The 121,896-nt window shown below is 63.2% G+C and overlaps 7 protein-coding genes and 1 long non-coding RNA gene across 12 annotated transcripts; 5 read left to right on the top strand and 3 right to left on the bottom strand.

The window, feature by feature from the left end:
* The first annotated feature begins 556 nt into the window (after positions 1–556).
* SEZ6L2 (seizure related 6 homolog like 2) lies at positions 557–12,280 on the top strand. The gene is made up of 18 exons (XM_074997191.1): positions 557–623; positions 4,095–4,286; positions 4,470–4,754; positions 4,958–5,091; positions 5,209–5,401; positions 5,951–6,136; positions 6,226–6,394; positions 6,554–6,717; positions 7,092–7,286; positions 7,955–8,093; positions 8,787–8,983; positions 9,217–9,411; positions 10,097–10,288; positions 10,530–10,721; positions 11,122–11,160; positions 11,345–11,462; positions 11,567–11,669; positions 12,101–12,280. Exons 1-18 carry the CDS (start codon positions 557–559, stop codon positions 12,128–12,130), a joined length of 2,790 nt encoding a protein of 929 aa, XP_074853292.1. The 3' UTR covers positions 12,131–12,280.
* A 7,753-nt stretch (positions 12,281–20,033) lies between these two features.
* On the top strand, positions 20,034–22,860 carry PAGR1 (PAXIP1 associated glutamate rich protein 1). Of its 2 annotated transcripts, XM_074998452.1 has the most exons (4): positions 20,034–20,187; positions 21,168–21,553; positions 21,756–21,838; positions 21,949–22,860. In XM_074998452.1, the coding sequence occupies exons 2-4, from the start codon at positions 21,183–21,185 to the stop codon at positions 22,131–22,133; spliced, it is 639 nt and encodes a 212-aa protein (XP_074854553.1). In that variant the 5' UTR covers positions 20,034–20,187; positions 21,168–21,182; the 3' UTR covers positions 22,134–22,860. The 2 variants fall into 2 exon arrangements, with proteins under 2 accessions (XP_074854553.1, XP_074854555.1); XM_074998454.1 differs by lacking the exon at positions 20,034–20,187 and having other exon boundaries at positions 20,761–21,553.
* A 311-nt stretch (positions 22,861–23,171) lies between these two features.
* Positions 23,172–25,559, top strand: LOC142015059 (dual specificity protein phosphatase 14-like). 2 transcript variants are annotated; one of them, XM_074998456.1, is made up of 2 exons: positions 23,172–24,077; positions 24,632–25,559. In XM_074998456.1, exon 2 carries the CDS (start codon positions 24,641–24,643, stop codon positions 25,271–25,273), a length of 633 nt encoding a protein of 210 aa, XP_074854557.1. In that variant the 5' UTR covers positions 23,172–24,077; positions 24,632–24,640; the 3' UTR covers positions 25,274–25,559. The 2 variants fall into 2 exon arrangements, with proteins under 2 accessions (XP_074854557.1, XP_074854556.1); XM_074998455.1 differs by lacking the exon at positions 23,172–24,077 and adding an exon at positions 24,163–24,383.
* Positions 25,560–25,707: 148 nt separating this feature from the next.
* Positions 25,708–31,826, bottom strand: HIRIP3 (HIRA interacting protein 3). Its single transcript, XM_074998409.1, has 7 exons — positions 31,620–31,826; positions 31,032–31,152; positions 30,684–30,834; positions 29,946–30,574; positions 26,710–26,881; positions 26,522–26,620; positions 25,708–26,161 (listed from the first exon to the last, which is right to left on the bottom strand). Exons 1-7 carry the CDS (start codon positions 31,682–31,684, stop codon positions 26,022–26,024), a joined length of 1,377 nt encoding a protein of 458 aa, XP_074854510.1. The 5' UTR covers positions 31,685–31,826; the 3' UTR covers positions 25,708–26,021.
* A 473-nt stretch (positions 31,827–32,299) lies between these two features.
* On the top strand, positions 32,300–34,414 carry INO80E (INO80 complex subunit E). Of its 2 annotated transcripts, none has more exons than XM_074998448.1 (7): positions 32,300–32,389; positions 32,571–32,624; positions 32,731–32,783; positions 33,060–33,135; positions 33,499–33,616; positions 33,809–33,925; positions 34,112–34,414. In XM_074998448.1, exons 1-7 carry the CDS (start codon positions 32,309–32,311, stop codon positions 34,207–34,209), a joined length of 597 nt encoding a protein of 198 aa, XP_074854549.1. In that variant the 5' UTR covers positions 32,300–32,308; the 3' UTR covers positions 34,210–34,414. The 2 variants fall into 2 exon arrangements, with proteins under 2 accessions (XP_074854549.1, XP_074854548.1); XM_074998447.1 differs by having other exon boundaries at positions 32,571–32,641.
* A 304-nt stretch (positions 34,415–34,718) lies between these two features.
* On the bottom strand, positions 34,719–45,058 carry DOC2A (double C2 domain alpha). Of its 2 annotated transcripts, none has more exons than XM_074998418.1 (11): positions 44,971–45,058; positions 44,402–44,642; positions 41,604–41,683; positions 40,674–40,748; positions 40,148–40,257; positions 38,878–39,004; positions 38,090–38,149; positions 37,558–37,715; positions 36,729–36,810; positions 36,524–36,620; positions 34,719–36,196 (listed from the first exon to the last, which is right to left on the bottom strand). In XM_074998418.1, exons 2-11 carry the CDS (start codon positions 44,631–44,633, stop codon positions 36,066–36,068), a joined length of 1,152 nt encoding a protein of 383 aa, XP_074854519.1. In that variant the 5' UTR covers positions 44,634–44,642; positions 44,971–45,058; the 3' UTR covers positions 34,719–36,065. The 2 variants fall into 2 exon arrangements, with proteins under 2 accessions (XP_074854519.1, XP_074854521.1); XM_074998420.1 differs by having other exon boundaries at positions 41,604–41,680.
* Positions 45,059–56,650: 11,592 nt separating this feature from the next.
* On the top strand, positions 56,651–69,760 carry LOC142015067 (uncharacterized). Its single transcript, XR_012646087.1, has 3 exons — positions 56,651–56,972; positions 68,153–68,493; positions 68,850–69,760. It is a non-coding gene; the product is annotated as an uncharacterized LOC142015067 (long non-coding RNA).
* TNFRSF12A (TNF receptor superfamily member 12A) lies at positions 58,906–63,820 on the bottom strand. The gene is made up of 5 exons (XM_074998464.1): positions 63,592–63,820; positions 61,306–61,407; positions 61,069–61,200; positions 60,471–60,525; positions 58,906–59,892 (listed from the first exon to the last, which is right to left on the bottom strand). Exons 1-4 carry the CDS (start codon positions 63,662–63,664, stop codon positions 60,473–60,475), a joined length of 360 nt encoding a protein of 119 aa, XP_074854565.1. The 5' UTR covers positions 63,665–63,820; the 3' UTR covers positions 58,906–59,892; positions 60,471–60,472.
* Positions 69,761–121,896: the final 52,136 nt, after the last annotated feature.

Genomic DNA, 121,896 nt, shown 5'->3' with positions numbered 1-121,896 from the left:
TGGGGGTCAGGGTGGGACGGGGGGGTACCAGCAGTTGTGGGGGTACCAACAGTGGAGGAGGGTGGGTGGGGGTGTACTGGCAGTGGGGGTGGGGTGGGGGGTTACTGGCAGTGGAGGGCAGGGGGTACCAGCAGCGGGAGCGGGGTGGGGGTATCAGCAGTGGGGGGCTGGCTGGGACGCGGGGTGCCGGCAGCTGGGGGTTACTGGCAGTGGGGGTGGGGCTGGGGAGTACTGGCAGAGGGGGGCCGAGGGATACCGGCAGAGGGGGCGGGGGGGGGGGTACCGGCGGGGGCTGGGCCGGGGGCAGGGGTAGCAGCAGCGGAGGGCCGAGGGGTACCGGCACCGGGGGCGGGGCGGGGCGGGGGCCGGGCCGAGCCGGGCCGGGCCGGGCGCTGCGGAGCTGCCAAGGGCGGGGGCCGGTGCATCTCCCTGCAGTGGCGGCGCGGCGCGGTGCGGTGCGGGGCCGGGCTGCGGGCAGCGGCGCGGCGCGGTGCGGGCGGAGGCTGAGACGCGCCCCGCAGCCGGCCGAGCGACCGGGCACCCGAAGAGCCCCGCCATGGGCAGCCGGGGGCGCCTGGCCCCCCTGATCCTGCTGCTGCTGGGCTCGGTCCCCGGCCTGCCAGGTGAAGGGCGGGGGCCGAGATGGGGCGGGGGAGGGGCCGAGATGGGGTAGTGATGGGGCGGGCGAAGTGTAGGTGTGGGGCAGTGATTGGGCGGGGGAGGGGTAGGTGTGGGGCAGTGATGGGGCGAGGGAGGGGTAGGTGTGGGGCAGTGATGGGGCAAGGGAGGGGTAGGTGTGGGGCAGTGATGGGGGGAGGGGTTGATGGGGGTAGGTGTGGGGCAGTGATGGGGAGGGGTAGGGGTAGGTGTGGGGCAGAGATGGGGTGGGGGAGGGGTTGATGTGGGGTAGGTGTGGGGCAGAGATGGGGCACGGCACGGAGCCAGAGGTCGGGGGCTGACCCAGAGCGGGGGGGGGGGCGGCCTGGATTTGGGGAGCTGGGGCCTGCAGTGGGGCCAGCGGGAGGCACCAATGCTACCTGGCAGGGAGAGTCCTGGGCCCCACTCCGGGCTGGGCTCTGGGGGCTCCGAGTGGAACCGCTGCTGACACCCCGGTGTTGGGGCTGGTTCTGGGCCCTTACGCTGTGGGTGATCCCAGGAGTGCGAGCCCAGCCCCACACTTTTAATTGGCCCCACAGCTCCTTCTCCTGGGCCCCCAGCTTAGGTGGACAGAGAAGGGGCTGGGTCGGGGGGTATGGTACAAGCACAGCCTGGCTGGCTGGAGGGGCAGGGAAAGGGACAGGCAGGGCCCGGCTGGGTTGGGGGCAGGGAAAGGGGCTGGCTGGGCCCAGCTGTATCGGGGGCAGGGAAGGGGCCCACCAGGGCCCTTCCGGGTCGGGGGCAGGGAAGGGGGCCGGCTGGGCTCGTCTGGGTCGGGGGCAGGGAAAGGGGCCGGCAGGGCCCGTCCGGGTCGGGGGCAGGGAAAGGGGCCGGTAGGGGCCGTCCGGGTCAGGAGCAGGGAAAGGGGCCAGCAGGGCTCGTCCGGGTCAGGGGCAGGGAAAGGGGCTGGCAGGGCCCGTCTGGGTCGGGGGCAGGGAAAGGGGCTGGCTGGGCCCGTCTGGGTCGGGGGCAGGGAAAGGGGCCGGCAGGGCCCGTCCGGGTCGGGGGCAGGGAAAGGGGCCGGTAGGGGCCGTCCGGGTCAGGAGCAGGGAAAGGGGCCGGCAGGGCCCGTCCGGGTCAGGGGCAGGGAAAGGGGCCGGCAGGGCCCGTCCGGGTCCGGGGCAGGGAAGGGGCCCACCAGGGCCCGTCCGGGTCAGGGGCAGGGAAAGGGGCCGGCAGGGCCCGTCCGGGTCGGGGGCAGGGAAAGGGGCCGGCAGGGCCCGTCCGGGTCGGGGGCAGGGAAAGGGGCCGGCAGGGCCCGTCCGGGTCAGGGGCAGGGAAGGGGCCCACCAGGGCCCGTCCGGGTCCGGGGCAGGGAAAGGGGCCGGCAGGGCCCGTCCGGATCGGGGGCAGGGAAAGGGGCCGGCAGGGCCCGTCCGGGTCGGGGGCAGGGAAAGGGGCCGGCAGGGCCCGTCCGGGTCGGGGGCAGGGAAAGGGGCCGGCAGGGCCCGTCTGGGTCGGGGGCAGGGAAAGGGGCCGGCTGGGCCCGTCTGGGTCGGGGGCAGGGAAAGGGGCTGGCAGGGCCCGTCTGGGTCGGGGGCAGGGAAAGGGGCTGGCTGGGCCCGTCTGGGTCGGGGGCAGGGAAAGGGGCCGGCTGGGCCCGTCTGGGTTGGGGGCAGGGAAAGGGGCTGGCTGGGCCCGTCTGGGTCGGGGGCAGGGAAAGGGGCCGGCAGGGCCCGTCTGGGTCGGGGGCAGGGAAAGGGGCTGGCAGGGCCCGTCTGGGTCGAGGGCAGGGAAAGGGGCCGGCAGGGCCCGTCTGGGTCGGGGGCAGGGAAAGGGGCTGGCTGGGCCCGTCTGGGTCGAGGGCAGGGAAAGGGGCCGGCAGGGCCCGTCTGGGTCGGGGGCAGGGAAAGGGGCCGGCAGGGCCCGTCTGGGTCGGGGGCAGGGAAAGGGGCCGGCAGGGCCCGTCTGGGTCGGGGGCAGGGAAAGGGGCCGGCAGGGCCCGTCTGGGTCGGGGGCAGGGAAAGGGGCTGGCAGGGCCCGTCTGGGTCGGGGACAGGGAAAGGGGCTCCAGGCGAGGTCTGGCCTCTCCTGGGGCGCCAGCGGCTGTGGTGGAAGGGCTGTAAGAGGGCCGGGCCAGGGGCCCTTCGCTCAGGAAGCCGCATCCTCTAAACTGTCACAATTACGGCAATTAGTGTCTGGCCGGCAGCTGCCCGGCTGGTCACTTGCTGGTGCCCCCGGCCTGGGCCCTCACAGCTGCGCTCGTCACCCGCGCCAGCCGGGCACCTTGGAGAGACACAGCTGGCCGGGGCCCTCACCCCCGACCCACGGCCCCTGTGAACTCGGCCCTGCTGGGGGCCCTCACCCCTGACCCACGGCCCCTATCAGCCCGGCCCTGCTGGGGCCCTCACCCTCGACCCATGGCCCCCGCCAGCCCGGCCCTGCTGGGGGCCCTCACCCCTGACCCACAGCCCCCGCCGGCCTGGCCCTGCCAGTGCCCCTCAGTCCTGACCTGCCCCCCTGCATTTGCCTAGACCTCCCCACTGCAGGGGCTGCAGGGGCTGTGGGTCAGGAGTGAGGGGCACCAGCACGGGTGGGGGCCAGGGACTGCAGGTCAGGAGTGAGGGGCATTGGCAGGGCTGGGGGCAGGGTCTGTGGGACGGGAGTGAGGGGCACTGGCAGGGCTGGGGGGCAGGGTCTCCGGGTCGGGAGTGAGGGGCATTGGCAGGGCTGGGGGGCAGGGTCTGTGGGACGGGAGTGAGGGGCACTGGCAGGGCTGGGGGGCAGGGGCTGCGGTTCGGGAGTGAGGGGCACCGGCAGGGCTGGGGGGCAGGGTCTGTGGGTCGGGAGTGAGGGGCATTGGCAGGGCTGGGGGGCAGGGTCTGTGGGTCGGGAGTGAGGGGTATTGGCAGGGCTGGGGGCAGGGTCTGTGGATCGGGAGTGAGGGGTATTGGCAGGGCTGGGGGGCAGGGTCTGTGGGACGGGAGTGAGGGGTATTGGCAGGGCTGGGGGGCAGGGTCTGTGGGACGGGAGTGAGGGGCACTGGCAGGGCTGGGGGGCAGGGTCTGTGGGACGGGAGTGAGGGGTATTGGCAGGGCTGGGGGGCAGGGTCTGTGGGTCGGGAGTGAGGGGCACTGGCAGGGCTGGGGGGCAGGGTCTGTGGGTCGGGAGTGAGGGGCACCGGCAGGGCTGGGGGGCAGGGTCTGTGGGTCGGGAGTGAGGGGCACTGGCAGGGCTGGGGGGCAGGGTCTGTGGGACGGGAGTGAGGGGTATTGGCAGGGCTGGGGGGCAGGGTCTGTGGGTCGGGAGTGAGGGGCACCGGCAGGGCTAGGGGGCAGGGTCTGTGGGTCGGGAGTGAGGGGCACCGGCAGGGCTGGGGGGCAGGGTCTGTGGGATGGGAGTGAGGGGCACTGGCAGGGCTGGGGGGCAGGGTCTGTGGGTCGGGATTGAGGGGCACCGGCAGAGCTGAGGGGATCTCTCCTGTTAACCCCTCCCAGGGCTGCCGCTGAAGGATGTGGTGTCTGGCGGTCCCTCCCCACAGCTGGGGCCTGCATGGCCGGGAGGGCTGGCTGACAGTTCAGCCCTCGGGGGCTCCGTGCCTCCCCCCAGGGGGCCCGAGGGTCTGTCTGAGCTGTTGCAGGGTCTGCTGCTGAAGAAGGAGTTCCTGGGGCAGGCGGAGCCCCTTTCTGGTGAGTCTCCCCACTTCTGGAGCGGCCTGGGCTGCACTGGGAGGGGCAGGAGCAAGGATGAGGGCGAGGGGTGGAGAATGGGGGTCTGGCAGCAGTGGGGGAGGGGCACATGCTGGGGGCTCCGCAGAGCTGGGGTGCCTGGGGCGGGAGCTGTACCATGCTCACTGCCTGCCCCTCCCCCAGGCAGCCCCTCGGCCCCCCAGCACCTGGACTCCAGGCTCGTCGCTACGGCTGTGGCCGCCCCACTAACCACAGCCGTTCTGCCGCCCCACCCCACGGCCCCTGGGGCCCCCGGCTTCCTCACCACCCCTCCAGGTTCCACTGCCGCCCCCCTGCGTCTGCTGCCCCCTCCGGCGGGGGCTGAAGAGGGGGGCCCCGTCGCCATGACAACCAATAGCCCCGATGGTGATGAGGAAACCACGACAACGCTCATCACTACGACAACCATCACCACGGTGCACACGCCTGGTGAGGGGCTAGTGGGGGTGGGGCAGGGAGTGGGGCAGGGACCTGTCTCCTTCTGGGGGTGCTGGCTCCTCCAGCCCCAGGGCAGGACTGGCTGGCTCAGGAGCCAGGGAATGGGGGAGGGGCCTGTTCCCTGGCCCCACGGGATGCCTGGGGGTGGGGTGGGGGGCTATGGGTTTGTCTGACTTGGTCTCTCCTCCCCACAGTCCTGTGCAATAGCAGCGTCTCGGAGGTGGAGGGTGACGTGGAGTCCCCGGAGTTTGTGGGTACTGCGTTCTACGGGCGGCTGGACTGCACCTACTCCATCCGGGTCTACGTGGGTTATGGGGTGGAGGTGCAGGTACGGGGACAGGTGAAAGACGGGGCGAGGCTGGGGGCGATGGGGGGCAGCGGGGGGCTGATGGGGGGCAGGGGGGATGGGCTGAGGGAGGCTCTGACGCCGTCTGGCCTGCCCCAGGTGCAGACCCTGAACCTGTCCAAGGACGACTCCCTCACCGTGGAGGGGCTGGGCGGGGACCAGCCGCTGGTCCTGGCCAACGAGTCCCTCATGGTGGAGGGTCAGGTGATCCGCAGCCCGACCAATCAGGTGCTGATCCACTTCCAGAGCTTCCACGCTACTGCCCCCAGCGTCTTCAAGTTCCACTACCAGGGTAAGGGCTGCCCCTCGCAGGGGCCGTTCACCCCCTGCCCGTGCGACTGGGCACCCGCCCCCTCCCTTCGGGGGCCGGCTCATCGCCTCCGCCAGGAGGGGCCGCTGTGCCAGCTGCTGCCCCTTTAAGAGGCGAATGGGTCCAGCGCCCCTTCTCTTACAGGGGGTGACCCCCCATCACAGAGGCAGAGGGCTGAGATCTGCTGCATCCTTGTGCCCAGCAGAGGCCAGGGAGAGTCCCTCACCCCTTTAAGAGGCTGTGGGGTGGAAGGTGGAGCTGCCTGTCCTGCCCCTTTAAGAGACGGAGGGGAGGGGGAACAAAGGGCTTTTCCTTCCAGCGGAGGAGCCAGGTGTAACCCAGGTGTAACGGGTGAGACCCGGGGGGACGGCACCGCCCCTTTAAGGAGCACAGCCAAGCCCCAGAGTCCAGCTCCCCGCCCCCCAAGTTGTGTTTTTGCCCTCCAGACAGTTATGTGGTTTCTGTTTTTGTCCTCCAGAGGGAAAAGCCTGGGGCGCTTGGTTCCCCCCTCACGCATGTCTCCCTCCCCAGCTTTCCTGCTGAGCTGCGGCTTCCCCAGCCGGCCGGAGAACGGGGACGTGACCGTCACCGACCTGCACCCAGGCGGCGCCGCCACCTTCACCTGTGAGCTGGGCTTCCGCCTGCAGGGGGCGGAGACCCTCATCTGCCTCAACATCAGCCGCCCTCGCTGGAGCAGCGCCAGCCCCGCCTGTGTGGGTGGGTCACCCGGGGGGCGCAGTGGGGTGCGGGGGCCTCACAGCTGGTGCTCTGGCCCCACCCCTCACCCCTGCCCTCCCTCCCCACAGCGGCCTGCGGGGGGGCGGTGCGCAATGCCTCCCAGGGGCGCATCGTGGCCCCCGAGGGCCCAAGCGGGCGCGGCTCCAACCTGACGTGCCGCTGGCTCCTGGAGGCGCCCGAGGGGCAGCGGCTGCACCTGCACTTCGAGCGCCTGGCGCTGGACGAGGACAATGACAGGTGAGTGGCCACCCCAGGCCGGGGCAAGCAGGGGGCCGCTGGGGAGGGGCTGGCTAGGGGGCATGGGCCAGCAGAGAGGGTTGCTGGGGGGCAGGCGGGAGGCAGGGGAGGGTCCGTGGGGGGCAGCTGAGCCCCACCCCAGAGCTGGCCCTCCCCCAGGCTGGTGATCCGCAGCGGCAGCAGCCCCCTGTCCCCGCTGATCTACGACTCGGACATGGACGACGTGCCGGAGCGCGGCCTGCTCAGCGACGCCCAGTCCCTCTTCCTGGAGCTGCTGTCCGAGAACCCCAGCGCCCCTCGCATCCTGGGCCTGCGCTACGAGGGTGAGAGCCGCTCTGCCCCACGCGCGACCCCTGGGCCTGCCACGGCTGGCCAGGCTGGGGACTGCCCCCCCGCACTGCCCCCTGCTGGCCTGGCTGGGGACTGCCCCCCCCGCACTGCCCCCTGCTGGCCTGGCTGGGGACTGCCCCCCCCACTGCACCCTGCTGGCCAGGCTGGGGACTGCCCCCCCTGCCCTCTGCTGGCTTGGCTGGTAACTGCCACCTCACTGACCCCCACCGGCCTGGCTGGGTATCACAACCCCCTGCTGCCCCCAGCTGGCCATCCCTGGTACCACAGCCCCCACTCGCCTGTCCCAGCTGGCCAGGCTGGGTACTGCAGCCCCCGACTCCCTCTGACCACTCCCCCCCGCTGGCAGCGTTTGACGAGGACCGGTGCTACGAGCCATTCCTGGCACATGGGAACTTCAGCACCTCGGACCCACTGTACCGGGTGGGAGCGCAGGTGGAGTTCGCTTGCAGCCCAGGGTACGTGCTGGAGCACGGCCCAGCCACCATTGAGTGCGTCGACCCCTCGGACCCACACTGGAATGAGAGCGAGCCCACCTGCAAAGGTATCACCCTCTGCTGCCTGGGACGTCTCACTTCCGACCCGCAGCCCCTCCCACCTGGAGCTCCTCACTCCCGACCCATGGCCCCCCGCACCCAGAGCTCCTCACTCCTGACCTGCGCCCCCCCCCACCCGGAGCTCCTCACTCCCGACCCAGGGCCCCCCCCACCCAGAGCTCCTCACTCCCGACCTGCGGCCCCCCCCCACCCAGAGCTCCTCACTCCCGACCCAGGGCCCCTCCCACCCAGAGCTCCTCACTCCCGACCCAGGGCCCCCCCGACCCGGAGCTCCTCACTCCCGACCCAGGGCCCCTCCCACCCGGAGCTCCTCACTCCCGACCCAGGGCCCCTCCCACCCGGAGCTCCTCACTCCCGACCCATGGCCCCCCCCACCCAGAGCTCCTCACTCCTGACCTGCGGCCCCCCCCCCACCCGGAGCTCCTCACTCCCGACCCAGGGCCCCCCGCACCCAGAGCTCCTCACTCCTGACCTGCGGCCCCCCCCCACCCGGAGCTCCTCACTCCCGACCCAGGGCCCCTCCCACCCGGAGCTCCTCACTCCCGACCCAGGGCCCCCCCGACCCGGAGCTCCTCACTCCCGACCTGCGGCCCCTCCCACCCGGAGCTCCTCACTCCCTACCCGCGGCACCTATTAATGCTGGTGCTCTCTGCAGCACTATGTGGGGGGGAGCTGTCAGACCCGGCCGGCGTGGTGCTCTCCCCGGACTGGCCCCAGAGCTATGGCAAAGGCCAGGATTGCGTCTGGAATATCCGGGTGCAGGAGGAGAAGAGGGTCCTTCTGGACATTGAAATGTAGGTTATACCCCCAACCCTTCTCTGTTCCCTGTGCCCCAGACATCTGAGCCCCCCCAGTCCTTCCTCTGTCATGATCCACCCCTGCCCCCATCCTCTCAGCAGTAGCACCGGCTGTGCCGTCCGGTACCCCGCCGCTGGCACCGGCTGTGCCGTCCGTTACCCCGCCGCTGGCACCGGCTGTGCTGTCCGGTACCCTGCCGCTGGCACCGGCTGTGCCGTCCGTTACCCCGCCGCTGGCACCGGCTGTGCTGTCTGATATCACACATCTAGCACTAAGTGTGAGGCCATGTTCTCCCACCTCACAGAGCTGTTTTCCTCCTTTGGGTCCCTTTCCATCCTCATGCCAAGGATCATTTCTGTTTCTCCCTGCCATGTCCTGTCCAGGACTCCCATTGCCCATTCCTTCACTTGTTCCCCCCCCACCAATATGGTTTCTCTGCAGTGCCCCCATTGGAGCATCCATGGGGAGGTAACAGTTGCCTCCTGTTGTCTCTTGGGCTTGCCCCATTCCCTCCCCTCCTCATTTCCCCCTTAGTGTCCTTGGCCCAGGATCCCTCTTCCAGCCCCCAGTGCCCCCTTGTTCACTGAGCCCTGTCTTTCCACCTCTCCCTCCATCTTCTACCCCCGACCTCTCCCCTGATGTTCCCCCCCACCCCTGCACCTCCCATGTCGCCCCTGGCCCCGGTGCAGCCTGAACATCCGCAAGAGCGACGTGCTGACAGTACTGGACGGGGAGGACCTGACGGGCCGGGTGCTGGGGCAATACATGGGTGCTCACTCTCGCTTCCGCCTCTACACCTCGGCCAACGCCGCCACCCTGCAGTTCCAGTCAGACCCCAGTGACCCCCTCTTCGGCCTCAGCCAGGGCTTCCTCATCCGCTTCTCTGGTAGGCTGGCCAGGGAGGGAGTGGGTGGGTAAGAGAGGCAGGGGTGATGGGGACATCACAGCATTGCCGTGGCTCTGGGGCAGCTGGGGGAGAGTACCACGCCGCTGGGTCTGACGGTGGGGCTAGTGGGTGTCGGGGAAGGTCTGAGGCAGCAGGGGACTGGAGGGGGCCTGGGTTGGAGGAGGGTGGGATGGGAATCAGGAAGGGAATCCTGAGCCTCCCCATCCCCCCAGAGGTGCCCCGGAATGACACGTGCCCGGAGCTGCCTGAGGTGGAGTTTGGGTGGCGCACAGCTTCGCATGCGGCTGCCATCCGGGGCACGGTGCTGACCTACCAGTGTGAACCGGGATATGACATCGTGGGCTCTGACATCCTCACCTGCCAGTGGGACCTGGCCTGGAGCAACAGCCCCCCCACCTGTCAGAAGAGTGAGTGATCCCGGCCTTGGTCCTGTCCCCGAGTCCGATGTGCCTGCCTTTGGATCCCATTCTGCCACCAAGAGTGCAACCTCACACCCTGGGGACCCACCTTGGGATCCTGTCACTCCAGCAATGGCAGCCCTGGGAACCCTCTCTCCCCCCTCCTATCTCCCAACTTCTCCTCACCATGAGCCACTTGTCACTGGCTCCCACTTGTCCCTTGGTTGCAGCAGTCGCCAATAAAACCTCAGATGCCCAGGCTGCTAGTGGGGCTCAGAGATCCCCTTGTCCCTGCAAGAGAGTGGCTGGGGGTGCCAAGTTGCTTGCCAGGGCTGTTATGCAGGGCACAGCTGGGCATCCCATGCCACCACCAGTTATTAAGCAACTTCAGGCTGGGCCTCAGTGCCAAGGTGTCAGCCCATTGGTGGGATCCTTGCTGGGGCTCACCTGGGCCATGCGGTGCCCAGACAGTCAGAGCAGGAGGGAGTGACCTGCCTGGTTCTTCTCTGAGGCTCAGAGCCACAACTGTGCCAGGGGGGGAGCCCTCCCTGGAAGACCTGCAACGGGGGCTGGTGTATCCCCACCACTCCCACCAGTTTAGTGCTTCCAGACCTGGTCACGGCTGAGTCTCTCTTCTGCCTTGGGGGAACCTGGTATTCGCCTGAGTGTCTCACGCCCTTGCCCTGCCCCCCAGTTGTGAACTGTGCTGACCCGGGGGAGATAGCCAACGGGAAGCGGAGCATCTCCGACAGACGCTTCTCCATCGGCTCCCACGTCCAGTACTTCTGCCAGGAGGGCTACTTGGTAGAGGGGAGCAGCACCCTGACCTGCTACAGCCGGGACACTGGAACCCCAAAATGGAGCGACCGCGTCCCCAAGTGTGTCTGTGAGTGCAAGGGCTGTGGGCAGGGAGTGGGCACTGACACAGGTGGGGGCAAGCTTGGGCTAGCACGGGCTGTCAGTCAGGCTGGGAGAGCCCAGAGCTGGGCTGGTAGGGCTGGGGGTCGGGAGTGAGGGCCACTGGCAGGGGCTGCAGGTCGGGAGTGAGGGGGATGGGGGCAGGCTGTGGGTGGGAGCATGGGGCACCGGCCGTGTTGGGGTGAGGTGAAAGGTGCTGTCGCTGGCAGTGAGGTACGAGCCATGTCTGAACCCCGGGGTCCCGGCGAATGGCTACCAGACGCTCTACAAGCACCACTACCAGGCCGGGGAGTCACTGCGCTTCTTCTGCTATGAGGGCTTCGAGCTCCTCGGGGAGGTGACCATCACCTGCATCCCGGGGCACCCGTCCCAGTGGAGCAGCCAGCCGCCCCTCTGCAAAGGTACAGCCCACTCCTGACCCGCAGCCCCTGTCCCCAGCCCGGCCAGCGCCCCTCTGCACAGGTACTAGCTCCAGCCCTGCCGGTGACCCTCATGCCCAACCCGTCCAGTGCCCCTCACACCCAACCCCCAGCCCCTGTCCCCAGCCTGGCTGGTGCCCCTCTGCAAAGGTACTACCCTCAGCTGGCCAGTGACACTCACGCCCAACCCCCAGCCCAGCCAGTGCCCCTCACACCTGACCCTCAGCCTGGCCGGTGCCCCCCACTCCCAGCCCCCAGCCCGGCCGCTGCCCCCCACTCCTGGCCCACAGCTCCTGTCTCCCAGCCCGGCCGATGCTCCCCACTCCCGGCCCCCGGCCCCTTTGCTGTGTCTTCAAAGCCTTTCTCTCTGCTCTCTTCTCAGTGGCATATGAGGAGTTACTGGGTGACCGGAAGCTGGAAGGTCAGGGGGTCGTTTAAATCGCAGGCACAAGGGGCGGGGGGGCGGGGGGGCCGCGGTCCCCCGCTGTCAGGGCTGCCCCAGTGCGAGGCACTGGGGGATGCTGCAGGAAAGGGGACACGGGTAATGAAGATGCAGTGATGTCATCTGATATGTACTTTCTGATTGGCTGCCTGTCTTCACGCAGTGACGCAGACAACAGACCCCTCCCACCAGATGGAGGGGGGTAACATCGCCCTGGCGATCTTCCTGCCAATCATCCTGGTGATGCTTCTGATTGGCGGCATTTACGTGTATTACACCAGGTAAGCCGCGGCTATTCAGGACGGAGTGTGGCACGCGCGGGGACGCTCCGGGGGCGGGGCTCAACTTGGCCCCGCCCCCTGCGGTCACGCCCGTCTCCGCGCAGGTTCCAGGGCAAGCCCCTGTTCGGGTTCTCGTTCCCCGCGGCACACAGTTACCGGCCCATCACCGTGGAGTCCGACTTCAGCAACCCGCTCTACGAGGCCGGGGTGAGCCGCCGCCCCCCGCGGGGCACTAACATCCCCCTACCGCCCCGGTCCCCCCACATCCGCCGCTGGTCACCTCCCACCGCCCCGGTCCCCTCACACCCCCCACTGGGCACCCCCCCCGTGCCCTCACATCCCCCGCTGGGCACCCCCTACCGCCCCGCTGTCCCCGGTACCCACTTCCCCCGCTGGGCACCGCCTACTGCCCCGGTCGCCCCGGTCCCCGCAGAGTACCCCCCAGCCGGGTCCCCCCACTCCCCGCAGGGCATCCCTCGGCCGGGTCCCCCCGCCCCCTGCTGGGTCCCTCTGCTAAGTTCCTCCCCGCGCCCCTCAGCTCCGCTGCCGGAGACCCTGGCCATGTCTCCCCGCCCCCCTCTGGAAGGGGGGCCGCGGGGGCTCGGGCCCGAGTGACCCGCTCCTTGTCTCTGCCCCAGGACACCAGGGAGTACGAAGTGTCCATCTGACGGGCCGCGCCGGGCGAGGGGACCTTGCGGCAGCGACCAGATGACTTGCGGGGCGGGGCAGTGCGGGGGGGACTCTGCTCACACCCTCCCACAATGCGTTGCTCCCCCTTGTAAATATCCCATCCACGTGCCAACACTCACGTTCCCTGCTTCGGCAATGACGTCATCCACTCCTGCCCCCCTCTGGTTGGTTGGTTGGTTGATGGCTGCCCCGCGATCCCGGGCCTATGGGAGGTGCCATACCCTACAAAAGCATCCCCGCCCGCCCCACTTCTGGCCTCCCCTTAAAGGGGCAGGGCAGTGCCGGCCCTTCGGCACCTTGCACACTGCCGCTGTAAGGGCAGGCGGGCTGTTTGGGGAACCATCCCTTTAAGGCGATGAAATGCCGCGGCTGCATATTTCTGTCAGCCGCGGCTCCCGTTAAGGTTTGGCATTGCTTTCCCGTCCCTTTGAGTCACGGGCGGGCCCCTGGAGCCGCCCCTTTACGGAGTCGCGAAAGAGACGGGCGGGCCCAGGGCGAACATCCGCCCTTTAAGGGTAAAACATTGGCCCTTCCCCTTCCCAGATTAACATACAGGAGGGCATTTATTTTTATAGCATCCCTGTGAGGATGAAAGCGTGGGGGGGCGGGGGGAGTCACCTGTAGACTCGCCCCTTTAAGGACTAAACACCTGGCGCACATGTGCCCTTAAAGGGACGCTACTAGAAGCTGTCCAGCTGTGCCTGGGGCGCTTGGAGGGACGGGTCCCACCGCTGGGTTTGCCCTTAAAGGGGCAATGCGACGGGAGGTGGCGGGGTGCCGGGACGGGGCCCTACCGAGCGGTGCCAGGCGGACACGTACTCTGCGGCCATGGCCATCACACTGCCCCGCCCTGACCGGTCCCCAGGGGTCCCTGGGGGAGGAGCTGCGGGGGCTCTGGCCCCGCCCCTCTCACCCCCTCCCCCGGTCCTGGATTTCCATTGGCTTTTCTTTGGGAGCAATAAATAAACCTGCACCATTTGTAAAAGCCAAAGACTCGGTGTCTGCTGGGGGGGGGGGCGGGGCCCCGGGGGCGTCTCCTCTGCACGCCCCCCCCCTCCGCCAGCGAGCGCCCCCTTACGCCAGGTGCCGCACGGCCTCCCCCTCCGCCAGCGAGCGCCCCCTTACGCCAGGTGCTGACTCGACCTCTCCTGACCTGGTACCTGCAGGGTGGGCGGCCGGGCAGCTCCCCCGCAGCCTATGGTGCGTGCTGTACCGGGTGTCTGCGAGCTGTTTAACTGAACATCATCAGGACACAATCAGTAATTAGCCATTTGTGACCAATGAATTGAGCCAATAATTAATGGCAGCAACAGTCCTGGCGGTCACTCGCTGCCGAGTCGGCCGTCTCCGTGTCCTCCTCCTGTGTCTGAGCATTGGGTGTCGACTGCCTGGAGCTGACCCCCGCAGGTGAGGTGGGGTGTGTGGAGGGCCCCTGCCTTGGGGGTGAGTGGAGCGGATCCTGAATAGGGCGGCTCAGGCGCGGGTGCAGCAGCCGGCTGGTTCTACTGGCTCAGTCCCAGAAATGGATCCACTGCCACATGCCCAGCACCTCCAGGCTGGTCCAGGACTAAGAGCCTCCCACGTTCTGTCCTGCACCGTTGCCGCTCACTGCAGGGCCTGCGCTTAGGAGCGTCGTGCGCAGAGGAAGACGCCTGCGGGTGACGTCTTTCAGTGCCGGCGCCTGTTGCTCTGCAGCCACCACACGGTTCCTGACGGATCGGCAGCCCCAGTCCAGCGCCACGGGACCCGCAACTGCAACCTCCAGCCGCTGTCGCAGGACCCTGCCTATCCGCCGCCCGCTCTGCCCTCACCGGCTCTCAGGCTCACTCTTCCTTTGGCCGCTTGCCCTGGACCTGCGCCGGGGTGAGCCACCGGGAGGGGGCAGCTGCCTACGGCATCGCTGACGGGTTCGCTGGGACACACGAGCCCAGTCCCCGTGACAAGGGGCTGATGCGGCAGCTACTGCAAAGGAGACCCGCCCGGGGGAAAGGAACCATCGGTGCCTCAGTCAGCAGCAGCGAGGGGCAGCCTGGGCGGCCCGACCCCTCCTGTGCTGCTCGGCCTCGGGCCAGGAGAGGGACCCACTGCTCCACTCTCTCGCCGTGTTATGGGGTGCGAGTTGCTGCCCTGCTCTGACCTGGGGCCGTGCCAAGGTCTCGAGGGTGCTGGGAAGGGGGCGTGGGACTTATGCAGAGGGCCCTGGGCTGGGCGGGGCCCGAGGCACAACTGACAGCTGTTGCCTGGGCAGCAGGAGAAGGGCTGGGACGAGCTGTGGGGCCGTGGGGCTGGCGGGGGAAGGCCCAGAGCCCGGGGCTGGCCGAATGCGCCTGTTTGCTGCAAGCCCTTCTCCGCTGCATCCTGCTCCCAGGCGCTGCCTGAGTGGCGGCTGATCACAGGGCCCTCTGGCTCCCCAGTAAGGGGACTGCTCGGAGCTCTGACCCAGGAGACCGAAGCTCAGTGGGGGATGCTGTGCCAGGGTCTCCCTCGTGCAGCAGGTCAGGGTGCTGCCACCGACGCAGGCCCACAGCGCTGCTGCTGGGAGCAGCGCATGAGCAGCACCGACTTTTCTCGCACGCTGGCCTGAAGGAGCCTAGGGACTGGCGCTGCGGCGGGGGGGCACCGGCCCTGCGCTCACGTGGCTCCCAAAGCTGATGGGCTATTGGGGGCAGGGATGAGCACGGAACAGATGTGGCTGCGTAGGGCCCAGGAACAGCCAGTGCGATCCGCCTGGGGGAGACGGGCCCAGAGCTAAGGCCCTGCCCCCACTCAAGACGTACACACCCACCAGCCCGCTCCTAGACTTGCTCCTGGTACCTGGCTACACCCTCCCTGGCTCAGGTTCCAAAGGCTGTTGCTGTTGTGTAGGTGGGAGGCTGATCCACTCCAGCCTCCCATCACCATCCAGGTACCAGTGCTGGGCCCTGGGAAACTGAGGCACACTTGCAACAGAGCGTAACGTAAACTCTCAGCAGGCAAAACAAACAAATCAACCTCCCCCAGCCCCCCCCATCACCTCTCCCCCCTTCCAGACCGAACTGAGCGGGGTCACTCAGCCAGTGACTGGGGCAGTTCGGGGCCCTCCCTGCGTGACAGGGCATCGGCTATGGTGTTGTTGTTCCCCTTCACGTGGACCACCTCCATGTCGTAGTCCTGCAGCAGCAGACTCCACCGCAGGAGCTTGGCGTTGGCCCCTTTCATGTGCTGCAGCCAGGTCAGGGGTGAGTGATCGGTGTACACAGTGAAACGCCGTCCAAACAGGTACGGCTGCAGCTTCCCCAGAGCCCACCCCATGGCCAGACATTCCTCCTCTATGGCCGCGTAGTTCTGCTCCCGGGGCAGCAGCTTCTTACTCAGGTACACGATGGGGTGTTTCTCCCCTTTGTCATTCACCTGCATTAGCACCGCCCCCAGCCCCACATCTGAGGCGTCGGTGAACACCAGGAAGGGTTTGCTGAAGTCTGGGATCACCAGCACTGGGACCCTGCCCATGGCCTCCTTCAGCGCACAGAGGCCTCTTGGCACTGCTTGGTCCAGACCACCTTGTCAGGCTTTCACTTTTTACACAGCTCCGTGAGGGGGGCTGCGATGGAGCTAAAGTGGGGCACAAACCTCTGGTAGTACCCTGCCATCCCAATGAAGGCCTGGACCTGCTTCTTAGTGTGGGGTCTTGGCCAGTCTCTGACGGCCTCCACTTTAGCTGGCTCTGGCTTTAAGCAGCCGCTGCCCACTGTATGGCCCAGGTAGGTGCTTTGATAGTCAGCCCGGCCTTCTGGAGTCGGTCCAGCACGCGCTTGACCTGGGACACATGGTCCTCCCACGTCTGGCTGAAGATGCAAACGTCGTCCATGTAAGCCAGGGCAAAGCTCTCCATCCCCCTCAGCATCTGGTCCACCAGGCCCTGGAAGGTAGCAGGTGCCCCCTTGAGGCTGAAGGGCAGGATCAGGAACTCATAGAGCCCCACAGGGTTGATGAGAGCTGATTTGAGAGGGGCGTCTTGGTCCAATGGCACTTGCCAGTCCCCCTTGGTGAGGTCCATGGTGGTGAGGTAACGGGCTCCCCCCAGCTTGTTCATGAGGTGGTCAGGCCTGGGCATGGGGTAGGCATCCTACACAGTGATGGCGTTGAGCTTGCGATAGTCCACACAAAACCAGATCGACTCCTCCATTTTGGGGACCAGCACCACAGGAGAGGCCCAGGGGCTGGAGGACGCTGGCTCACCCCCATGGCCAGCGTGTCCTGAATCTCCCATTCTGTGTCTTCCCCGTGGCTCTGAACAGCGCACACTTTATCGGAGTGCGGGCGTCTGTCTCCACTTGGTGGACAGGCGAGTGAGTGAGTCCTGGCTGATCAGAGAACAGCCCTCAGTGTGAACGCACCTCCCTGGTCTCCGTCTGCTGGGCAGGGGTCAGCTGGTCCGAGAGGGGAACAGACTCCAGCAAGGAGCCGGCTCCAGTCCCTGTGAGCAGATTCACCAAGGGATCATCCCCCTGCCCCTCCCGGTGCCTGCACACGGCCAGCACCAAGTTCTCCCTGTCCCAGTAAGGTTTCATCATGTTCACACGGTGGCCATAAGCCCAGTTTGACAGTTCATTTATTGTTTGACTTTGAAGGGAGCATCTCAGGCAGTTTGTACCGCCGCACGGGTACGAGAACCATCACTTGGTCCCCAGTGGCACAGGCTCAGGCCTGGGCGTTACAGTCATACCAGACCTTTTGCTTCCCTTGGGCCCTGGAGAGGTTTTCCCTGGTGAAGCCCATGAGTGCAGTGAGCTTTTCTCAGAAGGCCAATACATACTCCATCACTGACTCCCCTGCGGGAGAGAACTTCCCCTCCCACTTGACTCTCAGCAAGTCCAGGGGTCCCTGCACCCTCCTTCTGTACAACAGCTCAAACAGGAAAATCCCTGTGGATTCCTGGGAAACTTCCCTTGCAGGGGAAGAGCAGGAGGGGTAAGTACTTGTCCCAGTCTGGTGGGTGCTGGTTCATAAAGGTTCTCAGCATCTGCTTCGGGTCCCATTGTACCTCTTCACCAGCCCGTTGGTCTGAGGGTGGTAGGCTGTGGCCCAGGGATGCTGGATCACACACTTTTCTCACAAGCTTTACAGCAGGGCTGACATGAAGCTGAGGACCTCCTTGGGGAAACCCACCCTGCTGATGATGGACAGCAGTTCATCTGCCACAGCGTCAGTCTTGATAGAAGTCAGGGCCACTGCTTCTGGGTAGTGAGTGGCAAAGTCTACCACCACCAGGATGTATTTCTTCCCAGAACAGGTCGCCTTACAGCAGGGCCCTGGTATGTCCATAGCTACTTTCTGGAAAGGCTCCTCTATGATGGGCAGTGGCCTCAGGGTGGCTTTCCCCTTGTCCTGGGTCTTTCCCATTCTCTGGCAGGGGTCACAGGACTGGCAATAGTGATGGACGGCTGCAAAGATCCCCCCCAGAAAAAGTTCTGTAAAAACTTCCTGGTGCGCTGGATCCCCTGGTGTCCTGGGAGTGGGACATCATGGGCCAGATACAGCAGCCTGCGCTGGTACTTCTGGGAACCACCAGTTGCCTCTGACCCCCACAGCTCCACTTCGTGTGTGGGAACCCATTCCCAGTACAGGAATCCCTTCTCCCACAGGCATCTCCTGCTGCAGCCCTCCCCAGTGGTGGGGTTGGGCTGAGGCTGGCCAGTTCCCTCAGCTTCTGCCAGGAGGGATCTCTCTGCAGCTCCATCTGGAACTCCCTGTCCAGGGAAGGGGTGGAAGCCACTTCCCCATCTCTGCCTGGCTCCAGGACCACCAGCCTGGGAGACCCAGCTCTTGGGGGGGCCCCTGACTCCCAAGTTTGGTCCCTGTGGCTTTGACTGGGTATCCTCCCCTGTACCTGGGAAGAGCCCCCTCGCCTCCTTTGGCTGTGCATCAAGCCCAGGGCCAGTGCTCCATGTCACCTCCCATTAGTACATCAGCAGGCAAATAATGGTGCACGCCCAGCCCCTTGGGGCCCTCCTTGTGCCCCCATTTCCAGTGCACCCTCACTACAAGAATCTTGAAAGGGGCCCCATCTATTCCCATCACAGTCAGGTGGGAATTGGTCATCATCCAGTCCAGTGTGACCACCCCGGGCTGGGCCAGCGTCACATCCATGCCCGTGTCCCAGAACCCCGAGGCCTTTCTCCCATCCACCTGGAGGGGTACAAGACAGTCATGCTGCAGAGGCAGCCCTACCCCCACCCTGTGCACCTGGGCCCCCCGAGGAACTGCCCATGGGCCCCACTGCTCCCAAGCTGAGGACAAACTGTCGGCCCCTCCTGCTTGGGCAGCCGGCTCCTCTGGCCACTGGGATCCCACCCATTCGACCCCATGAGGCCTCTGGCTGCTCGGCCTGTCTGTGCCCACTGTGATAACAGCCCAGGTCTCCGTCTGTCCCTTGGTCTGGCTGCTCTGCCATTGCCTGGCTCCCTGGGGTGTTGGGAGACCCCAATGAGAGTTGCTGCTGCATTGCTCTGTCCTGGGCACTCTGGGGCTCCCCATCAACCCCGGAGCAGCTGTCTGTAAACTCATCCGCCAACTGCCCTGTGCTGTGCACCTGGTCGGCTTCCGGCCCATCAGCTGCATCCTCAGAGCAGACGGGGCAGAGCTCATACAGCTGCTCCGGCACCAGCAGATCAACTGCTTCCTCTCTGGTCTGGGCCCCCCTGCCCCATCTGCCCACTTGTAGGTGTACTGCTCCGGCTGCTGCACCAGCTCTCGGTACATCTCCTCAGGGGCTCTCTGTGCACTCCAGAACTTTTTCCGATACTAGTCGGGGTTCAGCATGAGCTGGCGTAGCAGGGCCCTTTGGATAGCTCATAATCCCCGGCTTGTAACTTTCCATCACTTGGGATCCAGCAAGTGGGGGAGATACAGCCGCCAGTCTGCGGGATCAACCTCCTGCATGACTCAGGCCTTCTCAAACCTTGATCATTTTTTTTTCTGATTTGTCATCCTTGATTACTGGTTTTGGTTCTCTGTGCCTTAAATATTGAGTCTGCCCTGGTCTGGCTCTGGGCTGATGAAGTGGGTCTGTCCCACGAAAGCTCATCACCCAATAAGTTATTTTCTTGGTCTTTAAAGTGCTACTTGACGGTCTTTTGTTTTCATAGTAGATAGACTCGCCCGGCTCGCTCTGTTACTAGACAGGTGTATTCTAATAGAAACTTGCATCACCTCGTATCTTTGTATTTCCCTGGACATCTTGACAGGATTCCTAGACAGCGTGTATCTAACTCCGCGTCGTGCCGCAGACCCCACCGCGCGGGCGATGCTCTGCTGCCTCAGCCCGGAACCCTTGTGCTGCCTGTGTGTGAGGACGGGTGTGTGTGAGACGCACCTGGACGTGCGAATGCGGATGCTGAGAGTTACCCTCTGGAGCCGCCCGTCTGGACAGCAGAGCCCTGGAGGCTGGAGAACAATGGGGACTGGACGGTGGGGCAGTGACCCACCTGCAGGCGAGGAGTCGCACGCAGCCCTGGGCCGTGGGAAAGGATCAAACCCGTCTGCCCTTGGCCGGTGACGCTCAGGGCTGGGGCGGAGCAGGACTGTGGGCGGAAAGCTACACAAGTTGTGTGCCCCACTGCGGGGCAACAGCAGAGCATCGACCCGCATCAACACAACCGGGCTCCACACTCCCACCAGCCCAGCCCAGGCCACGCCCCTCACCCAGGCTCCTCCCACCAGCCCAGCCCAGGCCACGCCCCTCACCCAGGCTCCTCCCACCCCCTAACTCTCGCCTGAACTGGGCAGGACTCTGCCGCCGGGAGAACCGCGCGCGGGGTTGAGGCGCCTCGCGGGGGGCGCATGCGTACTCAGAGGGTAGCGCGTGCCCACCGCAACCGTGCCTTTAAACAGCGCATGCGCAACCGGAGACGGGCTGGCCCACATAACGGGCGCATGCGCAGCGAAGGGGGAGCCGGCGCGAGGGAGACGGTGAGAGAGGGAGGCGCATGCGCAGTGAGGGGGCGACGGCAGGGGAGCGCTACCGGATCCCGCATGCGCGGTGAAGAAGGTTGAGGTGAGGCGTCGTCAAACAGCGGCGGGGGCCGGGGCTGGGAGGTGCCCCGGGGCGGGCAGGTGGCGGCCCCGCCGAGCCCGAGTGCGCGGGGCTAAAATGGCGGCCGTGCCCTGACGGGCCTGGCGCTGCCCCCCGCCCCCCCCCGCCCCGCGGGACCCCCACGGCCCCGCCTCCCGCACGCCCTCCGCGGGCCCCCTCCCCCTCCGCCAGTCCCCCCATGGCCCCGCCCCCCCTCGGGCCCCGCCCCCGCCAGTTCCCCCATGGCCCCGCCTCCCGTGCTCCCTCCGCGGCTCCCTCCCTCCCGCCAGTTCCCCATGGCCCCGCCCTCCCCCTATGGCCCCTCCCCCCAATATTCTCTGCCCCAGCCCTTCAGCCCTCCTGCCGCTCAGGGACCCCCTGCCCCCCTGACTACCCCAGGCATCCCCCTATATGGCCTTGCCCCAGCCCCCCCATGGCCTCCCAGCCATCTGCCCATGGCCCCCCATGGGTCCCCAGCCACTCATGTTCTCCCGCTGCAGCCGCCAGTCACAGTCCCCCATGGCCCCCCAACCTCATCATGGATGCCCCTCCATGCCAGCCCCCACAGCCCCATGTGGCCCCCTATAGCTATGTCCTCCCCTTGGTCCTCCCTGCCCCCAGCCAGAACCTCACCATGGATGGCCCCCCCATGCCAGCCCCACATGGCCCCCTGACTCCTCCCATAGCTCCTCCTCTGCACAGCCCTGCCATGCCCAAGCCACATACCCCTGCATAGCCATCTCTCCGTCACAGCCCTGTCACCCCTGCCTCACCATGTGTAACCTCCTGCTCCAGCCCCCCCGTGGTCCTCCCAGCCCCACAGGACTCCCCAATGGCTGCCCCCATCCCCAGGCCATAGTTCTCCTTCCCCCTCCACACTCAGGGCTGCTGTTGTAGGATCTGTGCTGAACCCGTTGCTGTCAGGGCACCCCCAGAGTGGCAGCAGTGACTTGTTATTGTAGGGCTCTCCTGCCGCCATGGAGGCCACGGCTGCGGAGGAGGGCGAGGTGACCTCGGGGATGCAGTCCCTGGCTGTGGAGGATATCCCAGAGCTGGAGCCAGCTGCAACAGCGGAGGACGGGCCAGCGCCAGAAGAGGCGGAGGAGCAGGGACAGGAGGAGCCTGCTGAGTGGTGTGTCCCTTGCAGCGATGAGGAGCTGGAGGACCCCGAGGCCTGGATGCCACCGCCCGAGGTGATCAGACGCCTCTATGAGCAGATTGCTGCCGAGGGCACCCTGCCCCTCCAGACCGAGCTCCTGCCCCGCAGGGCCCCAACTCCTGAGCCTGACAGCGCGGAGGAGGAGCGGTCAGATGGGCAGCCTGAGAGCGAGGCAGAGGAAGAGGAAAAGTGAGCAAAGAGCTGGGCTGGCATGGAGCTGCTGGTGGGGAGTGAGTGGCCCCAGCGGAGCTAGGGGGACCCCAGGCTGGGATGGCAGGGGCTGTGGGCTGGGGTACGGGGCACTGGGAGAGCTGGTGGCGGTTGGTGGGCAGAGCAGGGGCCTGTACATCTGGCATTGAGTCTTTAATCCCTTTGGCTCTCTCTGCTGCAGACCCCCCGTCCCAACTGAGTTTGACTTTGATGATGAGCCCGTGACGCCCAAGAGCTCCTTGATTGATCGCAGGAGAACACCAGGTGGGAGCAGAGCTGGGCTGCAAGTCCTGGCTCTCAGCCCCTGTTCTAATCCTGTGGGCCTGAGCAGAGCTGGGAGAGGCCCTGGGGGCTGACAGTCACTCACCCCGCAGGCGGTTCCTCGCGCAGCCAGAAACGCGAGGCTCGGCTGGACAAGGTGCTGTCAGACATGAAGCGACACAAGAAGCTGGAGGAGCAGATCCTGCGCACTGGTCGCGACCTGTTCCAGCTGGATGGGGAGGAGGCGCCATCCCCGCAGCGCCCCCCGGGCCTCTTCCTGCGCCAGCGCAAGTACTGACCGAGCGCCTGCGAGGGGCTGCCAGCCCCTGGCACCTTCCTGCCTCCTGCCTCGGGGCTGGCTGGTATTCTGCTGCACCAAGGACACGTGGGCTGGGAGCCCCATGGCTTGCGGCGAGGGAGGGAACGGACTGATGGGTCAGCCAGTGGGGCCCGGGGCCCTTCCCCTGTAGGACTGCTGGCTCCTATCTGGCCCTAGGGCAGGCGCTGTGAAGGTCTCAGCACAGCTGCTGCCTTGGCTCTGTCCCTACCAGTGCCGGAGAGGCAGGAAGGGCCCAGCAGGACAACAGCACCCCTAGCCCAGCCGGGGTATCTGCTGTAATAAATGTGCTCTCGCCTGCTGGCGTCTCCATCCAGCGGCCTGGTCCATGCTGAGCTGGGGCCTCGGGGCGGGGGTGTCTCTGTGCACTTGTGGGTCCTGGGACTCTTCTGTAGGTCCTACATAAACGCTGCCTTGGCAGATCTTCCAGCTGGGGCACTTCCTGCCCCCGAGGGTCGCCCTGTGGCCTGGCCTGACTGTGCCCTCTGCCCCAGGGCACCTGTGTGTCTGTGAGTTGGGCCCTCTTGAGAGTTGGGGCAGGAGCCAGAGGTGGCTGACCTGGGCCCTCAGGGGGTAGGAGTGAGTTCCTCTCGGAGGCGGGACTTCCTGTTATGCCCCCAGCAGAAGGGAAGGGCTTGGACTGGCTGGAGGCAGAACTTCCTGCACTGCTGCTGAGGCCAGAGTGGCCACCAGCTGCTCCAGAGGGGAAGAGGTGGAGCTTTCCCTGGGGCCAGCAGGGCAGGTGTTGCCCCCTCGGGGGTGAGCGCTGCAGGCTCCCAGCCTGGCAGGAAGTGGCCCCCTCTGCAAGCAGAGCTCTGTTGCACTGTCCAGGCAGGGCAGCCCCTAACGCCTGAGGCTCCTGGCCAGGAGGCAGGGGGACTGGGGGTGGGGTGGGGCACTGGCTCAGAGCAGAGCAGGAGCCAGCACCTGCCCCTTCAGCTGCTGTCCAGCTGGGTAAGGGGGGAACAGGCAGAGGGGCAGAGAGAGGAGCGGGGGCCATGGTTTCTTAAGGCACCAGTCCTGGGCAGGTGCCCTTGGGGGGGGGGGGGGGGGAGTTCGCAGGGTCCCACTCTGTCCCCTGGGGCAGACTGGCCCTGAGTCGTGCCCCTGCCCCATGGCAGATTGGGGGCCAGAGGGACCCCCATGTGGGCAAAGGTGACAAAACCTCATTACCTGCCTTTAGCAAGAGCCATTGCTCTTCCTGGAGATGGTGGTGCCCTCAGCTGCCCAGCCAGGGTCTGCCCTGCCTGGCTGGTGCCCCTGCTGCCCGTGGGGGGTCCTCACTGGCCCCTGCTACCAACGCAGGGTCGCCCCTGCCTGGCCACTGCCCCCTGCTGCCCATCTGGGTTCCCCCCCCGCCCATTCACTGCCCCCCTGCTGCCCATCCGGCCCCCCCCCCGTCCTGCCATTGTCCCCCACTGCCAATCCAGGGTCCCCTGCCCTGCCGGGTTGTCCCAGAGCAGGACTCCGGAGCCGCCAGCGGGATGGGGGGGCGTGTCTCGCCGCCACGTGGGGTAGTGCACCCCCTCCCCGCCCCGCGCTCCCCGCCCCAGCCGGGGGCCGGAAGCGCCCCCATCTGCTGTCTGTGTCAGCGGCTGACGCACGGGCCCCCCGCGCCCCCGCATCCCGTCGCCATGGCAACCCCGGGGTCCCTCCAACGCAGCCCGGGCTGGGCCCGGCGTATATAGAGCGGCGCAGCGCTGAGCGGGCAGCCCTCTGCCGCCGCCGGCACCAGACCCCGCACCCCGCCCCGCGGAGCGCGCAGCTGGCACCGGACCCCCGCACCCCCCCGGCGAAGCGCGCAGCCGGCACCGGACCCCGCACCCTCCCCCCCCCCGGCGGAGCGCGCAGCCGGCACCGGACCCCGCACCAGCCCCCCAGCAGAGTGGCAGCAGGAAGCGCCAGGTAAGGGGGCGCTCCCCGGGGGGGAAGGCCTGTGGGGTGAAGAACCTTAGCCCCACGGAGCGAGGACGGGGACGGGGCAAAGGGCCCCCCAGCGGGGGCTGTGCGTCGGGAGTAGGGGGGCAGCGAGCCGGCAATCGCGCTCTGCCCCTTTAAGGGGCTGGACCAGCCCATCTCCCCCTCCATTTTCTCCATCCCTGTTTCTGCGCATCATCCCGCGGCCCCTCCCCCAGCTCAGACCCAGAGCCGGACGCCTGGGTTCCGTGGCTGCACCCACACCCAGCGGGCTGCATCTCCATGCCGAGCTAGGTAGGGTCCTCAGGGTGCGGGTGGGTGAGGCCCTGCCCCCCATACCTGCAGCATGGGGGGGCTGAGGGCATCTGGTGCCTAAGGATGTAGTGGGACTGGGGTTGGGGGGTGGGGCACTCCTGACTGTTCCCCTCCAGCCATGGGGGGCACCAAGGGGAGAGCAATCACAACCTGCCCCTAGGGAGGAGGCCATGGGGGGCTGGGGAGTGTAGGGCAGAGCCCCCTAACCTCCCTGTCTCTCTCCCCAGCCACCCCCCATGTACGCTGAGGCCTCCGCCATGAACTTTCGGACCCCCGGCCTGTTCCGGCGCAGCGCCCCTCCTGCGGCCAAGCCGGCCCCCAGCGCGGGCGCCTCGGCACTGGGGGGCATCGCCCAGATCTCACCCTGCCTGGACCTGTGCAGTGGCAACGCAGCCGCCAACCGGCACCTGGTGTACGCCCGGGCGGTGACCTGCGTGGTGAACGCCACCACCGAGATCCCCAACGCCAACTGGCCTGACATCGAGTACGTGAAGGTGCCGGTGCCCGACCTGCCCCACGCGCCCCTGGCGCTCTACTTCGACGCCGTGGCTGACCGCATCCACCAGACCGGCAAGCGCAACGGGCGCACGCTGGTGCACTGCGTGGCTGGCGTCAGCCGCTCCGCCTCCCTCTGCATCGCCTACCTGATGAAGTACCACCGCCTCAGCCTGCTGGACGCCCACCAATGGGTCAAGAGCCGGCGGCCCGTGGTGCGGCCCAACGTGGGCTTCTGGCGCCAGCTGATCGACTACGAGCGCAAACTCTTCGGCAAGAACACCGTGCGCATGGTGCCCTCGCCCCTGGGCCTGGTGCCCGATGTCTACGAGAAGGAAACCCGGGGGCTGGTGCCCCTCTGGAGCTATAGATAGGCGGGTGGGCGGCCCCTTGCACTCCACCCCCACCGCCTGAACTGGCCCGGCCTGGGCAGCTGGCAAGGCGCCAGGCGGCGCTTGTCCCCCCTGGCCAGGAACGGGCAGAGTGCCGCTGGGGCTGGGTTTGTGCTCCAGGGACTGGGGAGCAGCCGCCCGCCCCACCCTGGGACCCGCAGGGGGCAGACACTGGCCCCCCAGGGGCATTTTCGAACCTCGGAGACTCGGGGGCTGCGTTCAGGCCGAGGGCTGAAGTCGGCAGCATTTTGCAGGGCCTGGCCCCGCTCTGCTGGCTTAGAGCCCCGGCCGGAGGCTGCAGGGAGAGCGGAACGGCTGTGTAGAACTCAACACATCCCCCCGCCTCTGCCGCCGCCAACAGTCGTGGGCCTGTCCTGCCAGGCACGCGGGAGCTGGCGGCTGGGGCACTTGCTCACTCAGACCACCACACTTTATTTTCCACTCCACAGATGCACCACTCCTGGGGCTCCTTCTGCCAGCCAGGCCACACCCACTCCCTGCCCCACTGGGTTCACCGCAGGCTGCCGCTGGCTCCTGTTCTGGAGGGGTCAGCCCAGAAGGTGCCAGGCCCCCAGGGAAGTCCTACAGGTCACCCTCCTCCTCCCATCTCTGCTCCAGGCCTGCCCAGAGCCCTGCAGGTGCCCTGTGAGTGGGGAACAGGCAAGGGAGCGCCCCAGCCTGCCCCGCCAGGAGACCCCATTCCCAGCCCCACAGCAGGGCCCGGGCTGCCTCAGTCGCTCTCCCCGTCACTGCTGATGACCCCGCGCAGGCTGGACCAGTCCACGGGGCGCCAGGTGGGGGGGCTCTGGCAGGGGACGGGCGCTTGGGGGCTGCTGTACAGGCTCCAGGCGCTGTGACGGCGGGGACGGCCTGTAAGGGGGGGAGGGGGGTCAGCGCCAGCTGGGGAGCAGTCAGCGGAGCCCTAGCACCTTTAGTCCCACCCCAAACTGCCCTTCGCCAGCCCCATAGCCCACGCCCCAGGTCCCTATGTTGCTGGATCTGTCCGCCCTGCTTCCCTCCCCACCTGTGCCCCTGCCAGCCTGCCCCCAGCCCACCTTCCTCGTGGCTTCCCCCGACACTTTTTCCATCTGGGGGCAGAGCACGTTGGCTTTCATGCACCACCCTAGCAGTGCCACCGGCTGCAGGCGCTCTGCTCATCAGAGAGACGGCACCTGAACCTCCCCAGGCTGCTTGCAGGGTACACTGCCCCATACCCCACGCGCCCCCCACCTTCGCAGGCAATGATGTTTCCTACGTCCAGCGCTGCCACCTCAGCTGCCTCCTCCCGGCGCTGCCGCAGCGCCCGGCACCGCTCCAGGGAGGGATTCCCTGGGGGGACAGACTGTTACCATGGGGGCACAACACCTCTCCCCCAAGTCCCCCCTCCTCCCAAGCCCCCCCCGCCCCCCCGCACTCACCGTGTAGCCCGATGGCCTCCAGCTCCTGCCGCAGCACCTGCACCTGCTGCTTGGTGGAGCTGCAGCCTGCCAGGAGCTTCTTGTAATTGCGCCGCACCCCGCAGGCCAGGATGTACCGCTTCAGGCGCCGCACAGACGGGTGCTCCCGTGCCGCCCCCGCCTGGCCAGGTGCCTAGGGGCAGGGATAGGTTAGGGCCAGCCCCCCGGGGGAGGGGCCTATGCTGCCTCTCTCTGGCATGGGAAAACCACAGTCCCTTTTCCCCCAGGGCCCAGCTGGAGGGAAGATGCAATCCCCCCAAGCCCAGCATGTTCAGGTGTGGGCTCACCCTGTCCCCCGGAGCCCAGCGAGCCCCATGGGAAGTGCTCAGTGGGCGAAGGCTCTCCCCGGCCTGCCACCTTTTCCTGGGTTCAAATAGGGAGACATTCATGCACTAAAACACCACGTCCCACGATTTCTTTTCTCCTCCTGTGGCCGTGCCCTCCCCCCAGACATTTAGGGAGGAAAATTTCAGTTCACACCATCTTGTTCCCTAAGCTTTTTAAAGGCCCTTCCTATGGACAGGAAAAGCCACACAGGGAGATCAGCTGCTGCTTTCTTGTGGCCTTTCCTTAGCTCGGACAGCTGATCTTCCCCTAGAAAAATGGGAGTAAGGGTCCAGTTCCCTCCCCCACTGCCGTTTCACTTAACGCAATTGTTTGGAGGAAAGAACCGCGCAGCATAATTCCATGGGGTAATTCCTTCCCCTGAATTTTAGTCTTTGGGAAAAAACCGCAGCCAGATTTCATTGAACAATATCCGTTTTTCTAGTGTTAAAAAGATTAATTCCAACTGGGAAAAATGTTAAAATTCAGTTTTGTTCCTTTTCTGCCTTCTCTCTCCCTCTCCACCTTTTTAACAACGCTTGGAAAAAATGCAGCAATAAAGTGTCACTTAATGTTCTCTTGGGCCTGACTTTTTAACAGTTTCCCCAGGAAGGGAAGGAGTTTGTGCACTTTCTGTTCCGAGTCCCTTTTCCCGGCATTGTAACACGTTTCCCCACCTGGGAGGCAGCTGTGGCTCAAAGAAGAAACTTTAGTTCCTCAGTTTTGACTGGAAAAAAGGTAGAAAAACTTCCAGTCTCACTTTCCTGTTCCCATGTTCTGGCTTTTCTGAAAATGCCTCCTCCCCTCTCCTCCCCCCACATAAACAAGGGGGAGGGGCATGCTAGACTCCTGACTTGGGTGTCAGTTATTTCCTGGGGAAGAACCTCTGATTTAGTCCAATCTCAGTCCTCGAGCCTCACATTTTCTCACAAGAAAGATAATTCCTGGCCTCAAAATTTCACTTCACTATTTCCTGGGGCTTTCATAAAACTGCACTGAAATACAGTCCTCCCTCGCCCCACGAGCACAACTGGTTCCCAACTTTCTGCTCGTGGGTGAAAACTCGTAAGAGGGACGTGAACTTACCATTAAAAGACACGCAAAAGTCTCTGATGGGTTCCTAGTGCTCCTAACTCAGAGGCAGCAGTGGCGCTGCTTTGGAAAGGTGAGTGACCCGTGGCCTGGGGGGGTTGTAGAGGGTTACGGGCTGGGGGCAGTTTGGGGCTGTGGGCAGAAGGGAAGGTTAAAGCCCGCAGGTGGCTCCAGTGGAGGAGGTGGTGGCTTGTCCCTCCCAGCTGCAGCAGAGGTACAGGAGTGGGTGTTGGGAGTGGGCTGGGGGAATGCTGGGACCAGGCAGGGTGGGGTGGGGCGGGGGGATGTGCAGGGAGTTGCTGCGGGGTAGTGTTGGGATTGGGCTGGGCGGGACTGAGGATCTCCCACACCCCGGCCAGGGACCCTGCGGCTGGCACAGCTCCAGCCACAGGACAGGATCTCCCCGTGCCCCGGCCAGGGACCCTGTGGCTGGCTCATATGAGTGGGGGAAGTTCATTCAGGTAGTGAACAGTGGTAAGCACATGCATCCCTCATTTTAGCGAGTACTTGTTAAACGAGGGATGAGTGTACCTGACCCTCGGGGAAAGCAAGGCCAGGTCATGGCCTCAAAAATGGGTTAGTCTCAAAGGGCGACAGGAGAGAAACGGGAGTTTGCCGGATTCCAGCTCAGATTTCCTCTTCCAGGACATTTAAAACAATTTTGCCAGGAGAAAAAACATTCATAGACTCATAGGGGCTGGAAGGGACCTCAAGAGGTCACTGCGTCCTGCCCCAAGCAGGACCAACCCCAACTAAGTCATCCCAGCCAGGACCTTGTCCAACTGGGACTGAAAAACCCCGAGGGATGGAGAATCCACCACCTTTCTAGGCAACACATTCCAGTGCTTCACCACCCTGCTGGGGAAGTAGTTTTTCCTAATATCCAACCTACACCTCCCCCTCTGTAACTTCAGACCATTGCTCCTTGTTCTGCCATCTGACAGCACTGAGAACAGTTTCTCTCCCTCCTCTTTAGAGCTCCCCTTCAGGAAGCTGAAGGCTGCTATTAAATCACCCCTCAGTCTTCTCTTCTGTAAACTAAATAACCCCAAATCCCTCAGCCTCTCCTCATAGGTCTTGTGCTCCAGCCCTTTAATCATTTTTGTTGCCCTCCACTGAACCTGCTCCAGCAAATCCACATCCTTTTTATACTGGGGGGCCCAAAACTGGACACAATATTCCAGATGTGGCCTCACCAGTTCCGAACAGAGGGGAACAACCACTTCTCTAGATCAGCTCGAAATGCTCCTCCTAATGCACCCCAGTCTGCCGTTAGCCTTTTTGGCTAGAAGGGCCCACTGGTTACTCATATCCAGCCTTTCATCCACCATAACCCCTAGGTCCCTTTCCATTGTACTGCTGCTGAGCCAGTCAGTCCCCAGCCTATAACAACACTTGGGATTCTTCTGCCCCAGGTGCAGGACTCTGCACTTCTCCTTGTTGAACTGCATCAGATTTCTTTTGGCCCAATCCTCCAATTTATCCAGGTCCCTCTGGGTTCTCTCTCCACCCGCCAACGTATCATCTACCTCTCCCCCTAGTTTTGTGTCATCCATAAACTTGCTGAGGTGCAATCCAGTTCCTCAGCCAGGTCATTAATAAAGATGGTGAACAACACTGGCTCCAGAACCGGTTACAGTTACAGGCAGCAATTCCTTTAAGTGTCTGCCTTTGCAGAGCCGTCCTGGACACCTGGGTCCCATCCCTCCCACCCTGGGCTCTGGAACTGCTGTGGGGCCCCAGGGGAGCTGTCTTGGATGCCTGGGTCCCATCCCCCTCACCTTTCCCTTCTTGTGCTTGGTGCCTGGGCTAGGTTTCTCCTGTTGTGCAGAGGATGAGGATGAAGATGAAGAAGAGTCTTCGTCTGTCTCTGAGCTGCACCTCTTCCTCACCTGCCTCGTCTGCTCCTCCTTCTCCCCCTCACTCCCCAAGTCCTTCTCTTCAGCCTTTGACCTCGGTTGACCCTCCTCTGCTTCACTAGAACTGTCCTTGGCTGCTGGCCTTCCCTTTTCTTCAGCTGGCTTCCTGCTCTTCCAGTCCCCCTCCCTCCTGGCCTTCACCTTCCTCTGCCGCTCCTCGGCCTCGCCCCCCGACTCCTCCCGGCCCTCAGCCTCACTCCTGCCCTCGCTGGCACTGCTGCTAGCTGCCTTTGGCCTGCCCAGCCACTGCTCTGCCACACCCCTCCCCTTCCCTGCCTCCCTCCCTTGCTTCAGGCCCCCCCTGGGAGGCGGTGGCACCCCTGCCTCCATCTCTGAGTCACTGGCGCTGCCCAAGCCATCGATGCTGCCCTGTTCAGGAGGCTCCTCTGCTCCAGAGTCTGCCTGCCCCACCCAGGCGCCCGCCCACCCATCCTGCCCAGCAGCTGGCTTCTGCGGGTTGATCCCACAACCCTCCACGGTGGCGTCAGCCTCTGGCAATTGGAGGAGAACAAGGGGTTAACCGAGCGCAGCAGCAGGGGCACAGGGCTAGGCCATGGCCCCGGTGGGGTGGGGAGCTCAGTGGGGGGTGGGGCTGCTAACCAGAATCCTGAGCCTGTCGCGGTTTCTTTCTCGCTGTGTCTTCGGGCGCCCCCCCGGCAGGGCTGGAGCTGCTGGGGCCTCGCTTCTGCGCCCTGGCGGCGGGGGTGGCGTGGCCAGGCGGGGCCCCACCCTCAGCACCAGAGTCCTCCCGCTGCAGGGACACAGGAGCTCATGCGAGAGTGCTCCACCCCCGCCCCGCCCCGCCCCACAACCCCCCAAACCTCCGCCCCCACCCTGCAACCCCCCAAACCTCTGCCCCACAACCCCCCCATCTCTGTCCCATGGCCCCTCCGGGTTCCCTTGCCAACCTCTGTCCCACACCTCCCTGTAAGCCCCACCATCCCCCACCTGCATCATCAGGAGCTCCTCCTCCACCACTCGCTTGAGCAGCTCCTTCTCCTCCCGCTGCAGCATCTCCCGGCCCACATGTGCCAGGTACCGCCTCCGCACCACTGCCAGCGTCAGCGCGCTGCACAGCCGGCATCGGGAGGATGAACCCAGGCGTCCGGCTCCCACAGTGCCACGAGCCCCCCTCCCTCCCAGGGGACCCAGGCGTCCGGCTCCCACAGTGCCTCGAACCACCCCGCGTCCGGGGACCCAGGCGTCCGGCTCCCACAGTGCCACGAGCCCCCCTCCCTCCCAGGGGACCCAGGCGTCCGGCTCCCACAGTGCCACGAGCCCCTCTCCCTCCCAGGGGACCCAGGCGTCCGGCTCCCACAGTGCCTCGAACTCCCGCCCCCTCCCCCCGGGGACCCAGGCGTCCGGCTCCCACAGTGCCTCGAACTCCCGCCCCCTCCCTCCCAGGGGACCCAGGCGTCCGGCTCCCACAGTGCCTCGAACTCCCGCCCCCTCCCCCCGGGGACCCAGGCGTCCGGCTCCCACAGTGCCTCGAACTCCCGCCCCCTCCCCCCGGGGACCCAGGCGTCCCGGCGCCACCTGAGGTCCGGGCTGTCCCGGAAGAGCGCGCGGGTGAAGTCCCGCATCTCGCGCTCCGCAGGCATCGCCGCCGCGCTGCGACTTTCCCGCCTCCTGGGCGCGCGCCGCCGTAGCGCCGCAGGGGCTGCTGGGAAGCGTAGTCCAGCCTGGGAAGGCGCCCGGCGAGCGACAGGATGGAGGAGCTGACGGGAGGCGAGGCGGGGAACAAGGGGCGCGGGGGCTGACAGGAGGCGCGGCCAGGACAAGGGGCGCGGGGGCTGACGGGAGGCGCGGCGGGGAACAAGGGGCGCGGGGGCTGACGGGAGGCGCGGCCGGGACAAGGGGCGCGGGGGCTGACGGGAGGCGCGGCGGGGAACAAGGGGCGCGGGGGCTGACGGGAGGCGCGGCCGGGACAAGGGGCGCGGGGGCTGACGGGAGGCGCGGCGGGGGACAAGGGGCGCGGGGGCTGACGGGAGGCGCGGCGGGACACAAGGGGCGCGGGGGCTGACGGGAGGCGCGGCCGGGACAAGGGGCGCGGGGGCTGACGGGAGGCGCGGCGGGGAACAAGGGGCGCGGGGGCTGACGGGAGGCGCGGCGGGGAACAAGGGGCGCGGGGGCTGACGGGAGGCGCGGCCGGGACAAGAGGCGCGGGGGCTGACGGGAGGCGCGGCGGGGAACAAGGGCGCGGGGGCTGACGGGAGCCGGCGGCGATGAACGGGGCCGAGGCAGAGTCGGGCGGCTACAAGCGGCGCTACCGGGCCCTGAAGCGGCGCCTCAAGCTGCTGATCTACGTGAGGGGGCGCGGCGGGGCGGGGGGTGGAACGGTGTTGGCGGCGGGGGAGGGGAGACTGGCGGGGCGGGGCGGGGCGGGGGGTGGAACGGTGTTGGCGGCGGGGGAGGGGAGACTGGCGGTGGCGGGGGGCCCTCCCCCCTCCCCCCTCCCCCCTCCCCGACCGGCCCCTTCCCCCCCAGGAGCAGGAGTGTTTCCAGGAGGAGCTGCGCAAGGCCCAGAGGAAGCTGCTGAAGGTGTCACGTGATAAAAGGTGGCTCGGAGGGGGGAGGGGCTCGGGCGCGGCGGCGGGGGGGGTCCCCTGCGGTTTCCGTGTCTCTGACTCGCTCCCTTGACCCTCAGTTTCCTGCTGGACCGGCTGCTGCGGTACGAGACCGTGGACGAGGAGTCCTCAGGTGCTTGGGAGGGTGCTGAGGGGTCGGGGGGCGGTCAAGGAGCAGTTGGGGGGTCATGGGGCATGTTGGGGTTGGGGGGTCACGGGGCAGGTCAGGAGGCATTTCAGGGGCAGTTGGGGGGGCTGGGGGGTCATGGGGCCGTCTGGGGCTTGGGGGCGGTCTGGGGGGTCGGGGGTTCATGGGGCAAGTCAGGGGGCAGTTCAGGGGGCAGTTGGAGGCACTGGCAGAATCAAGGTTTTGCTGTTGCCTTCCTTCCTTAACCCCTTCCTCCCCCAGACTCAGAGGCTACAGCATCTTCAGAGAACAGCGATGGGGAGGGGCCCAAGAGCGCGGAGTTGCCACCACTGAAGAGGTGAGTGTTTGCTCAGGCCGGGGCAGCGGGGGCCACAGCCGCCCTGGGGAGCCGCAGGTCGAATGGGGGCCGGGCCGGGGCAGCGGGGGCCACGGCCGCCCTGGGGAGCCGCGGGTCGAACGGGGGCCGGGCCGGGGCAGCGGGGGCCACGGCCGCCCTGGGGAGCCGCGGGTCGAGCGGGGGCCGGGCCGGGGCAGCGGGGGCCACGGCCGCCCTGGGGGGGCCGCGGGTCGAACGGGGGCCGGGCCGGGGAAGCAGGGGCCACGGCCGCCCTGGGGGGGCTGCGGGTCGAACGGGGGCCGGGCCAGCGGGGGACGTGGCCGCCTGGCTTCAGGGCGTTCCTGCCTTTGTCTCTCCTCACAGGAAGCGGAGCCCTCCGCTTGGCGGAGCCTCATCCCCCTCATCCTCGGGCCTTTCTCTGCCCGTGGCTTCGGGCTTCCCCCTGCCGGGCTCCGGGGCACCCTCCCCCTACCTCAGCTCGGTGAGTGACCCTTCTCCCTGGGCACGGGCTGGTACAGCCGCCAGCTGGTGACACGGTCGACTCAGCCCTGGTGAGCTCTGTGCCCACTGTGGCTTCGGGGACAGGACGCCACCCTCGGGCTTTGGCGGGGGGCGGCTGTTGGGGGTGGCCGTGGAAAACCGGGAGTGTCTCACACGTTTGTTACCCCCACAGCTGGCTTCCCCCCCTTACAGCCCATTCCCCTCCGAGTACCTGGCACCAGAGCCCTGCGCCCCCCGCCCCGACCGCACCCGCCCCGAGCGACGGGCCAAGGGTACCCGCAAGCTAAAGGTACTGGTACTGCCTGGGGCTGTGGCATGGGAGCAGTGGGGGGCACAGGAGGGGTGCTGGGAAGGGGGCATGGGGGCTCTGGCTGGGCTGTGCGGGGCCACAAGGCGTTCCAGGGTGGAGGGTTCAGGCCAGGTGGGGGGTTGTGGGCTGTGCTCTCTCGCTGCCTTTTTTCTCTCTCCCTTACAGATGTCCCTGCCGCCGGCCGCCCCTCCCGACTGCTCGGTGGTGGCGGGTCTCCCCTTCTCTTCGGCCCGCGGGGGGCCCCTGGCGCCCCTCCCCTCTAAGCTCCCTCCCCCCACCATTCTCAGCACGGTGCCCCAGCAGATGTTCAGCGACGCAGGGGAGGGGAGCGGCGAAGACCCCTTGGACGGGGATGATGAGCTGGTCATCGATATCCCAGAGTAGCGGGGCCAGGGCCAGGCCCGGGGCCAGGGCCATCCCAATGGACATCCGCACGCGCCAATAAAGGGGCTGTGGGAAGCTAATAAACAGGGAGTCCCGAGCTCCGCCCCCAGCCACAGCCAGTGGGGACTGGGGGGTCGGCAAACCCTGTGGGGATGCGGGGGTGGGGGGCAAGCTCTGCCCTAGCCACAGCCAGCAGGGACTGGGGGGTCGGCAAACCCTGTGGGGATCGGGGGGGGGGCAAGCTCTGCCCTAGCCGCAGCCAGCAGGGACTGGGGGGTCGGCAAACCCCGTGGGGATGGGGGGGGGCGCGCTCTGCCCCAGCTGCAGCCAGGAGGGACTGGGGGTTGGCGAACCCCTTGGGGATGTGGGGGAGGGGCGAGCTCTGCCCCAGCCGCAGCCAGCAGGGACTGGGGGTTGGCGAACCCCTTGGGGATGTGAGTTGGGGGCTGAGCTGTGCCCCAGCCGCAGCCAGGAGGGACTCACTGAGCAGGGGGGCGAGAAGGTTTATTGGGCGACAGGGACACGGCGCGGTACAGAGGTGTCAGTGCAGCAGGCAGAGAGCGTCCGTCCAACCCGTCCTGGGCCCCCAAGCCTGGGCCCCCCTTTGTGTCGCTCCCTCAGCCCAGGCTAACTGCTCCCCTCCCCCGGGTCCAACTCACCCCGGCCGCGCCCCACCTCCCCCTCTCCTGTTCCCCAGGGCACAAAGGTGTCGCCTGCGGGGCTCCTCCCAGCGCTGTGCTCTAGGGCCGCCCAGTGCCAGGTGGGGACGCTGCTGGGGCACCAGGGGGTAACACCCCCCCCAACTTTGGCCCAGACCGGCTTTCCCAGCCCCACATAACTATCTGGTGGTGGGGTAGTCCCAGCCCTGGGTAGACGTGTAGGAGTCCTTGTGCAAGCTGTAGGGACGGGGGGTGGTTCTGGCCCTGTGTAAACATGCAGCAGTACTTGTGCAAGGCGTGGTGGGGTGGGGGCATCTTCTGGCTGGTGCAAACGTGCAGAAGTCCTTGTGCAAGGTGTAGGGACGGGGTCCTCCTGGCCCTGAGTAAACGTGCAGGAGTCCTTGTGCAAGGCACAGGGGGCTGGGGGCACCTCCTGGCCCCATGTAAACATGCAGGAATCCTTGTGCAAGGTGTGGCAGGGTGGGGGCACTTTGTGGCTGGTGTAAACATGCGGGAGTCCTTGTGCAAGGCGTGGCGGCTCCTGACTGGCGTAAATGTGTGGGAGTCTTTGCACAAGGTGTGGGGGGGGGGCTCCTGGCTGCTGTAAGCATGCAGGAGCCCTTGTGCAAGGCGTGGCAGGAGGCTCCTGGCCGGTGCAGTGGGCGGGAGTGTTCGTGCAAGGTGTGGCGGGGGGCTCCTGGCCGGTGCAGCGGGCGGGAGTGTTCGTGCAAGGCGTGGCAGGAGGCTCCTGGCCGGTGCAGTGGGCGGGAGTGTTCGTGCAAGGCGTGGCGGGGGGCTCCTGGCCGGTGCAGCGGGCGGGAGTGTTCGTGCAAGGCGTGGCGGGGGGCTCCTGGCCGGTGCAGCAGGCGGGAGTGTTCGTGCAAGGCGTGGCAGGAGGCTCCTGGCCGGTGCAGCGGGCGGGAGTGTTCGTGCAAGGTGTGGCGGGAGTCCTCGTGCAAGGCGTGGCAGGAGGCTCCTGGCTGGTGCAGCGGGCGGGAGTCCTCGTGCAAGGCGTGGCAGGAGGCTCCTGGCCGGTGCAGCGGGCGGGAGTCCTCGTGCAAGGCGTGGCGGGGGGCTCAGGGGCCGCCAGCGGGGAGCCGGTTGCTCAGCGTTTGCCAGTGCTCCCAGCGCCGGTCCGGGCCCTGCAGGCACCACAGCCAGTGCAGCCGCTGCTCGCCGCTGCTGCCCGCACCCAGCACGGTGCCGCCTGCGGGGGGAGGTGTTAGGGAGGGGCCTGGCTGCATGTCCTGCCCCCTAGCGCCAGTGCCCCAGCCTGTCCCAGAGTGCCCCATACCCTGCCCCCTAGCGCCAGTGCCCCAGCCTGTCCCACGGTGCCCCATACCCTGCCCCCTAGGGCCGGCGCCCCAGCCTGCCCCACAGTGCCCTGTACCCCGCCCCCTAGTGCCAGTGCCCCAGTCTCCCGTGGACCCCTACCCAGCACCTCATGGTCGCACAGAGCTCCGTGTGGGGGCTGGCTGGGCCCCTTAACCCTAGTGCACCGGCTTGCCCCACAGTGCCCTGGGTGGACCCTCACCAATGAAGTCGTTGGATTTGCCCAGGTCGTAGTCCCACACGGTGATCTCCAGTGACCGCCAGGCCAGCTCCGCCTGCGCCACTTCGTAGAAGAATTCCTGGGGGGCAGGGAGGAGGGGTCAGGCTGGGACCCCCTCACCAACACCCCCCGGTCAGGCCCGGCCACGCCCCTACGCCCGGCCACGCCCTTAGCTCTGCCCCGGCACCTCATTGTACTCGGGGTTCAGCGTTTTCTTCTTCACGCTCGTTTTGTGCTTCGACTTTTTCTCCACGTCTGGTTTGAGGTACCTGCTCCCAGAGACACAGTGTGAACCCAGGAGTCCCGCCCTCCTCTGCACCCCCCCCCCCCCAGAGACACAGTGTGAACCCAGGAGTCCCGCCCTCCTCTGCACGCCCCCCCCCCCGAGACACAGTGTGAACCCAGGAGTCCCGCCCTCCTCTGCCCCCCCCCCCCCCCCCAGAGACACCGCATGAACTCAGGAGTCCTGCCCTCCTCTGCCCCCCCGCCCCCCAGACACAGTGTGAACCCAGGAGTCCTGCCCTCCTCTGCCCCCCCCAGACACTGTGAACCCAGGAGTCCTGCCCTCCTCTGCCCCCCCCAGAGACACCGCATGAACTCAGGAGTCCTGCCCTCCTCTGCCCCCCCACCCCCCAGACACAGTGTGAACCCAGGAGTCCTGCCCTCCTCGAGACACAGCGTGAACCCAGGAGTCCTGCCCCCCCTGTCCCCCCCCCGAGCCACAGCGTGAACCCAGGAGTCCTGCCCCCTGACTGCCCCCCCAGAGACACCACATGAACCCAGGAGCCCTGCCCCCGAGTGACCCCCCAGAGACAGTGTGAACCCAGGAGTCCTGCCCCCCGACCATCCCCCTCCCCCACCCTCGAGGGAACCCAGAAGTCCTGCAGTTTACAGTTGTCCCTCTGGGTTTGATGTCAGGCCCCTGCTGAGCCCCCGACTTTCACCCACCCCCTCCCTCTGTCCCAGCCCCCACCTGGCAGTCCCAGCCCCAGCCCCAGCCCCCGAGCAGGGCTCACAGTTTGACGTAGGGATCGGAGTAGCCGTTCACGTCCATGGCAGCCAGGTGGGCACAACGCAGGATCTCCACCCGCAGCCCCTGGTGCTCAGAGCTGTACGTCAGCGCCAGCAGGATCCGGCCCCGCTCCTCCATCGCCCACTGCTCTGCCTGCTCCAGCTGGTGGGGGGAGGGGTCTCTGCTCTGCCACGCTGCCGCTGGCAGAAAGGACCTAGGCGTCCGGTACGGCTCCCCAGGGGCCCCGGCACTCCCAGGGGCTGGCCTGGTGGTGGGACTCAGGTGTCTGGGGGGGGGCACGCCTAGAGCCTGAGAAAAAGGCGGGGGATCCAGGCGTCCGGGATGGCTCCCTGGGGCCCTGGCACTCCCAGGGGCTGGCCTGGTGGTGGGACTCAGGTGTCGGGGGTGGGGCACGCCTAGAGCCTGAGAAAAAGGCGGGGGACCCAGGCATCCGGGATGGCTCCCCAGGGGCCCCTTGACTCTCCCCAAGGCCAGGTGGGGGAATGGGACCCAGGTGTCCGGGGAAGGGATCCTACCTCTCGGAGGTAGCAGGAGATTCCGCGCAAGGCAGCCGATGTGGAGGAGGGGGAGGCCGGCTGTCGGGAGGGACACCAGGTTAGTGGGACCGTCGCAACCAGCCACAGTCCATGGGGCGGGGTGGGGCTGGGCTGAGGCCAGTCAGGTCCCGGGGCCCCTCAGGAGCTGAGCTGCAGGATGAGGCCGCTTTGTCGGGGGGGCACAGATGCTCCAGGCCCACATTCCTTTCTGGCTGCTACGGACCAGCCTGGCCACCCCTCCGGCCCTGCTCGCCCCTGGATGTGCTGCGCACGGCACCTGGCCAGAGGGGTCATTGTAGCAGAGCTCTGACCCTGACCCTGGCCCTGCCCCCCCACACATCTGGGGCGTGGAGGGCAGGCCTATTGCTAGGGCACATCTGGTTCCCAGGAACAGCCACATCTAGGGACATTGGCCAAGTTCTGCGTGGCTCACCAGACATGCGCAAGATGATCGGGGGGGCACTTACATGTGAAACATCTGGCAAGTTCCCCAGGTCATAGCTGGACTATCCCTGGGAACATCTGGTGGGGGGGGGGTGCAGTGCTGGGTGCTAGCTGGAGAGTCCTGGGGACCCTCTGGTACCAGGGTGTGTGGAGCTCCTGGTTACATTTGCTCCTTGGGAACCAGCTGCTTAAGCCCTTTGCATTAAAGCCTCATGAACAGCTGGAAAAGAGCCAGGACCCAGGCACAGTGCCTGGTCACAGCTGGAGGAGCTGGACGGGGGCGGGGGGGGGTTGTACCAGGGTGCATTGGGCTGGGGGCTCACCAGGAGCTGGGGTTCCAGGCAGATACTGAAATGCTTCTTCTGGGCAGGTTTGAGGCGTCGCAGTGGCACTCGTGTCTCCCCAATGAACTCGTTATGGGTCAGCTTGTCCTCGTCACACACTGAGATCCTGGGAGGGGGACAGGGCTCAATGGGGCTGTGGGTCAGGGAGCTGGGGGGTACTGGCAGGGCTGGGGAAGGGGCTGGCAGTCAGGAATGAGGCACTGGGACATTACTGGAGTTTTAGATTAAATATGAAACCGTTTCTGTGACCTCCGCGCGAGGGGGCCCCAGGCCTGGCGCCAGGTGGGCCGAGCGAGGGGTCTGACCAACGCCGGGGAGTCGCTCAAGCCGTTTGCTGTGTGTCTCTGCCGTGTTTGGGTGGGAAGCCACAGGGACCGGCTGTGTCCCTGCAGGAGGAGGGTTTCCAGCGCAGATTCCCAGGGGTAGGTGGGGCTCCTCCCAGCTGGGAAGATGGGCTAGACAGAGACCCAGAGCTCAGTCCACGGCTCGGGAATTTGGCTGGGACGTGGCATCTGGGATCCTGCCAAGGGCACAGTGCCCCACCGGGGAAGGCCGGGTGACCCGATCAGGTGGTTCTCCATTCAGCACATGCCCAAGGCAGAGAACTCCCCTCCACGAGGCAGGTCCCGAAAGATGGCCCTGGCTGTGGCCATCTTTGTCCTTCTGTCCTCAGACCCCTGCCCTCAGCCTGGCTCTGGGGGCAGCTGGCAAGGACACCTCTGCTGTGAGCTAAGCCTGTGTGGATGGGGCCCTGTCCCCCAGGGAGGTGTCTGCAGAGACTTTCCAGAGAGCAGCTTCTGCCGTTGGCTGTGGCCTGCACCAAGAGCTTTGACGGACGGCTGTAATTTAACCACTTCACCAATATCTCTCGCGCCCTGTTCTTTCCTTGTCAATAAACCTTTGGCTGTTAGCGTCTGAAGGCCTGGCCCAGCGTGGTGATTGGGCTCAGGCCCAACTCCACATTGACCTGGGACTGGGGCTGGAGGGATCTGTGTGGAGTTGGTGCTGTAGCTGAGTGGGGGGTTGTCGGTCTGGGCTGGTGCAGCAGCTGGGAAGTTGTGGGGTTTGCGTGTGTAGCGCTGGCTGGCCAGTGGGGCTGGCAGAGGGAGGAGTGTCTGGCTGGTGGGCTTTGCCCTGGTGAGAAGGAAAGCCCAGCCGGGGCAGGAAGTGGCCCGGGTGTAAGCAATTTGCCAGGACTGGTTCCCTCAGCTGTGCCCAGACCCCCCGGCCTGTTGCAGGAGCCCCTCACCGCAGGGTTCTCCGGGCCATGTCCTCTGCCGTGAGCCCCATGTACATCAGCTCCTCGTTCCACACAGGGTTCAGGGTGTTCCTCTGTGTTCGCGTCTTCAGCTTGTTGGCCTGGGGGGACCAGGAGAAACCAGCGGAGTCGGGGAGGGCCGCTGCACCTGGCATGGCCTGGTGTGCTCCAAAGGCAACCAGCAGAGACCAGTTTGAAGTGGTTTGCATTGGGAAGAGGCGGTGAGGCCCAGGAGCCCCTGAGGTCCGGCTGAGAGTGGGAGGGGCCAGTACAGGCCCCTGAGGACTGACAGGAGCACAGGGGAGGCAGTGGAAAATCATAGGGACCTGTGGGGCCCCCCGCGACTTGGCGCAGAGCCCAGAGCAGCTGAGACTGGTCCCCCAGGTGCGGGTGTGGTGGGCTGTGAAGGGGCACGGAGGTGATGGGGCACAGGGGTCTGAGGGGGTCTGATGTGGTGTGGGGGTGCCGGGGTATACGGGGTGCGGGGGGAGGTGCCGGAGGTCAGGGGAGCATTTACCTTGCAGGCCCCTGGTAGCAGGTGAACTTTGACGTAAGGATCAGCCAGGCCATTAAAATCCATCGGCTTCAGCCCCTGGCGGGAGGAGCAGAGCACAGTCAGTCCCTCCCAAGCCCCCAGCCAGCCTGGTCTGCCCTTCAACACACCAGGCCTGGGCCTCCCACCCCACTGGCTCAGGACGCGCCCCCACTGCATCGGTGGCTCTGCCCCAAACCAGACCACAGCACCCTGCTGGGACGCTCGCCCCAGACTTCCCTCCCAGGGACCTCCCCAGCCCCAAATTCACAGGGCCCAGAGTCGGGAGGTCTGTGGGGGCTGAGGGGCACCGGCAGGGCTGGCGGGGCAGTGGCTGTGGGTCGGGGGTGAGGGGCACCGGCAGGGCTGCGTGGGGGGAGCAGCGTGTGTGGGGGGTGCTGGGGGCAGGGCGGCATGTGGGGGGAGCAGCATCTGGAGGGAGGGGTGCTGCGGGGAGGGGTGACGTGTGGGGGGGTGCTGGGGGAGGGGGGCTGTGTGGGGGGCACTGGGGGAGAGGCGGCATGTGGGGGAGCTGGGGGAGGGGCTGCGTATGGGGGAGCAGCATCTGGAGGGAGGGGTGCTGGAGGCAGGGGCAGCATGTGGGGGCACCGTGGGGGGCAGCATGTGTGGGGATGATGGGGGAGGGGCTGCATATGTGGGGGCACTGGGGGAGGGGGGCGGCGTGTGTGGGAGGTGCTGGGGGAGGGGCAGCGTGTGGGGGAGCAGCATCTGGAGGGGCAGTGTGTGTGGGGGTGCTGGGGAGGGGTGGCATGTGTGGGGGTGCTGGGGGAGGGGCTGTGTGTGGGGAAGGGGTGTCTGGCGGGAGGGGTGCTGGGGGAGGGGCAGCATGTGGGGGTGCTGGGCAGAGCCTGACAAGGAGGGAGGGGCGACGCAAGGGGGAGGGATGTGGGGTACCTTGGCCCGGAGGACGGTGCAGTGCAGGATGCAGCTGTCAGGGTCATAGAGCAGGTCAAATTCCAGGGTCCCCAGAGCTGCTGTGTGAAGAATGCGAAGGAGTCGGGGGGGCAATTTGACACAAGCCCCCCAGCCAGTGCCTCAGCCCAGCCCCCCGCTTGCTGTCAGTGGGCCGCCCCGTCTGCGTGTCCCCGACCCCCGCTCGCTGTCAGTGGGCCGCCCCGTCTGCGTGTCCCCGACCCCCACTCGCTGTCAGTGGGCCTCCCCGTCTGCGTGTCCCCGATCCCCGCTCGCTGTCAGTGGGCCGCCCCGTCTGCCTGTCCCCGACCCCCGCTCGCTGTCAGTGGGCCGCCCCGTCTGCGTGTCCCCGACCCCCGCTCGCTGTCAGTGGGCCGCCCCGTCTGCGTGTCCCCGACCCCCGCTCGCTGTCAGTGGGCCGCCCCGTCTGCGTGTCCCCGATCCCCGCTCGCTGTCAGTGGGCCGCCCCGTCTGCCTGTCCCCGACCCCCGCTCGCTGTCAGTGGGCCGCCCCGTCTGCGTGTCCCCGACCCCCGCTCGCTGTCAGTGGGCCGCCCCGTCTGCGTGTCCCCGACCCCCACTCGCTGTCAGTGGGCTGCCCCGTCTGCGTGTCCCCGATCCCCGCTCGCTGTCAGTGGGCCGCCCCGTCTGCGTGTCCCCGACCCCCGCTCGCTGTCAGTGGGCCGCCCCGTCTGCCTGTCCCCGACCCCCGCTCGCTGTCAGTGGGCCGCCCCATCTGCTTTTCCGTGACCCCCACTCGCTGTCAGTGGGCCGCCCCGTCTGCCTGTCCCCACTCCCACACATCCATCCATCCAGTGATCCCAACTAGCCCTCCCAGTCATCAGTCCCAACACACCACTCTCAGCTCTCTGTCCGTCTGTCCCCACACTCCTAGCTGCCAGCCGTCTGCAGCCAGCCCATCTCTCTCTTCCCCGACCCCCTCAGTCTGTCTATCTATCCCACACCCCCACTATCTATCTCTCTATCTATCCCCACATCCTATCTATCTATCCATCCATCCATCCCCCCACTCCCGCTATCTCTCTCTCTATCTATCCCACCCCCCACCCCCACTATCTATCCATCCATCCATCCCCCCACTCCCGCTATCTCTCTCTCTATCTATCCCACCCCCCACCCCCACTATCTATCTATCCATCCATCCATCCCCCCACTCCCGCTATCTCTCTCTCTATCTATCCCACCCCCCACCCCCACTATCTATCTATCTATCCATCCATCTATTCCCCCCACCCCCGCTATCTATCTATCCATCCATCCCCCCACTCCTGCTATCTATCTCTCTATCTATCCCCCCACCCCCACTATCTATCTATCTGTCCCCACATCCTGCTATCTAGCTATCCATCCATCCATCCCCCCCACCCCCACTATCTATCTATTCCCTCCACCCCCGCTATCTATCTATCCATCCATCTAACCCCCCACCCCCGCTATCCATCTATTTATCTATCTAAGCCCCCACCCCCGCTATCTATCTATCTATCTAAGCCCCCACCCCGCTATCTATCCATCTATCTATTCCCCCACCCCCACTATCTATCCATCTATCTATTCCCCCACTCCCGCTATCTATCCATCTATCCCCACATCCCACTGTCTATCTATTTAGCTATCTATCCATCCATCCCCCCACCCCTGCTATCTATCTTTCCCCCACCCCCGCTATCTATCTATTCATCCATCCCCCCACCCCCACTATCTATCTATCTATCCCCCCACCCCTGCTATCTATCCCCCCACCCCCGCTACCTATCTATCCATCCAACCCCCCACCCCCGCTATCTATCTATCCATCCAACCCCCCACCCCCGCTATCCATCTATTTATCTATCTAAGCCCCCACCCCCGCTATCTATCTATTTATCTATCTAAGCCCCCACCCCGCTATCTATCCATCTATCTATTCCCCCACCCCCACTATCTATCCATCTATCTATTCCCCCACTCCCGCTATCTATCCATCTATCCCCACATCCCACTGTCTATCTATTTAGCTATCTATCCATCCATCCCCCCACCCCTGCTATCTATCTTTCCCCCACCCCCGCTATCTATCTATTCATCCATCCCCCCACCCCCACTATCTATCTATCTATCCCCCCACCCCTGCTATCTATCCCCCCACCCCCGCTACCTATCTATCCCCACATCCCTCTATCTATCGATCCATTCCCCCACCCCCGCTATCTATCTGTCTATCTATCCCACACCCCCACTATCTATCTCTCCCCCCACTCTCACTATCTATCTATCTAACCCCCACCCCTGCTATCTATCTATCTATCCATCCCCACATCCTGCTATCTATCTATCGATCGATCGATCAGTCCCCACACCCTCTCTCTGTCTGTCTATGGCTGGACGTGGCCCCTGGTGCTGGTTCCCACAATTCTGAAGCCTGTGAGGAAGAGGGGTTCGGATGGCTGGGGTAACCCCTCCTTCTCCCTCCAGGTCACCCTCCCCATGTAATCTGGGCTCCAACCCTGAACCTACAGCAATGGCATCAGTCATCCCCCACACCTGGGTCCCACCACCCAGCCCAGTCCCTGGGGCGCTGCTGGGGTCCCGGACACCTGGGTCCCACCACCCAGTCCGGTCCCTGGTGCGCTGATGGGGTCCTGGACGCCTGGGTCCCACCACCCAGCCCAGTCCCTGGGGCGCTGATGGGGTCCTGGACGCCTGGGTCCCACCACCCAGCCCGGTCCCTGGTGCTAATGGGGTCCTGGATGCCTGGGTCCCTCCCTGTCCCACACTTACTGGTGTCATCGGAGTCACAGCTGTCAGTGTCAGGGCCCTGTGCAGGGGGGCCTGGTGTGGGTGGAGCTGGCGGGGGGGTGGGTGGGCGGCAGGGCCCCCCCTCGGGGGTTCGGCGGGGGAAGTAGTCCGAGATCTGATGGATGGGGCGGATGGGGCCCGGGCACACATCGATGGCCATGTGCTCATGGATGGGCACTGGGCGCCTGGCTCCTTCCCAGCCCTGGCCAGACATTCATGTGCCCTGTGGGGGTACCAGGCTGGGGGGTCAATGCGATCCTCAGCCCCCCCACCTCCCTGCCCTGCCCTACAACCCACACCTCTGGCCTCCCTCCTCCTCCGTCCCCCTGCTTCCTGTCCTGCCCCACAGCCTCCTCCTCTGCCCCCCAGTGCTCTTGCCTTGACCCCCATCCCCTTCATCTCCCCCAGCTTCCCCGCCTGCCCCACAACGCCCACCTCCAGCCTCCGCCCCTCCTCCTGCCCCACAGCCTTCCTCCCACAGCACTCTGACGCAGGCTGCAGACCCCAAACCTCCCTCGCCCCCACCCCCGCAGGGTCCGGCTCCCACTCACTTGTGCCCTTCTAGCCAGCAACAGGCTCCTGATGGGATCCTGGTGAGGGGGCGGTGCGGAGCCAGACAGCGCCGGGGCTCAGTTGGGGGGATGATCGGGGGGGGTCAGATGGGGGGAGACAAAACAGACCAAAACATTCACTAACAAAAGCCCCGAAAGGGGCGCGCGGCGGGGGGGCGCGCGGGGGGCGGGGGCAGGACGCCTGGGTTCTCTCCTGCGCGCAAATAAAACGAGTAACAAGAGTTCAGGGCAGGTTCAGCCGTTGCCCGCCCCCCGGGTCCCCCCAGACCGGCCCGCGCCTCGCACCCCCCGCCCCCAGCTCCCCCCGCCCGGCCCGTGCCCCGCCCCCCGGGTCCCCCCCGCCCGGCCCGTGCCCCGCCCCCCCCGGCTCCCCCCGCCCGGCCCGTGCCCCGCACCCCCCCCGCCCCCAGCTCCCCCCGCCCGGCCCGTGCCCCGCACCGCCTCCGGACCGGTCGGGGAACCTTGGGCCCAGGGACCGGACCCGGGAGATTCGGAGATTTCATCTCGCCCCCGCCCCTGTTGCCATGGCAACCCCGAACCTGGTCCGATCCAGCCCAGGAGCTGGTCCCTCCGCTGCGGACAGCCAGTCCGTGAGCGGCGCGCGGGGAGGGGCTCCCGGACGCCTGGGTCCTGTCCCCGCTGCGGGCGGGGCCACGGGGATCTCACTTAGGAACTGGTCCCGCAGCAGCCAATGGCCCGGCCCGGCCCGCGGGTGGGGGCGGACAGCGGGAGGGAATCAAGTCTGGGCCCCCCGACCTGCCCCCCACCTCCCCCGCCCTGAGGTACCCCCCGACCTGACCCCCCACCTCTGAACCCATCACCCCCGAGGTGCTCCCCACTTCCGACCTGCCCCCCACCCCGAGGTACCCCCCCCGAGGTGCCTCCCACCTCCAAACCCATCCCCCCGAGGTGCCCCCACCTCCCCCGCCCTGAGGTACCCCCCAACCTGCACCCCACCTCCAACCCCCATGGTGTCTCCCACTCCTGACCTGCAACCCCCCCAACCACCCTGAGGTGCCCCCAACCTGCACCCTGCCACCCCTCCAGGGGTCCCCCACTCCCGACCTGCAGGCCCCCACCTCCAGCCCCCACCCAGCAGTGCCCCCCACTCCCAGCCAGGGCCCTGGAAGTTTTTTCACCCCACACTTGTGCCAGTGCGGGCTGGTGTTGGGCTAGTACGGACCCAAACACCTGTGCGGAGTCCGGGCACAAGGGACATGAACCCGTGCAGTCAGGTCCCTCCGCTGCCCCTCCAGCTGCCCAGCCTGGATAGGCTCTGGCTGCTTTCCCAGCGGCCGTGCTGTGCCGTGCCATGCTGGGGTGGTGGTGAAGGGCCAGGACATGCCAGCCCCCAGGCGGGGGCAGCTGGCTGGCGAGTGGACGGGGCTGGGCTGGGGCAGGCCCGGAGATGCTCTGGATCATGGTGGGAAGAGCCCCAGGCTGGGCCAGCTGAAAAAGGCAGTGGGCAGGGGCCAGAGCAGCCCCTGAACTGTTCTAGAACGGGGCAGAGCAGAGCAGAGCTGCTCTAGAATGGGGTTCTAGGCGATGCGTTGCCTGAGCACTCTGGGTATGGAGGAGGGGCTGGGAGCGACGACGCCTGGGTTCTCTCCTGTTCAGAGGGTGTCTGTGGCTCCAGATCCCACTTGCTGGGTCTGGCCACTGGGCAAAGGCCTCTGAGACTCACCTGTCCCATTAACACAAACTGGGGCGCCCTCGGCCTGTCTCCTGCACTGCTGGCCTCTGACCATGCTGGGGCTGGGAAGGGGACCCAGGCCTGATGTTCCTTGGAACTCTCTCCAGCTGTGGGCGGGACACAGACCCGCGCACCCCTAGAACAATGCGCCACCGGCCATGGGTGGGCCACAGACCCGCACACCCCTAGAACAATGCGCCACCGGCTGTGGGTGGGCCACAGACCCGCACACCCCTAGAACAATGCGCCACCGGCTGTGGGTGAGACACAGACCCGCACACCCCTAGAACAATGCGCCACCGGCTGTGGGTGAGACACAGACCCGCACACCCCTAGAACAATGCGCCACCGGCTGTGGGTGAGACACAGACCCGCACACCCCTAGAACAATGCGCCACCGGCTGTGGGTGGGACACAGACCCGCACACCCCTAGAACAATGCGCCACCGGCTGTGGGTGGGACACAGACCCGCACACCCCTAGAACAATGCGCCAACGGCCATGGGTGGGCCACAGACCCGCACACCCTTAGAACAATGTGCCACGGGCTGTGGGTGAGACACAGACCTGCACACCCCTAGAACAATGCGCCACCGGCCGTGGGTGGGAGACACAGACCTGCACACCCCTAGAACAATGCGCCACCGGCCGTGGGTGGGAGACACAGACCTGCACACCCCTAGAACAATGCGCCAACGGCCATGGGTGGGAGACACAGACCTGCACACCCCTAGAACAATGTGCCACCAGCCGTGGGTGGGAGACACAGACCCGCACACCCCTAGAACAATGTGCCACCGGCCGTGGGTGGGAGACACAGACCCGCACACCCCTAGAACAATGCGCCACCGGCCGTGGGCACTCTGCTAAGCGGCTGTGTGGCACCTGAACCCCCCGGGGGGCTGCCCACATGCTCCTGGCTGCCCCCTGGGCTTAGCCTCTGCCCCTGCCCCACCTGGGGCTGAGGTGGAAACCCAGGAGCCCTGCTCCAGCCACTAGGCCCCCTCTCCCCAGATAAACCCAGGAGTCCTGAGAGCACCAGGCAGAGGTACCAGGCTGAGCCCAGGTGGAGTACATCACAGGTACAACCCACTACCCAGCCACCGAGACGGAAGCCCGACCAGGCCCTGCCCCCTTCCCTGCCCCCATCCCCCAACTCTGGCCAGGCCTTGCCCCTTCCCCAACAAGGCCCTGCCCCCCCACTTGACTGGCCCCCCCCCAAATCCAGCCAGGCCCTGCCCCAGCCTCCCCACACCCTGACTGAGCCCTGCCCCTACCATGTCTGGGCTCTGCCCCCTTTCCTGACAACCCCTGTGATGGGGTTCAGGGGTCCCCAGGCTCTGCCCCGTCCGCAGGCAGGAGTGACTCTCACTGGCAGGAGAACAGCGGGTTTATTAGCCAACAGGACACAGCGTCGTACAGAGGAGTCAGTGCAGCCGGCAGAGACAGCCAGTCCCATCCAGGCTGGGGAGAGGAGGCCCCGAGGGGCCCCCGGAGCCAGGGCCTGGCCCCCTCCTTTGTCTCTCTCTCTCCCAGCCCAGACTCACTGCTCCCAACTCCCAGTTCCAATTCAAACCCCTCAGGCTCCACCTCCCCCTTTGTCTGCAGCCCAGAGGTTTCACCTGGTCACCAGGTTACCCCAGCAGGAGCCCCTCACCCTCTGTGAGCCCCACACGTACACACATGTATCTCCCACCACATCACCCCCTCCACTCTGGCTGTGCCCTGCCTCTTCCCCTGGCCCTGCCCCTGCCCCTGGCCAGGCCCTTCCCCTTCCCCTTCCCTGATTCCCCACACCCCAACTGGGCCTTGTCCCCTTCCCTGACCCCTCTGTAATCTGTTGGAGGGTCCTGGGCATGGCTGAGGAAATCAATCCAGGGGAAAATCGCTTACATCTGGGCCTTTTACAGCCCAGGCTGGGTTTTCCTTCTCACTAAGTGTGACCAGCCATAACAGCTCCTCTGCCAGCTCCACAGCCAGCCAGAAGCCACACGAGCAAACCCCCAGACTTCCCAGCTACTTCAAAAGCCCAGTCCAACAGCCTCCTACTCAGGCAGGTTTGGTCCTGCCTAGGGCCGGGGGCGGGACATGATGGCTTTTTTAGGTCTCTTCCAGCCCTATTGTTCTATGATTCGAGGTGAGAGGCTCCACGCCGACTCTTCCAGGCCCCAAAGGGTCCAGCCGCATCCCGAGGTCAATATATACTTAGATCTTACCCAAACCCCCACCCTGGGCCGAGTCCTTTACAATCTAACATCTAAAAGTTTATTAATGGAGAAAGAAAGAACAGAGAGAAGATTGTTACCATGATACATCCCATACCCCTGTGATGGAGTGGGGGGAGGGCATGTGCGAGTCAGGCTGGATGTGAGAGACAAGCAGAGCAGCTCCCAGTGGCTAAGGATGACCCTGGGGCTACAACTGGCAGGTAACACCTCTGCCCTGAACAAAGAGGAGGGAGGAGCTGAGCTGGGTTTTGAATCGGGGGCGGCAGTTAGAGGCCAGGGAAAGGGAGAGCTGGAAGGCAGCCAGCCTGAGGAGGGGGAAAGCTACACCCCAGAGGGGCACCCCTTGGGGTCTTCTCCCCAGGACGGGTTGGAAGGACTGTCTCTGGCTGCTGTACTGTCGCTTCTGTGAGAAACTGGGCATCTGTTGCCTAATAAACCTTCTATTGTACCTGCTGAGTAAGAGTCAATCCTAACAGCAGACGGGGTGCAGTGCAGGGGGACCCCTGAACCCCATCACAACCCCAGCTTCAGGGAATCGTCACATAACACTTCTGCTGTAAGTCTCTGCAAACACACCCCGGGGAGTGTGACCCAGGTTACACTGGCTTAGTTCACGGAGACTGGGGAACTGGAACACTAGAACCAAGATGGTCACTACCAGGGTCATCTTACAGTTTTCCATGTGGAGGAGAAAAGTCCTTTCTTCTTCCTGTGGGCCCATGAGGGTGAGAAAGATGGGAAGTCCAAGAACATGGTAGATACGGTTTTGATCAGAGGATGGGCAACATCAGTACAGCAGTGCCGAACTTTCTGAGGAGCAGATGTGGACTGGGACCACGGGCTGCTGGTTGCAAACATGGAGATGGAACTCAAGAGAAAGCACAGGACACAGCTGAGGAAGAGAAAGACGAGGGAGGGGAGGAGAAATGGGGAATTCATACTGAGCAGCACTCGAAGAGACCATCAGGAACGTGGCCACAGAGAAGGACCTAGAGAAGAGAGTCGAAGAAGAGACACCTGAGCAGACTGTTGTGCAAGAAGAGCTGATCAATGAGAAGCAGATTACGCAGGTGACACTGAAGTTGGTCTAAGTGAAGAGAGCGTTGAAGATCAGAAGGGATGTTTCCGAGAGGGCAGAACAGCGGTGGAGAGTGAAGTGCAGCGAGGTCAGGAAAGTGGCCAGGATGGATCAGGCGGAACGGCTAGAGGTGCAGTGCGAAGTTAGAGGGAGGTGTTGCTGCGAGTAGGACCAGGGAAGTGTACAAGATGCTGAGGTATATTAACAGGAAGCGGCAGCTGAAGCAGAGGGCGATGGAAGAAGAGAAGGAGGAGGTGCTCCTGTAGAAGCTCAGTGGTTTGAGCATTGGCTGCTAACCCTTCACGGGGCCATTTGGGATGTGGGGCAAATAGATTAAAAACAAATCTGTTAGGGATGGTGGTAGGTCCTGCTGGGAGGGCAGAGGCCTGGGCTGGACTTGATGACCTGTGACAGTCCCAAACAGTTCTATGAGATGGGAACAGAGGTGTCATCTGTGAGCTCATATTACTACTATGCACTGATGCTACTTAGGGAAGCACAGGCCATCAGGCAATGCAGGCCAGCTACCCAGGGGATAAAATCCCCCCTTCCTCACAGCTGGAGGGTAAGAACTACAGCCCTAATGAGTCAGTTAGGCAATGAGCTGATGATGTTAGTGATGCAGAGACTGAGATCGCAGACAGAACATGGAGCAGCCGAGCAAGCAGGGCTCAGGACAGATAGAAGTACCAGCCAGCAGCTATTGGCACGAAGATCGATAGCGGAGAAAGCTCAACGACAGAACATGAACATCTGCACTTGCTTCGTCGACTGTCAGAAGGCATTTGACAGCAGAGATCAGAAAGTGACTTGGGCGGTGGTGGAGTCGTACGGAGTGCACGGCAGACTGATGCGGTTGTTGAAGGACGTCAGTGACGATGTGGAGGCGGCGGTGAGAATGTGCGGGGAGTTGGGAAGTTGGTTTAGAACGAGTAGAGGTACAAGACAAGGAGATCTGACATCACCGGGTATCTTCATCGCACACCTAGAGAGCCACAGACAAGAGCAAGGAAGAGGGAGAAGGGACGTTGGTGCATGGGATGAGAATTAACAACCTGAGGTTCATGGCTAAGATAGTTATCGCTGAGGAAGATGAGGAGAAGCTCGCGAAAACGGCGCAGGTGCTAAAGGAGGAAGGGAAGTGGTACGGGCTGCTCAGGAACATCGATGAAACGAAAACCGGTGTTTGGAGATAAGGAAATAGGAAGGAAGATCAGTGAAGACGGGATCCAACTGGAGAACGTAGAGAAGCTCTTGTGTCTGGGGAGCAACATAACGTACGTCCTAGGCCAGAAGAAAGAAATAGCAACTAGAACTGCGAAAGTGAGAGCGAGTTCGACGGCGATGGAAAAGATCGGGAGAACCAAAACGATTAGCTTGGGAATGAAGCTGAGCGTCTTGAACAGGTGTGTGTTCAGCAGCGTGTTGTATGGACGTGAGACATGGACGATAACGAAAGATTCGAAGAGAAGGATATTGGCGTTTGAGAGGAGTTGTTATAGGAGGATCCTGAGAATGGGACGGATGCAGAAGGTCCCCAACGAGGAATTCTATAGGAAGATACGGCCAAAAGAGAACCTGCTGCAGAAGGTTGTACAACACAAGTTACAGCTATTCGGGCGAGTTTGCAGAATGAACGAGGAAGGAAAAACAAGGCCGTGGTATGGATGGGTGGAATAGGAGAGGCAGACCCCGCAGAGAATGGGTGGGTGATGTAGTAGATTGGTGCGGAGCTAGTCTGCAGAAACCAAGCCACTCTGCACTGGACAGGGACAGATGGCAGGAAATGGCGAGGGAGGCAGCGGACACCCACGGGTGCTGGGCCCACGGTTGATGATGTCACCTGACCCACATGAGCTGTTGTGGCAAACTGCCATTGGTCACAGAGTTTGCCAGCACGTCCCAGTCCATGGACTTCACAGGTGGGATGGATATCCCATAGCTCAGCCCGGTCCTTGACCAGTCAGGCTGCTGTGGAGAGCAAGTTCCCGGTTCCTGGGCCACGGGTTTGACGCCTGAGCCTTTGTTTAGTCCCACGTCCTGGCTGGGGAGGATGTTGCACCTCCTCTGGGGGTGGTCTCAGCACTCAACATTGCGAGAACAGCTCCAGCGCCGATACCCGGAACGCCGCACACCGGCCCGGCCAGACTCGGCACCTCCAGCTTCATCTAACGCCTCCCATGGCCCCCCCGCAACGAGAATCGGTGCCGCTGTGTACGACGGGAACACCAAGGGCTTCCCACGTCCACCTGAACATCCAGCAACGTCCCCGTCCCTTTTCCGGCCCCCTGCTCCCTCTGGGCCTGGCCAGATCCCTGCCCCCACACCCAGCCGGGCCCTGCCCCCTTCCCGGCCCCCTGCCCCCTTCCCGGCCCCCTGCTCCTCTGGGCCTGGCCAGATCCCTGCCCCCACACCCAGCCGGGCCCTGCCCCTTTGCTCCCCATAACCCAGCGGGACCCTGCCCTTTTGCTTCCCCTGAGCCCAGCCGGGCCCCGCCCCTTTGCTCCCCCCCCTCAACCCAGCTGGCCCCTTCCCTCCTCTGCTGAGCTCCGATGTCCCCTGCAGGGACAGGCCCAGCTGTGTCTGCTCAGACCCTGTGGGGCTGTGGTCGAGATGGACCCGACGCAGGGCCGGGCTGGTCTGGCGTCACCGAGTCCGAGCTCCGGGGTCCAGACAGTCTGACCTTGAAATGCTCTGCCACAAACAGCCTCCACTGCCAGAACCACAGCCTGTCCTGCCCCACACTGCGGCCAACCACAGCCTGTCCTGCCCCACACTGCGGCCAACCACAGCCTGTCCTGCCCCCCACTGCCGCCAACCACAGCCTGTCCTGCCCCCCACTGCCGCCAACCACAGCCTGTCCTGCCCCACACTGCGGCCAACCACAGCCTGTCCTGCCCCACCCCACTGCCGCCAACCACAGCCTGTCCTGCCCCACCCCACTGCCGCCAACCACAGCCTGTCCTGCCCCCCACTGCGGCCAACCACAGCCTGTCCTGCCCCACCCCACTGCCGCCAACCACAGCCTGTCCTGCCCCCCACTGCCGCCAACCACAGCCTGTCCTGCCCCACCCCACTGCCGCCAACCACAGCCTGTCCTGCCCCACACTGCGGCCAACCACAGCCTGTCCTGCCCCACCCCACTGCCGCCAACCACAGCCTGTCCTGCCCCACCCCACTGCGGCCAACCACAGCCTGTCCTGCCCCCCACTGCCGCCAACCACAGCCTGTCCCCCCCACCCCACTGCCACCAACCACAGCCTGTCCTGCCCCCCACTGCCGCCAACCACAGCCTGTCCTGCCCCCCACTGCCGCCAACCACAGCCTGTCCCCCCCACCCCACTGCCGCCAACCACAGCCTGTCCTGCCACCCACTGCCACCAACCACAGCCTGTCCCCCCCCACCCCACTGCCGCCAACCACAGCCTGTCCTGCCCCCCACTGCCGCCAACCACAGCCTGTCCCCCCCACCCCACTGCCACCAACCACAGCCTGTCCTGCCCCCCACTGCCGCCAACCACAGCCTGTCCCCCCCACCCCACTGCCACCAACCACAGCCTGTCCTGCCCCCCACTGCCGCCAACCACAGCCTGTCCCCCCCACCCCACTGCCACCAACCACAGCCTGTCCTGCCACCCACTGCCACCAACCACAGCCTGTCCCCCCCCACCCCACTGCCACCAACCACAGCCTGTCCCCCCCCACCCCACTGCCGCCAACCACAGCCTGTCCTGCCCCACCCCACTGCCGCCAACCACAGCCTGTCCTGCCCCACACTGCCACCAACCACAGCCTGTCCTGCCCCCCACTGCCGCCAACCACAGCCTGTCCTGCCCCACACTGCCGCCAACCACAGCCTGTCCCCCCCACCCCACTGCCACCAACCACAGCCTGTCCTGCCCCCCACTGCCGCCAACCACAGCCTGTCCTGCCCCACACTGCCACCAACCACAGCCTGTCCTGCCCCCCACTGCCGCCAACCACAGCCTGTCCTGCCCCACACTGCCGCCAACCACAGCCTGTCCCCCCCACCCCACTGCCACCAACCACAGCCTGTCCTGCCACCCACTGCCACCAACCACAGCCTGTCCCCCCCCACCCCACTGCCACCAACCACAGCCTGTCCCCCCCACCCCACTGCCGCCAACCACAGCCTGTCCCCCCCACCCCACTGCCGCCAACCACAGCCTGTCCTGCCCCACACTGCCACCAACCACAGCCTGTCCTGCCCCCCACTGCCGCCAACCACAGCCTGTCCTGCCCCACCCCACTGCCGCCAACCACAGCCTGTCCCCCCTGCACCCCACTGCCGCCAACCACAGCCTGTCCTGCCCCACCCCACTGCCACCAACCACAGCCTGTCCCCCCCACCCCACTGCCAGAACCACAGCCTGTCCTGCCCCCCACTGCCGCCAACCACAGCCTGTCCTGCCCCCCACTGCCAACAACCACAGCCTGTCCCCCCCAACCCCACTGCCGCCAACCACAGCCTGTCCTGCCCCCCACTGCCAACAACCACAGCCTGTCCTGCCCCACCCCACTGCCGCCAACCACAGCCTGTCCCCCCCACCCCACTGCCGCCAACCACAGCCTGTCCTGCCCCCACTGCCACCAACCACAGCCTGTCCTGCCCCCCCCACTGCCGCCAACCACAGCCTGTCCCCCCAACCCCACTGCCGCCAACCACAGCCTGTCCTGCCCCCCACTGCCGCCAACCACAGCCTGTCCCCCCCACCCCACTGCCGCCAACCACAGCCTGTCCTGTCCCACCCCACTGCCGCCAACCACAGCCTGTCCCCCCCACCCCACTGCCGCCAACCACAGCCTGTCCTGCCCCACCCCACTGCCACCAACCACAGCCTGTCCTGCCCCCCACTGCCGCCAACCACAGCCTGTCCTGCCCCCCACTGCTGCCAACCACAGCCTGTCCCCTCCACCCCACTGCCGCCAACCACAGCCTGTCCCCTCCACCCCACTGCCGCCAACCACAGCCTGTCCTGCCCCACCCCACTGCCGCCAACCACAGCCTGTCCCCTCCACCCCACTGCCGCCAACCACAGCCTGTCCCCCCAACCCCACTGCCGCCAACCACAGCCTGTCCTGCCCCCCAGTGCCACCAACCACAGCCTGTCCCCCGCAACTCCACTGCCACCAACCACAGCCTGTCCTGCCCCACACTGCCAACAACCACAGCCTGTCCCCCCAAAACCCACTGCCGCCAACCACAGCCTGTCCCCCCCCACCGCCGCCACCCACAGCCTGACCCCCCCACTGCCGCCAACCACAGCCTGTCCCCCCCAACCCCACTGCCGCCAACCACAGCCTGTCCTGCCCCACACTGCCACCAACCACAGCCTGTCCCCCCCCACTGCCGCCACCCACAGCCTGACCCCCCCACTGCCGCCAACCACAGCCTGTCCCCCCACACCCCACTGCCGCCAACCACAGCCTGTCCTGCCCCACACTGCCACCAACCACAGCCTGTCCCCCCCCACCGCCGCCACCCACAGCCTGACCCCCCCACTGCCGCCAACCACAGCCTGTCCCCCCCAACCCCACTGCCGCCAACCACAGCCTGTCCTGCCCCCCACTGCCGCCAACCACAGCCTGTCCTGCCCCACCCCACTGCCGCCAACCACAGCCTGTCCCCCCCACCCCACTGCCTGACCCCACCCACAGCCGGAACCACAGCCTGTCCCCCCCTCACTGCCACCACCCACAGCCGGTCCCCCCAGTGCCGCCAACCACAGCCTGTCCCCCCCACTGCCACCACCAACAGTCTGTCTCCCCCTGCCGCTGCCTCCACCCACAGCCTGTCCCCCCCATGCCCTCTGCAGCCGGGCATTAGGGGTGGGTGGCACATTTTAATGTTGCGTTTTTGGAGGAGATGCGGCCACCTCTGGTGTGAGTCTGGGCGGCCGTGTGCAGGGGGCGCTCTGGGAGCTGCACCCACGAGGCACCCGCTGGAGCCCACTGCTGGGGAGCAGCTGGATGGGATGATGCGCCACAGCGACCTGTACAGCTAGGCCTTGCGCCATCCCCCCCCCCAAAGGCGGCGGCATTACAGCACTGGGGCTGTGCCCCACCCCCATCCCACCCCAGCGCCGGGCGAGCCCCCCCCCACACCCCATCCCCCTCCCCGCCCCAGCGCCGGGCGAGCCCCCCTCCCCATCCCCCTCCCCGCCCCAGCGCCGGGCGAGCCCCCCCCCACACCCCATCCCCCTCCCCGCCCCAGCGCCGGGCGAGCCCCCCTCCCCATCACCCTCCCCGCCCCAGCGCCGGGCGAGCCCCCCCCCATCCCCCTCCCCGCCCCAGCGCCGGGGGAACCCCCCCCAATTCCCCTCCCCACCCCAGCGCCGGGCGAGCCCCCCGCACACCCCATCCCCCTCCCCGCCCCAGCGCCGGGGGAACCCCCCCCAATTCCCCTCCCCGCCCCAGCGCCGGGCGAGCCCCCCCCCACACCCCATCCCCCTCCCCGCCCCAGCGCCGGGGGAACCCCCCCCATTCCCCTCCCCACCCCAGCGCCGGGCGAGCCCCCGCCCCCACCCCATCCCCCGCCCCGCCCCGCCCCAGCGCCGGGCGAGCCCCCCACCCCCCACCCCGGCAGTGCCACTCGGTGGCACCAGACCCGGAACGCGCCCGTGAGACCGGGAGCCCGGGCTGAGCGGTGCCCTGCGGCCGTTCCCCCCCTGAACCCAGGCGTCCGGCCCCGCGCCCTCCGAGACCCCGCAGGGGACCCAGGCGTCCGGGCTGCACCGAGTCGGCGCCTGTTCCCAGAAGCCGCAAACTGCGGAGGCTCCCGGCCCGCCGGGGCAGCTCACACGTCTCGGGCCGGACGCCTGGGTTCCCTCCCCGCACAGGGCTGGGGCCAGGGGCGGGGCCCGGACGCCTGGGTTCCCTCCCAGCTCGGTGCGTTCCTGCGGCGTGACTCGGCCGGGCGCCCCCCGCGTAGGTCTGCGAGCTTCCCACCGCAGTGCCCCAGGTGAGCCCCCCCGTAGGGCTCTGAGCTTCCCACAGCAGTGCCCCAGCCGGGCCCCCCCGTAGGGCTGCGAGCTTCCCACAGCAGTGCCCCAGCCGGGCCCCCCCGTAGGGCTGCGAGCTTCCCACAGCAGTGCCCCAGGCGGGTCCCCATAGGTCTGCGAGCTTCCCACAGCAGTGCCCCAGGTGGGCTCCCTCGTAGGGCTGCGAGCTTCCCACAGCAGTGCCCCAGGTGGGCTCCCTCGTAGGGCTGCGAGCTTCCTACCGCAGTGCCCCAGGCGGGCCCCCCGTAGGGCTGCGAGCTTCCCACCGCAGTGCCCCAGCCGGGCCCCCCCGTAGGGCTGCGAGCTTCCCACAGCAGTGCCCCAGGTGGGCCCCCCCCGTAGGGCTGCGAGCTTCCCACCGCAGTGCCCCAGCCGGGTCCCCCCGTAGGGCTGCGAGCTTCCCACAGCAGTGCCCCAGGCGGGTCCCCCCGTAGGGCTGCAGCTTCCCACCGCAGTGCCCCAGGCGGGCCCCCCCGTAGGGCTGCGAGCTTCCCACAGCAGTGCCCCAGGCGGGCCCCCCCGTAGGGCTGTGAGCTTCCCACAGCAGTGCCCCAGGCGGGTCCCCATAGGTCTGCGAGCTTCCCACCGCAGTGCCCCAGGTGGGCTCCCTCATAGGGCTATGAGCTTCCTACCGCAATGCCCCAGGCGGGCCCCCCGTAGGGCTGCGAGCTTCCCACCGCAGTGCCCCAGGCGGGCCCCCCCATAGGGCTGTGAGCTTCCCACCACAGTGCCCCAGGCGGGCCCCCCCGTAGGGCTGTGAGCTTCCCACCGCAGTGCCCCAGGCGGGCCCCCCGTAGGGCTGCGAGCTTCCCTCCGCAGTGCCCCAGCCGGGCCCTTGTAGGGCTGCGAGCTTCCCACCACAGTGCCCCAGGCGGGCCCCCCCGTAGGGCTGCGAGCTTCCCACAGCAGTGCCCCAGGCGGGTCCCCATAGGTCTGCGAGCTTCCCACAGCAGTGCCCCAGGTGGGCTCCCTCGTAGGGCTATGAGCTTCCTACCGCAATGCCCCAGGCGGGCCCCCCGTAGGGCTGCGAGCTTCCCACCGCAGTGCCCCAGGCGGGCCCCCCCATAGGGCTGTGAGCTTCCCACCGCAGTGCCCCAGGCGGGCCCCCCGTAGGGCTGCGAGCTTCCCTCCGCAGTGCCCCAGCCGGGCCCTCGTAGGGCTGCGAGCTTCCCACCACAGTGCCCCAGGCGGGCCCCCCCATAGGGCTGTGAGCTTCCCACCAGTGCCCCAGCCGGGCCCTCGTAGGGCTGCGAGCTTCCCACCGCAGTGCCCCAGCCGGGCCCCCGTAGGGCTGCGAGGTTCCCAGAGCAGTGCCCTAGCCAAGTCCCCCCCATAGGGCTGCGAGCTTCCCACCACAGTGCCCCAGGCGGGCCCCCCCGTAGGGCTGCAGCTTCCCACCCTGACTGATGGTTTGGGTACCGGGCGCTCCCCTAGAACAAGGGCCAAAGCCCTGGGAGCCTCCTGGCTGCGCTGCCTGCAGCTTGTTGGCTCTGGCTGGCTCTAGCCCGGGCTCCTGGGGCGGCTGAGTCACTGCAGGGGGAGGTGGGGGTGAGCTAATGGGCCAGGAATGCAGGAGGAGGCAGCGGAGTGAATCAGATTCCTGGCTCCCAGCCCCCCCAACCACTAGACATCACTCCCCCCCCAGCCAGCCGAGAACCCAGGCATCCGGGCTCCCCTCCCCCCATCCCCGGCTTTGGGAGTTGAACTTCTCCCTGGGACGCGGTATGGCCGGTGGAGCCAGGGCCAGGGAGGGAGAGGAGAGGGGTGGGGAGCAGTGGGGGCGGCGAAGGGAGGGAGGAAGTGAGGGGGTGGACGAAGGACGCCCCTGGCGTGCTGGGGGGACGCAGGGGCTTGGCGCCCCTTCCAAGCACAGCGTGGGTGGGAAAGTCACCGTTTTATTGCATTCCGAGCCGCTGGTTGCGGCTCTGTTAGCGACGCCATAAATACCGGGGGCTTGGGGGGCTGGGAGCAACAGTGGGTACCACAAAAAGGTGGCTCTGAGCTTGGCACTTCGGGGCCCGAAGCCGGCGGGTAGCCAAGTCTGGGGCTGACTCAGCCAGCCCTGGCTCTAACCACTAACCCACACTCCCCTCCCAGAACCCGCAGAGAACCCAGGTGTCCGGGCTCCCCACCCCCAGCTTTATTTCACACTGTCCCTATATACAGATAATTCTCCTGCAGTGCAGGGCGCAAGCTTCTGTTTGGGGGGTGGGGAAAAGGGCCCTGGAGGAGCAGAGCGAAGGGCCCCCCCCCAGCACCACAGAGCCCTTTGGAGTTGTGCTCCCCCCACTCACACGCACTCACTCACACACACGCGCGCGCACACACGCACCCACACGCACTGAGGTTTCAAGATACCGCAGGGCAAGCTCCCCCCACCGTTACAATGTTGGGTAGTAATTGGGCAGGGCCTGGAATGAGTGTCCCCTTCTGGGGACCCAGCTCTGGGGCTGCAGTTCTACCCACCATTTAAAGGGCTGGGCCCCAGCCTGCCTCTGGGGGACCCCAGATTCTTGTACAGCAGCCCCAAGATCTGAGGTTTGGGGTCCCAGGGATCCACTCCAGGGTACCCCAGTTTGCTTGATGGGGAGCCCCAAGATGTGAGCTTGAGGGGCTGGGAGGGCCCCTGTAATTTCAGTGAGTCCCTCCCTTGCTAAGCAAGGGGGATGGGACGTTTCAGTGCTCTGTGGGCACGAGCCCCACGGTAGTGCTGGCAACAAGTGTGAGGGGGCTTTGGGGGTTGGTTCTCCACCCCCCAGAGCTGTGCAAAACATCACCCCCAGTTGGGGGCCAGGGAACCAGGCGCTGGGGGTCAGGCGGCAGCTGGAGGGTCAGTGGCGCCGATTCTGTCCCCGCAGGTGCCCGGGCCAGAGGAGTTGCCTGCCAGAGAGAGAATGAAGGGCTGAACCAGTGGGCAGAGCAGGGCAGACCCTGCCACTGGGCGGGCTGGGGGTCTGGAGTAGGGGGCAGTGGCAGGGCTGGTGGTCGGGAGTGGGGGCACCGGCCGGGCTTGGGGAGAGCAGGGACTGGGGGTCAGGAGTGGGGGCACCGGCTGGGCTGGGGGTCAGAAGTGGGGGGCACTGGCCAGGCTGGGCTGCAGGGCTTGCGGGTCGGGAGTGGGGGCACCAGCCGGGCTGCAGGTTGGGAGTGGGGGCACCGGCCGGGCTGCGGGTCAGAAGTGGGGGGCACCAGCCAGGCTGTGGGTTGGGAGTGGGGGCACTGGCTGGGCTGCAGGTTGGGAGTGGGGGCACTGGTCGGGCTGTGGATCGGAGGTGAGGGGCACCGGCCGGGCTGTGGGTCGGAAGTGGGGGGCACCAGCCAGGCTGTGGGTCGGGAGTGGGGGGCACCGGCCAGGCTGCGGGTTGGGAGTCGGGGCACCGGCCGGGCTGCGGGTCGGGAGTCGGGGGCACCGGCCGGGCTGCGGGTCGGGAGTCGGGGGTGCCATAGATGTCTCTTACCGTCAGTGTATTAGTGACTCTTCACCTGAGTGGCCTCCAGTCTCTTCGATGGGGGCTGGAAGGGAAGAGCCGGGAGCCAGTTACTGGGGGCTCTGGGAGGCCTGTGGCCAGGAACAGGGTCTGGTGACAGGGGCAGGTCGAGAGAGGGGGTCTGGGGTTGGGCATCTGGGAGGCATTTGGTGGGGCTCAGGGTCTGGGCCTTTAGAAATGAGTGAGGGAGATAGACCTGGAGAGGTTGGACATAGGACAAGTGGGGGGGCTCCGGGGTGGGGGGCAGGGTGTGGTGGGCGCAGGAGGTTTGGGGCAGGGAGTGGGGCAGGCTGTGAGGTTAGGGACAAGGGGCTGGGAGGTGCGGGAGGGTCTGGGGCAGGGTGTGGGTTTTGGGGCAGGGAGCGGGGCAGGCTGGGAGGTTCGGGACAGGGAGCGGGGCAGGCTGGGGGGTTCGGGGCAGAGAGTGGGGCAGGCTGGGGGTTCGGGGCAAGGGGCTGGGGGGTGCAGGAGGGACTGGGGGAGGGTGTGGGGTTCGGGGCAAGGACTGGGGCAGGCTGGGGGGTTCAGGGCAGGGAGCAGGGCAGGCTGGGGGGTTCGGGGCACTCACTTGTGAATTGCTCCCTCTTCCGGCAGCGGGCCCACAGCAGCGCCCCCCCCACCAGGCCAAGCACAGCTACTCCTGCCATGGTGCCCCCCACGACCAACCAGAGCCGGGCCTCTGGGGGCTGCGGGTCCCCACCTGGGGCAGAGAGACGGGTTAATGGGGCTGCGAGTCTGTGTCCCTGCCCGCTGCCCCCGGTGCCTCTGCCCAGCCCCAGCCCCAGCCCCCGCCGGCGACACCTACACAGGGTGCAGAAATCACTCTTGGGGTGGTGCAGGCAGATGGCGCAGTCCATGCACTTGTCCAGGTCAGGGCTCCAGGAGCGGCCCCCCGGGCAGGTGGTGCCTGGGAGAGGGGAGAGACAGTTACGCCCTGAGCCTGGTACAAACCTGGCCGGGGCCTGGACCTGCCCCCCACCCGCAGGGCCTATTTCCAGCTGCTGCGTCAGGGCAGATGGAGCCAGGGTCACGTTTCACCCCGACTCACTGGGAAGGAATGAACCCCGAAACCCGACCCTGCTCGTGCCAGGTTAGCAGGGGCTGCGGGAAGGGAGTGAGGGGCACCAGCTGGGGGTGGGGGGGCTAGGCTGGCAGGGGCTGCAGGTCAGGAGTGGGGGGCACCAGTGGGGGGGGCTGGCAGGGAGCTGCAGGTCAGGAGTGGGGGGCACTGGTGGGGGGGAGCTGGGCTGGCAGGGGCTGTGGGTCGGGGGTGGGGGACACCAGCGGGGGGGCTGGGCTGGCAGGGGGCTGCGGGTCGGGGATGGGGGGCACCAGCAGGCGGGCTGGGCTGGCAGGGTCCTGAGGGTTGGGGATGGGGGGCACTGGCGGGGGGCTATGGGTCGGGGGTAGACTGGCGGGGGTGGGGGGCACTGGTGGGGGGGCTGGGCTGACAGGGTGCTGTGGGTCGGGGATGGGGGGCATTGGCGGGGGGCTGCCGGTCAGGGGTAGGCTGGCGGGGGTGGGGGGCACTGGTGGGGGGGCTGGACTGGCAGGGTGCTGTGGGTCGGGGATGGGGGGCACCAGCGGGGTGGGCTGGGCAGGCAGGGTGCTGCGGGTCAGGGGTGTGGGGCACCAGCGGGGGGGGCTGCGGGCTGGGGGCAGGCTGGTGGGGGTGGGGGGCACTGGGGGGGGCTGGGCTGGCAGGGTGCTGTGGGTCAGGGATGGGGGACACCAGCAGGGGGGCTGGGCTGGCAGGGTGCTGTGGGTCAGGGATGGGGGACATCAGCAAGGGGGCTGGGCTGGCAGGGTGCTGTGGGTTGGGGATGGGGAACACCGGCGCGGGGGCTGGGCTGGCAGGGTGCTGTGGGTTGGGGATGGGGGGCACTGGCAGGGGGGCTGGGCTGGCAGGGTGCAGTGGGTCAGGGGTGGGGGGCACCAGTGGGGGGGCTGCGGATTGGGGGTGGGCTGGCAGGGGTGGGGGGCACCGGTGGGGGGGCTGGGTTGGCAGGGTGCTGTGGGTCAGGGATGGGGGGCGCCGGCTGGGGGGCGCCGGCTGGGGGGCTGGGCTGGCAGGGTGCTGTGGGTCAGGGGTGGGGGGTGCCGGCGGGGGGGCTGGGCTGGCAGGGTGCTGTGGGTCAGGGGTGGGGGGCGCCGGCTGGCAGGGGTGGGGGGCACCGGTGGGGGGGCTGGGTTGGCAGGGTGCTGTGGGTCAGGGATGGGGGGCGCCGGCGGGGGGGCTGGGCTGGCAGGGTGCTGTGGGTCAGGGGTGGGGGGTGCCGGCGGGGGGGCTGGGCTGGCAGGGTGCTGTGGGTCAGGGGTGGGGGGCGCCGGCGGGGGGGCTGGGCTGGCAGGGTGCTGTGGGTCAGGGATGGGGGGCACCGGTGGGGGGGCTGCGGGTTGGGGGTGGGCTGGCGGGGGTGGACAGGGGCAGGTGATGCTGTCTCCCTGGGGTTCCCCTTCCCAACCCACCTGGTGTGTTTTAACCCTTTCAGGGCCCGGCGCCGGGTGTTTGGGTTTCGTCCCTGGGGCTCCGCCTGGGGCAGTGGGGGGCGCCGATGCGGGCACCTCCCGGGGGACAAGGAGGAATGGGGTCCCGGGCAGACCCGAGGGGAGGGTTTGGGGCTGGAGTTGGGGGCGGGGGGCAGCGCTTTGGGGCTACTGGAAAAGTTGGGGATTCGGGGGGGCAGCGCCCCCCCCCCCCATCGGACACTCCAGAATTGCTCAACGCCGGCCTGTGACGTAACGTCGCGAGGCCGGTGACTCACCCCCGCCCCCCCCCCAGCCGGCATATCCCATGAATGAAATCACCGTGTTCCCGGTCCGGCCCCTCCCGCACACGTGGGGCTGCAGGGAATCGGGGGCCCAGGCCCCGCCCCCCGGGGGAGATTTTTGAGCAGCTGCGCCTCGAATTCTGTGAGGGAAAGAGGGAGGGGCCCTGAACCCCCAGCCCCCCATCGCCCCCACCGGGACCCCCGGCACGTGGGCGGCAAACGGAGGGGGCGTGGCCACCCGGTTCCATTCATTGGAAAGGAACAGCGAGGGGTCTCCGCGCCCGCGCCCCCTCCCCGCGCCGCCCAGAGCCCCCCAGCACCTGCGGCCGGCTCGGCGCCGGCGCCCCGCAGCAGCAGCAGCAGCAGGAGGGCGAGCGCTCCCCGCATCTCCATCGCTCCGGCTCCCGGCGCGCTCTGAGCCCCGGACTAAACTCTCCAAACTTTCTCCAGCCGGAGCGACGCCCCCACGGATCCGGCCGGTGGGCGGCGCTCCGGGCGGGGCTCCTGGGCTCTCTGCTCGCTGAGCTGGACGGAGGTGACGGGCCGGGCCGGGCCGGGCCGGGCCGGGCCTGGGCTGCTCCGGCCGCTCTCGCGTCACCGCCCCCGTGGCCAGTGTGCGCGGGGGGTTCCTAGCGCCCGGGGCGTCCTGCCAACGGCGGGGAGCCAGAGCCTGGAGCGCCCCCTCGAGTCCCAGCTCCGCCTCCTTCGTCCGGGCAGCCGGGGGACGCTGGTGTGAAGCCTCGGCTCAGGATGCCCACGTGGCGGCGACACAGAGGCCCAGCTCACCCCGGACCCGCAGCCCAGCCTCACCCGCAGCCCTGCCGGTGCCCCCATGCCCAGCCCGCACCCCGGGCAGCCCAGCTCCCTAGCGGTGCCTGTCGCTGCGTTCAGAAGCTTTTCCATCGTGCCCTGGTGCCGGGGGCTTGTGTTGTGTTCACTGCCCCAGAGCAGGCTGGGGGGAAGGGGGCGAGCGAGTCCTTAGCGCGTAATCCACCGCCCACCCCGGCAGCGTCCGGCCTGTGTCCAGCGCTGGCTGCGCTTCACCATCGAGCGTCCCCCGGAGTCACCTGGGGGGGCACAAGGGTCTGATCCCTGGGCAGGAGAGGGGGATCCGGAGTAGTAGTATTAGTAGTGGGCATCCTTCAGTCTGCACAGACTATGGATCGCGCCCTGTAAAGTTTCAATTGAGGGCTTCATTTTCAGCGTCTACTGTGACTATGAAGACCCACATGAGAGTGACAGTCCTGGCTGCATCTCTTGCATCTCTTGTGGCGGGTGTCCGGCAAGTCCTTATTGTGCTTTCTGTGCGCTCGCTGCTCCTCTGCTAGCTGTCTGGTCCTCACCTCGCCCTTCTGAAGGCCCTTGTGTAACCCCTGCCTCCATCTGCCGCGGTCGTCTGCTAGTTCTTCCCAGTTGTCCAGCTCGATGTCTACCTCTCTGAGGTCTCTCTTGCAGACATCTTTGTAGCGCAAATGGGGGCGTCCGGGAGGTCTTTTGCCAGAGGCTAGCTCACCATACAGGATGTCTTTTGGAATCCTTCCATCATTCATCCCGCAGACGTGGCCAAGCCAGCGGAGCCGACGCTGCCTGAGGAGGGTGTGCATGGCTGGGATTCCAGCTTGCTCGAGGACGGCGGTGTTGGTCACTCTTTCCTTCCATGATATTCCAAGGATGCGCCTGAGGCAGCGTAAGTGGAAGACGTTCAGCCTCTTTTCCTGGAGGGCATACAGGGTCCAAGTCTCGCTGCCATAAAGGAGGGTGCTGAGGACGCAGGCTCTGCAGACTTGCATTTTGGTGTGAGTGTACAGCTTGTTGTTATTCCACACTCTCTTGCTGAGTCTGGACAGAGTTGTGGCTGCTTTTCCAATCCTCCTATTTAGCTCAGTCTCCAAGGACAGGGTGTCAGTGATGGTGGACCCGAGGCAAACGAACTCGTGGACAACCTCTAACGTATAGTTGTCAATGCTGATTGATGGGGATTCAGCAACATCCTGACCGAGTACGTTTGTCTTCTTTAGGCTGATGGAAAGCCCAAAGTCCTTGCACACTTTGGAGAATTGATCCAGCAGTTTTTGAAGCTGGTCTTCTGTGTGAGACACTACAGCAGCATCGTCTGCGAACAGCATGTCTCTGATGAGGACTTCCCGCACCTTAGACTTAGCTTTCAGCCTTGCAAGGTTAAACAGTTTCCCATCAGATCTTGCGTGCAGCAAGATGCCCTCTGTTGAAGATCCAAAGGCATGCTTCAGGGGGAGTGCGAAGAAGATCCCGAACAGTGTTGGAGCAAGCATGCATCCTTGTTTGACGCCGCTCCTGATTCTGAAAGCATCCGATAATGCGCCGTCATATTGGATGGTTCCTCTCATGTCTTCGTGGAACGACTGGATCATCTTGAGTAACCGTGGAGGACAACCTATCTTGTGGAGCAGTTTGAACAGACCATCCCTGCTGACCAAGACAAAGGCCTTGGTCAGGTCGATGAAGGCTATGTAGAGTGGCTTTCTCTGCTCCCTGCACTTCTCCTGCAGCTGCCTTAGAGAGAAGACCATGTCAACGGTAGACCTCTCTGCGCGGAATCCGCACTGCGATTCGGGGTGCACCCTCTCACCAATCTTCTGGAGTCTGCCAAGGATGACGCGAGCGAACAGTTCACCAGTGACGCTTAGGAGGGAGATTCCACAGTAGTTGTTGCAGTCACTTCTGTCTCCTTTGTTCTTATACAACGTTACAATGTTAGCGTCGCGCATATCCTGTGGAACCTCACCCTCTCTCCAGCACAGGCACAGTAGCTCGTGTAGGGGTTCCAGGAGTGTGTCCGCGGCACATTTGATTACCTCTGGTGGTACCATCCTGGCCAGGGGCCTTTCCTGCTGCAATGCTGTCGATGGCTCTCTTCAGTTCATCCACAGTCGGTTCTTGATCCAGTTCGTCCATTACTGGTAGCGGAGTGGGCAATGGAAAAGCAAAGGGATGAACCAGGGTATCAGGCAGAAAGCCAGGGAATTAAAGGGTGAATGGGACCCCGGCCCTGCCCGTGAATGGGACCTGGGCCTCTCTGTGAATCGCCAGGCCCGTGAATGGGACCCTGGCCTCTCTGAATGGCCCTGCCTGTGAATGGGCCCCCGCCTTCCTGGTGAACTGCTGAATGGCCTGCCTGGGTGTTGACGATGTGCCAACCTACTCTGGGTCCTGTGGGTGCACGTGGGGTATGATACAGCAGGGGGAGTCGGGTGGCCCAGGACTGACCACCCCACCTTCATAGCAGCCTTATATAGTGTAGCAGCAATATGTGATTCAGTGTATCTACTTTAAAACCGGGGTTTCCACAGTATTATGAGTACCAGGAACAATAACACTCCGATTGTGAACACCACAATGCCCTGTGGCTGTTCTATGTCCCAATAATTCTCTATACAGCCCCAGCTAGTCCAGCTAGTGGTATTTACCGATAGTGACTGACTCATTTGTTCGTAACTACAACTACGTAACACTTGTCTCATATATATATATTTATTTATTTGGCATAGGCTGAATACTAGGTTACATATAGCTGTATATAATTACATGTGACTTACCAATAACATCCAATGCTCCCACATCTCACCAACAGCTACGTTACAGCGGCCCTTCAAGTCAGAGATACGGCTGGGTTGGGACCTTTCGTGGTGGTGACGTCCGGGTGATCAGGCCGGGGTCTGCTGTCTGGACTGGAAGTTGCCGGCCTCCGCCTGGTGTCCAGGAGCCCACCCCCTTGTCCCTGCTAAATCACCTTTTATACTGTTTCTTACTTGGGGGTTCGATACCTGGCCAATTAGAGCGTTTGTTACCTAATTTGGGCTTTCTATCCTCCCGGCCTGTCAGAACATGTTACAAGATTTCCTCTGTCCTTGGGCATTTTCTGAACCTCCCCCCCGGGACCCTCTGATGTTGCACAACCAAGATGTTCTCTCTGGGGGGCTTCCAGCTACTAGCCCCAGCTGTTCTCTTTGGGGACTTACTATCTGCTCATCAGGATGTTCTCTTTGGGGACTGTCCAACTACTTGTCAACTTTCTGATTTCTTTCTTCTGGCCTGACTTCAGCCCTTCCCGCCGCTGTACGATAGCGTTCCAAGATGGAGTGTGTGGTCATTCTGCCTTGTGAGTGAAGCCTGGCCACCAGGTGCTCGTGCTCTCACAGGTGTGTCTACACTAGAGCGCTAGTTCAAAGTAGCAGGCCCAACTTGGAAATTGCGCACGCCGTGTCTACATGTGCCACGTGCTGCTTCGCAGGTGAAATCAACATTCGGTGAGGAGACATCGAAGTTGCTCTTCCTGCGAGGAGGTGGGAACAGCACCCGACTTTGATGTCTAACGTCGAAGTAGGACATGTGTAGACGTTCCGTGTCCCTCTACTTTAGAATAGCGGGGTCTGCTGTGGTGGCCATTGGCACTTAGGAGGAGAAGTGCCCTCCAGCCCCTGTGGGGGTCCATGATCTCTACACTCAGCGGTTCTCCCAGGTCTCCAGCCAGCGGGGCAGGAAGTGGGGCCCTTCCTGGACTGACTCTGAGCTCTGCGACTTGCGGAGGGCTCTGGGGTGAGGAGGAGGTGCCCCATGTAATGGGGAGCAGGCAGGGGAACGTGGGAGCATTTGCCTGGCTGCCCGGGGTCACCCTGCCCGCACTCCTGACCACGTCTGGAATAAAGTCAAGGGCTGCGTCTACACTAGCCCAAAATGTCGAAATGGCCATTTCGAAGTTAACTAGTGAAGCGCTGAAATACATATTCAGCACCTCATTAGCATGTCGGCAGCCGTGGCACTTCCAAATGGCTGTGGCTTGTCCAGATGGGGCTCCTTTTCGAAAGGACCCAGGCAACTTTGAAATCCCCTTATTCCTAACAGCACATAGGGTTATGCCTGGGCAGAGGACTTGGCCAGCTGGTGTGGGGCAGCCTCTGCTGCTTGCCCCTATTCCTGGGAGCTCATGGCCATCCTGGACCTCTAGGACACCTCTTCTCCCCCGGCCATCCTCGACGCCATGGCCAAGGAGCCCCAGCAGGACGTGGAGCCAGAGCTGGGACTGGAGGCCAGCCCCACACTCCCAGGGCCAGAGCCCGGACCATCTGCCCCACCATCCAAGTGGTCCAGCAAGGAGGGGGAGCTGGTGATGGACATCCCCTCCCTCAGCTCCAGCCGGACATCTGCCCCATGGGCCTCCCCTGACCATGGTGGTGAACTGTCAGGTACATACCCAACAGGGCACACGCCCCAGGGCATGGGGTGGGGGCACCATACACGACTGGAGGCCGTCCACACTCCCAGCAGACCCTGGCCCACCAGGGCCCGGGCAGACCACGGCCCCGGGACAGCGCCACATCCGCCAGTGCCCATCAGCACCCATGGACAGGGCCATGCCCAGCCCCCGGGAGGGGTAGGGGGATGGCCCACACAAAGGAGCTGCCCACAGGGACACTGCCCGCACTGACGGGACGGGCACCAGATGCCCACGGGAGGCTGGGGGTTGGGGTGCGTGGGCCATGGGGCAGGGCAGGGCAGGGCTCGGTACTCACGGCCTCCCTCTCTTCCCACATTTCCGCAGCTGCACCATGTGTGGTTCCAGACAGCCCCCGCCCCCGATCCCCTGACTACGACAGCCCGGGGGCACAGCTGGTGCCGGAACGGGCCGCCCCCGCCGGGGCCAGAGGCGCAGCCCCCTGGACACCGAGGTGGATGCTGCCCTCCGGCGCCAGGTGGATGTCATGGAGCGGAGGCTCCGCTTTGAGGAGCAGGAGGCCGCCTGATGCTGGGAGTCCTGGCAGGACTTCACAGCCACCTTTCACCGGGTGCCCCCCTCCCTGCTGCCTCGCCTGCTGCCTCGCCTGCCAGCCCCTCAGGGCAGGAGCCAGCTGTGATGGAGTGGGGGGAGTGCAGGTGTGAGTCAGGCAGGGTGTCTGAGGCAAGCAGAGCAGCTCCCAGTGGCTAAGGATGACCCTGGGGCTACAACTGGCAGGTGACACCTCTGCCCTGAACAAAGAGGAGGGAGGAGCCGAGCTGGGTTTTGAATCGGGGGCGGCAGTTGGAGGCCAGGGGAAGGGAGAGCTGGAAGGCAGCCAGCCAGAGGAGGGGGAAGCTACACCCCAGAGGGGCACCCCTCGGGGTCTTCTCCCCAGGACGGGTTGGAAGGACTGTCTCTGGCTGCTGTGCTGTCGCTTCTGTGAGAAACTGGACATCTGTTGCCTAATAAACCTCCTCTTGTACCTGCTGAGTGAGAGTCTCTCCTGCCAGCGGACGGGGTGCAGTGCAGGGGGACCCCTGAACCCCATCACACCTGCTGGGGCTGAGGATCCACCCCGGCCATATCTCCCCATCCTCCCGGACCCCAGCTGGCCTCATCAGGGACCCCGGACAAGGGGGGACCAGCAATCCAGACCTGGCAGGGGTCGCGCCCATCCACTCCCGACCTGGAGTGCTGGGCTGATGGCTGGGCCTGTCCATGTGCCCCCCCTCATGTATTATAGTTATCCCCCCACTGTGTGTGGTTATGGAATTTGTTTATTGTTCCAAAATCATAGGAAAGCATTTTGATTAGTAAACAAGAAATCAGCTTTATTTTTCCAAGATCCCCGTGGCGCGTGTGCTTTTGGTGGGGGCAGTGTGCAGGGCTGGCCTGGGTGGCACTCACTGGGTCCCCAGACTCCCACAGAGCCTCCTGGACCTGGACCCCCCAGTGAGCCTGGTGGCTAGGGGGCAGCGACTGGCTAGGGGTAGCCCATTCCGGCCTCAACCACCCACACCTGCACGAAGGCCTCCCCTTTACTTTCTACCAGGTTGTGGAGAATGCAGCAGGTACCCACAGCCTGGGGGATGTGTGGGAGGCCCACATCCAGGTGGGGCGGGAGGCAGGTGCCCGAAGGCCCACTCGACCACCTGCCGGGCGTGATTCAGCTGGGCGCTGCAGTGCTCCTGGCTGGCATTGAGGTGGCCCGTGTAGGGGCGCATAAGCCAGGGCTGGAGGGGGTAGACTGTATCAGCCATGAAGCAGAGAGGCACAGTGGTGTCCACCCCAGAGGGATCTCCCTCTGGGGGATGTAGGTCCCTGCCTCCAGCCGGTGGCATAGTCTCAAATTGCAGAACACACGAGCCCCATGGGTGCAGCTGGGCCAGCCCACATATGTGTCCTGGAAGCGGCCCCAGCAGGCCCATGGAGTGGTAGCCCTTTCTGTTCATGTAGCGTCCACCACTGTGGCGCAGGGCATGAATGGGGATGTGGGTCCCATTGAGGGCCCCGAGCAGTGCGGGAATCCCTTGGCAGCGAATCCTGCGATGGCCGAGTTCAGGTCCCCGACTTGGGTGACCCTCTGGAGCAGCAGGGCGTTGAGCGCACACACCACCTGCGGGGAGGGGACATGGGCACCCGCGAAGGTGTGCAGAGTGCACCCTGCCCCCCCAACCAGCCCCTACCTCCCTAGCCCCCCACCCAGGGCCCACCCCCCAGTGGGTTCAGGCCCAGGCCTCCTTACCTCCTCCACGACAGCCCTAACCCTAATCCTAACCCTAACCCTTACCTATGCCAAACTAGTGGCCCACGGGGCAGTAGCTGTGTGGAGTGGCAGCTTCCAGACCGCTATTGCGACCCTCTTCTCGATGGTGAGGGCGCACCGCATCCGTGTGTCCTGGTGCCTCCTGGTGAGCCCCTGGCAGAGCTCAAGGAAGGTCTGCCAGCACATGCGGCAGTTCTGAAGCCAGTGGTCATCTTCCCACTCCCCCCGTGACCAGGTGCTCCCTCCACTCGGCGCTGGTGGGGTCGCTCCAGAGCCAGCAGAGCACCCGGTGAGGGGGAGCAGGAGGGCCCGATAGTCTGGGGCGTCCTCTTCTGCCCCCAGGGAGTGCTTCTCTGCCAGGACCCGCTGGCTGGCTGCCCGTGCAGCCTCCAGCTGGGCACCTGCCCCACAGGAGGCAGCTTGGAGGGCTTCCAGCTACTGCTGCTGCTGCTGGATGTCCATGTCTGCAGGCTCAAGGTCTGCGAGGCTTGTGTCACCAATGCAGGGCTTGTGCTGTGCAGGCTGCATGTGTTTGGGAGGGACCCGTGAAAGGGGTGGCTTGCTGTTGCCCCAGAAGGGCGAGTCCGCCCTGGGGCTCCGTTTGCAGGCTTTCCTGGCCCCTTATTTCAAGAGGGGCTGCTTGTGTGTGTGGACGCTCCCTTTCCCCATCCAGTGCGGCCCCTTTCGATGGAGTGCAGCCCTACTTCGGTGCTGAACGTCGTCGGTGCCAGGCCCAGAAGGTGTGTAGACGCTATGTGCCGAAGTAGCGTATTTCGATGCCACTACCTCCACAGCGCTCTAGTGTAGATGTAGCCCCTGTGAATGGGCCCCCAGCCTGTCTGTGAATGGATCTGCCTGTGAATGGCCCCCTGGCCTGTCTGTGAATGGCCCCCCTGTCTGTGAATGGCTGTGCCCATGAATGTGCTCCTGGCCTGTCTGTGAATGGTGTCACCTGTGAATGCCCCCCACCTCCCCGGCTCCTCCGTCTGTGAATGGCTCTGCTCATGAATGGGCCCCCAGCCTGTCTGTGAATGGTGTCACCTGTGAATGCCTCCCACCTCCCCGGCTCCTCCGTCTGTGAATGGCTCTGCCCATGAATGGGTCCCAGGCCTATCTGTGAATGGTGTTGCTCATGAATGGTCCAGTGGGATGCGGAGCTGCAAGGGGAAAGGTGAAAGGCAAGGGGTGGGACAGAACAGGGTCAGGCCTGGAAGGGCGAGGATCCACCCTGTTTTCCCCAGGACAGTCCTTTATTTACACTGTCTCTCATGCATCCTCACCAGCAGGGCTGGGCAAGCCCGGGGCTAGGCTGCCAGGGAACTCCCCTGCTGGGCAGCTGCCCCATTCCCTGGCACCCCACGGAGACAGGCCTCACTGCTGGTGACTTCTGCCGGGGGGTGGCCTCTTCATTTCCTGGGGCCCCCCTGCTGGGAGGCTGTGGAGCCCCCATCCTTCACTCCCCCTTAGCAGGAGGTTGCAGAGCCCTGAGCCCTGGGGCCTCCCTGTAGGGCAGCTGCTTCCATTGCCACTGAGGTGCCCTGCCTTTGCCTTAGGGCAGTGTGGTCAGCGTAGGGCAAGGGTGCAATGGACCAAAGGGTGAGATAGGGAAGGAAGCAAAGGGAGTTTGAGCGAATACGTGCAGGTGTAGGCAGCAGCCCCTGAGCCTGCCCGAGCCTGGCCTGTGCCCCTCACTGCCGACCTCCTGCCCTGCCCTGCCCTGCCCCAGTCCTGCGGGCCCTGACCGTCACTGCCAACCTCCAGCTCTGCCCGCCCTGCCCTGCCCTGCCCCAGCCCTGCAGGCCCTGCCCATCACTGCCATCCCCAGCTCCACCCGCCCTGCCCTGCCTGGCCCTGCCCGTCACTGCCATCCCCAGCTCCGCCCGCCCTGCCCTGCCCTGCCCCAGCCCTGCAGGCCCTGCCCATCACTGCCATCCCCAGCTCCGCCCGCCCTGCCCTGCCTGGCCCTGCCCGTCACTGCCAACCCCAGCTCTGCCTGCCCTGCCCGTACCCCCCTTTACATTGGCCGAACTGGACAGTCTCTCCGTAAAAGAATAAATCAGACATCAGGAAGGGTAATGTACAGAAGCCTGTGGGGGACACTTCAATCTCCCAGCACACTCAGTAACAGATTTAAAAGTAGTCATCCTACAACAAAAAAACTTCAAATATCAAATGGAGAGAGAAATCGCTGAGCTGCAATTCGTCTGCAGATTTGACTCCATCACCCAAGGACTGAACAGAGACTGGGAGTGGCTGGCCCCTTACAAAAGTAGCTTCTCTGCTATGGAAGTTCACAGCTCCACATTAGAATCTGACAAAGGGCCACATCCCCCCCGCCCCGACTGATCTGACTTGTTTTCTCTTCTCTTGATGTACAAAACTCCACATTAAATGGGCCATTTCCACCCTGACTAATAGACCTTATGAGTTCTGGCCCTCCCCTTTACTGAGACCCGCCCTTTAAGTCCTCCTCTGAACCCCCCCACACTCATGCATCTGCTGAAGCGGCTCTTTGCCCACCAAAGCTCATGCTCCAAAATACTCTCTGATTTGCTCACCTTGATAATATTTTTCTGATTTGTCCTCCTTGCTTACTGTTTTTGGTTCTCTGTGTCTTAAATATTGAGTCTGTTCTGGTCTGGCTATGGTCTGAAGAAGTGGGACTGTCCCACGAAAGCTCACCTAATAAACTATTTTGCTAGTCTTTAAAGTGCTACTTGACTGCTTTTTGTTTTGATAGTGTATAGACTAGCACGGCTTCCTCTCTGTTACTATCCAAAATATCTGTTAGTCTCTAAGGTGCCACAGGACTTCTTGTTGTTCTCGGAGCTACAGACTAACACGGCCACCTCTCTGATGGTGGAGATGTTGAAGTTTTTGGTCTCTGTCAGTCGGATTAGAGCAGATGCGATTGAATCTCAGGGCTCGACCATAAACAACTGATGATGTGGTGTGAGCTAGATGGAAGCTGGAGGTATATAGGTGAGTGTAGCCGTCAGTGGGTTTCCGGTAGAGGGTGGTGTCGATGTGGCCATCAGTGATTTGTACAGTGGTGTCCAGAAAATGTATTTCTCATGTGGAATAGTCAAGACTGAGATTGATGGTAGGGTGCAGGTGGTTCAAATCTCCATGGAATTTTTCCAGAGTCTCTTTATTGCGGGTCCAAATGACAAAGCTGTCATCAGTGCATGTGTGTGTGTGTGTGTGTGAACCTGTGGCCCCTGCTGGCCAGGAAGGCCATGCTCTGTGCGTGTTTATTTCTCTGTGTGTATGTGTGTATGTTAACTTGCTTCCCCCTGCTGGCTGGGACAGCCCTGCTGTGTGTTTGTGTGTCTGAGTGAATGAGCCATTGGCCCCCTGCTAGCCGGGTCATCCCTGCTCTGTGTGTGTATATGTGTGTGAGCCTGTGACACCTGCTGTCTGGGATGGCCCTACTCTGTGTGTGTGTGTGTGTGTGTGTGTGTGTGTGTGTGTGTGTGTGTGAAAAATTGCAGCCCCCTGCTGGCCAGGTCTCCCCTGCTCTGTGTGTGTGTGTGGATAACAAGAAGTTCTGTGGCACCTTATAGACTAACAGATATTTTGGAGCATGAGCTTTCGTGGGCAAAGACCCGCTTCAGCAGATGCATGAGTGAGGGGGGTGGTTTCAGAGGGGTATTTAAAGAGTGGGGTCCCAGTAACAGGGAGGGCCAGAGCTGACAAGGTCTATTCAACAAGGTAGAAATGGCCCATTATTAATAGTATCAAAACAAAAAGCAGTCAAGTAGCACTTTAAAGACTAGCAAAATAGTTTATTAGGCGAGATTTCGTGGGACAGACCCACTTCTTCACGACAGCTCACCTAATAAACTATTTTGCTAGTCTTTAAAGTGCTACTTGACTGCTTTTTGTTTTGACAGTGTATAGACTAGCACGGATTCCTCTCTGTTACTATTATCAATAGTACTTATCAAAAGAGTTAAAAACAAGTCAGATCAGACAGGGGGATGTGACCCATTTTCAGAGTCTAATGGGGAGATACTAACACCCACGGCAGAGAAGCTGCTTTTGTAAGGGGCCAGCCACTCCCAGTCTCTGTTTAATCCTTGGGTGATGGAGTTAAATTTGCAAATAAATTGCAGCTCAGAGATTTCTCACTTCATCTGATTTTTGAAATTTCTTTGTTTCAGACCTGACCCCCTTAAATCTGCTGCTGAGTGTGCAGGGAGATTGAAGTGTTCCCCCACAGGCTTCTGTACGTTACCCTTCCTGATGTCTGATTTATGTCCATTTATTCTCTTACGGAGAGACTGTCCAGTTTGGTCAAAGTAAATCGCAGTGGGGCATTGCTGGCACATGATGGCATATATTATGTTAGTAGATGTGCAGGTAAAGGAGCCCCGATGGTGTGGTTGATGTTAGGCCCTGTGATGACGTCACTGGTGTGGATATGTGAGCAGAGTTGGCAGCGAGGTTTGTTGCAGGGGCTGGTTCCAGGTTGAGAGTTTCTGTGTTGTGGTCTATAGTGGCAGGTGAGGATTTGTTGCAGGTTGGCGGCTGTCTGTAGGCGAGGACAGACCTGCCTCCCAAGGGCTGTGAGAGTGAAAGATCATTGTTCAGGATGGGTTGCAGATCACTGATGATGCGCTGGGGAGGCCTTGGGTGGGGGCTGTATGTGATGGCCAGTGGTGGTCTCTTGTTTTCCTTGCAAGGCCTGTCTTGTAGCAGGTGGCTTCTGGGTTCCCATCTGGCTCTGTCAGCCGGTTTCCTCACTTCCTTAGGTGGGCATTGTAGTTCGAGGAAAGCTTGGTAAAGGTCTTGTAGATGTTTGTCTCTGTCTGATGGATCAGAGCAAATGCGGTTGTACCTTAGTGCCTGGCTGTAAACAGTGGATGGTGTAGTGTGCCCTGGAAGGAAGCTGGAGGCGTGTAGGTAAGCACAACGCTCCGTGGGTTTCTGGTATAGGGTGGTGCTTATGTGACTGTTGCTTATCTGCACAGTAGTGTCCAGGAAGTGGATCTCTTGTGTGGACTGGTCCAGGCTAAGGTTGATGGTGGGGTGGAAACTGTTGAAATCAGGGTGGAACTCTTCAAGAGCCTCCCTCCCAGGGGTCCAGATGGTGAAGATGTCATCAGTGTGGCACAGGTAGAGGAGGGGCGCTAGGGGACAAGAGCTGAGGAAGCGCTGTTCCAGGTCAGCCATAAAAATGTTGGCAAACTGTGGGGCCATGCGGGTGCCCATAGCAGTGCCACTGATTTGAAGGTATAAATTGTCCTCAAATCTGAAACAGTTGTGGGTGAGGACAAAGTCACAAAGCTCCGCCACCATTTGTGCCTCAGTCTCCTCAGGGATCGTGTTCCGAACAGCTTGGAGTCCATCTTCATGTGGGATATTGGTGTAAAGGGCCTCTACAGCCATGGTGGCCAGGGTGGGGTTTTCAGGAAGGTCACCAATGGATTGTAGCTTCCTGAGGAAGTCAGTAGTATCTCAAAGAAAGCTGGGGGTGCTGGTAGCGTAGGGTCTAAGTAGAGAGTCCACATCTCCAGACAATCCTGTGGTGAAGGTGCCAATGCCTCAGATGATGGGGTGTCCGGGATTCCCAGGTTTGTGGATCTTGGGTAGCAGGTAGAATAAACCTGGTTTGGGTTCAAGGGGTGTGTCTGTGTTGATTAGTTCCTGTGGTTTTATAGGGAGGTTCTTGAGCAGATGCTGTCGTTTTTTTGTGTATTCCTCAGTGGGATTCTTGGACATAGGCCTGTAGAATGTGGTACTGGAGAGTTCCCTGGCAGCCTCCTTTCGGTAGTCTGTCCTAGTCACGATGACAGCAGCGCTTGCCTTGTCGGCCTCTTGGATGACAATGTCAGAGTTGTTTCTGAGGCTGTTGCTGGCGTTGCGTTCTGCACGGCTGAGGTCATGGGGTGGGCAATGCCGCTTTTCCACAATTTCTGCCTGTGCCTTTTTCTGGGACCCCCCTCTTTAAACACTGCTCCGAAACCCCCCCCCCCATGCATCAGCTGATGCGGGTCTTTGCCCACGAACGCTCATGCTCCAAAATATCTGTTAGTCTCTAAGGTGCCACAGGACTTCTTGTTGTTCTCGAAGACACAGACTAACACTGCTGCCGCTCTGATACTTGTGTCTTTGTGTGTGAACCTGATGCCACCTGCTGGCTGGGATGGCCCCACTCTGTGTGTGTGTGTGAGAAATTGCAGCGCCCTGCTGGCCAGGTCACCCCTGCTCTGTGTGTGTGTGTGTGTGTGTGTGTGTGTGTGTGTGTGTGTTAACCTGTCACCCCCACTGCCAGGGATGTTTCTGTTCTGTGCGTGCGTGTGTGAACCAGCGGCCCCCCTGCTAGCCGGGTCATCCCTGCTGTGTGTGTGTTTGTGTTTATGTGTGCATGTAAGAATCTGTTGTCCCCTGCTGGCCAGGTCAGCCATGCTCTCTGTGTGTGAACCTGTGCCCCCGGTGGCTGCGACGGACCTGCAGTGTGTGTATGTGTGCATGTGTGTGTGTGTATGCGTGTGGAGAGCACTTGTGGTCCCAGTCCTTCTGTGTGTGTATGAAAATGAACTCCCTGCTGTCTGGGATGTCCCTACTGTCAGCATGTGTGTGTGAGAGAGAGAAACTGCAGTCTCCTGCTGGCCAGGTCACACCTGCTCTGTGTGTGTGTGTGAACGTGATGGCCAGGGTGGCCATGCTCTGTTTTGTGTGTGTGTGTGTGTGTGTGTGTGTGTGTTAACCTGTCACCCCCGCTGTCAGGGATGTTCCTGTTCTGTGCGTGCGTGTGTGAACCAGTGGCCCCCTGCTAGCCGGGTCATCCCTGCTGTGTGTGTTTGTGTGTGTTTGTGTTTGTGTGTGCATGTAAGACTCTGTTGCCCCCTGCTGGCCAGGTCAGCCATGCTCTCTGTGTGTGAACCTGTGCCCCCTGGTGGCTGCGACGGACCTGCAGTGTGTGTATGTGTGCATGTGTGCGTGCGTGTGTGTGTGTGTATGTGTGTGGAGAGAACTTGTGGTCCCAGTCCTTCTGTGTGTGTATGAAAATGAACTCCCTGCTGTCTGAGATGTCCCTACTGTCAGCATGTGTGTGTGAGAGAGAGAAACTGCAGTCTCCTGCTGGCCAGGTCACACCTGCTCTGTGTGTGTGTGTGAACGTGATGGCCAGGGTGGCCATGCTCTGTTTTGTGTGTGTGTGTGTGTGTGTGTGTGTTAACCTGCCTCCCCCTGCTGGCTGGAATGTTCCTGTTCTGTGTGTGTGTGTGTGTGTTAACTGGTTTCACCCTGCAGGCTGGGACAGCCCTGCTGTGTGTTTGTGTGTGTGAATGAGCTGCTGGCTCCCTGCTAGCCGGGTCATCCCTGCTCTGTGTGTGTGTGTGTGTGTGTATTTGTGTGTGAACCTGCGTCCACCTGCCGGCTGGGATGGCCCCACTCTGTGTGTTTGTGAGAAATTGTAGCCCCTGTTGGCCAGGTCGCCCTTGCTCTGTTTGTCTGTGTGTACGAACCTGTGGCCCTTCCTGGCTGGGGCGGCCCTGCTCTCTGTGTGGAGAGAGAGAGAGCCTGTGGCACCCACCCTGCTAGCCAGGTCAGCCCTGCTCTGTGTGTGTGTGTGTGTGTGCGCGTGTGTGGACCAGCAGCCCCCTGCTGGCTGGGAAGGCACTGCTCTGTGTGTGTGTGTGTGTGTGTGTGTGAGAACCTGTGTTTCCAGACCTGCTCAGTGTGTGTTCAGGAACCTGTTCTCTGCTGCTGGCTGGGATGGCCCTGCTGTGTGTGTGTGTGTGTGTGTGAATCTGTGGCCACAGCCCAGCTCTCCAGCTCCCAAGTGTGTGTGTGTGTAGTGAGTAGTGACAGAGGTCTCCGTGTTAGTCTGAATTCTATCAAAATGAAAAGGCAGTCCTATAGCACAGAACCACAGAGCCCCAGGGCCGGAAGGGACCTCAGGAGGTCATTGAGTCCAGTCCCCTGCCCCAAGCAGGATCAACCCCAACTAAATCATCCCAGCCAGGACCTTGTCCAGCCCGGACTTAAAAGCCTCTATGGATGGAGAATCCACCACCTCTCTAGACAACACATTCCAGTGCTTCACCACCCGCCTGGTGAAGTAGTTTTTCCTAATATCCAATCTACACCTCTCCCTCTTCAGCTTCAGGCCATTGCTCCTTGTTCTGCTGTCTGGCACCACTGAGAACAGTTTCTCACCCTCCTCGTTAGAGCTCCCCTGCAGGAAGCTGAAGGCTGCTATTAAATCACCCCTCAGTCTTCTCTTCTGTAAACTAAATAACCCCAAATCCCTCAGCCTCTCCTCATAGGTCTTGTGCTCCAGCCCCTTAATCTTTTTCATTGCCCTCCGCTGAACCTGCTCCAGCAAATCCACATCCTTTTTATACTGGGGGGGCCCAAATCTGGACACAATACTCCAGATGTGGCCTCAGCAGTGCCAAACAGAGGGGAACAACCACTTCTCTAGATCAGCTCGAAATGCCCCTCCTAATGCACCCCAGTCTGCCGTTAGCCTTTTTGGCTACAAGGGCCCACTGGTTACTCATATCCAGCCTTTCATCCACCATAACCCCTAGGTCCCTTTCCATCGTACTGCTGCTGAGCCAGTGGGTCCCCAGCCTGTAACAGCGCTTGGGATTCTTCCGCCCCAGGTGCAGGACTCTGCACTTCTCCTTGTTGAACTGCATCAGATTTCTTTTGGCCCAATCCTCCAATTTATCCAGGTCACTCTGGATTCTCTCTCTACCCTACAACATATCGACCTCTCCCCCGAGTTTTGTGTCATCCGCAAACTTGCTGAGGGTGGAATCCAGTCCCTCGTCCAGGTCATTAATAAAGAAGTTGAATAACACCGGCCCCAGAACTGAGCCTTGTGGCACTTTGCTTGAAACAGACCAACATCCAGATATTGCGCCATTGACCACTACCTGTTGGGACCAACCGTCAAGCCAGCTTTCTATCCATGTTATAGTCCAGGGATCCAATCCATATTTCCTTAACTTATGGGCAAGAATGTTGTGGGAGACCGTATCAAAAGCTTTGCTGAAGTCAAGCTGTATCACATCCACTGACTTCCCCATGTCCACAGAGCCTGTTACCTCATCACAGGAGCTAATCAGATTGGTCAGGCAGGAATTGCCCCTGGTGAATCCATGTTGGCTACTTTTGATCACTTTCCCCTCTTCCAAGTGCTCCCGAATGGATTCCTTGAGGATCCCCTCCCTTATTTTCCCAGGGACTGGGGTAAGGCTGACGGGTCTATAGTTCCCTGGATTGTCCTTCTTTCTTTTTTTAGAGATGAGCGATACGTTTGCCTTTTTCCAGTCAACTGGGATCTCTCCTGATCTCCAAGAGTCTGCCCAAAGTCTCGGCAATGACCTCTGCCAATTCCCTCCACACCCTGGGGTGTATTAAATCCAAAACCATCGGACTGACTGATGCAAACTGCTATGGCCGCTGGATCCAACCTGGCCACCAAAGCCAGTATGGCCCGGGAGGCACCCCCGATAATGTAATCAATACGGCCACTGAGCCCGGTGGGTTGGCTAATCCCTGATAGGCCCTACAGGAGTTAAGGTGGCTGCTGGCCGAGCCTGGCACTCCCAAGTGTCTAGTTTGTGTGCGGTGCTGCTGCTGGCTGCTGAGCTGGGCTCCTTGTGGGCTGTGCTGGCCCTGCAGTTACCCTGGTGTCAGGGGCCCACTTCCTGTGCCTTGCTGGGGCTCCCCACTGCCCCGGCCTTGGAGTGTGCCCTGTCATGGAGGCTGGCAGGAAGATGGCGCTGGTGACTCTGGCCTTCATGGTGTGTGTCATTGTAGCTCCTGTCTTGCCCATGGGATCTTGAGGCTGGGGAGGGTGTCCCAGCACCAAGGAGATGCGGTGTGGGGAAGGGTGTGGTAAGGACGGGAGTGGGGCTGGCCGAAGTATCCAAGGGGGCCGCCCACTGCAAAGTGACTGGTGTGTCCAAGCTGGCCACTTCAGACGGCGGTGCAGGGCCAGCGAAGTGGGGAGCCTGTAGGACCCTGTGTGAATGAGCCGACCCTTTCCATGTGTGTGGGCACTGACGGAGAGAGGAACCAGGACTGACCTCATGGGAGGCATCAATGAATCCCCCTCCCACAATGCACTTCTGCTGCTCTGTGTCAGCAATGGTAGGCAAGAGTGCAGCCACTTCTGGGGTGCAGCGTGGGGGCTGTTCATTCAGGGGCCCCTCTCCTAGTATTACCAGGATACGAGCCCCTCTATAGGGGTATGGGGGCTCTGTATGGGGAACCCTGAGCTGCTGAGCACTGACCCCTGGAGGAGACTCCCACTTTCAGGGGCGGGTCCCACAGGGTTGATTTTGTGAGGCTCCAACATTGATCAAACCACTTATTTTTCCTTGAAAGACTTTGATGGCTGCTTCAGAAATTACGATTGTCCCAATATGCTCAAAGTTGAATTAAATAAGAGAGGCTGAGGGCTGGGAGCCAGGAATCCTGGGTTCTCTGGCCAGCTCTGGGTGTGGGAGGAGGGGTGGGAGCCAGGACTCCTGGGTTCTCTGCCCAGTTCTGGGATGAGGAGGGAGTCTGGTTGGCAGGGTCAGGAGGTGGAGGCAGGAGAGGACTTCAGGGTTTCTCAGACATGTGGAAGGATCGGTGAAGTGCTGGCAAGTTTCCCTTTGCCTGATTGTTGTTCTGAGGTGACGCTGTGGATTGAGGTGCAAGGTGGGTGGGGTGGAGGCTTCTGGCTTATCTGCTGCCTCTCCCAGGAGGAAGGAAGGAAATGAGAGCGAGAACCCAGCCGGAGGACGAGGAGGAGGCCTGGTGAGCAGGACGGGTGCGGGCCCAGCATGGGAGGGTGGTGCTGGGAGTCTAGCAAGGGGGTGGGGAGCGGCTGTCCCAGGGTGGCACCCCCAGCTCGGCGTGAGGGGATGCAGTGCTCGGTGCGTGCCTTGGAGACAGGGCACTGGGGAGTCGGGAGAGAACTCCCTATGGGGTGGGTCTGGATGCGCCTCGACCAGTCCTGGGCTAAGTCAGAGCTGTGGGACAGAGGGTGAGGACTGGGAGCCTGGGCTGGGCCCAGCAGGCCTGGAGTGCGGAAACAAGAAAGAGAAGGGGAGCGAGGGGGTGGGGGGACGAGTGAGTGAGCGAGAACAATGGGTTGGGGGGAGCAAAAAGGGGAACCCAGGAAAACCCAAGGAGTGTGTGTGGGCGTGAGGGTGGCAGGGATGTTCCGCACACGCGGAGCACAAGAGAGCTGTTCACAGGGTGAAGGCAAGAACGCCGCCTTGTTGAGAACACAGCCCTGTCACCGCATATGCAATAATATACGCAGGGCACTCACACACACGCACTCTCACATACACACTCACACACACACACTGACTCACTGAGACACACACACTCATTGACACTCACTGACACATGCACATGCACACTCACACTCACTGACACATGCACTCACATACACACTGACACACACTCACTGACACATGCACTCACATACACACTCACGCACACTCACACTGACACACACACTCTCACATGCACACACATGCACACACACTGGCATGCACTCTCATACACACTCACACATGTACACACACACTGACACACTCACCGACACTCACACACTCACTCACACGCACACTCACACACTCACTGACACACACATGCACATTGCCTCGTAGTTGCTTACAGTTACCCAGAGCTGCTTGTGCCAATCCCCTGGCCAGATGGCTGGTGGGAGGAGCCTGGGTGAGGGGCGTGGCCTGGGCTGGGCTGGTGGGAGTGTGAAGCCCGGTTGTGTTGATGCGGGTCGATGCTCTGCTGTTGCCCCGCAGTGGGGCACACAACTTGTGTAGCTTTCCGCCCACAGTCCTGCTCCGCCCCAGCCCTGAGCGTCACCGGCCAAGGGCAGACGGGTTTGATCCTTTCCCACGGCCCAGGGCTGCGTGCGACTCCTCGCCTGCAGGTGGGTCACTGCCCCACCGTCCAGTCCCCATTGTTCTCCAGCCTCCAGGGCTCTGCTGTCCAGACGGGCGGCTCCAGAGGGTAACTCTCAGCATCCGCATTCGCACGTCCAGGTGCGTCTCACACACACTCGTCCTCACACACAGACAGCACAAGGGTTCCAGGCTGAGACAGCAGAGCATCGCCCGCGCGGTGGGGTCTGCGGCACGACGCGGAGTTAGATACATGCTGTCTAGGAATACAAAAAACCAATATAAAGGGCAGCACAAAGGTACAAAGCAGAATAAATAACAAGTTCAAGAGCAATCCCACAGTCTGAGGCCTGTTAAAAAGAACCCAGGAAATACAGGGTGAGACAAAGACGCGCAGTAACACAAAGTTGCCATTAACACGCACACTCCCACCCAGCCTGGCTGCAGGAAGGGAGGGAGGAGGATGAGAAAGAAGGAGCAGGGGGAGCGCGATGGGGCGCGGGGAAGACGGAGGCAGGCAGGGGTGGGAGGAGGTGGCGGGGGGAGGACGGGTGGCCGAGGGGAGCGGGGTGGAGGGGAGGAGAGAGCCGTGCGGCAGAGGCGAAGGAAGCCGGCGTGAAGGAGGCGCTACATGGCCGGAGGCCGGCAGGGCGAGAACTTGCTCTCTGTCTCCATAGCTGGCCGCCGTTTTCTCTGGCATCTCACGGCCGTTCCAGCCAGCCCGGGCACGCCTGTGCACGGCGCGCACCTGCCACGGCCTGGTGCCCTGGTACTTCCTGAGGGGCCTGCGCCTGGCGACGCTGCTCCTGGCCAGCGGGCCCTGGGGCTTGGACCTCTCCAGCCTCACCGGCGACCTCTTTCCGCTGCAGCCTGGGGAGCCCAGCCTGCCCCTCGGCCCTGGAGTGCCCCTTCCGGGCCGGGCCGACAAGCGCGTGGCCCTGAGAACCTCGGCCTTCATGGCCTGGCCCATGGGCTTCTGGGGCTGCGTCGGAGGGCCCATTGCCGGGGGCGCCAGGAGGCAGGGGCTGGGGGGGACGTGGAGGCAGGAGTGTGGGGGGCCGGGGGGCTGTGCGATGGGGGGGGGGTCGGGGGAGCCGGGACAGAGGAGGGGGCAGGGGGGCCCAGTCGAAGGGGGGCTGGGAAGGGTGCGCTGTGGAGATGCAGGAGCTAGGGGCAGGTGGGGGGGCCGAGGAGGGGGGCTGTGAGGGGAGTGTGTGGGCGGCTGGGGGAAGGGCGCAGGTGGGCAGTAGTGGGCGGGGTGGGGGCAGGGCAGCGGGGCCGGAGGCTGCTTGTGGGGAGCAGGGAAGGCAGCTGTTAATACAGGGCCCCTTGGCCAGTGCTGGGCCACAGCGCCCATGGACAGGGCACCCAGGGAGCCCTCGCCAGGCCCTGGGGTTGGGCCCCTCTAGCGGGTGAGGGGGCTGGGCCCATGGGCCCTTCGCTCAGCCCCGCGCTGCGGCCCCCAGGGCTGGTTAACGCCGGGGGCCGGCACCGGCAGAGGGGAGGAGAGGAGAAGTGGAACGACTTCCCCACGCTGCCCAGGCGCCGGCCTTCCGGGTTTGCGCTTCACTCCGGTGCTTTCTTGGCGTGAGTCTTGGCCAGCCTGTGCAGGGTTTGTTCAGCGCAGACTCCCCCTTTCATGGCTGCGTCCGCTGCCAGCCCCGCCAGGCAGTAACCCTGCTACCGTGCACAGGCCTGCCAACGAACCACCTTCCGGACAGCTGTCCAACGGGGCGTGGGCATTGCCACCAGCGCCCTGGTGAGCCGGGCTGTGCCCAGGGTGGTGAGCTGAGCGGGGGCGTGTGGAGAGCCTCATGCGGCTGCACTGCAGGCGAAGCGGCTCGGTGGGCAGGGAATCCAGGAGGGAGGGTAGCGGCTGCAGCACTAACTCTGTGCAGGGCAGTCCTCTGCACTGGGGGGGAAGCACCAGGTGGTGGCCCCGGCAGGGGCTCCCCAGTCTCCCTGGGACATGGCTCCCTGCAGAAGGCCCATGGGAGGAGGGTGGAAGAGACACGGGGTGGGTGGCTGAGGATGAAGAAGCGTGTGTGTGTTCTCTCTCTTCTAGCTGGCTGCAGTTTGGAGAGAGAGAGAGAGAGAGAGAGAGAGAGAGAGAGAGAGAGAGATGCTTCCCTCTGTGTGCTGCTGGCTCTGTGTGTGTGTGTGTGTGTGTGTGTGTGTGTGTGTGTGTGTGTGTGTGTGTGTGTGTGTGTGTGTGTGTGTGTGTGAGAGAGAGAGGGAGAGAGACAGAGAGAGAGTCACTTCCCTCTGTGTGCTGCTGGCTCTGTGTGTGTGTGTGTGTGTGTGTGTGTGTGTGTGAGTGTGAGAGAGACACTTCCCTCTGTGTGCTGCTGGCTGGGGCTGGAAGTAGCCCTGCTGTGTGGGTGTGTGTTACTGCAGAGCCGGTCTGGGTCCACCTTGGCCCCCTTTTCCTCTTAAGTTCCCCTGGGGGCTGGCGGGGGAGGACTGGGCTACAAAGTGGGCAGTGGGGTCTGACACTTGAGCCTGAGGTGGGAACTTTTGAATCGTTCCCCCCCAGCAGCTGGGTCTGTCTTCCTGCTGCCCTGCTGTTTTGGGGTGGGGCGGGGTGCAGAGGAGAGAACTGTTACAGAGATCAGCTCTCCCAGGAGCCCCTGGGAAGGGACCCCGGCGGGTGGTGGCTGGTGGCAATATTTCAGGCTTGCCGTGTATTGTGAAATCAGCTTGTTTCCCGGTTATCCAGAATCCACCCAAACCCGATGTGGCAGGTGCCTGGGAGGCCGGTTCGTGTCACTGTACCAGCCCCGCCGTGCTGCGAAAGGCACCACCGTGAGTCAGGAGCGGGCCGAGCGCTGCAGGAGAGCCCTGGGCACGACGCAGCCCCCGCCTGATAGCCGGCTGCTCGCCGTAGCTGCAGGCCGAGCACCAGGCGTCGGGCCGAGCGCTGCCGTGGCAAGGGAGCCACCAGCGCTTCTTCAGAGCCGCTCGAGCTATGGCGGTGGAGCCCACTGCAGGGCGAGTGACCCCTCCGCTCCTTTCACCCTCGGCTTCATTTCACAGTCTGATGCCACTCGAAACCTGCAGCTGCCGTCTGGGCGTCAGACCTCGGGGGGTGGGGATTTAATGCAGGGTAGGGTCACATGCAAGTGAGAAGCAAAACCAAACCCAAACGCAAATGGACCCGTCCTGGCTGTGGTCCCCAGCCGAGAAGGAGGCGCAATCCCCTCGCAGGACCCAGGCTAGCAGCTTTGTGTGCTCCAGCCCTAGGAGGGGATTGCAGGAGGTCAGAACTCAGCATGAGCTCCTCAGTGCTGGGGGGAGCTCGCCCTGAGTCTCGGGGGCAGATCTAGGCAAGCCAGGGGCCTCATCCAGCCCCCGGCCTTAGCTCCCCCACCTCTGATTTGAGCTAAAGTAGCCCAGGCCCCATGTCGCTCTTCAAGGAAGGGCTTGGCCACGGAGGACTTTGACGTCCCCCTTTGCGGGGGAGAGACCATCGCCCCCAACTCAGAGGTGCAGGGGACTGAGCAGCCTCTCCCGGACACAGTGGGGCAGCGGAACAGCTGCTCTCGTGAAGACACTGGAGTCCTCTCGCACAGATGGAGCAGCCGGGCAGCGGGAGGGGGAGGTCCCCTGCTCAGCACACACCGCTGCAGTCCTTCCCCACCCTCAGGGAGCCTCCCGCAGGCCCGTGCGCCTCTGCCCCCTCAGCTGCCTCTGGGAGACTCTTCAGCGTTGCTGGACCCCTACTTGGTCCTGGCAGCGTGAGGCCGGACTCTGGTCCCTTTGCCGTGCCGCTGTGTCGAGGGCTGGGGAAGCGTGTTTGCAATTAACTCTCACCAGGCCAGGCCGCGCACCTGCGAGTGTGCACCAAATAAACTCGCTGCTGGAATTCGACACCCGTCTCCAACGGGGCAGGCTGGAGCTTTGGAAATGAGGGCTGCAGCGCCGCCTACATTCCACAGCCCACACCTCTGCACACGCGGGTGGGGATAGCTCGCTGGCTGTCTAGCCAGGCTCCTTTTGTAGGGTGTGCGCGTGTGAAACAATAATGCTGCCCTACGCTGGCTCAGGTGACTAGCCACAGATTTCCAGGGGCCAGGTGCATTTTCCTTCCGGACACCTGAGTACTATCACGCTGTGGCAACGTTGTGCCTTTACCCAAGTAACTTTTGGGTACATTTCCCCCCGCCCCCCCCGAGCACCAGCTATGTTTGTGGGCCCCCAGGGCCCAGAGGAGCAAGGGGTTGGGCCAGGGCCAAAGGGCAGAGGAGTCCTCAGCGGCCCACAAACTGGCTGAGAGGGGGCTGAGGGCAAAGGGGAGTGGGATGGGACCAGCTCCTGGGAGCCCCTGGTGCCATTGTAAACCTGGCACCATCCATCTAGGGCAGGGTGGGGTCTGGGCACATGGGGTCCCCTCGCCTGGTGCTGGGACACGGCCCCCCTGGGGGGTCCAGGTACACGGGGTCCCCTCGCCTGGTGCTGTGGCACAGCCCTCTAGGGGTCTGGGCACATGGGGTCCCCTCGCCTGGTGCTGGGACATGGCCCCCCCGGGGGGTCTGGGCACACGGGGTCCCCTCGCCTGGTGCTGGGACATGGCCCCCCCAGGGGTCTGGGCACATGGGGTCCCCTCGCCTGGTGCTGTGGCACAGCCCTCTAGGGGTCTGGGCACATGGGGTCCCCTCGCCTGGTTTTGGGACATGGCCCCCCCGGGGGGTCTGGGCACACAGGGTCCCCTCGCCTGGTGCTGGGACATGGCCCCCCCAGGGGTCTGGGCACACGGGGTCCCCTCGCCTGGTGCTGGGACACGGCCCTCCGGGGGTCTGGGTACAGGGGGCCCCTGTGTGGGGGGTGGCCCTATTTAAACGGAGATGACTCACTCTCCCCTTTCTGGCCCTGGGGGGTGGCCACTTGCTTTTTTCACAGCAGCCCATAGGTGGCCGCTTTGCGCTGCCCCTCTAGGTCCAGGCCTGCCCCCCAGCGCCTCGGGCCCAGGGCCCTCCCTCACCTCCCCCCTGAGCCCCCCTCCAGGCCAGCCCCCAGTGCTTCCAGGCCCAGGGAGAGCTGCAGGGGTGTAATTCCCACCGCCTCTCTCCACTCGTGTTGGCTGACATTTCTCTGCCTCCACCAGGCCTCTCTGCCACCCCCCTGGCACATGCCCCAGCCCCCGGCGCAGTGGGGCCGGCAGAGGCTGTACCGCTCAGGGCGCACTTCTGGCCGCCGGCAGGGCTGTGACCTACAGCCAAGTGCAGAGGGGGCTGGAGCTGCAGAGTCAGCGAACCGAGGCCAGTGGGAAAGGCTCAGTGTGTCTCCCATTCTCCCTGTCCAGTCTCCCAATCCTCCCATCCCCAGAGCTCCCCCGCCGATGCCTGGAACATCCCCTGGGATGGTGGCATCCAGGCCAGGGGGCTTTGGAAAGTTGTCACATCGTACAGGGAAACCCTGGCAGGCGGTGAGCTGCGGCCAGCTCTGGGGCGGAGCAGAGGAGATGTTTGTAGGGGCATCATCATGATGCATGAGGCAGCTGCCTCTGGGGAGAAGCAGAGAGAAAGGAGTGTTGTTGTGTGGAGTAATTGGCCTTTCCTTTGCTCTGGCGAACAAACAACCTCGTTGCAAACGTTTCCTGCAGGGTCACTGTTTGAGCTGAAGCATAGAGACTGGCATGGGATTAAGGAGGCCCATGTCCCGATAGAAACAACTCACCTGTGAGCGTCGTGGGGTGGTACTCAGGGGCTGGGATCCAGGATCCATCCTCTGGTGGGGAGTGGGCCCTGCCCCTGCCCCTGCCCCCAGCTGGCAGCCGCTGGCATCTCCTCTTGGAGAAACCTACCCGTGAAGCCGGCTGGGCAGGAGCACCGTCCCACCGCCCGTGAGGATGCCTGAGTGACACCCGCGCCCAGAGGAGCCCTGCCCGGCGCTCTGTGAGCAGCAGGAGGGGACCTGGGAGAGTCTGCAGCTGCTGGCTGGGATAGCAGCCCCCACTCCTCTCCCTTCCCCGTGCTCTGCATGTCAGCCCTTGGCTCCGTGGGTCCCTCACAGCCTGGTGCCCCAGTCTGTTCCCCCCGCCCCAGGCGAGTCCATTCAGCACCTGCCTTCACAGATTTACCTTACCCCGTGCAGAGGTGCAGCCACCTCTGGGGTGCAGAGTAAAGGCTGTTCTTACAGGTACCCCTTTCCCAATGCTGACGCAGCCACCTCTGGGGTGGGGCAGAGAAATGCCATTGAACTGAGTGTGCAGCCTTGCTCTGCGCTGGCAGCACAAACACAGGCTGGCGTCGTCTCCTCTTTGTTCTCAGGGACGCTCAACGTTTTCTCTCCCCATTCCAGCAGGGCGGCGGGACCCCAGGGGCTGCCCCGGGGGCGGGTGCTGCCCCTGGCTGTGGGAGCAGCTGGGCTGAGACGCTCGTCTTTGCTGCTGCTGTGGGGTTGGGCAGGACTCCTGGGTCCCATCCAAGCGGTGCTCCCTCCGGGAGGAGGCGGGGCGGCTGTTGCCGTGTTTTGCCAGCTGATGCGGGAAGGGAGGGGCGCCAGGTGTGTGGGCAGATGTTGATGCTGATGACAGCTCCGGCAGGTCTCTCCGTCTGCAGCTCCTCTTGGGCGGCCGTGGGCTGGAGGTTGGCCAGCCCTGCCGGGGATCGCGGCTCCCACGCTGCGGGGTGAGGGGCGTGGAGCTGGAGCCGGAGCCAGAGCCGGAGAGGAGCCGGGACGAAAGGGAGACCCGAGCGGCAGACTCTGAGCTGGGCCAGAAGCGAGGGCAAAGGTATCGGGGGGGCGTGAGGGGAGGGCCGGGCCGGTGGGGCAGGGCAGGGAAGACAGAGCGAGGGAATGAGCGAAACCCCTGGGGGTCAGTGGGGCAGGGCTGGTCCCTCCCTGGGGTGTGCTGAGTGCCCAGGGACAGACCCCGAGCTCGGCCAGGGGTGCGCAGCGCCCTCCCCACTGCAGGGCCGGCCTCGGCCTGGGGCAGAACCCAGGGGTACGTGGCGCCGGCGGGGCCCTGCGCTCTCAGCACCGTGGCCTTGGCCGTAGCACCCAGCGTGAGCGACACTCAGGCTCAGGGCAGCACGGAGGGGCCGTCCTGTGCGCTTAGCACCGGGCTGCTCCCTGGCCACGCCAGGCCGGCGTCCCATCACCCCATGGGCCTTGCGGACCCAGGCTCCAGGCGCCTGCCGGGGCCTGTCGAGCCGCTGGCATGTGCCGGGGCAGCCCCATCAGGTGGCCGCGCATGTCATGCTCGCGGGAGGGGCTCCCCTGGGGCCCCAGCAAACCCCCTCCCCAAGGAGCGGGGCCCAGGCTGACGGGCCGGCTGGGCAGCCGCCGGCTTCGCTCCCTGCGCCGGTGTGCAGGCCTCGGCGTCGGTCGGTGCCGGCACGCCCAGCCCTGAGCTGGAGGGGGGCTAACGCCGGGGCTGGCGCCTGGGGGGGCCCTGTCTCACCCCCTGCCCCACGCCTGCCCCTGCCAGATGATCATCATCTCCACGCTGGTGAGCCTGCTGCAGCCGGTGCTGTCGGCGCTGTCGGGGAGCGAGCAGTGGCAAGGCCTGGAGCACTGGTTCTTCCTGCTGGGCCTGCGCCTGCTGGCCATGTACTTCGCCATTGCCTCCTGGGAGACCAGGTACCATGACATCAGCTGTGCCTGGGCCCCCGGCCTGGGGCCGGCCACCCACATCTTCTGCACCTCCGTCTGCTACAACCTCCACTTCACAGACCCCATCAGGGCCACCTGGGGCTTCTCCTTCCTCATCGCCCTCTTCCCCATCACTGTCATCCGGATGCTCTACCCCAAGGTGCCCCCTCCTGGCACGTGCAGGCCGCAGGAGCTGGCGGTGGCCAGGCCCGGTGGTGCGCCCGAGCGCCGGCCGTCAGCAGAGCCCTCTGGGGCCGCCGGACCCAAGCCGCAGGGGGAAGCCAGCCTGGCTGCAAAAGGCCACGCGGCCGCCAGGGTCCGACTGCTGGGCGAATCCCAGCTGAGGGAGGGGGCCGACGCGGATGTTGTGCTGCAGCCGACGGGCGGGTCCCACGTAGGCACCAGGCCCCAGCCGGCCGGCACCCCTGGCCTGACTGCTGCCTCCGGGCTGCTGGCTGAGCTGGACCTCATCACCCGGCAGCCCTGGCACACCGGCGTCTTCACCGTGGGCATCACCACCCTGCTGACCACCGAGAGCATCTTCCTGTGGGCCCTGCTGGCCCGGCAGCTGCCCCTGGTGCAGGAACCCAGCTTCCGCTGCTTCCCCGGCACACTGGCGTGCCCCCCCACCCTGGAGTGCGCCCTGCGGGGCCAGCCCAACAAGCGCATGGCGCTGGTCACCCTGGCCCTCACTGCCTGCATCAGCATCCTGGTGTGCCTGAGCTACGGGGGCGCGTGCCTGGGCCGGGCCACCAGCCGCTGTGGGAGACGGGGGGCGGGGGGGCACCGGGGGGAGGGGAGCGTGGGCAGGGCTGGGTGGGAGGAGGTGGAGGTTGGGGAGGGCAGGGCGCTGCCAGCGGACTGGGAGGAGGGGTCTGAGGGCAGGTCCGGGCACCAGAAGGGCGGGCGAGAAGCGGGCGGGGGGGAGCAGGCTGGGGGCGTGCTGGGGGCAGAGGGGAGGGGGCTGGGCTGGGGCTCGGGCAGGGGGGAGCAAGCTGGGGGCGCGCTGGGGGCAGAGGGGAGGGGGCTGGGCTGGGGCTCGGGCAGGGGGGAGCAAGCTGGGGGTGCGCTGGGGGCAGAGGGGAGGGGGCTGGGCTGGGGCTCGGGCGGGGGGCAGCGCTGGCGGAAGGGTGCAGGGGGCGGGGCTCTGCAGGCCGTCGCCTGAGGCGGGAGGAAAGGGAGGGGGTGGGAGTGGGCCCAGGGAGCAGGGTTGGGGGGGCGGGGGCAGTGGTGGGGGGGCCCGTGACAAGCGGCTGGGAGCCGGGCCCGGCTGCCTGGGAAGCCTGGGTGGTTCCTGATGGGACGTCCAACGTGCGGAGAACGGTCCTGGGAAAGTGCCGTGCTTGTTGGGCCAGGATTTCTGAGCCCGTCAGTGGGACTGGGGCAAGCTGGGCCTGGCACCCCCCAGCGGAGGTGTGGGGCTCAGCCTGGCCCACAGGTTGTAGCCCCACAGGAACGTGGCCCCCTCGACCACCCACACTTCTGCAATGACGGCACCGAGCTCCAGTCAGTAGCTCTCGGGGTGCCCCATCCCCTCCCTCAGGTCCCTTCCTCCAGCACTTCTCAAACGTGGCTGCCGTGGCTGCCCCCAGGGCCGTTCTGGTGGCCACAGCCTCCATGGGGGAGGTGGGAGCAGCAGCCCTGGCCACTCCCAGGTGTTCTTGGTGCTGGTTGCGAGGGCTTCCAGCTGGGCCTGGCCCCCGGTGGAGGCATGTGGAGCACAAGGCTGGAGGAGCAGGCACCCGGGGCCCCACACCTTCCCAGGGCCTGCTTTGGGCCCCAGCCATATGGCTTTGGGTTCTGCCCCCACAAGCCATGGGGCTTCAGGCCCCCATGCTCTGCCACCTCCCTGGTCATCACCGCTGGCCCACCAGCCAGGGCTTCGTTAGCATGTTCTGCTGTGAAGGGCGATTCTGGTGTTGGTGCCAACGTGGCTTTTTGGCGCACACGCCCCGGCGTGCCGCGGACTCGGTGCAGGGATCAGGACCAGCCTGTGCTCACACCCAGCGGTTTTTCCTAACCGGGCAGCTCTTGTGCCTTAGCGCAAAGGGTGAGAGCGGCCCCCCGTGGCACCCTGTGGCCAGCAAGTCGTGTGTCCTGAGACTGCCGCAGGCCCTTCTGAGCACCCAGCAAGGCACCTGCTTGTGTCTTGAGCTGCCTGAGTGCTCCGGAGGGCGGTGGGGGCTGGCGGGCTTGCCGGGTGCTCTGGGCGGGGTGTGGGGAGTGGCGTGGAGCACTGGTTCCCAGCCCGCTCAGTAACATGGTGCACTCTGGGGAGGCGCACGGCACCAGGGCGCCCACGGCTGAGTTGCTTGCTCAGAAACGTCCTGCTGACTCTGCCTACAGTGGTTACTGCAGATGGAGGCACCTTGGCACAGGTGCAGGGCTGCTCGATTTCCCCCGGACCCGCTTTGCAAAGCCTCTGGGAGGGGGCCTGACCAGCCCCGAGCCAGCTGGGACTCAGGCGGCCTGGCTGATGGACCTGCAGCCGGTGTGGAGTCATCTAAGTGTACCGGCATTTCCGCCGGCCCCAACCCCCTTTGGCTCTGCAAAGAGCTGGGTGGAGCAGCACAGGGGATGAAAGCCTCCGGCTTAGAGCAGAGGGGTGGGAGCCAGGACTCCTGGGTTCTCTGTGGGGAGTGGGCTCTGGTGGGTTGGAGCAGAGGGGTGGGAGCCAGGACTCCTGGGTTCTCTGTGGGGAGTGGGCTCTGGTGGGTTGGAGCAGAGGGGTGGGAGCCAGGACTCCTGGGTTGTCTGTGGGGAGTGGGCTCTGGTGGGTTGGAGCAGAGGGGTGGGAGCCAGGACTCCTGGGTTCTCTGTGGGGAGTGGGCTCTGGTGGGTGGGAGCAGAGGGGTGGGAGCCAGGACTCCTGGGTTGTCTGTGGGGAGTGGGCTCTGGTGGGTGGGAGCAGAGGGGTGGGAGCCAGGACTCCTGGGTTCTCTGTGGGGAGTGGGCTCTGGTGGGTTGGAGCAGAGAGGTGCTGCGCCTCAGCACCGCAGGGAACCAGCCCTCTGCCTGGGGAGAAGTTTGTTTCAGCTCCTGATGGCCAGGACCTGCCTGAGTGTGAACCACTGGCTGTGCTCTGCAAGGGTCCAAAGCAGGCAGGGTAAAGGTTTCTCAGGAATTGGAAGCTGGTCCCAGGAAAGTGAAAACTCTCAGGGAATGTGAGCAGCCCTGTGAGACCCAAGTGAACCAGCTGCACAGTCAGTCTCTGTAGGATGCAGGAGAGGGCCAGCAATTCCCCATCTCCAGACGCTGGAAACACTTAGATGCTCATACTGGGCTCCACTTCTGATTCCAGGGGGAGGCAGTAGTTGGAGGTGGAAGGACAAAGGAGCTTTGGGCCTGGTGGGCCAGTAAGGGAGAAACAGGGATTCCTTCATGTGGATTCTGAGTCTGGGACTCAAGAAGCAACTGTCACAAAGCAGTTTGGTTTGCAAATGTCCAGCCTGGCTGGGAGGAGGGGTCTTCCCGAGGATCACTAACGGCCCAGCTACTGCTAGAAGGGAGGGCACAGCCAGAGAGATCAGATTTCCACCCTACGGGGCAAGGGAGGATTAGCACTTGATGGTGCAAAGAAAGGCCTCAGCCATTTATCCCCAAAATACCAGATTCTCAAGGATGTTACACAAAGGTTGTGCTCTGACACTGACTGCTGTGACCAGTGGGTGCTGCTACCAAACGCTGTAGAATTGTACCATGTACTGAATGTTTGGACAGAGCCATGTAACATGATGCCATGTGTGACGGAGTGCGGGGGGTGGTGGTGCATGTGTAAGTCAGGCTGGATGTGAGAGACAAGCAGAGCAGCTCCCAGTGGCTAAGGATGACCCTGGGGCTACAACTGGCAGGTAACACCTCTGCCCTGAACAAAGAGGAGGGAGGAGCCGAGCTGGGTTTGAATCCGGGGCAGCAGGTAGAGGCCAGGGAAAGAGAGAGCTGGAAGGCAGCCAGCCTGAGGAGGAGGAAGCTACACCCCAGAGGGGCACCCCTCGGGGTCTTCTCCCCAGGACGGGTTGGAAGGACTGTCTCTGGCTGCTATGCTGTTGCTTCTGTGAGAAACTGGACATCTGTTGCCTAATAAACCTGCTGTTGTACCTGCTGAGTGAGAGTCACTCCTGCCAGTGGACGGGGTGCAGTGCAGGGGGACCCCTGAACCCCATCACACCATGGATGTAGAAGCATGAGTTGAAGGAGTTTGTAATTCTGACATGTCACCGCTGTTCCCTGTAACTAGTCCTGCAACCTCTCACATGAGGAGGAACCTTCCAAACCTATTGTGTGGCGTGGAAGGGGAAACTGAGGCACACAACCATTTTGGTGGTCTGGCTAACTGCCGAGGGTGGAAGCATTTGTACCTTCCTTTACTGGACTGTAACTGAATTCCAAACATGTGCCAGAGCAGCTGTATGGGCTGGTGGGAAGACGGGGCAGGGCCCAGACCAGAGAAGAACTGTTTGATCTGCTGGTGCTGCAGCAGCTGTATGGGCTCTGCCTGCCCGACCTGAGAACGTGGCTGATGGAGCAGAGACCGAAGCAGGGAGACCAACCAACCCGAGGGAACCAACGGGACTTGCCCAGGTGCATCACATGAAAGGGGCCAATACCAAGCTCCTGAGCTGGAGCCTCCCCCAGCAGGATTACGACATGGAGGTGGTGCACATCAAGGGGAGCACCCAGGGTAGAGCCGATGCCCGATCATGCGAGGAGGGCCGCATGTGGTGGAGGGGGGGGGGGTGCATGTGAGACTCTGGCTGGATGTCAAAACAAAAAGCAGTAAAGTAGCACTTTAAAGACTAGCGAAATAATTTATGAGGTGAGGAGCTTTCGTGGGACAGACCCACTTCTTCAGCCCGGAGCCAGAACAGAACAGACATCGGGCTGGATGTGTGTAACAGGCAGAGCAGCTCCCAGCGGCTAAGGATGACCCCTGGGCTGTATCCTTGGCTGGCAGGTAACAGCTCAGCCCTGAGCACAGAGCAGGGAGGAGCCGAGCTGGGTTTGAATGGGAGGCAGCAGTTAGAAGCTGTGGGAGAGGGATCTGGAAGGCAGCCAGGCTGGCGACGGGGGAGCTACACCCCAGAGGGGCACCCCTCGGGCTCCTCTCCCCAGGACGGGTTGCAATGACTGTCTCTGCCGGCTGTACTGACACCTCTGTGCTGAGCTGGGCTCTGTCGCCTCATAAACCTCCTGTTCTACCTGCTGAGTGAGAGTCACTCCTGCCTGCGGACATGGGCAGAGCCTGGGGACTCCAGAATCCCATCACACCCCGAACTTCCCCAGGTGACCAGCTGAGTGACCCTGCTCAGTTCGGTCTGGAAGCGGGGAGAGATGTGATGGAGTGGGGGGTATGTGTGGGGCTCACAGAGGGTGGGGGGCTCCTGCTGGGGGTAACCTGGCGCCCAGGTGACACCTCTGGGCTGCAGACAAAGGGGGAGGTGGAGCCTGAGGGGTTTGAATTGGAACTGGGAGTTGGAAGCAGTGAGTCTGGGCTGGGAGAGAGGCTACGTCTACACGTGAAGCCTACATCGACGACTATAGGCTATTTCGATGAATAACGTCTACACGTCCTCTAGGGCTGGCAACGTCGCTGTTCAACATCGACGTTGCGCAGCACCACATCGAAATAGGCGCTGCGAGGGAACGTCTACACGTCAAAGTAGCACACATCGAAATAAGGGTGCCAGGCACAGCTGCAGACAGGGTCACAGGGCGGACTCAACAGCAAGCCGCTCCCTTAAAGGGCCCCTCCCAGACACAGTTGCACTAAACAACACAAGATCCACAGAGCCGACAACTGGTTGCAGACCCTGTGCCTGCAGCATAGATCCCCAGCTGCGGCAGCAGCAGCCAGAAGCCCTGGGCTAAGGGCTGCTGCACACAGTGACCATAGAGCCCCACAGGGGCTGGAGAGAGAGCATCTCTCAACCCCCCAGCTGATGGCCGCCATGGCGGACCCCGCAATTTCGAAGTTCCGGGACGTGCAATGACTACACGGTCCCGAAGTAGGGCGCTATTCCCATCCCCTCGTGGGGTTAACGGCTTCGACGTCTCGCCGCCTAACGTCGATGTTAACATCGAAATAGCGCCCAACACGTGTAGCCGCGACGGGCGCTATTTCGAAGTTAGTGCCGCTACTTCAAAGTAGCGTACACGTGTAGACACGGCTAGAGAGAGACAAAGGAGGGGGCCAGGCCCCGGCTCTGGGGGCCCCTCGGGGCCTCCTCTCCCCACATGGATGGGACTGGCTCTCTCTGCTGGCTGCACTGACTCCTCTGTACGACGCTGTGTCCTGTCGGCTACTAAACCAGCTGTTCTCCTGCCAGTGAGAGTCACTACTGCCTGCGGACGGGGGCAGAGCCTGGGGGACCCTGAACCGCTTCACACACCTCCTGCCCCTTCCAAGCATGTATTCAGCTGGTGCCGGGGGGTTCTCACTGGGGGGTTGTTCAGAGGAACTGACATCCAGCTCCTGGCGGTGTGTGGAGCAGAGTCCCCCACCAGCCTCCCAGTTCAGTGAGTGAACGTTGGGCAGACGAATGGCTGGGAAGTCAGGTGTGGGGCAGAAGTGGGGGGCCTTGCCCAGAGGTTGGGTGTGGGGCACACGCAGGGGCGTTGGTTGGGGGGTCAGGTGTGGGGCACACACGGGGGCATTGGCCAGAGGTCGGGTGTGGGGCACACACGGGGGGGGGGCCTTGGCTGGGGGGGGTGGTCAGGTGTGGGGCACACGTGGGGGCGTTGGTTGGGGGGGGTCGGGTGTGGGGCAGACGCAGGCGTGTTGGCCGGGGGGTCGGGTGTGGGGCACTCATAGGGGCCTTGGCTGGGGGGGGTTGGGTGTGGGGCACACGCAGGGGCGTTGGCCGGAGATTGGGTGTGGGGCAGACGCGGGGGCATTGGCTGGCGGTCAGGTGTGGGACAGATGTGGGGGGGTCAGGTGTGGGGCAGATGCAGGGGTGTTGGCTGGGGGGGGGCTGGGTGTGGGGCAGATGTGGGGGCATTGGCTGGGCGGTGGGGCAGACGCGGGGGTGTTGGCTGGAGGTCGGGTGCAGGACAGACGCAGGGGCATTGGCTGGGTGGGGGGGGTCAGATGTGGGGCACACGCGGGGGTGTTGGCCGGGGCTGGGGGGTGGGGCAGATGCGGGGGCGTTGGCCGGGGCTGGGGAGTGGGGCAGACGCGGGGCGTTGGCTGGGGGGTCGGGTGTGGGGCAGACGCAGGGGCGTTGGCTGGGGGGTCAGGTATGGGGCAGACGTGGGGCGTTGGCTGGGGGATCGGGTGTGGGGCACACGCGGGAGTGTTGGCCGGGGCTGGGGGGTGGGGCACACGCGGGGGGGTTGGCCGGGGGTGGGGCAGATGCCAGGAGCAGAGCAGGGACTGGGAAGGGGTGCGGAGATGTCAGCAGACAGACAGCGCCTGTCCTTGCCCACAGCTCTCAAGTGGTGTCAGTGTGTGTGAACGTGTGGTGTGCGTGTCAGTGCATGTGTGTATGCATGTGTACACGCATGTCGGCGTGTGTACGTGTGTGTTTGCGTCAGCATCTGTGTACGTGCATGTTGGCGTGTGTATGTGTGTATGCGTGTGTATGCGTGTGTACGCGCACGTCGGCTTTGTGGGAGCACGAGCACCTGGTGGCCGGGCCTCACTCGCAAGGCAGAATGACCACACACTCCATCTTGGAACGCTATCATACAGCGGCGGGAAGGTCTGAAGTCAGGCCAGGAGAAAGAAATCAGAAAGTTGACAAGTAGTTGGAGAGTCCCCAAAGAGAACATCCTGACAAGCAGATAGTAAGTCCCCAAAGAGAACAGCTGGGGCTAGTAGCTGGAAGCCCCCCAAAGAGAACATCTTGGTTGTACAACATCAGAGGGTCCCAGGGGAGGTTCAGAAAAAGACCAAGGACAGAGGAAATCTTGTAACATGTTCTGACAGGCCGGGAGGACAGAAAGCCCAAATTAGGTAACAAACGCTTTAATTGGCCAGGTATCGAACCCCCAAGTAAGAAACAGTATAAAAGGTGATTTAGCAGGAATAAGGGTGTGGGCTCCTGGACACCAGGTGGAGGCTGGCAACTTCCAGTCCAGACAGCAGACCCCGGCCTGATCACCCGGACGTCACCACCACGAAAGATCCCAACCAAGCCGTATCTCTGACTTGAAGGGCCGCTGTAACATAGCTGTTGGTGAGATGTGGGAGCATTGGATGTTATTGGTAAGTCACATGTAATTATATATAGCTATATGTAACCTAGTATTCAGCCTATGCCAAATAAATAACTATATATATATATATATATATATATATATAACAAGTGTTAAGTAATTGTAGTGACAAATAAATGAATAAATCACTATCGGTAAATACCACTAGCTGGTCTAGCTGGGTCTGTATAGAGAATTATTGGGACTTAGAACAGCCACAGGGCATTGTGGTGTTCACAATCGGAGTGTTATTGTTCCTGGTACTCATAATACTGTGGAAACCTAGGTTTTAAAGTGTATACACTGAATCACATATTGCTGCTACACTATATCAGGCTGCTATAAAGGCGGGGTGGTTGGTCCCGGGCCACCCGACTCCCCCCGCTGTATCACACCCCACGCACACCCACGGGACCCAGAGTAGGTCGGCACATCGTCAGGCGTGTGTGTGCGTCAGCGTGTGTGTATGTGTGTGTATGCGCATGTTGGCGTGTGTATGCATGTGCATATGTGTGCCAGCGTGTGTGTGCATGCAAGTGTGCATGTCAGTGTGTGTATATACCTGTGTGTGTATGCGTGCATACATGCGTGTGCACGTCAGCATGTGTGTACATGTGTGCATGCGTGTCAGTGTGTGTATGTGATGGGGTTCGGGGTCCCCAGGCACTGCACCCCGTCCACAGGCAGGAGTGACTCTCACTCAGCAGGTAGAACAGGGAGTTTATGAGGCGACAGAGCCCAGCTCAGCACAGAGGTGTCAGTACAGCCGGCAGAGACGGTCATTCTAACCTGTCCTGGGGAGAGGAGCCCGAGGGGGGCCCCTCTGGGGTGTAGCTCCCCCCTCGCCAGGCTGGCTGCCTTCCAGCTCCCTCTTCCTTCCAGCGTCTAACTGCCGCCCGGGATTCAAACCCAGCTCGGCTCCTCCCTGCTCTGTGTTCAGGGCAGAGGTGTTACCTGCCAGCCTAGGTTATAGCCCCAGGATCATCCTGAGCGGCTGGGAGCTGCTCTGCTTGTCTCACACATCCAGCCTGAGTCTCACACATGCACCCCCCTCACTCCATCGCAGTGTGTGCATGGGTGTGCGATTTCTCCATGTAACACTCCTTGAGCAGCCAGGAGCCGGGCGCACCACCCAGTACTGTTTCAAACAGCACCAGCCAATGTGGCTGCAAGCCCCTCGCTGGCGTTCCGGACGTCTGTTTGGCTTGTTGCTGTGTCTAGCTGTTGCATGTTGTGGCTGCGGCTGCCTGGGATGGCCCCAAGGACCGTGGCCAGGGCCAGGCTGGGCCGGCTTTCCCACACGGACAGTTACTGCTGACGCAACCTCACCAGCCAGACACAAACTGCTCCGGGTCCCCAGCGGCGGGCTCTGGGCGTCACCCGCCCCGGTGTTGCCCTCCACATCTCTGGCTGCCGTCAGCTCCTCGGCCTGGTGCAGTGAGAAGTTCCTGGAACCCTCTGCCAACGGCACTCCGGGGCTGGCTGCAAGCGCCAGGCAGCCGGCCAGGCCTTCGCCCCTTGCGCAGACGGGGCAACGTGAGAGAAAAGAGCCAGCCGAGAGCTGTAGCAGGATGAAGCCCTCAGACGCGCCCACAGCCTTCCAGGCCAGAGGTGGGGGCTTGGCTGGATGCTGTGGGGGCCTTCCGGACAGTCTGCAGCTAGCGGGGAGGGAGCAGACACCCCCGCTCTCCCGAAGGGACCCCGTGCACCACACAACCCTGGGGCTGTGCTCTTCGGGCAGCTGGAGGCCAGAGCAGAGCAGGAGAGACCGAGGCTGCCTCCTGCCAGCCAAGCGCCCAGCTAGCCGTGCGGGCCGGGGGTGTAGGATGCGACTGAGGCCCTGCTCTTCTTCGGAGCAGTGCTGTGCAGCTGACGTTAGGTGTGGCCCCCAGCTTGTCAGCCCATTCGAGAGCTGTTGCGTAGGGCACCGAGCCGTTCAATCGCCCCGAAGAGCACCCAGCACAGCCCGGCTCCTGGCCCGGGGGTGGGAGGAGCAGTCGCGCTGAAGTGCAGTTCAGTGGCGCTGGACGGATTGTTCCTCTTTACTCGGGACCGACTCTCCCTGTGCCCCCCGTCTCCCGGCCTCGCTGTGCTAGCGCCGCACACGCAGGGCAGGCGGGACGGGGGCTCCTAGCTCCGGAGCAGCTCCACCACCTTTTCTCCCAGCTACGGCCCCCACCTGGCGCTCCACACTGCAGGTTTGAGCTGCACGAGTCAGCCCCTTCGTCCTCCCAGGGGCGTGCGTTGGCCTCTGGATTCGTAATGTCCCTGGGGACGCTCCCCGCACAGTGGGGGCAGGTCTATGTCACCTGTGCAGGTCCAGGCCCACGACTCAGCTGAGACCCCCTTGCGCACTAACGCCTAACAGAGGCCCTGGTCCAGTGCAATTAACCCTCAAACTCCCAGTGACTCCAGGGGTCAGGATCTCCCATTGACCCAACAGCTGCACTATCTTCCTAGTGAGTTAACCACTGGCGTGCACTGGGACCTTGGCGACTCCCGTCACTGCCCAGGGCCTTTACACACATCTGGGACCTCAGGAGGTCATTGGCTCCCACCCCTCTTCTCTTGGCAGCAGCGAGCACCATCCCGACAGATTTTTTTTTTAATCTATTTGCCCCACACCCCAAAAGGGCCCCTCAGGGCTCAGCAGGTCAATGCCAAGACCACTGAGCTACCCCTCCCCCACGGGGAGCACCAGACTCCCCTGCTCCTGCGAATGGTCACAGCAGGCAGTCCACCCTGCAGCGCTGGTGACACCCCCGTGGGACAGGCCTGGCCCCAAGGAGCCAGCACTGGGAAGAGGGAGGGGCGGGAGGCACCAGCCTGGGGAAGCCTGGGAGGTGGGGACTGGAATGGGACGGGGACAAAGGTGCAGAAGGGTGAAGGACTTTTCCCATGGCCAGGCAGGGAGTCTGCAGAGAGGGGTGGAGGACTCAGGGCGGGAGGTTTGGGGGAGTCAGGAAGAAGGACAAGAGGCCAGGGACAGGGTCTCAGGGCGGAGGGGATGTGGCGTGCAGGAAGCAGAAGCCATCGGCGGCTGGGGTGGGAGAGTCAGAGCTGAGGCTCTGGGGGGCTCAGGGCAGGTGGTGGGGCTCAGGATGAGGGTGGGGGTGGGGGGGCTGTGATGGGGTTCAGGGGTCCCCCTGCACTGCACCCTGTCCGCAGGCAGGAGTGACTCTCACTCAGCAGGTAGAACAGGGAGTTTATGAGGCGACAGAGGCCCAGTTTCTCACAGAGGCGTCAGTACAGCAGCCAGAGACAGTCCTTCCAACCCGTCCTGGGGAGAGGAGCCCGAGGGGGGCCCCTCTGGGGTGTAGCTCCCCCCTCGCCAGGCTGGCTGCCTTCCAGCTCCCTCTCCCCCCCAGCCTCTAACTGCCGCCCCGGATTCAAACCCAGCTCGGCTCCTCCCTCCTCCGTGTTCAGGGCTGAGGTGTTACCTGCCAGCCCAGGGTACAGCCCAGGGGTCATCCTTAGCCACTGGGAGCTGCTCTGCCTGTCACACACATCCAGCCTGTCTCACACACACTCACGCCATCACATCTCTCCCCCCTTCCAGATGGAGCTAAGCGGGGTCACTTAGCCAGTGACCTGGGGCAGTTCGAGGCCCTCCCTGCGTGACAGGGCATCGGCTGTGGTGTTGTTGTTCCCCTTCACATGGACCACCTCCATGTCATAGTCCTGCAGGAGCAGACTCCACCGCAGGAGCTCGGCGTTGGCCCCTTTCATGTGCTGCAGCCAGGCCATGGGTGAGTGTGATGGAGTCAGGGGAGGGCATGTGTGAGTCAGGCTGGATGTGTGAGACAAGCAGAGCAGCTCCCAGTGGCTAAGGATGACCCTGGGGCTATAACCTAGGCTGGCAGGTAACACCTCAGCCCTGAACAAAGAGGAGGGTGGAGCCGAGCTGGGTTTGAATCAGAGGCGGCAGTTAGAAGCTGGGGAGAGGGAGCTGGAAGGCAGCCAGCCTGGCGAGGGGGAAGCTACACCCCAGAGGGGCCCCCCTCAGGCTCCTCTCCCCAGGACGGGTTGGAAGGACTGTCTCTGACTGCTGTGCTGACTCTACTGTAAGAAAAACTGGGCCTCTGTCGCCTAATAAACTTCCTGTTGTACCTGCTGAGTGAGAGTCACTCCTGCCCGCGGACAGGGTGCAGTGCAGGGGGACCCCTGAACCCCATCACAGTGAGTGATCGGTGTACATGGTGAAACGCTGTCCAAACAGGTACGGCTGCAGCTTCCCCAGCGCCCACCCCATGGCCAGACATTCCTTCTCTATGGCCGCGTAGTTCTGCTCCCGGGCAGCAGCTTCTTACTCAGGTACACGACGGGGTGTTTCTCCCCCTTGTCGTTCACCTGCATTAGCACCGCCCCCAGCCCCACGTCTGAGGCGTCGGTGAACACCAGGAAGGGCTTGTGGAAGTCTGGGTTTGCCAGCACTGGGGCAGGGTGAGCAGGGGGCTGAGGGGGGCTCAGTGCAGATGAGGCCGGGGGCTGGATGCAGGGGCAGGGGCAGGAGGTCGGGGCCCAGGGTGGGGGCAGGGCCGGGCTCCGGGGGCAGATGGGACTGGGGTGGGATTTCCGGCGGGCAGGGGCAGCACCGCACAGCTGGGTCTCTGCCTTGGGCTCTGAGGATGGGGGCAGGAGAGGTGGGCGCAGCTTGACCCCTCCTGTCCCCAGGCAGCCCACAGGCACAGCTGCTGCTCTGTGCTGGTCGGTACCTGCTGCCGTGCCTGGGTGCGGCCGTGGGGCAGACCCCAGCCCCAGCACTGGTGCTTTCTACTGGGACGTGGGATGGAGCCTCGTGCTCCACCCAGCCATTGCCCAGCTCCGCCGGGGCCCAGGGGTGGTGCTGCAAGTGGCGCGACACGCCCAAGGCACAGGATGGGATCCCGCCAGCCCCCAACTGGACTGCCCCCCGCCCCGGCTCTTTCCCCAGCCTGGCCAGCACCGAGGGGTGGGGTCTGCGCCGAGCGGAGCCGGCTCAGAGCTCTGCCTGCCCTTCACGCGAACAGGCATTGCACAGGCGGAGAGGAACCGGTCCGTCACCCCTTTGACCACGTCCATAGGACCTCCGCCCCCGGGAGCCTGCAGCCCTCTGCTACCGGAGCTCCGACCGGGGAGCCGTCCTGCTGGCTCCATGTGCCAGGGTCTGGGCAGAAGAAACTCTCCGGTGCTTTCCGCGGCTGCTGCTGTTTGCCGGGCGGCGTTCCATGTGAAGCGCCCTTGGGAAGTGCCCCGTTGCACTGGTCCCTCCGGTCAGCTTTGCCCGGCCTCTCAAGACAAGTTCGTTTGGTTAAACCCAGCCAGATCTTGAGGCAAACGGCGGCTTCAAAACGGGCGCCAAGGAGTTTTGGTTCTGGGCAGTTGTGCCCGGTGGGGAGGTTTGCTGGGCACAGGGCTCAGGGCTTCAATTTCAACAGGCACCTTCATCCGGAACCCAAAGGTCCCGCTGGTTCGGTTTTGGCCGTTGCGTTTGCGGGTTGAGCCCCTGGAATTTGTAGCCCAAGCTCCACGCCTAGGGCAGGAGCCCGCCGAGCCCGAGCCCCCAGCGAGACGCTGCCTGTGGAAGTGGTCGTTGGCCAGCATGGACGCAGGGCTCGCAGCTGCGGGGTTGTTGGGGCTGCACTGCGGAGGAGTTCGGCTCTCTGGTGAGCGGGAAAGGGACGTTGCGGCCATCTCAGGAGCTGATGCTCGGAGGGGTCAAGCCATCGGCAGCGTCCAGGTCCAGAGAGTCCCCAGGAAGCCCGGGGAGGCAGGAAGGGAGCTGGCCAGAGGCCAGGAGAGCAGCATGTGGCCTTCAGACCCTTGGTTGGCCGGAGCAGAGCCTGGGGGCAGGCGGGTTCTGCCAGGGAAGCAGGCCTGCAGAATCTGGCCACATCCGTCCTAGGGCAGGCAGGGCTGCTCAGGGGAGCAGAGGTGGGTGAGCACAACAGGGTTAGTCCAACACCACCAGGCGCTTGTCTTCCTTTGGGGGGTGTTGGACTGAGCGCGTGTAAGGACCTGTGGGGCGTCCGGGGTCCCCAGGCTCTGCAGGCAGGAGTGAGTCTTGCTCGGCAGGTAGAGCAGGGGGTTTCTGAGGCGACAGACACAGCGCAGTGCGGCGGGGTCAGGGCAGCCGGCAGAGTCCGTCCGTCCGTCCAGCCCGTCCTGGGGAGGGGAGTCCATCTGGGGTGTAGCCTCCCCCCGGCACCGGCCGGCTGCCTTCTCCACCTTCCCCCCCACCTTCCAACTGCCGCCTCCGACTCAGCCCAGCTGGGCTCCTCCCCACCCTGTGCCCAGACAGAGGTGTCACCTGCCAGCTGCAGTTCCAGCCCCAGGGTGTTAGAAACAATTTGGATAAACGAAATATTTCCCTTTTTCAAGGGATTAATTACCCGAGGCAGCAGGAACAGAGAGAGTTTTTACTTCAGTTGCAAGAGAAGGGTGTCCGCATGGGCACACCCCCAGCATAACCCACATACACATGTATTCCCTGACCCGACCGCAGAAGCCCTCCTCCTCGGCCCCCATTGGTTAGGGTCCTTGGAGTTTACAGCCGATCCGTTTCGCCTTTTTAACCCCGTGCTGCTCTGCCCCTGTTTACATCTCCCCTTCCCCTTATTTATGGTTGTAAAGCTGTCAGTAGCATTAGCACCATCTTGCGGTTAGTTCCCCCAGAGAGGGTTTTTCATTATCAGCTTAAACTGGCCCTGACCTTTCAGGGCTGATTTTACAGTTTGTTCAGTCTCCCACTTCTCTTTCTCACTTCCTCATTCTCAATTCAAACTTTTTATGTCCCTCAAGGGGGACCCAGCTGGGGGAGCTGCTTGGCCCCTGGCTCACACACATCCACCCCCCACCACCCCCTGGGCCTGGAACTGTCCAAGCTGAAGGCCAGGGAAGTGGCTTCCCCAGGGCTCTGTGGCACCTAACAGTGAGGTGGTGTTTTGCCCAGTGCTTTTCATTGGTTTTGTTACAGAAACGTGTCTTTTGGGGCCTGGCTCCTGTGCCCCAGAGGGCGGGAGGATCCTTGTGCACAGCCGGACATGGGGAGATAAAGGCTGCAGCGGAGGAACCCCCAACACACCCGCCTGGCTCTCCGAGGGGCTCCTGCCCGCGGGTGGCGGCCGCGGTACCAGTCCGAGGCTGGGAGGCTGCAGCCCTGCGGACTTGGACGCAACAAGCCTTTAGTGACAGGTTAGTCTCAAGTCCCCTGCAGGCCCCACCTTCCGCCCAGGGATAAGCTGGCCAAGGAGGAGCAGCTGGACCTGAGCAGGATGAGGCAGTGCTGGGGCAAGCCTGGAGAGGAGTTCAAAGCCACTGTGCTGTCTGCTGTAGGGCAAAGGGCAGACTCAGCGTTACTCAGGGCCAAGAAGTCAGCCAGCTCTGGGGTGGAGCATGAGGGTTGTTTACACAGGAAGCCCTTTCTGGGCATTGAGATGCAGCCACCTCTGGGGTGGGGCAGAGAAATGCCATTGAACTGAGTGTGCAGCCTTGCTCTGCGCTGGCAGCACAAACACAGGCTGGCGTCGTCTCCTCTTTGTTCTCAGGGACGCTCAACGTTTTCTCTCCCCATTCCAGCAGGGCGGCGGGACCCCAGGGGCTGCCCCGGGGGCGGGTGCTGCCCCTGGCTGTGGGAGCAGCTGGGCTGAGACGCTCGTCTTTGCTGCCGCTGTGGGGTTGGGCAGGACTCCTGGGTCCCATCCAAGCGGTGCTCCCTCCGGGAGGAGGCGGGGCGGCTGTTGCCGTGTTTTGCCAGCTGATGCGGGAAGGGAGGGGCGCCAGGTGTGTGGGCAGATGTTGATGCTGACGACAGCTCCGGCAGGTCTCTCCGTCTGCAGCTCCTCTTGGGCGGCTGTGGGCTGGAGGTTGGCCAGCCCTGCCGGGGATCGCGGCTCCCACGCTGCGGGGTGAGGGGCGTGGAGCTGGAGCCGGAGCCGGGACGAAGGGGAGACCCGAGCGGCAGACTCTGAGCTGGGCCAGAAGCGAGGGCAAAGGTATCGGGGGGGCGTGAGGGGAGGGCCGGGCCGGTGGGGCAGGGCAGGGAAGACAGAGCGAGGGAATGAGCGAAACCCCTGGGGGTCAGTGGGGCAGGGCTGGTCCCTCCCTGGGGTGTGCTGAGTGCCCGGGGACAGACCCCGAGCTCGGCCGGGGGTGCGCAGCGCCCTCCCCACTGCAGGGCCGGCCTCGGCCTGGGGCAGGAAAAGCTGTGCAGTGCCTGGAGCCCCCAGGACAGCGAGCTCGGTGGGGGGTCTCTGGGTGGGGGAGGGACCCGACCCTTTCGGCCCCTTTCGGCCCAGCCCGGCCCAGCGATGTAGCACATGCAGCTGCAGTGCTCGGGGAGCTGGTAACGCAGGTGCCTTTCGTGGGGGCCTTTGAGTCCTTTGCAGCCCCCACCTTTCGCAGGGCTGGTCCCTCCTGGGCCCTTTGCTTGCGCTGCCCCCACCCAAACGCACAGACCCCTCCCAGAGCCCAGGCACGCGCCCCTGGGAAGTCTGCCTCCAGGGGCAGTGATGGCTCAGCGGTTAGCGCGTCGGCCTGGTGCACCTAGGGCTGAGAGCTCAGCCCAGAGGGGCTTCCAAGGGCCTGGGCAGATTATAACAGCTCGGACGATAACAGCATTTAAAACGAGCTAGATAAATTCATGGAGGTCAGGTCCATCAATGGCTATTAGCCGGGACGGTGTCCCTGGCCTCTGTTTGTCAGAGGCTGGAGATGGACGGCAGGAGAGAGATCGTTACCTGTGGAGAAGGCTAACAGCAGACTGGGGTGCATGAGGAGGGGCATTTCGAGCTGATCTAGAGAAGTGGTTGTTCCCCTCTGTTCAGCACTGGTGAGGCCACATCTGGAATATTGCATCCAGTTTGGGCCCCCCAGTATAAAAAGGATGTGGATTTGCTGGAGCAGGTTCAGTGAAGGGCAATGAAAATGATTCAGTGGCTGGAGCACAAGACCTATGAGGAGAGGCTGAGGGATTTGGGCTTGTTTAGTTCACAGAAGAGAAGACTGAGGGGTGATTTAACAGCAGCCTTCAGCTTCCTGCAGGGGAGCTCTAAAGAGGAGGGAGAGAAACTGCTCTCAGTGGTGTCAGACGGCAGAACAAGGAGCAACGGTCTGAAGTTACAGAGGGGGAGGTGCAGGTTGGGTATTAGGAAAAACTCCCTCCCCAGGAGGGTGGTGAGGCACTGGAATGTGTTTCCTAGAGAGGCGGTGGATTCTCCATCCCTAGAGGGTTTTAAGTTCCAGCTTGACAAGGTTCTGGCTGGGATGTCTTAACTGGGGTTGAAATATCAGTGAGTGTTCGTCTGTAGCTTCGAGAACAACAAGTCTTTTGGCACCTTATAGACGAAGAGAGCTAGAGCTCTGGAGCATGAGCTTTCGTGGGCAAAGACCCGCTTCATCCTGCCTTGGGCAGGGGGCTGGACCTGATGACCTCCTGAGGCCCCTTCCAGCCCTGGGACTCTGTGATTCTGTGAGCTCACTCCCTCCGGGGCACCTGGCAGTGGCCACTGTCGGCAGCCAGGGCTCTGGGCTGGATGGACCTTTGGTCTGGCCCAGTCTGGCCGTTCTGATGTTCTCGAGCTCCTTCTGGCAGAGAGTGTAAGAAGCAGGCTGGAGTTTCTTCTCCAGTGTGCACAGAGCTCTGGCCGGCTCGGCCTTCGGGGGATAGCGAGGGAAGAGCGCCCGGGGCGAGGCTCCTTGGCTGCTGGAGGTGCAGAGGAATTGAAGAAGCAAGATGAAAGGGGGGAGAATTGCTTCCCTGGGCTTCAGCTTGAAAGTTTCCACGTGAGGGTGGAGAAGAGCCTGGTTGCCTCTGATAAAACATTCACATCTGCGGCCCCAGGTTTAGCCTTTCCCTAGGCATGGGTGTCTCTGGCCCGTCTCCTGGCTGAATTCACCTCTCCCGGCTCTGCTCCGTCACACACCCGCTGCTCTCCCTTCTCAGTGGCTCCCTGCTGACCCTTCCTGGGGACTCTCTCTTCTGTGGGCGTAAGCCTGGCCGGCTATTTGGTCAACTGACTGGCGGGGTGGCCAGAAAAGGGGCCTACCCCTCCCACTCAGCCTGCCCAGGACGAACGAGTCGAAGGCTCAAGGGCACAAGACGGCAAAGCTGGGAGCAGAAGGGGAGGGGGAGGGAGAAAGGACGTGTGAATGGGAATTATCAGAGGGCAGCTGGGCTAGTCTGGATCTTCACAAGCAGAGAGAAGTCACGGGGCACCTTAGAGACAGAGATATTTTGGGGCACGAGCTGTGGTGGCAAACAGCCGCTCCGGCAGGTGCATCGGACCCACGCAAGCTCGGGCTCCAAGGTACCTGTTGGTCTCTAAGGTGCCCCAGGACTTCTCGCTGTCTGTGAAAGGGAACTGATTCCAGGCCGCTCTCTGGCCTGCGCCAGGCAGGAGTCGGCGTCGGTCCCCGTGGTCCCTTCTGCACATGGACTCTGGGAGCCTGGAACAGTGGCCTGTCGCAGGCGGACCTGACTTACCCTTACGGGAGGGGCTGCCCAGGAGCTGAGGACTTGTCTGCCCCAAGGGAGGCTGGGGGGCGGGCAGAGGCTTTGGGTAGCTGAGCAGTGCTGCTCACCTGGGGTTAGGGGGTTTCCCGGCATCCCCCCAGGCCTGCAGCTCAGCTGGCGGCAGCCCACAACCCAGCCCAGCCCTCAGCCAGAGCCCTGGGGAAACAAACGCCCCGCGGCGGCGTGTGGGGCATCCTGCCTCCCACGTCGCTGCCACCAGGCCTGTCTCCCGGCAGATGCTGGTGGTCGTCTCCACGCTGGTGAGCCTGCTGCACCCGGTGCTGTCGGCGCTGTCGGGGCCGATACAGTGGAAGGGGCTGGAGCACTGGTTCTTCCTGCTGGGCCTGCGCCTGCTGGCCATGTACTTCGCCGGGGCAGAGTGGGAGACCGCCCACGAGGACATTGCCTGCGCCTGGGGCCCCGGCCCGGAGCCGGAGACCCAGATCTTGTGCACCTCTGCCTGCTACAACCGCTACTTCCTGGAGCCCATCACTCCCACCTGGGGCTTCTCCTTCCTCATCGCCCTCTTCCCCATCACCATCATGAGGCTGTTCTACCCCCGAAAGCCCTGCCATGCCCAGGGGGGGCCCGAGGCACCGGCGTCGGCCGCTCACAGCAGCGCCTGCCAGGGCCGGGTGTGGGCGGAGCCGTCCGCGGGCACCAGACCCAACCTGGGGGCATCTGACACGGCCGCCGAGAACCCGGCCACAGGCTGCTGCAGCGCCGGAGCCGACGTGTACGGCCTGAGTGTTGCATCCGGGCTCCTGGAGGGGCCTGATTTGGCTGCCCAGTACCCCTGGCACACCGGCATCGTCACCATGTGCATCACCGCCCTGCTGGCCACCGAGACCACCTTCCTGTGGGCCCTGCTGGCCCGGCAGCTGCCCCTGGTGTCAGAGCCCAGCTTCCGCTGCTTCCCCGGCACGCCCTCCTGCCCCCACACCCTGGAGTGCACTGTGCGGGGCCAGGCAGACAAGCACATGGCCTTGACCACCCTGGCCCTAACGGCCTGCATCAGCATCCTGGTGTGCCTGGGCTACGGGGGCACATGGCTGGGCCGGGCCACCTGCTGCCGTGGGAAGAGACAGGAGGCGCGGCCACACAGGGGGGAGGGGAGCATGTACTGGTGCAGGTGGGAGGAGCCAGGGGTGGGGGAGGGCAGGGTGCTGTGGAGAAACCAGGGGGACTCGGGGTGCGGGGGGGGCGGCAGGGCTGGGACGCCTGGGGACCAGAAGTGGGGGTGAGAAGTGGGCAGGGGGGAGCAGGAGTGGGGCGTGCTGGGCGGAGAGGGCTGGGGGCTGGGCCGGGGGTCAGGCAGGGAGGGGCGGTGGCGGAAGGGCGTGGGAACGGCGGCAGGGAGAGGTGGTGGGATGGGGGAGGTGCAAATCATGGTCTGAGATGGACGGGTCCCAAAATGGGGGCTCTGAACACTTCGGTCCCTGTCTCCGGTGCCCAGGATCATCTCCTTGGGCACATCTGAGCAAGCAGCTGGATATCTATGTGTGTCCTCGTCGCCGGGGGGGTCAGAGCTGGCTGCCCGGACCCCGGCTCTCTTCCAGCTCTGGGAGGGGAGTGGGCTCTGGCGGCTAGAGCAGGAGATTGGCTCGGCTGCCGTCCTCTGACCTTCTACTTCTACCAGGGAGCCTTTGGGCAGGGCTGCTGGGTGGTGTTCCTGCAGTGATCCCTCCCAGACTGGGGAAGGGCAGGGAGCCAGCTGCATGGGACACGTAGCTGCATGGGACACGTAGCTCTGGGACTTCCCTTTGGCTTCTGCCTTTCTTGGGTGGCTGCTTGGCTTGGGTGTGAGTCAGTCCCTGTAGGAAGCGGCTCAGGCCCCCTCCGCCCTGGAGCACGGAGCCAGTAGCCTGGAAGCAGGGGGATCCCTGGCCAAAGGAGAGGAGAAAGTGAGAGAGAGTTAAGAGAAGAGAAACTCTCCGGGGAAAAGGTACCAGGGAGGAGGGCTGTTTGGGAGGGAAGGGTGGAAATGACACAGGGAGCTGGGCCAAGGCAGGGGCAGAACAAACAGTGGGAAAGGGAGGAAAGAAAAAGGAACAAGAAGGCAAAGGACGAAAGAACAAGGAAACAAGGAATGAGAAAGAAAGAAAGAAAAACCTGGGAGGAAGATGACACGAAGGGAGAAGGGAGGGAGGGGAGCATCACCCCCCTGAGAGACGCAGAGGAGGCCCACGTCCCATCTGCGCTCCAGCCGCACTCAGATCCACCTCTGGGATCTTGGCCCCATCTCGAGCCCCCACAGGCTCAGACGAAGGAGTCACTTTCCTGGCAGCAGAAGCACCTTTCCACAGACAGCCGTTGCCACTGCCCAGCGCAGCGAGACAGCCAGAGCCCTTCCGTCTGCTCCGGCCCCCGCGGCTGGATTCAGAGTCACACCGGGAATGCTCCTTCACCGTCCCCTCTCCAGCCACCCCAGGCTGCGGGGTCCTGCTCAGACCCAGGGCTGGATCCCTCCCAGGCACCTTTCCAAATGCAGGCTCACACACAGGCCGCACGCCGCAGGCTGCTGCTGTTCACCACAGACAGACAGTCGGAGACGCTCTCCTTTGTCCCAGCCCACCGCTGCTCTCAGACACACACTACCTGGTAACAGAGCAAGCCAGGCTAGGCTCTATGCTAACAAAACAAAGAAGCAGCCCAGTAGCACTTTAAAGACTAACAAAATAATTTGTTAGGTGATGAGCTTTTGTGGGACAGACCCACTTCTTCAGCTCAACAGATCACACGTACCAGGTGAGGCAGCTGCCTTCTCAGACAGCTTGCAGCTCCCAGTGGACAAGCTGCTTCCCTGCACAGACAAACAGGCATCTTTCTTCTGCCAGGCCGGGAAGAGCTTTCCCCAGGCCTGTGCCTGCCCGGAGCAGACAAAACCAAAAGGCAGTCCAGTCGCACTTAAGACTAACAAAATAATTGATTAGGTGATGAGTTTTCGTATGAGCGTGCGGCCCTACCTCTTTCATACGAAAGCTCATCACCTAATCAATTATTTTGTTAGTCTTTAAGGTGCTTCTGGGCTGCTTTTTTGTTTTGCTAGTATATATGCTAGCCCGGCTTTCTCTCTGTTACTATTTAGCAGACAAACTGCTTCTCTGCCCAGACAATGGCTTATCACTCTGTGCTTCTGTAAACAAATCGCTTTTCTCTGGCACACACCTGGAGAAGGTATTCACAGGCAATCCCTTGCTCCCAGCAGCCAGTGGGCCAGACTTACCCCTGCTCTCTGCTGGATTCAACACACCAGCCTGAACTTCTTTACCAACACAAACCTCCCCCGGCTTCTTAGGTAGGGTTTTAACCTGATCCTTAACTTCAACCTCCTTCACAGAAACCTTCTCCTGCTCCCTGCCCCTTTCCTGTCTCTGGTCTAATTCCAAGCTCCTTTCTAAGGATTCCGACTCACATGCAGGGGTCACGTACCCAGAAGCTCTGCTTTGCTGCCCAGACAAGCCGCTAACTTCACGCCCACAGCTGGAGATCCTTTTCCCTTGGCCACTGTACAGCAGGCTAGTCACAGGGCATTTCTCAGAGCTACCCACATCCCTATACCACTCTCCCTGTTACATCCAGGCACTCAGAGCCCACACCAGAACAGTTACACACTGGCTGCTTTTGCTGCCCCCATGGTGGTTTTAAACGCGATTTGAGGGCTCAAAGCTCAGCCTCCATCTCTCTCATAACTCGGGCACGCCTTGCCCTCTCTGCTCGGTCTTTCGCTCTCTCAAATCTCGTGCCAACTGGGTGTTTCTTTCAGCCTCTTGCATCCTCTGATCAGAGCTCTCCTGCATTTCCTTTATACGAAGGTCTGATAATTTCTGCAGATGATTCAAACGCTGCTCTCCGATCGTGCTCACCTCTGCAGGATTCAAAGTGCCAGGAAAAGCTGCGCTCTCCTGGACTGGCCCCTTTTCCACTTGGCCCTGCTCTCAGCAGCCGTTTTCTTCACTGCTTCTACTGGTGCCACACCCGCAGCAAAGAATCAAGCTCCCCATCTGTATCTTCTTTGCTAAAGGAGATATTTCTTTCCAAGCGCATCTCTTCCAGGGCTTTTCTTTCCAGCCCCCTGTACTGTTGCAGATTCATTAGCCCCTCATACCATTGCAAATCCCTTGCAACTGTACTTTAACCAAAACTCTCTCAAAACCCAAAACTCCAATTTAGAACAGTGTGGGGTCCTGATCCCAAGCTCAGCTGAGCAGGTTCTGCGGAGCCTGCCAGCTATGCCACTGTGATAGGGCAGGGTTTCTGGGCACCGCTAGAGAAATCAGTCCAAGGTGACTTTGCTTAAAATCTGGGCCACTTACAGCTCTAGGCTGGGATTGCCTCCTTACTACGGCAAATCCAACCAGCCTCCACAGCACCTCTGCCAGCCCCACTGCCCAGCCAGAAGCCACACGAGCAAACCCACAGTCTTCTCAGCTGCTCTACCAGCCCAGAGCAACAACCCCCAACTTAAGGTGAGAGGCTCTCAAGCCTATTTCACCAGACACTACTCAGGTTCTTCCAGAGGGCAAAGGGCCCAGCCCCAGGTCCCAGTCAATGTATACTTGTATCTTTGCCAAACAGCTATGCCAAAGCCAGATCCTTAGGTCTAATAGCTAAGGGTTTATTAATATAAAGAGAAAGAACAGGGTTGGACAGAAGAACTGTTAAAGCAATACTTTACACGGCTCAGTTATGACTACTGAAACAGGCCAGCGATGTTAACTGATGAGTCTTGAGGATTTCTGTGAGCATCCTTCTGAGGGGTGGGCCTGTAGTCCTGACAGGCTTAACTCGTGAGGGCTGAAAAACAAATAATTTCCCTGCCAGGGCCCCTGTAGCCAGACAGAACCCCTCCGCCCCCTTTTGCTCTACTCCATCTTGCCTTTCCTAGGTGCTTCAGAGCACGAAAGGGTCAAAAGGAACAGCCCAGCCCTGGAATGCCGGAGAGCGCAGAGAGGCTTATCTTAGCCACGGCCTTTGAAGCTCTGGAGCAAAGCCAAGAACAATGGGCTCATTAACAGCCGGGCCTCGGACTGCCCTTGGCTAATTACCATCAGTTGATTCCCCAGGACACTTGTCCCAGACAGGAGGCAAATCTCCCGGCCCATTAAGAAACAAATGCCCCTAATTGTCTCTACCTCACAGGTGTGAACTACACCCTTGGACTCCCTGTGAGAACCAGCATCAGATAGCTTAATTCAATTAAACCAAGGAAGAAGCCTATGTGACCCAATGGGTATAAAAGAGGGGTCTGGCAGACCCCCTATTTGAGCTCCAATCATCTTTCCTGCTGGACAGGAGGGTGGAGGGGGGGGTCTCCCCAGGTCCCCGGGGATGCCCGACTCCTGGAGGAAAAGGGACAAAGGTCTCCTTCCCAAGGGATTGAGAGAGAAACTGGCCAAGCCATGTTGGGAACGCAGGGGTAAGAATAAAACCTGCTGGGTATTTCATCTTTTGCTTTTCATTTTTGGCGCACGTTTAACAAGTATAGCTCTATGAACTACAGTGCATGCTAGCTATTTGTAATCAAAGTATAAACCTTGGAACAACTGTAACCACAAGAGCTTAACTCACCAGGGAAACAAACAAAGCAACATTGTACCAGTAAGAGATTAACTTGTTAGATAAATAAACAAAGTAATTGATGAAGTGGTAACCTGACTCCTCCTGGTACTATGCAAACCCAACACAAATCAAAGAACCCAGCTGCTTTCAGCTGCTCTCAGCCTGGTCACTGGTGGGCTCTGCCCTAGACAAAAGCGTAAGTGGCCTCTCACCTGGCCGTGGGCTAACAGAAACTGGCGTAGTCGTTTGCAGGATTTGTGATATGGGTTTATAACACAGTAACATGAAGCCCGTCACGCTCAGCACTGATTTCAGTAAGGTAGAAAAGAGTTTTGCCCAGGAAGGTTGGGGTGACCCAAAGCGGGTTAAGCAGATGTTAGAAAAGAACTGGGGTGATGCAGAGGAACTGTGGTCACAGTTCTGTGTGCGGAGGAATGCTTGTAAGCTGAAGAAAGGGAAAGGGAAAGGAGCCTGTATCTGGCTGTTACAGAGTGCCCTGCAGGCAGCATGTAAGAGACATAGGGAACTAGAAATGGAGCTGGAAAGAGTGCAGGGGGAGAGAGATGAGTTGCAGCAGCGATGCCAGAATTTAGATACCCGGGCACGCCTGCTGAGCAAGGAAGTGTGCCAACTGGAGGAGCGTCTTGTTCCTCTGGGAAAGAAGGAAGGAATAGAGCGGAGAGCAAAGCTAGAGAGCAAATCTAGGTGCATTAATAGAGCCAAAGTAGAGGCTGCTCTCTGGCTAGACCCAGAGGAGTGGGATGGGGACATTTGGAATTCCTCAGAGGACGAGTATTCCAGCAATGTCTCTCCTGAGATAGAGGAAACCCCATTCGCATGAGACCTGTTGTTACTTATCAAAAGGATCTCACTCCTGAAGAGGAGGAGGCTGGGGGGAATGAAACTGACAGCAGTTCCTCCTCTGAGCGTGATAAGCTGAAACGGAGGCCAATCCGAATTACTACTCGGAGCTATGAGCCAGCCGAGCTGAGAAAGATTCAGGAAGAGTTTATTAAGAAGCCTGGGGAGGGAGTAATAGAGTGGCTAGTCAGAATATGGGATGCAGGAGCCGGCCATACACAACTGTCCTCCCAAGAATGTGGAAGGGTTAATATGGGGGCAGGAGTATTCTTCACCCCCAGAGACAGGGAAGGTCCAAAGTCTATCTGGACTTTTGCCTGTAGATGGGCACGGGGAATTCACCCCTCTGACCGAGGTGAACCCACTAGCACCCCTTGGACCAACGGAGAAGGACTTAAAGGAGCCCTACAGACCATATCTACGATGGCTATGCTTCGGGGTGATGGTCCTGGAAGGGGGGAAGAAGGGAGCCCATGGGAGCAGATAGTTGTAACAGCAGATTTATGACCCATAATTAAAGGAGCTCCCAGGTTTTATAAAGCCCTAGCAATAGCTGTGAGAAATCATGCTCAGGATAACCAGATTACTTATCAGACCTTACTTGGGAATATGCTTAAGGACCTACGAGAACATGGGGAGGATGAGATAACACCACAGGCATCACAACCCAAAGCTGAGGTACGGAGCCTGACAGGACAGCCTAGGGGTAAGCGAGGAGGCTTTAAGCCCAAGCAAGAAATGACCCCAGAGGAAAAGGAACTGAGAACCAAATTGGGGAAGCAGTGTTTAGATCTGGGACGCCCCAGAGACCTGCGGCATGGGATGCCAACTGGAAAGTTAAAAATCTTGGCAACCTCAAAGGGCATTGAGTGGGGGTAAACAGCAGTAATGCCTAGTGCTCCTCCCAGCTCAGACACCCCTTACTCACCACTGAGGCAGCAATTACATGAACTGATGCCCATAATTGAAATTGACCAGGGAAACTGAATAGCGGGGGTCAAACCTCCCTCTGCATAAATGAACTTAACTCAGAAGAGGAGGGAAGTACCAGCAATGACCCCCGGACCCTAGTAACAGTAAATGATAAAACTCCTGTGTCTTTTCTAGTAGATACTGGAGCCCAACTGTCCATGATTAAAAGACAAAACGTTCTTGGTCCTCCACCTCCTGGTCGGAGAAATGTGCTAGTCACAGGGGTAAATGGCCCTATTGTGTCCTATCCCCTGGTTAAAGTGAAATTGGATATTCCCTTGAATCCCTACAGACAGCCCCGGAAGCATGAAGTAATACTTGGGAATGCTAATATCCTTGGCATGGATATTCCGAGGGGCAAGGAGGGGATCATTAACGGGGAAAGGTGGGCATGTGGAGCTGGCTGTAAACCTAGCACAACAGTTCTGGACTAGGGGAAAGCTCCCCTCTGCCATGTAAACCTGCTAGCCCAAGCTCCTCCCCTCCCCCCATCAGCTGTGGCCAATGTGAAGCAGTACAATGTCCCAGCTGAAGCTGGGGCTCCTGTTACAGAATTGATTGAAGACCTAGAGAAACGGGGAATATTAATTCGGACACACTCCCCGTACAATTCACCAGTGTGGTCAGTAAAGAAGCCTAATGGCAAATAGAGGCTCCCTGTAGACTACCGCAAACTGATTAGCAACACTGGACCCCTAACTGCAGCAGTCCCCAGTATAGTAGACACTGTGAATAACACACAAACCTGGAACAAACAGTGGCTACCTGTACTGGCTGTAAAGGACATGTTTTTCATGGTCCCCCTACAGCCTGCAGATCAGGACAGATTTGCTTTCACCTGGAAAGGCGTCCAATATACTTTCACCAAGATTCCACAGAGTGTGATGGGGTTCAGGGGTCCCCATGCACGGCAGCCCGTCCGCTGACAGGAGAGACTCTCACTCAGCAGGTACAACAGGAGGTTTATTAGGCAACAGATGCCCAGTTTCTCACAGAAGCATCAGTGCAGCAGTCAGAGACAGTCCTTCCAACCTGTCCTGGGGAGAGGAGCCCGAGGGGTGCCCCTCTGGGGTGTAGCTTCCCCCTCGCCAGGCTGGCTCCTTCCAGCTCCCTCCCCACCAAGCCTCTAACTGCTGCGCCCGATTCAAAAACCAGCGCGGCTCCACCCTCCTCTTTGTTCAGGGCAGAGGTGTTACCTGCCAGCCTAGGTTGTAGCTCCAGGGTCATCCTTAGCCACTGGGAGCTGCTCTGCTTGTCTCCCACATCCAGCCTGAGTCTCACACATGCACTTCCCCCCCCAACTCCATCACATCTCTCCCCCTTCCAGACCTAATTGAGCGGGGTCACTTAGCCAGCGACCTGGGGAAGTTCGGGGCCCTCCCTGCGTGACAGGGCATCGGCTGTGGTGTTGTTGTTCCCCTTGACGTGGACCACCTCCATGTCGTAGTCCTGCAGGAGCAGACTCCACCGCAGGAGCTTGGCGTTGGCCCCTTTCATGTGATGCAGCCAGGTCAGGGGAGAGTGATCGGTGTACACGGTGAAACGCCGTCCAAACAGGTACGGCTGCAGCTTCTCCAGCGCCCACACCATGGCCAGACATTCCTTCTCTATGGCCGCGTAGTTCTGCTCCCGGGGCAGCTGCTTCTTGCTCAGGTACACGATGGGGTGTTTCTCCCCCTTGTCGTTCACCTGCATTAGCACCGCCCCCAGCCCCACGTCTGAGGCATCGGTGAACACCAAGAAGGGTTTGGCAAAGTCTGGATTTGCCAGCACTGGGGCCCTGACCAGAGCCTCCTTCAGCGCGCAGAGGGCCTCTTGGCACTGCTCAGTCCAGACCACCTTGTCAGGCTTTTCCTTTTTACGCAGCTCCGTGAGGGGGGCTGCGATGGAGCTAAAGTGGGGCACAAACCTCCGGTAGTACCCCGCCATCCCAATGAAGGCCTGGACCTGTGTCTTCGTCTGGGGTGTGGGCCAATCTCTGACAGCCTCCACTTTAGCTGGCTCTGGCTTTAAGCAGCCGCTGCCCACCTTGTGCCCCAGGTAGGTCACCTCAGCCATCCCCACCTTGTACTTCCCTGCCTTGATAGTCAGACCAGCCTTCTGGAGTCGGTCCAGCATCTGCTTGACCTGGGACACATGGTCCTCCCACGTCTGGCTGAAGATGCAAATGTCGTCCATGTAAGCCAGGGCAAAGCTCTCCATCCCTTTCAGTAGCTGGTCCACCAGACGCTGGAAGGTAGCAGGTGCCCCCTTGAGGCCAAAGGGCAGGACCAGGAACTCGTAGAGCCCCACAGGGGTGATGAAAGCTGACTTGAGCCGGGCATCTTCGTCTAATGGCACTTGCCAGTACCCCTTGGTGAGGTCTATGGTGGTGAGGTAACGGGCTCCCCCCAGCTTGTCTGAAAGGTCATTAGGCTTGGGCATGGGGTAGGCGTCCGATACAGTGATGGCGTTAAGCTTGCGATAGTCCACACAAAACCGAACAGACCCATCTTTTTTAGGGACTAACACCACGGGAGAGGCCCAGGGGCTGGACGAGGGTTGGATCACCCCCAGAGCCAGCATGTCTTCAACCTCCCGCTCTATGTCCTGAGCCGTCCTCCCTGTGACTCTGAATGGCACACACTTGATAGGGGCGTGGGTGCCTGTCTCTATTCGGTGGACAGCCAGGTCAGTGCGTCCGGGTCTGTCCGAGAACAGCTGTTGATGCGAATGCAGCACCTCTTTGATCTCCGTCTGCTGGGCAGGGGTCAGCTGGTCTGAGAGGGGAATAGACTCCAGCAAGGAGCCGGCTCCAGTCCTTGTGAGCAAATCCACCAAGGGATCATCCCCCTGCCCCTCCCAGTGTCTGCACACGGCCAGCACCAAGTTCTGTCTGTCCCAGTAAGGTTTCATCATGTTCACACGATAGACTCGGTGGCTGTGGGCCCGGTTCGACAGTTCCACCACATAATTCACGTCATTTAGCTGTTTGACGACCTTGAAGGGCCCATCCCAGGCCACTTGCAGCTTGTTCTGCCGCACAGGTACAAGAACCATCACTTGGTCCCCGGTGGCATAGGCTCGGGCCCGGGTGTTATGGTCTTACCAGACCTTTTGCTTCCTTTGGGCCATGGAGAGGTTCTCCCTGGCCAGGCCCATGAGCTCGGTGAGTTTTTCCCAGAAGGTCAGTACATACTGTACCACTGACTCCCCTTCAGGAGAGGCTGTGATGGGGTTCAGGGATCCCCCTGCACTGCACCCCGTCCGCTGGCAGGAGTGACTCTCACTCAGCAGGTACAAGAGGAGGTTTATTAGGCAACAGATGCCCAGTTTCTCACAGAAGCGACAGTACAGCAGTCAGAGACAGTCCTTCCAACCCGTCCTGGGGAGAAGACCCCCAGGGGTGCCCCTCTGGGGTGTAGCTTCCCCCTCCTCAGGCTGGCTGCCTTCCAGCTCTCTCTTCCCCTAACCTCTAACTGCCGTTCCCTGATTCAAAAACCCAGCTCTTCTCCTCCCTCCTCTTTGTTCAGGGCAGAGGTGTTACCTGCCAGTTGTAGCCCCAGGGTCATCCTTAGCTACTGGGAGCTGCTCTGCTTGTCTCTCACATCCAGCCTGACTTACACATGCACCCCCCCACTCCATCACAGAGGCCGTCCCCTCCCACTTTTCTCTGAGCAAGTCCAAGGGTCCCCGTACCCTCCTTCCGTACAGCAGCTCAAACGGGGAGAACCCCGTGGATTCCTGGGGCACCTCCCTGTATGCAAACAGCAGGTGGGGTAAGTACTTGTCCCAGTCATGGGGGTATTGATTCATGAAGGTTCTCAGCATCTGCTGCAGGGTCCCATTGAACCTCTCCACCAGCCCATTGGTCTGTGGGTGGTAGGCTGTGGCCCAGGTGTGCCGGACCCCACACTTGTCCCACAAGCTTTGCAGCAGGGCCGACATGAAGTTGGCCCGTGATCTGTGAGGACCTCCTTGGGGAACCCCACTCTGCTGAAAATGGACAGCAGTGCATCCGCCACGGTGTCAGCGTCAACAGAGGTGAAGGCCACTGCTTCTGGGTACCGCGTGGCAAAATCCACCACCACCAAAATATATTTCTTCCCCGAACGCGTTGCCTTGCTGAAGGGTCCCACTATGTCCATAGCCACTTTCTGGAAAGGCTTATCTGTGATGGGCAGTGGCCTTAGGGCAGCTTTCCCCTTGTGCCGGGTCTTCCCCACCCTCTGGCAGGGGTCGCAGGACAGGCAATACAGACGGACAGCTGCAAAGATCCCAGGCCAAAAAAAGTTCTGTAACAACCTTCTCCTGGTGCGGTGGATCCCCTGGTGTCCTGCGAGCGGGATATCATGGGCTAGGTACAGCAGCCTGCGCCGGTACTTTTGGGGAACGGCCAGTTGCCTCTGGACCTTCCATGGCTCCGCTTTGCGTCTGGGAACCCATTCCTGGTACAGGAATCCCTTTTCCCACAGGAATCTCTCCCTGCAGCCCTCCCCCAGCTGTGGAGCTGGGCTGAGACGGGCCAGTTCCCTCAGCTTCTGCAAGGAGGGGTCTCTCTGCTGCTTTGCCTGGAACTCTTCGGCCGGGGCAGGGGCAGAAGCCACTTCCCCATCCCTGCCTGGCTCCAGCACCCCTGGCCTGTGAGATCTGGTTTTTGGGGACCCCCTTTCTCTCAGGGTTGGCCCCTGTGGCTTCTGTGGCTTTGGCTGGGCCTGTACCCCCGAATCTGGGGAGCGCACCCCTCGTTTTCTTTGGCTACGGGTCAGGACCAGGGCACGAGTGCGTTCACCTGGCCAGTTCTCCAGGTCACCCCCCCATCAGTACATTCGCCGGCAAATGGCTGTGCACGCCCACCTCCTTGGGGCCTTCCTTGTCCCCCCGTTTTAGGTGCACCCTCGCCATGGGCACCTTGAAAGGGGTCCCGTCAATTCCTGTTACAGTCAGGTGGGAATCGGGTATCATGCAGCCCGGTGCCACCACCCCGGGTCGGGCCAGCGTCACGTCAGCGCCTGTGTCCCAGAACCCCATGACCTTCTTCCCGTCTACCTCAAGGGGTGTGAGACACTTGCTCCGCAGAGACATTGCTGCCCTCACTCTGTAAACTGGCCTCTGAGCATTTGGTCCACCTGAGGAGCTGGTCTGTGGGGTGGACTCGGCCCAATCCGAGTGCCCATTGTCAGCACCACCCCCCTTGGCCACCAGCCCCACTGGCTTCTGGGACTCCACCCAGTTGATTCCATGACCCCCCAGCCTGCTCAACCTGTCTGGGAGCCTGGGGCACTGGGCTGCTCTATGCCCCTTTCGCCCACGGCGATAACAGCCTGGGTCTTGTGTCTCTCGGGCCGGCTGCTCTGTCCAGGCTCTGCTTGGCTCTCTGGGGGGTGGGTGGCCGGCCCCTCTTTCCTGGGCTCACCCAAGAGGTGGTCCCCTCTGTCGTACGGTCAGGAACCGGTCTCTCTGAGATTCTCGGACTCTCTGGGACTCCCTCTCTTTCCTACTCTCCCTCTCTCTCCGGGACTCCCTCTCTTTATGGGGCTCACTTTCAAACCT

The sequence above is a fragment of the Carettochelys insculpta genome, chromosome 6 (genome assembly GCF_033958435.1).
Source record: "Carettochelys insculpta isolate YL-2023 chromosome 6, ASM3395843v1, whole genome shotgun sequence".
Lineage (NCBI taxonomy): Eukaryota > Metazoa > Chordata > Testudines > Carettochelyidae > Carettochelys > Carettochelys insculpta.
The sequence above is the reverse complement of the archived record's forward strand: the minus strand, read 5'-3'. Positions and strand labels throughout refer to the sequence as shown.

Excerpts from the sequence above, each read along its gene's own strand:
- HIRIP3 (XM_074998409.1), bottom strand. The coding sequence starts at position 31,684 with ATGCCTGCGGAGCGCGAGATGCGGGACTTCACCCGCGCGCTCTTCCGG. Across the intron at positions 30,835-31,031 it reads AGGAGCTCCTGATGATGCAG|CGGGAGGACTCTGGTGCTGA; the intron begins GTGGGGGATGGT and ends GTGTCCCTGCAG. Across the intron at positions 26,882-29,945 it reads CCAAGCACAAGAAGGGAAAG|GCACCTGGCCAGGCGGGGGC; the intron begins GTGAGGGGGATG and ends CCCTGCCCCTAG.
- SEZ6L2 (XM_074997191.1), top strand. The coding sequence starts at position 557 with ATGGGCAGCCGGGGGCGCCTGGCCCCCCTGATCCTGCTGCTGCTGGGC. Across the intron at positions 5,092-5,208 it reads GTTATGGGGTGGAGGTGCAG|GTGCAGACCCTGAACCTGTC; the intron begins GTACGGGGACAG and ends GGCCTGCCCCAG. Across the intron at positions 11,463-11,566 it reads ATTTACGTGTATTACACCAG|GTTCCAGGGCAAGCCCCTGT; the intron begins GTAAGCCGCGGC and ends GTCTCCGCGCAG.
- LOC142015059 (XM_074998456.1), top strand. The coding sequence starts at position 24,641 with ATGTACGCTGAGGCCTCCGCCATGAACTTTCGGACCCCCGGCCTGTTC.
- INO80E (XM_074998447.1), top strand. The coding sequence starts at position 32,309 with ATGAACGGGGCCGAGGCAGAGTCGGGCGGCTACAAGCGGCGCTACCGG. Across the intron at positions 32,642-32,730 it reads AAGGTGTCACGTGATAAAAG|TTTCCTGCTGGACCGGCTGC; the intron begins GTGGCTCGGAGG and ends CTTGACCCTCAG. Across the intron at positions 33,926-34,111 it reads AGGGTACCCGCAAGCTAAAG|ATGTCCCTGCCGCCGGCCGC; the intron begins GTACTGGTACTG and ends TCTCCCTTACAG.
- TNFRSF12A (XM_074998464.1), bottom strand. The coding sequence starts at position 63,664 with ATGGAGATGCGGGGAGCGCTCGCCCTCCTGCTGCTGCTGCTGCTGCGG. Across the intron at positions 61,408-63,591 it reads CGGCGCCGAGCCGGCCGCAG|GCACCACCTGCCCGGGGGGC; the intron begins GTGCTGGGGGGC and ends CCCCTCTCCCAG. Across the intron at positions 60,526-61,068 it reads GAAGAGGGAGCAATTCACAA|CCCCCATCGAAGAGACTGGA; the intron begins GTGAGTGCCCCG and ends CTTCCCTTCCAG.
- DOC2A (XM_074998418.1), bottom strand. The coding sequence starts at position 44,633 with ATGTCTGGCCAGGGCTGGGAAGGAGCCAGGCGCCCAGTGCCCATCCAT. Across the intron at positions 40,258-40,673 it reads TGCTACCAGGGGCCTGCAAG|GCCAACAAGCTGAAGACGCG; the intron begins GTAAATGCTCCC and ends TGGTCCCCCCAG. Across the intron at positions 36,621-36,728 it reads TGAACCCCGAGTACAATGAG|GAATTCTTCTACGAAGTGGC; the intron begins GTGCCGGGGCAG and ends CCTGCCCCCCAG.
- PAGR1 (XM_074998452.1), top strand. The coding sequence starts at position 21,183 with ATGGAGGCCACGGCTGCGGAGGAGGGCGAGGTGACCTCGGGGATGCAG. Across the intron at positions 21,554-21,755 it reads GAGGCAGAGGAAGAGGAAAA|ACCCCCCGTCCCAACTGAGT; the intron begins GTGAGCAAAGAG and ends TCTCTGCTGCAG. Across the intron at positions 21,839-21,948 it reads TGATCGCAGGAGAACACCAG|GCGGTTCCTCGCGCAGCCAG; the intron begins GTGGGAGCAGAG and ends CTCACCCCGCAG.